This window comes from Mustela erminea, chromosome 1 (assembly GCF_009829155.1).
Source record: "Mustela erminea isolate mMusErm1 chromosome 1, mMusErm1.Pri, whole genome shotgun sequence".
NCBI lineage: Eukaryota > Metazoa > Chordata > Mammalia > Carnivora > Mustelidae > Mustela > Mustela erminea.
Genome location: NC_045614.1, coordinates 142,681,847 through 142,826,025, shown reverse-complemented (window position 1 = coordinate 142,826,025; position 144,179 = coordinate 142,681,847). Strand labels below are relative to the sequence as shown.

Genomic DNA, 144,179 nt, shown 5'->3' with positions numbered 1-144,179 from the left:
TCTCATTTTGCATAATTCTTTTCTCTCTCTTTTATTTGGCTTGATTACTTTCCATTATTTTGTCTTCTAGGTTGTTAATTAATTCCTGTGGTTCCTCCATCCTGCTGTTCATTCCATCAAGCATGTTTTTCATTTTGTTTATTGAGTCCTTTATCCGTGCTGTGTTATTCCTTATTTCTGTGTTAATTGTCTCACTGATGTCCTCCACTCTTTTCTCAGGTCCAATGAGTATCCTTATGATCATTGCTTTAAATTCTCCATCAGGCATATTACTTATATCTGTTTCACTTAGATCTTTGGCTGTGGCCTTGTCTTGTTCTTTCATTTGGGACAAATTCCTCTGTCTTCTCATTTAGTCTAAGTCTCTGTGCCTGTTTCTTTGTGTTAGGAAAGTCAGCTGTCTCTCCTATTTTTGAGAGTAATGGCTTTATGAATAAGAGCTCCTGTAGTGCCCTGCAGTGTAGTGTCCCTCTTCCCTAGGTATTAGTGCTTCTGGGAGTGTCTCCAATGTGTGCTGTATGTGCTCTGCTCTTGTGTCCTGGCTGCTTTATCCTTCAAGCCAGGTGTCTGCAGAGACTCTCTTAGCCTGTTGTGGACAGTTTTGGTAGCTGGCCTGAATGTGGTGCATTTTAACTAAGTATACCATTGTGTATTTGTGAAATGAGACCTGTTTCCTCCATCAGCTGAACCAAGGCTGCACAAAACTCCCAGGTCAACGGTGCCTGAGTGGCTCAGTTGGTTAAGTGTCTACCTTAGGCTCAGTTGGTTAAGTGTCTACCTTAGACTCAGGTCTCAATCCCTGGGATTGAGCTCCACATCAGGCTTGGCAGGGAAACTGCTTCTCCCTCTGCCTCACCCCTCTACCTGCCTTTAATAAAACAAAAACCAAAACAAAAACCCTCTCAGGTTGGGAGATGCAGTGTTGGCAAGAGTTTGGGCCAGTCTTCTGGGAAAGGGGAGCTGCTGCACTGCTACTGAGGCAAATGTGACTGGAAAGAGTGGTTTCCCAAGCACATGCGGGGAGCAGGGCTTGGTGGAAGAGTTAGGTAGTGAGTATTTGTGCCACACTAGTTATTACCACAGGGTTGTCTGTTGTTATGCTGAAGGATGGGGAGGGAAATGGTGCCTGACAGTTTCTTTGTTCCCAGAGGGGTCTCTCCACAAATGCTGCCTCTCTGGGACATGGTCTGAGATGAGCAACTAACCTCCCCAGGGTAGGTCCCACATGCTCTTCAGATCATTGATTTTATGCTGTATGGTCACAGACTGTTTGCCCTGCCTTTTCTCTAAGAGCAATGCCAGTGCCCCCAACCTCCTCCAGAGCCGAGCATACTAACCTTGAAGACTCCAGGCTTTATATCCCACTGGTTGCAAGAACTCTTGAAATTCAGGACCTCTTACTTTCTAAGCCAATCGCTATGGGGATTCATTTTCTCAATGTGTTCCTTATTTGTTAGTCTGTCTCTCATCCTTCTCTATGACCATGGCTCTCTCCTCACCATAGCAGCCATAATCCATTTTTTTTCTCAAACCATGTATCTGCTCTTCCTACCTCCTTTGATGTGGACTCTTCTCTACCTTTGTTGTGGAATTTTTTCTGTCAGTCTTCAGATCAGTTTCTGGGTATTGAGGACAATTTGGTAGTTATCTAGTTGTAGTCATAGGACAGGAGGAACGTGGAGTCCTCCTACTCTGCCACCTTTTTCCCCTCACCTAGAACTAATATTCTTATCCTAAATCTATTAGAGTCAGAATTAATATTCGAAGAATCACTTTTGGTCTATTTGCTTCATATTAATTAAGCTATTATTAATTGATTAAGCTAATATTGATATCCTTTTTATTTTTAACATAAATTTCATTAAACTGTTTAATTGACCCCATTTCCAAGATTGCATGTCTATTATGCTAATTTTAAAGGGAATATTTTTTTCCTAAGTGTACTTCATGCTCATAATACTCCTTACATAGACATGAGCAAATATGCATACTTCTGTATCATGGGGTTCAGAGAAGTCAAGACAGAATGAAAACTTGCTAACTAAAAGTTTTATGTCCTGTTCCCAAAAAATATTGAACTCAGTCATCTGTATTTTAAATAATAAGAAACAAAATGACTGATATCAAGTATGTAATTTTACTCCAGAACTAGGATATTAAAACTCAGAGGCTATTTTAAAATGAACATTGGTTCTAATTGCTTACCAGATTACTTGAATGTATCTTTATATTACCTACTCTTGTTTCATTAATGATTTACCATCTTTTTGCCAGAAAATGCAGTATTTTATATTAGAATAGCAAACAGAAGAGGAACTGGTTTCAACAACCATTATTGTTCAAAACATTGTAATTACTCATATTCTGTTTGTTCTCATATATAAATATAATAGAATGGACAGATAATGACACCTTAAAGGAACAAGTAATTCAAAATTGAACCTAATAGTTTTTTGGTGTATATGGCCTAACAACAAGGGAATTACATCTAGTGACTGCTTGAAAACATTTAGCATCTGGATTGTAGAGGAAGAACATTAAAGGAAAGAGGGTTCATGAGCATATAATATTATAGGATTCTGGGTTTTTTTTAATTGACTTTATTTTTTTAGAGCAATTTTTAGTTTATAGCAAAATTGAGCAGAAGGTACAGAAATTTCACATATACCTCTGCCTCCACACATGTATAACTGTCCCCAACAATCAATATCTCCCACACAGTAGTACATTTTTTACAATTAATGAACCTATATTGATGCATCATAATCACCCGAAGTCTACATAGTTTTGTCCTTTCCAGGATGTCACAGATGGAATCATATAGTTTGTAGCTTTTTCATATTGATTCCTTTCACTTAGTAATGTGCATTCCAATTTCCTTCTGCCTTTAAATGGCTTGACAGTGCATCTCAGTTTAGCTCTGAATAATATTGCTTGGATGAACCATAGTTTATTTATCCATTCACCTACTGAAGGATATCTTGGTGCTTCCAAGTTTGGGCAATTAAGAAGCAAGCTGCTATAAACATCCACACGCAGGTTTTTTTGTGGACATAAGTTTTCAGCTCCTTCGCAAAAAAGCCAAGGAGAATGATTGCTGAACAGAACCCTGGTTTTTATACAGTGGGATTAAGATGGCTAGTGGGGGGCACCTGGGTGGCCTCTGCCTTTGGCTCCAGTCATAGTCTCAGGGTCCTGGGATTGAGTTCCGCATCAGGCTCTCTGCTCAGTGGGGAGCCTGCCTCCTCCTCTCTCTCTCTACCTGCCTCTCTACTTGTGATCTATCTGTCAAATAAATAAATAAAAATCTTAAAAAAAAAAAAAAGGATGGCTAGTGGGAAAATCATAGCTTTAGGGAGACTTTATTCCTTACTGTTTCTATAAAATTTCTAAAAATTATGTATTTTCTCTCAATACCCAAGTTATCTGCCTGAAAGTCAAAGTATAATTTGTAGCTGATTCTATCTGCCAGGGATTTACCACCTGTCCTTTTTCTGAAAAGCTCTGCACATGGAGTGCTTTTCTTATTCCCACGAGTCAGTGCTTCTGATATGATGCTCCCTGATAACTACCTATTGAAGGTTACATCTTGTGCTTTTTCCCTTTCCACATCAGCTATGTATGTGTACAATGAGACCAAAATAATTTTGGGAAAATGTGTGCTTTCACAGTCATGAAAGTAATAACATTCATTTTCCAATACTATTATCACCATTTTAAACCACTGAAGGAATTATTTTAATTTGTGTTTTAAAGATAGACCAACAAAATTATTCTTTCACCAAAAAATTAATTTCTATACCAATTTAATTTATCACACATAGTGAATAAAGTAATCAAATGTTTGCAACTATATAATTTGTAGAGGATTCAGCATATTTGATCAAATGATTAATGGGGAGTAAAAATGTAAGTTTTAAGAATCACTTCTCAAGGATATTAGATGATTATATTTTTTCTTGTCTCTTCAAGATATAATCTTTAATCTGAATTGGAGCATATAAAATAGAGATGAAATGAAAGGAAGGTTTTATGCAGTGAAGCCCTTTTCAGAAAAAAAAGAACCTTCTTGGGAACTCTTAATGTCTTACTATTAGGATTTATGGTAATAAATTTCTACAGTAATCCATCCATAGGAATTATACAAGTTGGTATGTATTTATGAGATTTTGGTATTCATAGTGAATTCATGCAAATGGCTCAGTAGAATAAGCTAAATTTATTCCCTTATTAATTCATTAATACATTATTTTAATGTATTTTATTATGTTAGGCACAAGGATTGCAAAGCCCTGCCCTCGTTAAGATGTGTCAATTTGGGCTGTTATCCAGACTAAACTAAATTCCTTGCTTCTGCTCTTTCTCACTCTACTGTTTTTCAGATTGAAGCCAAACTGATTTTTCTAAGATATGGTTATCATTCTACTCAATTCTTTAACCAGTGAGTGGCATTCTGTTGAACTCTGGATGGAATGTAAAATCCTTAACCTGGCCTTTTAGCTTCTTAATGATTTGACCATTGTTCTCTCTAGCCTCACCACCAGGCTGCTCACAATACCATAGGTCCTGGCCTTTTAGATCCTCATGGGCAACAAGCTCTTTTAGGTCTTTTTTTTTGCTAAACATGCTCAGCTCCACATTGTTGGCTTGGCAAACTCCTGCTCAACTCTCAGTCTTAGCTAAAAGATAATTCATCAAAGTGACATTTCCTGAATTAGATCCTCCTACTAGACTCATCAGAAAAAGTCTCCTTCTGTAATTGATATATGTATCTCTATAGATATTTAATAGAAGTATCACTTAAGAAACCATAGCTCTATGAGTGTACAAACCATGTCTATTGTATCTACCACATTGAATACGGCATTTAGAATAATATCTGACATATCTAAGACAAGTACTGAAAAATTAATTATTAATGTTGATTAAATGCATATGTGAATGCTCTAATGGTACATGGACACATGCAAGCTCCTCTTTTAAACAAATTAAAATTAATTCACCAATCTTTTATCTGAATTTCCCATTTCTAAATGGAGATATGCGACTATAAGTAGAAGAGGGTACTTTTTAGAAAGACTATCATAAAAATCTTACAAGTTAAACTAGAGAGTGTGAGTAAAAGAGAAAAGGGGAAAAAAGCAAAGGAATTATTAGAAAACAAGCTAAAGTGAGGGCAAGTGGCGTACTAATTTTGTTTTAACAGCTGTGCTTATAAATCTTTGCATTTTTAATGTTATTTTTTAATACCCTGGATTTTTCTAGGAAGCAGACTGTCTTTCCCTCCAAAACATTACACGAGAAAGACCCCATATTGTATATTGTGAGCTTTCAGGTCCAAAGCTGTGGCTAGACTCAGTAGTTAGATGCCTAAATTTATCCTTCAGACAATAAAGGTATAGAATCCAAGATCCTCTTGTCCACATGGATTCATTTAATACTTGATCCTTAATCCATCTGACTTCTTCATTAAAGCAGAGTTTTCTTTCCTATAGACTTTTGAGGATCAAGATACTTTCTTCTCCTGTTCCATGTCACAGAAAGTTGCACTAAAAATATTAAATTAAAAAAACAAATTATGTGGGTGTACTAAGTATGGTGTGTTTTTTAAGCCTGATCTGAATTAAAAGCACTCTAGATCTGAAGTAAATATAAAAATGTGTATTCTGATTGTATAGAAAAATTTTAACTGAAGATCAAATCAGTTTGAGTCATTATTGTTAATATATGCAATTATACTTTTCAGATGAATGAATAAAAACTACTTTGATTTCTCATTTATAATTATGCTAAAGTTCAGCTAGTTTTGCTACTATGATGCCAAATCAAAGCCAAAAACATATTTTTATGAATAATACATTTAAAGATTACCAAAATGATAGTTTAATAGGAACATAATGAATATCTCATAGGGAGTTAATACACATTCTATTCAGTCATTATAATTTGCAAAGTCCATGAAGTAATACTACTCTTTAATTATTTTTCTTTAAAAATCTGCTTAAATGTGTATGCTTTTCATTGCAGCAGATGAAACCACATGATCTTATCTCCCAAAATGTCATTCACTGCACAATAGAGGTAAAATACCAAACAGAAAAAAAGTAGATGAATATTTTACAGTGTTTTTAAAAATACAGATATACATCTAATAAGAAAGTAATAGGAATGGTGTTCAAAATATGATCTATAGAAAAAGTAAAAAACTCTGACATAATAATTAAAGAGCTTTATTATTTAACTTTGAAAGAATATTGAAGTTTTTAATAATAGCAAAGAGGAATCTAGTAGAGAAAAATCCTGTTTTCTTTTTAGCATTAGTTTTGACTAAGAATTAGTCAATGTCTTTGATGTGTCAAGATACCACTGTTTAAAACATCAGATTATTAAATATACTTTTAAATAAGAGAGATTTAGAGAAAAAAAAATCTATTCAGCTATACTACATATTTTCAATTTGAAATACTTTGAAATCCAAGCCCTTAATATGATGATTATTAGGAGGTGGGAACTTAAAAGGTAATTAGGTCATGAGGTGGAACCCTTATGAATGGGATTAGTGTCTTTAAAAAAGGGATCCCAGAGAGCTCTCTCGCCCTTTTTCCACTATGTGAAGATATAATGAGAAGTCAGTTGTCTGCAACTGGAAATGAGCTCTCACCAGAACCTGACCATGCTGGCACCCTGATCTTGGACTTTCAGCCTCTAGAGCTATAAGCAATAAATTTCTGCTGTTTATAAGCCACCTAGTCTATGGTACTTTGTTACAGCAGCCTAAATTGCCTGACATCATTGTATGTTATTTATTTTTCATATAAAGAAAAGCTATTGCTTCTTGAAGTCACCTATCTTACTAACTTCTCTTATCGTGTTTTATAGTTTCTCAGGTATTTCTCTATGAGTATCTTGGTATATAATCAAACATGTGCAAATAATCTTAATGGTATCTTCTCCTTTCCACTTTTTAAAGCCACTCTTCTTTTTCTTTTCCTACTCCTCTTTTTTAATTAAACTGAACATTCTAAGAAAATAATATTAAATTTATTGGTAATATTCAAAGAAGCGCTTTTAGTATTTTACAGTTAAGCACAATTTCATATTTCTCACAAATACATTTTCCTATGTTAGGAAAATATTCATCTTTGTTAATTAAAATTTTATGCTAGGAGAAAGTTGAATTCTATCAAATGCCTTTTTAGTTGCAATCTTTGATGTTATAGAATGAAGAAAATTAATGGATTTCCAAATATTAGCCATCCTTGCATTCCTGAGACCTAATACATTTGGCTGGGCTATAACTCAATTAATATGCCACTGCATTCTATCTGGGATTAATTTCTTTATGATTTGCATTACTATATGTAAAAAGAACTACTTTGCAAATTTTTTCAGTATCTAGGAGAATGTTAAAACTGACATTTTGATAAAGCACCAAGATAAAATATAATGTGCTAGACATTCCTCCATTCCAAAGAAGGTGTTATACCTCATTCAAGATTTGCAATGAAAATATCCTTAAACTGGCAACACAATTCTTAAAGCCCTGTGTCTTCATTAAGAATTGAAATGTTTGAGTTTTGATGTTAAAGAGAAGGTTTTGTGAAAAAGAAATTTTGAGAGCATCACCAGCATGCTAGGAATCTCAATCCCACAGCAGGGAAGACTTAGGCAGTATCTCACCCCACATGTTGTGAAAGAGGTTTTGAAGGGACTACTTAGGAAGCTTTAGTCATGTCCCCCCAAATTTGTGGCTCATGGTCTAAAAGAGCTCAAGCGATCTTTGAATGAAGCCTGGAACTGAGAAGTTATTTTTCTTTCTGAAAGTGGGTCAAAGATAGGTTATATGGTGACCACATATGGATCCCAAATAGAAATGTCATTTTGGAATTATTTGTGATCCACCCCAAGAGGGTTGCCTCTTAAGGTGAGAAATAGCATTTGGAAAGGGATGTAGGGTGTACATCCAGAAAGAAATCTTTTGTGGTGAACATAAACGTGACAAAGGAAAGACACTGCCGTGTCACAAGAGTTTTAGAAAAAGGCACGCTACAGAGAAGTCTTTAGAAAACACACAAAAGTACCCAACAAATAAAAAAGTTAGCTTTAAATATCTGCAGTATACAAAATCATGAAGATATCTGTTAAATGTGAGTTTTCCTATTTGCCTTACCTCTTCTCTAATACTTCATTCACTCTTCACCCAATCCCACCCATTGTTTTGGTGTTAGATTAAGAGATACCAGTGGACAGGAGGTGAATCAGAAGTAGAGAAAGAGAATAAAGTGTCCGTTCTTTCTCTGAAAGTAGTCAGCCTAAAGGAAACTCCCGCTAGAAGGGAAAGGAGAATCAACCTCAAAGTTTTGATCATTATACAGGACTGGATATTTTAAAGGTTTAAACACAATATAAAGGAATGGTCAGAAAGAAATAGCACTTAGTTTCACATCATCATCCAGGGACAGAAAGAGAATAATTCTCACTAATCAAGTTTAAGAGAATGGTGAGAGTCAAAAATAGTTTGACTGTATAATTATATACCAGGAGTTCTTCTGGTTCAATGTACAGTTAGATTTTTGTGTCCTTGAAATTCCAGCCAAAAGAGAGTACCTATAAACTTTTCTTCTCTCTCAGAGCTTTCTTCTTTTCTGTCTTGGCACTTTACAACAGTTTTGATAAACACCTTAATCACATTTGAGATGCTCATAAGGGATAATTGGTTATTTAGTTTTTCTCTTTTCTTAGACACCAGTTTTGGTATAAAGCGCTTTTAAAGAAGGCCTAGCAACTTATGAGATCTATTTATCTTTTTGGGTCCTCAATCTTCTTGAGCTTATCATTAGTTGGCTATTACCTGCCTTCCAAAGACCGCATGAAAAGCATGTTAGCCAAGGAAAGTTAAGTTTATGGTACCTGCTACAGCAAGGGAGAATCTTAATTTGATAGAGTCTTGAAAGTGTCTAAAAGGGGAAGATCAAAGGAAATGCAAGGTTTTAGGGCCTTAGCTAGATCATTATAATTTGTGTCTTGGAAAGTAAAAAAAAAAGCTGTAATCAGGCAAAGTTTATGACATAATGACTTCGAATTGGTGGGCACAGCAAAGTGAAGGTGAGAGAAGTTTCTTTAAGCAAGTCTTGAAGAGCAAGCTCTGATTCTGATTAGTATATTATTTTAGTTGTTCACACTCTTGTCTATCAGGAGTAAGTTTTCCTGAGTCAGTAACTAAATATTTTTGTTTATTCTTAATATTGGTTTAAATATACTGGAAGATATTCTCAATCACAGAACTTTTCAGATGTGTACAGAAAAATGTCTTTAGTCCCAGTATATTTTTTTAACACAGAGAAAAGAACTTGTGTTGGTTACAGTTCTCAAATTCAGTTCCACAGATTCAACTTATAGAACGGAAGTCTCTTAGAGTTACAAGAAGGAGCTCTACATCATTAGCAATTAAGTGTCATTGAAAGAAAACACAGAAACATGAGGTAATATGGGATTTGTCTGATTGGCTTCAGACTGACAAAGGTCTCGGGATTCCTGGGATTGACTGATTGATTGATTGATTGATTTAGCAATAGCATATCATGGCCAAAGACTATACCCTAAACCTGAGAAACTTAATCTTTCCCTAACTTAGAGTTTATCCTTCTTACAAAAAGAGGATTTGATTGAGTTTGTTGCCTCTATTGCTTCCATAAAGGGCATCTATTAGGCAAAATTCTTGCCAGGCTTTTCAGAAATACTTGCTCCACTCTCTCTCCTACTCAGCTCACATGTAAGCATGAAAATAGTGATTAAAAAAATAAAATTAGAATTACAAATCCTGTGTTAACCAAAATAAAATGAAAATCATAAACTTTTTATTAAAATGGAAGCAGAGGGGCTCTTGGTGGCTCAGTTGGTTAAGTGTCTGACTCTTGGCTTTGGCTCAGGTCATGATCTCAAGGTTGTGAGCTTGAGCCCCTGGTTAGGCTCTGTGTTCAGTAGGGAGTCTGCTTGAGATCTTTCCCCCTCACTCTCCCTCCTCTTCTGCTCACTCGCTCTCTCAAATAAATAAGTAAATAAATAAATAAATAAAATATTTTTTAAAATGGAAGCAGAAATCTACTACCACTAAATCTATTATGTTAACCGTCACCTTTGACAGTTTGGTCACACTGTGCCTATGGCACATGCCCCTCTTTCTGATCCAGGTAGCTGTAGTCAGGGAAGTCAAGTTAATTTCACCGAGGGTGCCAAAGTTGACATCAGAACATCTAACAAAGAACCAATTAGGACTACATTCTGCAGAAAGTTTCCAGGAAACTAAGACTTCAGGGCCCAGTCTGCCTACTATACAAAGATCTCAAGGAATCTATCGATCTAATCCAGATAGTAAAAAAAAAAAACAAAAACAAAAACAAAAAACCTGCTGTTTTGGAAATTTGCTGTAAGGTGTCCAATAGGACACTGTCTACAAGGTCTGAATGAGGAGATATGTAATTTGTATAAGACTCAGATGCTAAATTCTACTCAAAACTCTGCAAATTAGTAATACTAAACTGTTACCCCCACATTCATAACATTATTTAAACAATATTAATCAACATTGATCTACTGTTTATTATGAATATTATTTAAAGCGACTTAAAGACATAATTTAAGTGCAATTCAATATTTATCTGAAGCCATTTTAATTTTTTTTTTTTAAGATTTTATTTATTTTTCAGAGACAGAGGGAGAGAGCGCGAGCGAGCACAGGCAGACAGAGAGGCAGGCAGAGGCAGAGGGAGAAGCAGGCTCCCTGCCGAGCAAGGAGCCCGATGCGGGACTCGATCCCAGGACCCTGGGATCACGACCTGAGCCGAAGGCAGCTGCATATCTGAAGCCATTTTAATCCTTTCCTTAATCATCTCACTCTGAATTGAAAGTCATATTATGTCACGAGAGACTATGGACTCTGAAAAACAATCTGAGGGGTTTGAAGTGGCGGGGGTTGGGAGGTTGGGGTACCAGGTGGTGGGTATTATAGAGGGCACGGATTGCATGGAGCACTGGGTGTGATGAAAAAATAATGAATACTGTTTTTCTGAAAATAAATAAATTGAAAAAATTAAAAAAATAAAAAGAAAGTCATATTATGAAGACATGCCTGGTATTTTGTCTTTGACCTAAAACAGGGTTTCACTATAGCAGTATTCCTGACAATTGGGCTGGCTAATCATCCATTTATGGGGCTGTCCTGTGCATTTATCAACATAGGAGGTGCAGTTGTAACTGCTTCCTCACACCACATCAGTTGTGATAACCAAAAATTGGCCCAGAGATTGCTAAATATAGTGGGATGGTGGGCAGGGCGAAACACTCCCAGTTGAGAATCACTGCAGTAGAAGAACATTAAAGCTTCTCAGTTTGCATATTTTGAATCAGCTGCTATCTCAATCCTAGGAGGCCCATTGATTATCACTGATGATCTCTAAGCTAACTGGTTCTCAGTTTATGTTTACAACCTCTCTCATACTCAAACATGGCAGGTAAAAAACAGGGGGTTGAGATGCCTCTGGGAGTATGCTTGTATTTGTTTTCTTTAGTTAGAAGGTGTTGTTTTCCAACCAGAGGATTTGGATCAATATTGACTTCCTCCCTTTAGAATCAGTTATGGGATCTATGTTACAGTTTCATGTCAGTTCCCAATAGCAAGATCCTACTAACCAAGTACTATCTGTATAAAATGCTGTTTTCAGTGACAATTTTCAGCAGTTTAATAAACTATCTTTATGCAAAACAAACCATTTTGAATACAATAAAAGCATTATTTTTGCACTGATATTTATCTGTGTTTGTGAGAGGCTGTTATTGGAAAATCATGACTGCAGCTCACTCTAGACTGAACTATGAGTCAGGAAGAGTCACGAATTTCCCATTTTCCATTCTCTGAGTACTTCCCTCACTCCCATGGGGGTGATTTATGCAGTGGGAGAGTCAGTCTGATTTTCCTCCTGCTTCACTTTCAAATTGCAGCGTGAATAACATTATCAGATCTTTATTGGTGGTTCATGAAAATTATACGTAGTTCTTATTTCAGGAAAATCGTTCACTGAAATGTTTAGATTTTTAAACAAATCCTAGCATGATTCATATTTTCAGCTTGTTTAGTAGTACTTGAATACATGTGGAAGGATGGGGAAACTGGAGAGGAAACAGAAAGGTGGGAGCCAAAAACATAGCCCTCTGATGGGCTAGATGCCTCTGTGTCCACTACCAAAAAACAAAATCTGCAGAGTAACTCCTTTGAGATATATTTCACATAATTAAGTGCAGTGAGATGGATTGAAGAGTAATTGTGGTAGGCCAGTGAGAAACCCAGCTTTACTCCTTTTCAAGACATTGGTGGGCGGTGCTTGAGTGGCTCAAATAGGTTAAGCATCTGCTTTCAGCTTAGGTCATGATCTTAGGGTCTTGGGCTCCCATCATGATCCTAGGGTCCTGGGATCCAGTCCACATCAGGCTCCCTGCTTTGTGGGAATCCTGCTTCTCCTACTCTCTCTCTCTTTCTGTCAAATAAATAAGTAAACTATTTTTTTAAAAAGCATTTAGTGTATCCTTGTTTTCTTTATTCACAAGGGTAAATAACCTTCATTAACCTATTCAATAAGAATTTATTGAGCATCTAACATATGCCAAATGTTACATTTTTTGCTTAGAACACAAAGGTAAATGTGAAAGACTTTTTTGTTGTCTACATTAATATTGACATATTAATATTCAAGGAATTCATCTAATCAAAATGTTATGCAAATAAAGCTTGGAACACAAAGTGAGTCAAAACATGAGAGTTTAGTAATTAGTGACAATATTCTGTATATATAAATTGTATAGAATTATACAAATTTATGTGCTCTGTTTCTATCCATAAAACTTGCCAGACAAACATCAAAGACAACCTGAATAAATGGTGAATAGGATGACTTACTGTTATATAGCGCCAATTTATTCAATTAAAATATATAAAATAGAAATCCCTGAAACAAGAAAGGGATATTTTAATGCTTTGGTTATTATATTCAGTGCAGGATTAATTCAAGAATATTTTAGAAAGATTGATTAAATCTAAAATGATCATATCCTTGGCATAACATTTCACATCTAGATATTTATCCTCCAGAAATAAGTGCCAAAATATGATAACATATATTCATTTCTGCATCATTTTGATAGTTAAGAACTCAAATTTCCATCAGTAGAGAAAAACTATGATAGACCCATTTAAAGGAGTAGCATGAAGCCATTAGATATAATGAGATGACTTAAATTTAACATCATGAAAAAAATGTTCAAAATATGTTGCTAAATATCAAATTTCAAAGCAGTCTATATTGTCTAACATATTTCTATAAAAACAGAACAGTAATAATATTAGTAATATGTATAGAAAAAACCTGAAGGACTGTACAGTCAGAAACTAATGGGGGTTATGGAGGACATTTATTCATTTTATTCATTTCCCTATCATTTCAATTTTAACTTTTGCTTACTTTTATAATTAGGAAAAAATAAGCCAATATGAAATTTTATGTCAATAATATTGTCTTCATGAGAATTTGACATTAAAAATATCATGGGTAAATTTTCTTCTTCTTTTTAAAATTTATTTGAGAGAGTGTGTGTGACTGTTGGGGGGTGGGAAGAGGGTGGTGAGAGTCAGAGAGATGGGGAGAGATCTTTAAGCAGACTCCCCACTGGCAATGGAACCTGACTTCAGGCTCCATCCCCACTCCAGGCTCAATCCTAGGACCCTGAGATCATGATCCCAGCTGAAATCAAGACTCAGACATTTAACCAACTGAGCCACGAAGGTGCTCCTCTTCTGTTTTCATACCGGTAGAACTTATGAGCTGAGTAGCACTAACATTGTTAAACATTCCTATCCCAGTTGTTCATTAAATGGTTTTTAATTAGTCTTTCCTTGGAGGAAACATGAGCTGCCATGAAGTGAATTTGTCTAAACAAAAAAGATTTAAGGAGCACCTGGGTGCTCAGTAGGTCACGTATGTGACTCTCGGTTTCCACTCAGGTCATGATCTTAGAGTCATGGGTTGGAGCCCTGTGCCAAGCTCTGAATCTGCTTGAGATTCTTCTTCTCCCTCTCCCTCTGCCCCTCCCTCTGCTAGTGCACACACATGTGCTCCTTTCTCTCTTTCTCTCTCTCACCCTTCCTCCATCTCTCTCTCTCTCTCTCTCTCTGAAATAAATAAATAAATCTTTTTAAAACATGATTTAAGAACACATCATAAGATTTACACCCATGGATTATTTGACATCTTTCCCTCCAAATTTACCAGGAGTTTTTCAGGTTCATTTTTTAATAACTGTTCTTATGTATAATTTCATTGTGAATGACTGATGATTTATTGGAAATTTTTCCTTGGCTTCTTGTATGTGAGTTTTCCCCCCACTGAATTTTGATCTCTCTGAATTAATTAGGTTGGAATAAGAAATGTAAGTTAGTCTAGTTGGGTAGTTGCTATATCAATTATAGGATGTGTGAAGTATAATTATTTCACCTCAAAATATGCTGAAACTGAGAAAATTGTTTATACATGCCAAACAACTGGTTCTGAAATCTTTAAAAAATCTTTATATGTCTCTAAAATGTCAGCCAAAGTATATTTCCATATAGAATACATGGTAACATCAACATTTCCTTAGCCTTTGTTGCAATTGCCTTGTTTACTTCATATTAATATATGTCACAGTCCTCAGGAACTTTTGGCTAGACAACTTTTGGCTAAAGTTGACTAAGGTCAACAAACTTTCATCGCAGAAAGGTACATGTAAAATTTCCTCGTGAATGTAATAACCCTGTTACATTGTACTCTAGTCTAAAGACATACAGAGGAAAAAATGCATGAAAGGCATTTTTTGACAGAATGGAGTAAATCTGAATTATGCAAGGTAAATTGAACAAATTCAATAGTACTTTGTGATGCTCTTACAAGCTCATTACATTATTGTCTTAAGTATCACTAATGTTATCTTGCCTATTAGGTATAAGAGAGTAGAACTTAAATGTTATAGAATAAATAATAGAATATAGTATAGGCCATTAGTCATTGGAATAAAATATTTATGCACTTGGGTATATAAGGAACATCACCAATTGTACCTTTATGGTGACACAGGGCAAAGTCCAAATTTAAGTGCCAATGCTATTATGTCTATTGCTAGATTTTTAAATAAAGGCAAAGTTGAATTTTAGTAAAATTCTACTCTTTTTCTAAATCATACTTGAATTCTTAAATGCATTATTCTTACATTCCATTAATCTATGCAGCAATCCCTTTTCAGTCCTCACATTATAGCCCAAGGGTCCCATTGGAAATCACTGGTAGCATAAACTTAGTTTTACCAATCCTGGTATTTGACCACATAAAACAACCTAGCCTGTAGCTGGAATTTAAAAATCGTCTTTCAAAGTAGGTGTTAGCTGTGCAAAAGAAAAATTAAAAAAAATTCCATTAGAAAGTACACAAATATTAGATAGTATGCAAATATTAGAAAGTATGCACAAATATTTAGGATGAAGAGAAAAAAATTCAGAATGGATTGAACACAGAATTCCATGTCTTTAATTGATTACCCAATCATATCTCCATGAGACAAAATAAGATTACAGATTTATATTTTCAGGTGCCTGGGTGGCTCAGTTTGTTAAGCAACTGCCTTCAGCTGAGGTCATGATCCTGGAATCCCACATTGGGCTCCCGGCTCCACAGGGAGTCTGCGTCTCTCTCTGCATTCCCCTCTCATGTTCTCTCTCACTGTCTCTCTCTCAAGTAAAAAATTAAAAATCTTAAAAAAGTTTAAAAAAACATTTATTTTTTAATTTTTCATTTCTTGAAATCATAAGGCTGTTAGTATTAAGGATTATTTTCTTTTGAGTTGAGCTATTATTATAGCTCTTTCTAGGAAGCCAGTAGAAAAATAACATGTTGATAATTATTAGGGAAAAAAAAAGGAAGAAATCCATTACTCTATGTGCAAGTGTTTTTAAAATTAGTTTATGAGTTTATGTATCCATTGATGAATGTTATATATTTCTAATAAGAAACAGGGTTTGGTAGTAATTATGACTTAAAATTATTGAAAAGATACAAATTCTGAAACCCAAGTTCACATAAATAAGTAGATGAGAACTATTATAGCATTGACACACAATTGAACTAACTCATTCTGAGTTACATGGCAGAAAATACTGAAATTAATATTTATTTTTAATGATAAGCTGAATGCTGGGTAGATCCTGATTCAATTTAGTTAAGAACAATGAATAAAACACTGTCTGATTTGTTAAAAGATTAGTTACCCAGTCATTAAATGCTCATTTGCCCAACACCAACATCAGTCTACCAGTGGCCATTTTGTTTGGCATGGAGGAGGTTACACCTTTGGCCAAAACTTTTTATAAGGTCACAGTTAGAGGAGACTTAGAATTTTTTTTTTGTTATTTGGGAAAGGGCAATTATGAAAAGGGAGGCAAAACTGAGAATCAGCATATGCCAGATTCATTTTAGGCATAGACTTACTCGTAGACATTCTATAAATGATCAGTCTTAGGAAGCTGAGAATTGGGAATTAATTAGTTTAAAACCATCAACCTCCAAATATCATTAGGAAAGACTTCATGCATTCTCCCTGAAACCCTAAGGGTATTCTGGTTTGAAGGATACAGTCATTTTAATGTTCTGGCTTTCAGTTAAGATTTCATTTACAGTTCCCTTCTTCTGGAACATCCAACAAGTTTGTCACCTGCTTCAATTTCCCACCACACAGCCACAACACCCAGTCTACCATTCATGTTTTTTTCTACCTTCTTTATTGGTAACCTGAAGATCTTCCTTCCTTCCTTTTGTGTTCAACTGCACATTTATAAAATTTTTACTGAAGTTTGCTAGCATTCCTGTATTGGAACAATTAAGTTAACTTAGTGTGCCATTCCATATGAATAAAAAGTTTGTTCAATCTAGAACCCAAATTATTCAGAAATCTGAATTGATGATTACTGGTGCAGTCTGGCTGGAAAGGAGAAAGTAATCTCGACTGCATAGTGTGCACACTGCAATTTTTCTTTAAAGTGTATATTACACATCAAAAAATATAGAAAAATTTCATAATGCCATACATGTTTCCATGATATTTAGAAACTATAAGAATATCAAAGCAGGGGTGGGGAGAATGGAGGTAAATGGAGGTTAAAAAAAACCCTAAGATACCCCTCCACTCACTATTACACGCCGAGAAACAAAGCTAACACTTTAATAGCTACAACAAGAATTATACAGTGAAACTATTACCTAAAAAGGCATTTGTAAACACTATTTGATGTGAATGAATTACAAATATTATAAGTTGATGGAAAAGAAATTTGTAAGATAACTGATAAGTAAAAGTTTGCTCAGTACTAAATAATATTAATGAAGTTTTGAATTCATATAGCTTTATATTTATCCTTTCGGTGTAAGAAAAAAATCCTTTTAAAAATTTTGTTCATTATATACCATTTGTTTAAGAAAAAACTGAGTATATGGGGTTGCTTAAGTGTGTATCCATATCGAAAAAAAAAATAGTATATCCATATCGCTTTTTTTGAATTACCAATAGGGTATATAAAGAAGATATTCAAATAAATAAATAGACAAATAGAAAACAAAACAAAATAAAAGGTAGTAAATTTCTTTTGTATAGTGTATCTTTTTCTATTCCACTTCCCCTTTTTTTTTTTATCATGTTCAGTTAGCCAACATAAAGTACATCATTAATTTTTGAGGTAGTGTTCAATGATTCATTAGTTGTGTGTAACACCCAGTGCCCATCATGTTTAACTTTTTAACTGGAAGGAAACAAAATGTCATTAAAATTGTTCAGAGTTGGAGTGTGGTGGCTCAGAAGGTTAAGCATCTGCCTTTGGCTCAGGTCATGATCTCTGGGTCATGGGATCAAGCCCCACATCAGGCTCCCTGCTGAGCCTGCTTCTCTCTTCCCCCTTTACCTGTCTTTTCTCTCTTCCCCCTCTACTCCTTCTCTCTTCCCCCTCTGCCCCTCCCTGTGATGTGTGCTCTCTCTCTCTCTCAAATCAATAAATCTTTTTAAAAAATTGTTCAGAGCCATGGGGCGTCTAGGTGGCTCAGTTGGGTAAGTGACTGCCTTTGGCTCAAATCATGATTCTAGGGTCCTGGGATAGAGCCCCGCATTGGGCTCCCTGCTCAGCAGAGAGCCCGCTTCTCTCTCTCCCTCTGCCTGCCACTCTGTTTACTTGTGCTCTCTTTCTCTGTCAAATAAATAAATAAATTTTTTTTTAAAAATTGTTCAGAGTCAGAAAATCAAATCCAGCTAATCTACCATATATTAGGACAGCATTGGGAGATGGCAGAGAAAGAGGCAAGCCTTCAGGCTGTCCTCTGTACTTAATTTATGCCACAGGGGTTCTGGGATTACCCTACTCTGTATTTGATCTGGAATGCTGGAATGCTCAAGTATAATGAAAGGATTACTAGAATTATGTCAATGGGCAGTACGCAGCTTTTTGGGTGCTCCCTAAAACACTATATGATTTTTCTTTGAGTTTACCTAAGAATTAACTGTATTCCCTATTTTCAAAGATCGTTTTATGTTGAATAGTGTGGTTTTATTTATTTGTTTTATTTATGCTTTTTGGTCACAAGCACTAAGATTTTTGCTTTTTAGCTTAACGGTATTCTTCATGCAAAAATCCTTCCTTATTGAATAACTTCTTGGCAATTCTTTGTGATATATCCAGCCAGAGATCACATACCCCCTTTTGGATCATGATCTAGATTCTCTAGATCTCAGAATTCCATGTCCAGTAATCCTAAATTCTCATCCAAGCTCATCCTCTTAAAAGCAAACTGAACCATTCTGTGTATATCCCTAGACCTAAGGAGGTAGAGTTGGATGGGGAGTCCACATGCATGCACAGTACAAGACAAAGTGGAATGGTATTTGGGGTATGATACAAAGAAAATGGGAACAGGCCAAGTGCTGGCTCTTTCTCCATGCCATGTTTTGGTATGGGACTCAAAAAAAAAAAAAAATCCAAGGTACCTGAATTTAACCTGGCCTTCCAGGTCATTACGAAGATATATTTGTCAAAATAGAAGGAAGGAACATATTTTATTTCACAGTTTATTAGGTTGAATTGTTACCTTTAAATATTTAGATATATATAGCATTAGAGCCTGCTGTTGCTGGTTTTTTATTAGTTTTCTTTCTTTTCTTTTCTTTTTTTTTATTTGCCCTGGGCCCTACATTAGATAACTTAGGTCACAAAACATCCCTCATAGACACAGCAGCGGGGCCTCACAAGATAATTGAATTTTCAGGTGATTCATATGCATATATAAATAACCAAGTGCAAAGCAGAGTTTTCCATATGGAGATTTACAGTGCAAAGGCAGTATAAGTTGGGAATACGTCTTAGCCTGCTTATCTGCTACCCCCAAAACAGAACTTAAGACTAAAGCTTTTGTGACACAGAATTATTTCAGAAAGTGACCTCAAAAAGTAGAGAACTAAAAAAAGAAAAAAAAAAGAGAGAGAGAGACAGAAGTGGAAGGAAAGTCAATCTAAAGCTGTATTGCTGAGCTGGTTTTCTGTGGGCTCAGTTCTGCTCAGTCCTGCAAGCTGCTGTGTAAAACGTTCCCATTCCGGGAACATTACAGAGGGGTGTAAGTTCACTGCTTCACAGCTGGCCAATATTCCTATGTGCATTAACTCCTTTGCTCTTTTAGATTTGTGCATGTTTTGGTAGGGCTGAACAGTGTCTGTAGCCTGGAGAAGTCCCACTTGGTAAAAGCAGAGAAGGTTAAGAGAAGGAAGCAAAGACACGCACTGTAATTGAATAAGGTGCTGTCGGGTTGCATCTGTAGACAGCTGGTTACCATAGAAATGGCTAGAGTAAACCATAGGCTGAGAGGAAATAAGGTAGGCGTAAGAGATTCCTGATATAGGAAGCAACAGTTCCTGTAGGGAGAAATCAGAGAAAATAGCAATTACATTTAAACTGTTTTAGAGAATGGGCAGACAATAGCGGTTGGAGATGGAGGATATGTTCATTTCCTAGGGCTGCTATAACAAAACACCACACATTGTGTAGCTTAAAACACCAAAGATTTATTCTCTCATATTTCTGGAGGCTAGAAGCCCAATATTGAAGTATCAACAGAGTTGGTTTCTTCTGAAGCCTATGAACGAGAATCTATTCCACGTCTCTCACCTGGCTTGTGGTGACAGTTGACAGTGCTTATAGATACATCCCCTCTCTGTGTTTTGGATCTTCATATAGCTATCATCTTATAAGTAAGCACACCAGTCATACTGCATTGGTGGCCCAACCTATCCCAGTATGACCTCATCTTAACTAGTCACAGCTACATTAACCTTATTTCTAAATAAGGTCACATTCTGAGATACTGAGGGTCACAACTTCAACATATCTTTTTTAGGGAACACAACTCAACCAATGACAGAGGAAGATCATTGTGGGCTGAAAGAATTTACAAAAATGATGTAGATGCTTAAAACTATTCAGGAAATTCCAGTAAAATGTTATTACTGGAACTTCAAGTGCGAGAGTGGAAAGGGAGAAATTAAACAAGGAATGGGTCAGACCATTAGGGTTTGGAATGCCAACGGTGAAGACTATGGGCTTGGTCCTCCAGGGAACCGTCAAAATCCTGTTTGCAAAGGGTAGTGTGGTCTGTGTTTACTTCTGCAGGCTCAGGTATTGTGGATAGGGATTGGAGAAGATTCAATTAATATTTCTTCTTATTGTTCATGTTTTTAAAATATCAAGTTCTTTCTGCAACCCTGTTTATAACATTTTTTAAGGCCTGAAGTGTATTTTCAATAATATTAATGTTTAAAAATAAACTCCTGAGTATACTGCTTCAGAAGCCTAAATCCCCTCTTTTTAAAAGAATAATACAAAAGAGCACTACTGCTTGCATATGTGTCTGTTTCTTAACATCAAGGCCAGCAAGGCAAAGGAAGAAAAATGATTTGAAAATACTAAAACTTTTTGATAAAACTTTCTGTATTCTTACTCAAATTTTATTGGAAGTACAGAAGATAAAGTACTTATTACTTAAAACCATACTGTATGTAAACAAATTTAAATCACAATGCAAATATGGCATATTAGTAGTAGTAATGTATTATATTAGTATTAAAGCATTATACTCACCTTTAGAACTATTCATGTTTTTTAAATGTAGGCTTTATAATCTTGAAGCAAAGGCACTGAAAAAAACTAAGAAATATCCAGAGAATGTATTGTTACTCCAAATTAATTCCAGTGGGTTGACATGTGGTGATAGATTCCAAATGCCTTGAGTATCTATAGATTGGTAGCTTGTGCTCACAACTTGCTAGAAACAGAAGTCTGTGAGTTTAAGGACAGGGAAACATGATTAAATTTGGCTTCTCTAGCATCTAGAAGGGAACCTAACTTTATGCGCTGTCCCCTCTTGGGCTCTCCAAAGTAGATCTGCATAGTCGGAAACCAGAGTGCCTGCTCTCTACACAGTGTCTGGTTTACAAGTACTAATAATGAAAGCAAACAAATGGACTTGGTGTTCAAAAGGCTAATCCACATGTGAGCTTGCCTTGCACAATAAGAAGGGAGCCATTTCCATATCATCACAGGACCAAGAACAGCCAGGCTTTGACAGGGCATCGAAAATGTCCAGCCCCTTGCTGGTACCCATTCTACTCTTGTCACAGACTTTGAAGCAAGTGGGCTTGGATAAATACAAAACTGGGCCTCACGTGGTGCTCCTCCATTACACACATGTCAATATGTGGCGATTTCCGCCTGAGAGGAAACCATGGAAAATGGAAATTCAACATATGGTCAATGAAGGCTGCAAAAATCATGGAGAGGAACAGTTGCACTCCTGAGGCTTTCAGTGGCACTCTTTGGTAATTGCTTAATTGAAATTTTATTCCTTTCACTGAGCCTCACAGCAGGAGTGAATCTGCAATTACAAAGCAAGTTTTGATATTTCATTCCTGCCCTTTATACCAGTGGGTGAAGAATGGGCATTAATTAAGGAATAGCTACAAAACAAATTGCTCTGGAAGGGAAGAAAAGGGAGAGATGTGAGTATATGTATGAATGTAATTAAGAGAGAGGAGAGCAAAAGCAACATAGAAAAAAATTTTTGTCCTTTGTATTGGTGACAGCAACATAGGAAAATAATTTTACTGAAAATTTGTGGGTAGATAAAAGGACAATAATTACAGTGAAAAAAAATATTTTTAAATCAGCCATAGTTCAAATTTTGTTATTCACAGACCAAGTGACTTGAGTAACTCATATTATCTCTCAGAATCTCAGATATAATAGAAAAGGGGTGTTAACTGCAAATTGTTATACTTTGTAAGGCAATTGTGAGAATAAAGTGAGATACTATATGGGAAAGCGTGTTGCAAATTGTAAAATTCCTGTACTCAGGAAATTGCATTATTGGTTCAGAGAAGGAGTTAGCCATTAATTTATTTTTTAAAAATGTGAGAGAAGAAAGTTGGAGCTGAGAAGCTGAGAAGAAATCAGTATATTCCTTACTAGTAGTCTAACAGAGTTTAACTTTATAAAACTAGTATGTAAAAGAGAAACTCAGTCCTTTTGCTATCAGTAATTAGCCACAGGAAGGAATTGTAATGGGACTGAAACTTTAAGGCGTTTTTGAAACTTGTTTAGATATGTCCTCGATATGAGTACCTGGAAATAGGGTTGAGTGGGTGGTGTCTTATGCCAAATCTTAAACTATTAAAAATATAAATTTACTGCTCTTATTTGTAAATAATCTAATGAGATTAGTGTACAGCACCCATTAGTCTCCTACATGTTCTAAGGCAACATCTGTGAATGGTTCTGTGAGTCAAAGTCAAGATGGAGCTTAAAATTTTTCTTAGTCCCCCAATAAAGTATGCTCTTAGGCAATGGAACAAAATAAAAGTGGATTTAGATAAACAATAACTGATAGGGCTGACTAGGAGAAAATAGACTCTCTCAGCCAACATAAGTCTCTTTATTTTTTCTTATCATTATAAATACATCCATGGTTTAAAGACCGTAAGAAGCAAATAAATATAAAATAATAATTAAAGACCAGAATAATATAATTCTGCCAACAATTGATGTTGAGTAATGTATTATTAAAATAACCATGTTCACATGTTCTATCCATGACAGAGTCAACTGGATCCCTACCTAATATCCATTTTCACTTTCTGTTTTAAGAGCAAACAATCCAGTATTATTTGGAACAGTGATAGGCCTGACAACAATATTTTATTTCCCACTCTTCCTCACAGCTAAAGGTGTCAGTGATACAGGAAGTGTTTAGGGTTCAGAGCCAATGGCCAAGAAAGAATTCTTGAGACATCTTTGGTGCAAAAAGGTGGTTTCATTAAAGCATGGGGACAAGATCTGTGGGCAGGAAGAATTGCCCTGGGGTCATGAGGAATTGCTGATTGTATACTTTCAAGCGGGAGGGGGTTAGGGATAGCGTAAGTCTCTAAGGAATTTTGGAAGCAAGGTTTCCAGGACCTTTGAGGTGACTAGCTATTGTTAGGAAAAATGTCATGTATTACTGTCTAATAAAACCCTAGCTATGAGACCCTTCAGATGTATATTGGTGAGCCATATGCTCAGGGGATGGTTGCTAACATATATCTAGGAGGGTAGAGATAAAAGAAGTTTCCAAAGGAATTTTGTATGTTAAAATAGACTTAGAGGATCCTGGGAGTTGGGATAATGTTGTCCTTAGCAAGTATTAACATTGAGGTAGCTGAGCTTCCACAGGAAGGTCACTCTACCTTTTTCAAGGACTTCTCAATGGGCTATAAATAGTAAGGAAATTTATTTATTTATTTATTTGCCTTTGTTTCCCACGTCATCAATATGACTGTGTCCTGACTAATTAAAAGAAGTTTGTGGAAGAGACCCTAATATGGTTAGTTCCTTAAGGGATAATATTTCCCTTTTGCTTTTTTCCTCTTCCCCTTCTTACTCTCTGGTAATGGATGTGAAGACTGGTGCCACAGCAGCTCTGTTGAACGGTGAATTGCCTTGACGGTGGAATTTAATTAGTAGTGGGTTAAACTCAGTTCTATTTTGTATTAGAGAAAAGCAATGTGATTTTTAAAATCTTATAAATATATTTTTTTAATGCAGATAATCTAATCCTAACTGATATATGACAACTACAATATAAGTTCCTTGAAAGCAGAAGCTTTTTCTCTTTCTTTAGAGCCCAGTACACAGGCAAGCCCATAGAGGTTCAAAACCATTTGTTGAATCTGGATGCCTACTACTGACTCTCTCCCTTTTATATAGTACTCACTCGAACAATTCCTTTCTACCTCTCCTCTTTTCTACTTTTCCTATCATAATTTCCTAAATTATTTCCTCAATTGCCTTTTTATTTACTCTTCCACCAATCTTTGTTCCTCATATTGATCATTATCTTGTTCCTTCTTATTTAAAAGGAAGTCTGTCCCAATGAATAATTAGCAAAATATAAATCCAAAAGAAATAACAATTTTTCTTTCAAATCTGATTTAAATAGAAACCAGAAAGATGGGCTACTATATAATTCTTTAAGAATATTCCTACTTAAGAAGCACATGGGTGACACAGTCAGGTAAGTGCCTGACCCTTGGTTTCAGCTCCAGTCATGATATCAAGCCCCAAACTGGGCTCCACACTCAGTGCAGAGACTGCTTGGGATTCTCTCTCTCCCTCTGTCCTTCTCACTCATGCTCTCTTTATATCTCTCCCTCTCAAATAAATGAATAAATAAATCTTAAAAAAAAAAAGACTATTCCTACTTGAAAAATACAGTTTTATCATCCTAAATGTAAAATAATTCTTTCCTACATCCTTATGTATATTTTATAATGATATTATGACCTAAAACAAAGATTCAAGTTTCATGGTCACTATGAACTTAGGAACTTCAAAGTTTGTATACTGAGTGAGTCAGTGGGGAAGAAGGTCTAAAAAGTCATGAGACAATGAGAAATCAAGTTGAAGAACTGGTCTCAAAGGTTAAAATTCCCAATCAATGATCAATTAAGAAACAAAAGTCATCTCCTAATTTTCAAAGTAAAATTATAAATGGGAGAAGAATGGGAAATGATTAACTATCCTTAAGGTGATTTTTAAAAAAATATAATTATTTGTCACTCAAATTACCCAGCCATACACATTTTTTTAATTTAAATTCAATTAACCAACATCATTAGTTTCAGATGTTGAGTTCAATAAATCATCAGTTGCATGTATATATAACATCTAGTACTCATCACTTCACATGCCCTCCTTAATGTCCATCACCCAGTTACCTCATACCCCCACCCACCTCCCCTCCAGCAACACTTAGTTTGTTTCTTATAGTTAAGAGTCTCATGGCTTGTCTCCCTCTCTGATGACTTCTCACTCAGTTATTTTCTTTTATATTTTTTACAAGTTTTTCAGATAAGGGATTATAAAATGAATTGTTAGAGAAATATATCACTCTAAGGATGAAAGAAAATGAAAAAATGAGAGTTCGTCACTGCTAGTCTGAAAAGTCAAATAATGTGAAATATTTTTCTTTATTCTGACTTTCTAAGATTTTTCTCTTCTTTTATTTTTCATCAGTTTTATTAAAGTGTGCCTAGATGTGATATTTTGGGTATTTATATAATATTAGAGAGCAGTAGTTCTTTGTAAAACTGTATCTTGATATCTTTCTACAGCTTTGGGAAATGTTTTGCCAGTGTCTCTTCAACTATTGCATCAGCCTCATGTTCCCTCTTCTCTCTTTCTCTTCTGCACATGCATTTTCTCTTTGTTTTTCAGTCTGGTTATTTTCTACTGACCTACATTTTTGTTTTCTTATATCTAATTTGCTGGCAGTTTACCCACTGAGTACTGAACTTCAGTTATTGTATCCTTCAGTTCTGGAATTACCATATGATTATTTTATATATATTCCCATATTTTCTGAAACTCCTTATATTGTAATCTAATGTAGTGAATGTACTAATTACAATTATTTTTAAGTTTTTGTATTATTAGTTCACGTCTTAGATCATCTGTGGGTCTGTTTCTAGCACTTATTCCTTCTCTTGTTTTTTGATCATTTGGTACTCTTGTAGATTTCTTAAAAATTCTAAACGTTGTATATAAAAGACTACCAAGATAAGAAGCTCCATATGACATTATCTTCCTCAGAGAATATTTAACTATTCAAGTGAGTAGTTAGTGTAAGAGCAGATTTCATCCATCTAAGCAGGGACTGATAAAAGTTTGAGAATAGATTTCAAGCTTTGTAAGAGCTGTAATATTTTTATTTCTCCCATATTTCTAAAAATTTTGAGTGTTACCATTGCCTCTCTTTCTCAGAAAATTCTAATTTCCAATTTGTGTTCCTCTGGTGTTGTGAGACTGCTGAAAGTTTTCTTTACCTTTTGGCTTGCTTTCTTCTTAGTTCTTCAGTCTCTTAAATCTCAGAAGATTAATGTTTGACAAATACTCAAGGAAAAGAATGTTGGCCTCTCTTCTTTACAAATTCATTTTCTCTAGATCCTGTCCGTTGGGTCTGACCTACCCTGATAGCCATTATACTTTTACCTTTTCATCCCAAGTTTGACAAACATTCCAGGCAAATGCTTTCTGCTTAAACTCTGAGCCTTACACTATAAAAGGGCAAATAGTAGCAAATGCTTCACTGGGAAAAAGTAGCTAAACAAATATAGCTCCCTTCAATGTGTTTTTCTTCTCTTTCTAATCTTACCTCTAATTCTGGTGGCCTTAATTGCTTTCTAATGCCTAAATAAGCTAAAAAAAACTAAACTGAGATTTTATAGTAGCTTTTGACTGGAGAACTTGTGTAATACCAGTTATTCCTTTAGAGTTGGAAGATTTTTTTAGAACTAGTTTTTTCACCATTTGTCTTCCCTCTAAGCCTGACTTTTTTGTTGTGTGGACTATGTTGTACCAAGTTAGAATTTTTCTTAATATACTAGTGAAAATTTTCTTATGTAACATTTTCAAAATACTGCAAATTTATATGAAAACTGTGCTACTTAATTGTTTTGTCCCTAATGAAAGAAGAAAAAGAAGTTGGGGAGGGGACATCAATTTATCCCTGTGGGATGAGTTGTTTTTATTATTTATGTGACCAGAGAGGAGTGTAGAAGAAAATTAGTTCAAGTTAAGCATCTTTGTTTTGTTTTCCTTAAATAGCAATCCCAATGGGATTAAATTATATTTTGGCTAACCTCACACATGTATTTGCCAATGAATGAATCCAAATACGAAGGAATTTTGTTTCTATTTGGACTGATATAATTAGTCTGTCTACAAACAAATTATTTATATCTGTATATTTTAGTGGATGTCTTGTCTTATAGAATATAAATCCTTATTTTAAAATGTCCAGAGTGTTGGCAGATCCAAAGGAAGGAATATTCCTTCCTGCTATTGTAGTATGCATACTAAACCAAGAGAGACTGTGGGGCAATAGGACAGGGAATACATATACCTATAGTGGAATTTCAAAAATGACATCATTACAAAATGAGTAATTATGAAACAGATTACAAGAAAAGCCATTCAAACCACATAAAAGAACTATGGGTGAATAATATAAGACAAGATCAATTCTTTAGTAGAATTTTGGGAGTACAAGTTATGGATATTCTTGTATTGTTTTAACTTAGATATGAGAATATAGTTTCATAATGTTGCCTAGTGTATTTAATGATTTATTTCTATGCAGTCCAACTAAAATGGTATATTTGGTATTGTGTGGCTTAATTTAAGAACAAAATGCCCATTGTAGTTCCTGTTGCAGATATCTTAAATATTTCATGTTGTGCTGACAATGCTAAGATACTTATCTCAAAGAACTGTATTTTAATGTGGTTATTGACCTTTCTCAATAATTCTAAATGGAGAAATACAGAAATGAAATTTCTTTGTTCTTTGTTCTCATGTGGTAACTGTTAAGGTGAATCTCTAAAAAGTGTGTTGAAAACATATGTTCTTGATGACACATTAAAAAAAATAATCCTCATCTTCATGGTAACAATCAAATTCCAATTAAATATAGCTTAATTAAAGTGTCACTAAGTATTAATATTTTGAAATAAAGCATTATGTCTAGCACCATATCAAATTTATGTTCTTTTGACTTAAAAAAAAAACAACTATTGGAGGGATTATTGCTTTTAATCTTCAGAAAATTCTAGAAGCTTATTGTTTCCTCGTAACTTACCTGAGGATAACTGAGAGCTGACTTTTTCATGGTCATATATGAAGTCAGGAATGTGGCTCAATCTTTAATGTATAGTCCACTATCTTTTTAAATTCCACAGTTTATTAATTAGCAACTGAAAATAAACAAAACAGATTTTTATTTTCAGTAACTATGAGTTTAGTCAAACTTGCTTTGAAATGGAAAGATTAGAATACTTAACCATTTATGTTGATGTGGATGGAACTGGAAGGTATTACACTGAGTGAAATAAGTCGATCAGAGAAAGATAATTACTGTATGGTTTCACTCATATGTGGAATATGAGAACAGCACAGAGGATCATAGGGGAAGGGAGGGAAACTGAATAGGAAGTCATCAGAGAGGGAGACAAACCATGAGAGACTTTTTGTTGTTGTCGTTATGTTAGTCACCATACAGTACTTCATTAGTTCTTTACGTAGTGTCCCATGATTCATTGTTTGCATATAACACCCAGAGCTCCATTCAATATCAATTCCATCACTGGGCTAACTCATCCCCCCATCCCCCTCCCCTCTGAAATCCTTAGTTTGTTCCTTGAGTCCATGGTCTCTCATGGTTCATCTGCTCCTCTGATTTCCCTAGCATGGAGAGACTCTTAACTAGGAAACAAACTGAGAGTTGATGGAGGAGAGATGGGTAGGGGGATGGAGTAATTGGGTGATGGGCATTAAGGTGGGCACATAATATGATGAGCACGGGGTATTATACATATGCAACTGATGAATTATTGAACTCTACATCTGAAATGAATGATGTACTGCATGTTGGCTAACTGAATTTAAATTTTTTTAAAAAAGGAAATGGAAAGATTAATAAAAATTATGATTTCACCGTTGCTCATCTTCTGTTGATGAATTAATAGTGTAATTTGATGAATAATATTATCTGTCTTCTTTTTGCTTTTATGAACTTTTAAGGAAAATAGTGATGCAGAGTGAGTGATTACATACTGTAATAGCAATATTCAATCTACTAAAATAGTGTATATGTATATTCTTCAAATATTGTCACGGGGTATATACATCTAGTAGATAAGGAACTGATTATTTAAAAAGAGAATATGAAAAACAATAAAATGTGTAATGAAGAGATACATGACTAAGGTGGATATGAAAAAAAAAAAAATCACGGAATTTTCAATTCCATTTTCAACCAATCAGGAAAAATGTTTAGAACAGTTGACGTTTCATACAGAAGAAAAATAGATACTCTGATCATATGGTAAAGAAAAGGCATTTTTAAAGCAACTTTTATTCACTTGTAAATTTATTCCAATTTTAGATTCTCTTTGTATTTTTTAATTTGCTGCTAAAATATAATTAGAATCTAATATAAATTTTCTCCTCTGCTTTAAGAATCTTGACATTTATCACTCCATTTTAACAATACCTTTCACACAGTGTTGATTCCTTTTATAGTCATTACACTTAAAAAAATATCTGCTTTCCTGGAAAAAAAAGGGGATAGAAGCACTATTAGAATAACTGACAATTCAAAAGAAACAAAAGGGCCCCAAGTCACAGATAGCTAAATAAACACAAAAGAAAAGTCATGGATTGCTCCTAAGTAAAACTAAATTATAGCTGTAAAAATACAAATGGCTCAATCTGTATTATCTTTTGTTGATCCAGCAGCTTGTTGCTATAAAAATCCTGACAATTATAGATACAGTCCTTTCCTTTCTGCCATTGGAGCCATCATATATTCCTATGAAAGTCACAAGTGAGAGATGAATTTGACATCTTGGGTAAGAAATTGAATAGAACAAGAAATCAAGTAGAAATTCAAATCTCTGTCCTCTCACAGGAACATATGAAAGTGACTTCCATAATGGCAAATTTTTCTAAGAAAATTAAATTAGAATTTTAAGAACCTGTTTATTACAAATAAATATGATTCAAGAGACTGAAAGAATTCATGCCTTTTAAGAATAATGCATTCTCAGTAGGCAAGACATACTTATGAAATCCTAAAGAACAAAGGATAGAACAGGAAGAAATATTAAATTTACTTTCTTTACAAAATCTTCCCAGAACTTAATTTAAAATTAAAATAACTTCACCTTCATTATTTATATAGTAATTGTCGAATGTTTATTGAATGCCTACCAAGTAGAACAGAGAATTAAGTGTTGCCCCCCAAAAAAGAAACAATAGTCTCTACCTACAGGGGCACACTATCTGGTTAGAAAAGATAAATATATATCAGTTTCTACTGATATATATTTCAGAATATATCAGTTTCTACTGATATATGTTCCCATTACTTATATTACTCTCTTGCCCTATTTGGAACCATACAATTCTAATATTTCTTTGGGCTTTAATTTAATACAAGTTTTTATTATTTTTTTTTTCTTCTTGAAGTAAGTTGAGACAACAAAAGTTAAGGGGAAATCTACATCAAATCTCAGATCATCAAAACCTACTGTGTCTTCAGCAGGGAATTTAGATATCAGTAACTCCTTACTGAAATCGAAGTTTAATGGTCAATGTGTTGGGTTTTTTTTTATTTTTTTAAAACATTTTATTTATTTATTTGACAGACATAGATCACAAGTAGGCACAGAGGCAGGCAGAGAGAGAGAAGGAGAAGCAGGCTCCCCACGGAGCAGAGAGCCCGACGTGGGGCTCAGTCCCAGGACCCTGAGATCATGACCCGAGGCGAAGGCAGAGGCTTTAACCCACTGAGCCACTCGGGCACCCCAATGGTCAATGTGTTTTGATTTAAGGTTGTCCTATGGTATTAGAAGTCCCAACCTAGCATCATTAGAGAATATGAGAAAATACTTTAATGGAGGTTGAGGGAACCAGGTGTTGGGTATTGGAGAGTGCACGGATTGCATGGAGTACTGGGTGTGGTGCAAAAATAATGAATACTGTTATGCTGAAAATAAAAAAAACTAATTTTTAATTTTTTACAGTGATATCAGTTGTAGAATATGAATCACACTGTGTAGTCATCTAGCAACTATTTATTTGATACGAAATTTTCATCTAAAACAGTCATTTTCCCACGAGTAAATTCTATTTCAAGTCCATCACATCTATTTTCACATGGAAGTCCTGATAGAAACCATAACAACTTAAACTAGAACAGGCAGATGGCAGATCTGCTCTAGTGAAAGCTTCAGTGGAACTAAAGCATGGATACTGGGTGGTACTCGCTGACTCTGGACATATTCAGGATGTTATTTCATGAATCATGTTCAGAAAGAGAGTAAAACCAAAAGGAAAATTTATTGGATTAAATATCACAATAAGAGGAAAACTCGATGTGTCTTTCTTTGTTCTTTCCTTTTCTGAGCTTCTCTGTAATACAGCACTCTTCACATTTTATCATAATGGTCTCTTTGTGTATCTTTCTACCCAGCCAAGCTGTAGGCTTTTTAAGTGAGTAAAGCGTATTTTACTTATCAGGAGGTAGACAAAGTGCTTATACATCATTGTAAACTTCATAAAAGCATAAATGGATGAAGAAGGGTCTAAAATGGTGTGGCATTTATCAGAGAAATAATGAACAAGTTGTAAATAATGTCATAGGATCTTGAGGCCCATGATTTTACACAACCTGGAAGAATTACAGAATAAGAAGTAGAGGCTTGGTATTCATTACTAGCCCTGATCTTATAATTTGTTGACTAAATATTTTGAAATGCTGAAAGACAGAATGAATAATTCCCAAGGAACCCTGGCATTCATAATTTGGAGTTATTTGAAGTTTTACTGGGTCACAAATTTGAATCTCATGTATTCTGTATGAGCTGGTGAGTCACTCAGCTGGTAACGGAGACTAGCTAGCCCTGAAGATCCAGGCAATATTTTGTCACAGCTGTGAGTCCTGAGAGTTCGGTTCTCTCAACTCTAAGGCTGTAAAGTTTGATATGTCCTGAGACCTGAAAAAAGAAAAAAAGCACCAAAGTAGTCAACTGTTCACCATCTACTTCTCAGGGTAATTTTGATTTTTTTCTGCTCATTATCACTTACACAGTACCCCTCATAAGAGATTAAAAATTTCAGTGTGAACATTGCATTACATGAAAACCTTTTATGTAAGTTAAAAAGGTAAGATGAGGGGCACTTCAGTAGCTCAGTTGGTGTCCAACTCTTGGTTTTGGCTCACGTCATGATCTTCCACTTGTGAGATCCAGCCTTGTGTCAGGCTTTGCACTCAGCACCAGTCTGCTTCAAATTCTCTCTCCCTCTCCCTCCCACTCACTCTGTCAAATAAGTAAATAAATTAAATCTTAAAAAAAAAAAAAAAAGGTGAGATGATAAGAAGAGAAACCATATTGCCTTTTAGGTGAGAGCTAGGAGCCTGTGCAAACATTGTGGTATATATGAATTTGAAGTTTCAAGATAGTTTTGAGATTTTTCATTCTTAAATTTCACAAGTTTATTATGCATGAAAGAATAAAGGAAAATATTTGGGAAATGGAATAAATGTATTTATTGAACACTCACATTAAGGTCTCCTGTGAAGTACTTGTCTTGCAAAAGAAGTGGTAATTCAGTGAAGTTCAGAAAATCTGATTTTTTTCAAAACAACTCCTTAACAACAAAGGATGTGGGGTGGCAATTCAGTAAATAGTCTACTTACAGTAATATGTATTTAATATACAGTAATCTGTTTACTATATTAAACAGAGGTTTATTTTTATTAAGATGAAACCAGTCAAAGAAAAGATAAACACTGAATAGACTGACACCATGACTTCTAAAAATAGAAAAATAATAAAAGGTAGAAATTAAATCAACTTACAGGAGAAAGAAAATGCAAATTCACTGATAAAACCAAAAGTAATGAAAGTGTAAATGGGAAACAGAGTGCCATACTCATTAAAATTGTCTATTAGAATTGTTTGGCGCAAATTTTATCAGAAATTAGCATTGGAATTGGAGGCACATACAGATCCAATCAAGTAGTAGAATTATATGCATTTTATTCATGAATATGAACATTATCCTTGTACTGATCATCAATAATATTCATAGCTCTCTTTCTGTACCCTTGTCATAATCGTGCTTTATTATTTGGATGTTTATTGGTATAGTGACAATTTTCTCAATAGACAAAAATCTCCAAAATGTAAAGACCATGCCTGACTTGCTCACTCCTGAATCCCCAGCATCTAACTCAGAGTGACACACAGTAGGCACTTAAATACCTTGTTGAACTTGTAAGTGAATAATGATCTGCATTGGTTCCTTGAGGATTCAATTGTGAACAGTGCTATATTGGAAAAGTAGACAAAGTTGTCACTCCTACACCTTCAAAAGCAGATTTGCTTTGAGCTGAATATATCCAGGAAACAGGAAGGGAGAGATGAGTAGCTGGCAGGGGCATTCCCACTGCGATGTTCAGATGCTAGCTTGCTCTCTGCTACCTGGACATATTTAAATCTAAACCTAAATCAATAATTAAAATCAACTGTATGAAGGAGTTCTTTTTATTTCAGTCTAGGACCTTTATCTTGGTGGTTCTTCAGTTGGGGTCACTCAAGCAGCTGCAGCAGCCTCATCTGTAAGTTTGGTAGCGATGTAAATTTTTTGGCTCCATACCAGACCTATGCAGTCAGAAACTGGGAATGGGGCCCACTGACCTGTGTTTAACAAGCCTGCATGATCCTAAGGCAAGGTAAAGTGTAAGAAACTCCAAATACTAAGTGAAGTGAAGATTACTCTAAATAGACTATGTAATGAATTGTCACCCCACATCTTTTGTTGTTAGGGAGTCCCCTGTGAGCAATAACGTAACCACAGCTATGGTGATTCTCAGTATCTGGACTCCAGACCTTTCAAGGTCCACATGAATAATAGTTGCAGTTGTGCTAATTTAATTTATGAAGAAGTAAGGCAGAACAGTAAGTTATTATAGATAACACTTACACATAACACTACATAAAATAATCTATGCTATTTTCAATACTTTGAAGAATAAAGGAAATGCATTATAGAAAAAAGGAAATGACTTTTTTCCATTCTACCTATAACTCCCTATGAGACTTTTCCCCCAAGTTCTTCTTTTTTTTTCTTAGCAATATACAAGACACTGCACATATTTAAAGTATACAATTTGGTTCACTTTCACATATATGCATACCATGAACCATCAACACACTCAAGATAATGAGTATATCAATAATCCTCAAAGGGTCCTTGCCATCATTCCCATTCAACTTTCTCTGTTCCTCTTCCATCTCAAGGAAACTACTGATATATTTTCTGCCACTATAGATTAGTTTTTATATTCTAGAATTTTATATAGTTGGAATCATATAGTATACATGCTTTCTTGTCTCGATGTTACTGCTTAGCACAATGATGTTGAGATTCATCCATTTTTGCATCATGTATCAGTAGTTCATTCCTTTTTATTGTTTTGATATGTTTGATATGTTTATATGATATGTTGATATGTTCATAAACATATCACAGTTTGCTAATCCATTCACCTGTTGACAGACATTTTGGTCATTTCCAGTTTAGGATATTATAAAGAAAGGTGTTATGTAAGTTTGCATAAATTCTTTGTAGGGACATATGCTTTCATTTTCCTTGGGAAAATCCCAAGTGGAGTAACTGGATTATATTATAGGTATATGTTAAACCGATTGAGAAAATGTTAAACTTTCAAAGTAGTCATATTATTTTACACTCCACAAGCAGTTTATGAGATTTCCAGTTTCTCTGCTTCATTGTCAACATTTGGTATGCTCAACCTTTTTAATTTTAGCCATTCTAAAATATTTCCTTTTTAATATTTCCTAACCTGTTTAATTTCATTCACAGTATTTTTCATCTCACACATCAAAGTTTTTATATTTAGAATTTCAAATTGGGTGGCCTTAGATCTTTCATGTCTCTCCTTAACTCTTTGAGCATATGTAATATAGTTGTAATAGCAGTATTAATATCTTTGTTTCCTGATTTTAACATTTTATCATTTCCAGACCAGTTTTAATTTGTTTTTTCTCCTCGATGTGACTCATATTTTCTTTTTTTTTTTTTTTGACTCATATTTTCTTATTGCTTTGCAAGCCTGTCATGCTTTTTGTTTTGTTTTTAGCCAATTGTGAATTTTACTCTATTGAGTTTTGGACAGTTTTGCTTTTATATAAATATTCCTGAGGTTTGTTTTAGGATACATCTAGTTACTTGCAGTTTCTTCTTTTTGGGTCTTGATTTTATGTTTGTTAGAATCAGAGCAGTTTTACTCAAGACTAAAATATTCCTACTCTTCAGGTAAGTTTCTTGTTTTCTCTACCCAGTGCCCTTGGAGTCATGAGGTTCTCCAATTCTGCTGGTGTTAAGAGCATTATTCCAAATCCTGAGTGAGTGCTAAGCACTGCTATTTCTAGTACTACTTCATGGCTCTTTCCTCAGCCTGGGTAGTTTCTCCTTATATGGATGTGCTAGTATCTACCTGCTTACTCAAGGGGTGTCTTTGCCATGTTTCTGGAGTTCATTCTCTCTCTCTATCTCTATTGCTCTCTTCCTGATACTCTGTACAGCAAAGTCTAGCTACCTCAGTCTACAAAGACAAACCCCACTGTAAAAATTAGCAACTCTTTCACAGGTCAGAATATTCATACGTGTGTTGGATCGCCCAATAGCTCCTCTGACTTGTACTCTCCAGACCTCAACCTCTTAAGTTGGCCTGAGCAGCTCTAGCTTTGACTCACACACAGTTTTGAGGATTTTAATAAAGTCCAACTACTGCCATTATCACTATAGATCTAGAAATCCCCAACTGGTAGAGACCACTGTCTCTACCACAGGCTGGGTCAAAGCTGCATAGGCTGTGGCTTCTCTGTCAACTATATGGAAGAGCTAGGTAATTCAACCCAGGAGTGTGGGGATTCCATAGCCCCTAGAGTGGATCCGACCAGTGAGAAAGAGCAGAGCCATCAGATGCATTACTTTTCTATCTGAACCCCATACCCACCAATGAGCTCCCAGATGGAGTGATTTCATGAAGTTTGTCCAGAGATATCCCATGTGATAACTGAGTGCCTTTTCTTGTGAAATTGCAGACAGCTGATTTTATTTCCAGTTCTCGTTCCTGCCTCATTTTCCTTTTTCCTTCACTCTCACTGCCCTTGCACATACTATTTCTCTCCTTCCAAAGAGCATTAGTGTGTACATTTTGGTTCAGACTGTTTTCTAGAGTACACATGCTAAGATATTGGGGGAGATAAGAGAATACAAAAAAGACAGTAATTATTCCATTATGTAATATCTACTTGTTCCATTTTTATATTTTTAAAAAATGAACTTTTCTGTGGATATTTTAAATGACAAAACAAAAATATTTTAATTTAACATGTTGAAAATTTAACCCCAATTTATAGAGCTGGGAGAAATATTATCAGAAATTGTTGGTCTTGCTGAAGGGAAAATAACAATACACGAATCCGCAGTTCTAGAACTGCTGCCAAATCAGGGCAGGTGGAGAATTCCATATGCAGGTGCAATGTTGCTGTAAATGCTGGAATTTCAGAACTCCTATCTAGAACATGATTTGGAGGTTTGTGGGAGAATGACGATCTAACACTTGAAGCAACCTGCAGTTTGCCTGCATCTGTAAAGACCAGGATGACTTTAAATAGAACAAGCTAAAAATGTTTTTGCCTTGGTGCTCTGTCCTGTGTGACAGCTTTGTGATTTGTTTAAACAGATTTCTTCAGCATAGTGGAGTGATATTAATCATGTAACTCCTAACCCAAAGTTACAGACTATGTATTAGTTGAAGAAAAGATCATTTGGTAATTGTGAATTTGAAGGTGGATAAATAAGTTTTAACAGCTTCTGTAGACAGCACATTTTAAATCAGAAACCTATTATAATGTGAGATTTATTCATGAAATACTAGATTAGTACAGTGGGAGTCCTAACCAAATTATGACTTTTTAACCTTCCTTTTATAATTATTCTTGTTTATTCATAGAAACCAATAAAGTGAAATAGGAGAAGCTGAAGTTCTTTTCGTTTTTAGTGCAATTTATTTAAAGAATCCTAAGACCTAGTGTTATGGTTGGAATTGTATTCCCCAATAAGATACCCTAAAGTTCTACCTCACTACCTGTGCCTGTGATCTTACTTGGAAATAGGGCGTTGCAGATTAATCAAGTTTAAATGAGCTAATACTGGATTAGGGTAAAACCTAAATCCAGTAACTGGTCCATATAAGATGAGGGAAATTTAGGTACTAACACATAGAACATATGATAACGAAGGCACAGACAGGTGCATCTACAAGCCAAATATCACCAACAAGCCCTAGGAACTAGGAAGAGGCAAAGAAAAACTCTCCCCTAGAGACTTCAGGGAGAACACAGATCTGCTGACACCTGGATTTCAAACCTCAAGCCTTCAGGCCCATTAAAGAATAAATTTCCACTGTCTAAAGCCACCTATTTTGTGGGACTTTGTTACAGTAGCCCCAGAAAATTAATATACTTAGTCATAATTTTTTAAAGTTTTTTATTCTTATGTGATAGGTTTTATAAAAATTCAATGAAGTTCATGAAGATTTGTTTTCTGATATTATTACAAATTACACTAAGTTAAAGAATCTTTGAGGCTTACATTTGAACGCTAGAAATTTTTATTGAAAAAAAAATCTTTCCTTCCCCTTAAGGAATTTCCTATAATTCCTATTCAGTCCAATTTAAAAGGTTGTTGGTAATTACCTATATGTGAATAGTGCTCTAGAAGGTACCAACAATGCCAACACCTTGACTTCAGACTTCTAGCCTCCTGAACTGTAAGAGAATAAATTTTTGCCATTTTAAGTCACCCAGTGTGTTGTTATGGGAGCCCCAGGAAACAGATAAAGTACTGACAACTTCAAGACCTTATGTAGATGATAAGGGTATTGAGCTCCACCCTTATGACCTCGTGTAACATTAATTGCCTCTGGGACACCTGGGTTGCATAGCTGGTTGAGCATCCAACTCTTGGTTTCTGAGGCCCTAAGGTCATGATCTTAGGGCCATGTAACCAGCCTCATATGAGGCTTTGCATGGAGTCTGCTTAAGACTGTCTCTCCATCTTCCTCTGTTCCTCACCCCCTCCCCATCTCTAAAATAAATAAATAAATCTTTAACATTACTACCTCTAGAAAGGCCCTATCTTCAAATGCAGTCATCTGGTTGTTGGGGCTTCAACATATAAATTTTGGAGGACTCACAGTTCAACCTGTAACATTGTGATTGTTCTTATTTCTTTAAATCTTTTAAAAATTTTGGTCTTCCCATAATATGACCCCTTATTCCTGTAACCCTTTCCTTTCTAGAACCAAATTCCCCTACAAAACTCTGTTCATACGAGTCATACAGGGGTAAACAAAACCCCAGTATGTCACATGCCACATTCCTAATTATTCAGAGAACTTTATCTTTTTATTCAGTAATGAACATGGAACCCAAAGAAAAAATTTGTAGGGCCTCTACAAAAAGATAGTGGCCACTATAGATCATGCTCCTCCAGGGTCACCAGAGTTCATCTTTCCACAATGTGGAGTGATCCTGCCAGAAAATAAAGACACTCAGAAGTAAGACCAGAGAGATGAGAGACAGATACTGCCAGTACTCAAACACTCAATGCAGTCTGTCAGAGCTGGACGGAATACATAAAATTTGAGTTACCTGAGTCAATAAATTTCTTTTTTTTTTTAATTTAAGCCAGATTAAGTTGGCTTTCTGTTATTGATGTGAGAGTCCTGACTACAATAATTCTGAGTTGTAGAACACTTGAAAGTATATATCATAATCTTCTTTTGTCAAAGCAATACTCTTAGATCATGCTACAGGCAGTTTTTTTAATCCTTTTATTATTCTTTTTTATGGACAGTTTTTAATATACCTCCTGGTGACCTTCATCTTCTGGTATAAGATGCAACCTCCTCCCCTTAAGTATAATCTAAACTTACTGATTCACTTTTAATGAAGAGAAGACAGCAGAAGAAGTGGGATCTCACTTCACAGATTAAGTAATAAAATATTACATTTTTGGTCTTCGGTGCTTTGTCTTTCTCTCTTTGGATCACTTACCCTGGGTGGAGCCAGCAACATGACATGAGGTCTACCTGGTGAGGGACCACATGAGTGAGTCTGAAAGCAAATCATCCCCCCATTCCCCAAATCGATTAGGTCTTCAGATAAGACCACAGCCTCAAGCTGACAGCTTGACACAACGTCAGGAAGGACTTTGAGCCAGAGGCAGCTAACTAAGCTGTGCTTAGATTTCTGACGCATTGACGTTATGAGACTATACATGTTTGTTGTTTTAAGTTGCTATGTTTTGGAGAAACTTGTTATTTGGCAATAGATAACTAATATAAATCACTTGAAAAATAATAAATCTTTGAAGCTATTGAAAAACAGTATTATATAGCATAATATACTATAATATATTGTTGACCATCTATGAACTGTTTTCTAGATAAGACACTGATTAATTTCATTAATACTGTGAGTCTCAACCCTTATAATCTCAGTAACAGGAAGGAAGCATCAAAGTACAAAAAGAACAATTTGTGTTTCAAACCCTTGAATTTGAATGCTGAGTCAAGCCCAATGAACTGAATGACCCTGGGCAAATTATTTAAAATCTATGTGCTTCTCTTTCCTCTTCTGTATATTGGAGATAAGAAAATCCATTTAAAGAGTTTTCTAGGGATTAGAAATAATACATGTAAAATACTAACACCGTGAATGGGCATGCAGGAGTGAAGCTCAATAATACATGGTTATTATTTCTTTCACTAGTAGCATTCATCTTCAAGAAGTAAAAGCAGATTAGCAATAGGAATACATACCTTTGATATTGTCATGGTGCCTGAGTGTGGACCCAAGTTGTGACTACTTGCTTGTTATATTAGGTTCTAATTAATTATCTGGCCCCACACAGTTCAGGTTCTCATACAAAGGTTGCTTTTGGTCCTTCTTTGAAACTCACTGAGAAATTACTTTGTGCTAAGTAGAAGATACATGTATTCAGTGTGTGAGCTAGGTCAGTTTTTCCCCATAACAGGACTTTTCTATTGTCAATGTTTAACCAGTTGTCCCCAGACCTCTTTAATATGCCCCTTTCTGTAAGGGTGTTAAAGCATTTCACAGATTTGTTTACCTGGTTTTGCCACAGTTGAGTCTAATATTTTCTATTAGTCTAAATTGCATCAATTTTTATCATATCCTCAGGGGCCATTTAGGCAGGCTTATATATCATCAGTTTGCAAATGGTAAAATCAGTACATCTAGAAGTTAAATCCATTTATAGTATGAAAAAATCAAAGCTTAGTATTGATTTGTAATATCCCTGGAGAATTCTGTCTTTTCTATAGCTTAGAAATTAGCAAAATAAGAATTACATGTTGTCAACAAAGCCATTGACTGTGGTAAACATGAAGTTTTTTCTCAGTATATTCAAGTCTGGTTAGGTCCTTATTAAAGAATGGTATCTGGTAATCCATAAATAAAGCAGACATCTCAGATGGCATGGAATAATAAAAGAAAAATTAATAGTTGAGTGTTAATGTGAAGCATAACAACAGAATTGCAATGAAGGTGATACTTGAATCCATTAAATGTAGGATATAGTAGATTTTGTTGTTTGTAAGTTTGATGTTTAGTTTAACAGACCAATAGGCAGTAGCATAAAAATTATAATTATCATTTTTTTCAGACTCCAACAATATATACTCATTAAAAAAAGAAAATGCCAAAGATTGTTTTAAACCTTTCATGATTCTAACATCTAGAGATAATTTATTATAATTTAACATACATCTCCATAATCTATAAATTGCATATTTAGGATTATACCAAAGACATAATTTTTTGTGTGAATTCTACTTTTTTAATTTAACAATGTAATTTAACAATATGCAAATATGTAATTTAACAATAACATAATGTCAAACATGGCTTAATGTTTAATATATCATTAATATGTCATGTAGTGTATATACAAGCATAGGCTGGACAATGCACAAGTCTAAAGGACATCATTTACCTAGACTATGCCATACCTCCTGGAGTTGTATAATATGAAAGCTTATATTAAGCATTCCTAAAAAAAAAATCTGAAATGGCTACACAATTGCTCATTACATGACTATGCCATTCTTTATTAACTATTAGCCTTTTACTTGGTGTTTAACTTGTCTCCATTTTCTTTTTTTTTTTTTTAAAGATTTTATTTATTTATTTGACAGAGAGAGATCACAAGTAGGCAGAGAGGCAGGCAGAGAGAGAGAGGAGGAAGCAGGCTCCCCACTGAGCAGAGAGCCTGATGCGAGACTCGATCCCAGGACCCTGAGATCATGACCTGAGCCGAAGGCAGCGGCTTAACCCACTGAGCCACCCAGGCACCCATGTCTCCATTTTCAATGTTATAAATAATGCTATGTGAAATTATCTGTGCAAAAATATTTCTATTCTCTGTTCATTCATTTAAGTATAATATATATAAATCAAAAGATAAGCAAGTTTAAAGAATATTTACATATACTAAAATATATAACAAATGCTTTAGACTGGTTACTGTGGGCTCTTGTCTCTCATTTAAGCTGTATTTAAGCCATCACAGTTCCCTTGCTTTCAAGTAAAATAAATTTATTTGAATAAGAAGAAATATGTATATATGTGTGTATCTGTTTGAAACATGTAAGAAAATATCAGAGTCCTAGGCACTCAAGACTTATAAAGAATGGAAGAAGAAACTAAAAAATCATTAGAAAATTAATTAGTACTAAAATTTCACTTCTTTGAATTTGCATATTATAACCCTCTCTCTTCTCTTCCTCTCTCCCTTTCCCTCTTCCCCTCTCATTCTTCCTCTCCCTCTTCCTCTTTCCTTCTCTCCCTCCCTCCATCTCTTCTTCTGTTTCTCTCTCTCACTCCTTTTCTCCCTTTTCCTTCTTCTTTCTCTCCAGCTTTTGGAATTTCCCACCATCTAAAATATCCACAATGTAGATAATTTTATATCTCCATTTATTGATCAGTCCAGATCAAAGTAACATCTTTGATCCATGTAACACATTCCTAGCAATTAAACCTTATTGACCTTTCTTAGGCCAGTTGTTTCTTTTCATTTAAGAACAAACATTGAAGAGCCATATAGTAACAAGTATGGCCATTATGGCCCACCTAAGGAAAGAATTTCTAAGAGAAAGACAGGCACTGTGATATGAACAGACACTATAAAATATGACCACACAGGGCCATAATCAATAATCTGATTGATAGAATTGTAGATTCTAAATTGATGGAACACTGAAGATAGTCCAGTGGCTTCAAATTATCTTCAGTTTCACTCTTAGGGAATCATGGAAGAACTATAGGTACCAACACATTAAGAGGGTAAGCGGAGACCCGACAAACTGACTCTGGATCTGGGACCCCACCCCTGTTTCAACTACAGCTGTCCACTTATATATGTTCATATATTGCCTTTTCCTGTAGGCCTCAGAGAAAGAGAGTTTAAGAAAGAGAGAATGTGGGAGAGGGGAAGGGGGGAAGGGAAGAAAAGGGAAAAGAATTCTGAGGCCAAAAATCATCTGAAATCACTTATGTATTTTATCCTCTTTGTTTTATCTAAGAAGGATCTTTTCCTTAAAATAGAAGTGGATCTAGAATATGGATGTATGGATCACATTTGTTTCACATTTGTTTCATTATAGAATGCTACCTCTCATAGCTTCCCAATTGCTATTGATCTTACATGAAGATCTCTCTACAAGGGGTTCTTTTAGGAAACATCTTATGGATACTCTCCGTTAAGACTACAATACTTTATGGTATGCCCAAGAATAATTGATACGACCCAAGAGTTCTGAAGAGCAATACTCTTGCTGTGCAGCCAAGGTCAGAATTATTTTGCTTCTCCAGGAACTGCCACAGCCCCCATTCTAGAACCTCCCATCTGATGGCCCTATGCTCTCTCTTCCTCTCTCTGTGAAGCAACAACCTTGTAACCAGTCACCATCAATTCCTTTCCCAGCACAAGGATTAAATAACATTGGCTTATCTCCTCAACCCAGGACAGGGGTGGGACTCTGTCTCATAGTCTGATGTTTGTTTTTTCCTCAGAAAATGATGAACTAACTGCTGATTGCCTCGATGTATGAAAAGAGAGTAGAAAGACAGCGAGATTTTCCATTTTGTGCAGTATTTAGTATTCTTTAAAAATATCTAAAATCAAATGCAAAATATCCGTTGAACACATTCTTTCCTGAGAGGAACTGATATTTTCCATTATCATAAGTTAGATTATTTCATGTAAACTAATACCTGAACTTATTATATTAAAGTCTGTTTACCCATTCTTGTGAGCTCTCAGTTACTTAAGATAGTATCTTCCATTAACTGACAATGAAAACCATTATCAAATAAATTATTTCTCACTAATCTGGGAGGCTAAATATTATTTTACTTCCCCATCTGGGGATAATTAATATGTTTAATATAGGGAGAAAGGCACTTAAAATGAATCAGCATTAAATTAGAGGAAAATATTTTCAATTGGAACTTTATCTTGAAAAATAAGACCAAAATTATAAAAATGTGATAAAATGTAATCTAATATTTAACTAAATTTAATTTATTCTTGCAAACATAGCCCAATTTTTAGAAAAGACAAAGAACATTGTTTTCTTCTTGATGTAATTTACTATTGCATGATATGTGCACAAAATAAGGAAGATTATTTTTTGCAAACAATAATAATATTATTATTTTTTGCAAATATGCATGTGCTTAATCAATTTTTATGATCTCTCTCAAGTCTTCAATTTTTAAAAATCATTCTATTTTGAAACTTCTGTCCTCATTTGTGTTAACTTTTTCTTTCCCTGTTGCTTACTGCTTACTTGCCAATGGCTTTAAATGAGATCTAAGTATTTTTCTAATATTCTTTTTGTGGTCTCCATGGAATTCTGTTATCTTTTGCAAAGCTTAAAGTTTCATTTGGCAATAAATTTGCAATATATTGGACTTCCAAATATCCAAAAATAGAAGCAGGCCAAGTTGCAAAGAGAAGGGAAGCTGCAGAAGAGAACTAAATAGATTCTACTGTTAAAATAAGATGGAGGTAGAGATGCTTGGGTGGCTCAGTCAGTTGAGAGTCCAACTCTTGATTTTATCTCGGGTCATGATCACAGGATCCTGAGATCCAAGCCCATGTCAGGCTCTTTGCTTGAGATTCTCTCTCTCTCTGACCCTCCCACTTGTTCTCTCTCTTTCTCAATCTCTCTCTCAAATAAATAAATCTTTAGAAAAATAATAAAACAAAATAAGATGGAGTCTAAAGGATGTTTGAAGGAGAACTAAATTTCCATGTGGTTTGTTCTTTTATGATTTATTTTTATTCTCTGTGTAATCTTATAGTGCAGCCCTCAGATGGCAAATATGCAGATAAAAAGGGACCCTATATATAAGAAAAATGAGGTACAATTCAGTTGGCCTTTCAAGATCCCTTAGAGAATTAAGAAGGCAAAACTAGCTCTAATTTATATCACAATAAAACTATTAAAAACAAAACAAAACAAAAAAACTAGCTCTAATTTATTGACCCATCTTTACAAACCTTGATTTGTGTAGATCATGCAGCTAAAACGCCTATGAAATCATTTGTCAAAATAATAGTTCAAGCAGTTGAGTATGTCTGTATTGCCCTCCAGGTAGTATTAGGGCTACTGCTAGGCAAAGCTGCAATGTAAAATAAAAAGATATTGATGTTTACCCTCCTCCAATTACTGTCAGGTAACTTTCTTAGGCGCTTTCTTGCTCTCTTTCTTTTCTATCCTCCCAATTCCACTTTTTCGATTATCTATGGTTTTATAAGAAACCACATAGAAGGGGCGCCTGACTGGCTCAGTGGGTTAAGTCTCTGCTTTCAGCTGAGGTGATGATCTCAGAGTCGTGGGATCGAGGCCCTCATCGGGCTCTCTGCTCAGCGGGGAGCCTACTTCCCCTTCTCTCTCTACCTGCCTCTCTGCCTACTTGTGACCTCTCTCTCTCTGTCAAATAAATAAATTAAATATTTAAGAAAAAAAAAAAAAGAAGAAGAAAGAAACCACACACAACTAGTGGCTTCAAACAATAATGTATTTTTATTTCTCATGATTCTGTGGTTTTATTGGGGCCAGCCCCCTTTATTGGGGCAAGGAGGTCATTATCACTTGCAGCCGTGTATTTAGTTTTAGGCAGATGTCAGCTGGGGCTGTAGTCATTGGAAGTACGTACTAGTTAGATATCCACGTTGGGTATGGCAGTGGAAGTCCTCGAAGATTGGATATATAAGTGTAATTGATCAAGACTAAGGAGTTACAAATAGGGAAAGGGCAAAAAATGGTGTTGTATTTGAAGTGGAGATATTAATGTGAACTCTTCTATTCTAGATAGGTAAACTACATATGGATGTAAGTATAAATATAAATATAAATATAAATATAAATATAAATATAAATACGTATCTCTACCTACTTATTTAAATAAATATATATAAATAAAAATTTTATATATATATATATTTATATTTATTTATTTTCTATCTCTGGGCACTGAGAAGCTTGGAATCAGGAATCTAATAGTGGTAAGAACACCAAGCACTCAGATCTTGGTTTTTAAATACCACTGTCCATTTAAGATAAGCGACCTTCTTAGACAATCTATGACTGGGCAGAATATTACAAGATGAGCCTGGACAATCTTGTGTTATAAAGAAAGAAACTCTCAAAAAATTATGGAGAAATGTCAAAAAGTCAAAAAAGGTAACTTCAAAGGGGACCCAATGACCAAATCTGGGACAATTTTGACATTAAAGTAAATAATGAAGAAATTGGACTGCAAGTTATTAAATGAAACAGGAATCTATCAGTCCACCCTGATATAAATAAATGAATAAATTGGAATTGCAATGAGAGATGAGGTATTTACCTACTCACAAAGTGTTTCCCTCACTAAATAGCTATTAATTACAAAAGGGAAAAAAGTGACTTTATGATAAGAAGCCAATCAAATATCGTCTAAAACAAGCGGTCAAAATTAACATCACCAGCAACGGAACAAATCAAACCTGTGTGTCGCCTAATAGGATGTAAGAAGAATAATGCAGAGTCACTTTTGTGATATACGTGCCCAAACTGAAAAGCCTAAATTTAATCATAGAGAAACATGAGAAAATTCAACTGAGGGATTTCTACCAAATAATGACTATAATCTTCAAAAATGTCATGGTTGTGAAAGTCTCAGAAAAATCAAAGAACTGTCCTAATCACCAGGTGGTTAAAGGAATATGACAAAATATCATGCATGGCTCTAGATCCTTTTCTTTTTTTCTCTCTCGTTAATTTTTTTAAATTAACATATTATTTTTTTGGGGGGTACAGGTCTGTAAATCATCAGTCTTACACAATTACAGCACTCACCATAGCACATACCCTCCCCAATGTCCATCACGCAGCCACCCCATCCTTCCCACCCCTCCCCTCCAGCAGCCCTCAGTTTTTTCCTGAGATTAAGAGTCTCTTATGGTTTGTCTCCCTCTCTGGTTGTCTTGTTTCATTTTTCCCTCCTTTCCCTATGATCCTCTGTCTTGTTTCTCAAATTCCTCATATTAGTGAGATCCTATAATAATTGTCTTTCTCTGGTTGACTATTTCACTTAACATAATACCCTGTGATTTCATCCATGTCATTGCAAATGGAAAGATTTCATGTTTTATTAATGGCTGTGTGTGTGTGTGTGTGTGTATCTCACATCTTTATCCATTCATCTGTTGATGGACATCATCTAGGCTCTTTCCATAGTTTGGCTGTTGTGGACATCGGTGCTATAAACATTCAGGTACACGTGCCCCTTTGGATCACTACGTTTGTATCTTTGGGATAAATACCCAGTAGTGCAATTCCTGGGTCATAGGGTAGCTCTATTTTCAACTTTTTGGGGAAACTCCATATTGTTTTTGGACTGGATCCTTTTCTTATAAAGGACCTTATTGAGACTATTTGAAAAACTTGATATAATCTCAGGATTATATGATAGTAATGTATCAATTATCAATTTCCTGGGTGGTTGTGCTGGGGTTATGTAAGAGAATGTTTTTGTTCTATACTAAAGTGTTCAGGGGTGATGGTGCATTGTGTTAGTCTCTTACACTCTAATGGCCCAGAAAAATGTTATTTAAATTGTCCTTGAAATTTTTATAAGTTTGATATTTTTCTGAAATAAAAATATTTTTAAAAATTAAGTGACATCTGCAGAATTATTCAATAGTACCCGAATGATAGCAAGAGTAAAAATTATGAATAGTAATTAGAGCTATGCAGCGTCAAGAAGCTATCTTAACACAAACCACAGAAGTGTCATGAAAAGAGTATCAGGGACTGAAAACTGGAAGACTTACTCTGGTAGGATAATTCTGCTATCAATACTGTATAAGTGGTCCCCAGGTGAGCCCTTAATCCTCAGTGTGAAGGAACTGAAAATTAATATGGGATCCCACCACATAGATTTTGGAGTTTATTGTAAAATATGTCATATGGTAATTCTAAGCCACATTATTGCCTAAAAAAGTCCTGATCCCTCCATGAAACCTCCAGGTGAACATATTACCAGATTGCATGGAAATATATATTTCAATATAAATTCTTGGGCCAGAGAGTCATACATAAGCCCCAAGTGGACAGAATTAGGAAAGTGGTTCCCCATACAGAATTCTCTCTTACACATTAATACTAAATTTGCTATTTATGCTACTATACTGAAAAATACTTGGCTAAATTGAATGGCCTGCACATATTTATATAATCAAATTCCCAAATTAAGTCTATGAAACCTAATTATAAATGAAGATCTAATGTAAACCTTCTTTGGATTTTAGTACAGGAGTAATGCTTTGATGTATACTTAAGGATAAGAGGAAAGTCATTAATAATAAATCACTCCACCCTCAAGAGTCATAAAACTGTTTGCACTTTAAAATCCCCACTCTTCTAAACTACATCTTAATGTTACTCTGGAAAGTGATGAAATTTACACGGAATCAAAGGATTATATTTCCGTGACTCATTTTGCTTTACTGGAGAATGGGAGTTATCAGTTTTAATTGAAGGATAAAATAATTAAGGGATTAATTTCTATTTGTTTAGTCCTTTGGAGATTATGTATTGCTCAAATGCAATATTATTAAGATTTATTCATCACTCTCAAAGGCCAAGCCCTTCACAAACATAAACTCCCCTTAATCAACCCTATATTTACAAGTGGTATCAGTTTAATTCTATTAACAAAAATTGAAATAAAATGTAAGATACCAGTAATTCCTCAAAGTTGCAGCAGTTAAAATCAATGATTATGACAAATACATATAATGCTATAATATTTAGTAAGTTGTTTTGTCTAAAGATATTACAGCATGACAGAATAAACCAAAAACTATAAGACTTACTGTATGCTTACTTTATAATTATATAATACTGTGCTGTTTTTCTTAACTATTCCATAAATACAGATTGATGTTTACTCTGAACACAACTCTTGAATCATCCAAAGCTTATATCAATTAATGAAACTTTTCTTCCAAATTGAATTCTTGCTTTCATTTAATTTTTCTGAATTTATTTAGAGACATCAGGGGAAATTATATGCATATATGCTGCAACTTCCAAAAATAATCTCTAAGTTTTGCCTTTAGATAGCACTTTTCTTGGTTGACCATGACAATGAGTAAAATTCCAAATTGAATCATGGACCATGATGTCCTCTTATAATAGTACTAAACGAATTTATCAAAGAAGAGGCCAGCATTATTTAAAGTGCCATGTGATACCTCTTATTTTATTTTAGATGTTCATAGGACTGTGTAAACTAAATGACAATTTATTTATCTAAGACCAAAGTGAATTCTTGGCTCCTTTTAGTGGAATTTCATATGATATCTGAATATATCTGCTGTCTAACAGACCAGTCATACAAATATTTATTGAACGTCTTTCATAATCTCAGCTCACTGTTAGATGTTGAGCAGGATAGAAGAGAATTTTAACAACACCACTGCATTCCAAAAAGGATCAAAAATGCCTTTTCACAGATTAAAAACAAAAAAAGAAACAACTTGTAAATTAAAGATAAATTTTAAAAACTATTGGAAAGGATAAAGACAAAGGAACATAAGATGTTATATAATCAAGTGCAAAAATGTAAACTTCCTCCCCAACATCATTCCTCACGTTCATTTTTTTATTCACTCATTCCAGTAACACCAGCCTCATTTCAGATTTGTCAACTTGCCAGCCCTTGGAACTTGCTCTTCTCTCTGCTATGTTCCTCTTGCTTGGAATGTTGGCCCTCTCAACTACGAGAGTACTCTACCTTTATTCTCTTTATTCTTCCCCTCTACTGTCTTCAAAGCACTTACCACTTTGGGAAATTATTATTGACTTGATAGTTTGTGTGTTTGTTTTCTCTTAAACCCATTAGGATGTTAGATCGATAATGACAGGGACTCCCTTTTATACGATTGTGTGCCCAGTACTTAGCAAAACATCTAGCACATCTTAGGTGCTTAGTAAATATTTGTTGAATAAATACACTAGGTATAGAAAACTGTTATTATGTCACTCCCCCATTCAACAGCTCTTTCTGTAAACATTAACAAGTTCAAATCTCCTTAAAATTGCCACCAATAATGCTTCCATAACCGTAAGATCCACTCCACCTTCTCTTGGCCTACCGGTCTTAGCCATAATTTGTCATGTTTAAATTTTATTTTTTTATCAAAGAGAGAGAGAGAGGGAAATCACAAGCAGGGAGCGTGGCAGCAGGTGGAGGGAGAAGCAGGCTCTCCGCCGAGCAAGAAGCCTGGTGCGGAGCTCGATCCCAAGACGCTGGGATCATGACCTGAGCTGAAGGCAGACGCTTCACTGACTGAGCCTCCCAGGCACCCCAATTTGTCATGTTTAATCTGATCAGAAGATCAGAATTTCCTACATATACCCTATATTTTCCACATCTACCCTATATTTTCCTACAATATGACCTTTGTTCAAATTGTTTCTTCTTTCCAGCTCTACCCATGAATATCACATTCATTCTTCCAGGCAGGATGACAGTGTGACCTTTGTGAGCCCAAGTTACTTTGTCTTCAGGGACTCCTTCCTCCATCAAAATATTAAAAAATACTGCATTGGCATGAAAACAAGTATAATCCTGTTGAGTTCATTCTTATATATCCAATATTGTATATTAAATTTTTATGATATTAAAATAAGTTAAAATTAAAGATTTTATCTGTGGGCCCTTAAAAGTATCATGAGCCCTAGATACTATGTTTATTGTGCCTTTGGGTTAGTTGATTCTTCTTCCAAACACAGCTTAAATATCAACTCTTCCTGGAAATTTTTTTGAGCACACTCCCCCAACACACACAAACATGTGCCTTACTTTTTATCTCCTCTATTTTCATCACACATTCTATAAGTTTCATTAAACTTAATAATAAATTGAAATCAGGTGCCTCTTAGCGCAGTAGGTAGCGCGTCAGTCTCATAATAAACTGAAATCAAGACTGTTACTAATTCATCTTTATGTCTCTCAAGGTTTCTGTTGTAGATCTTGACACTTTCTAAGCAACAGTGAATGTATTTTGATTTGAGATATAATTCAAGTACTAAAAATATGGATTCTAATAGTTAAGGAAATCTTCAGTAAAGAAGACTCTATTTAGATCGTCCTAGGGGCATAGATAAGTGTCAGATCCTAGGTCATAAACTACTGAATATGTATGATAGAAAGGTTTTATGGATCACATTGGCCAGAATAATAGGTGATGAAATTGCATACATAAATTGGGGCCAGATTAGGTAGAACCTTGAATTCCAGGCAGAGAATTAGGGTCTTGATGTGGTAAGCCATGGGGAGACACTGCAGGTTCTTAAATAGGAAAGCAACATGATGGGAATGGTATTTTTAGTGATCAAAGCAGGGAAAGTCTGGAGGCAAAGAAACCAGAGAGATTATAGAAATGGGCAAAAATGGATGGACTATATGTCAAGTTTAGTCGCTATATGCTAGTTTAGTCTCTTCTTGCTTGGTTTTACCCTTAATTTCACTTTCACAGTAAATACAGGCATTTTCTTCAGGGTATTCATTTTCTAAACTACTTCTAGGTTTTAAAAAAAAATCATGATCCTAAATATGACGATATATCCTTCATCAGAAACTTTAAATATTTATTCATTAGATGAAGGAATAAATGTAAATTTCAGATCCAATCATTCAGTAAACATGCAATTTTTGAATGATGCAGGAAACTTCTTTTGGTTTAGACTGTAGCAGATTCAAATTAAAAAATATACTATTACATATGTGTCAATTTTCAATAAAAGAATTCTCAGTTACATTAGTTTATTTAATTGTATCAATGACCTCTCAGTATTACATTAACCCCATTTCAAAGAAAAGGAAACTAATAAGCTATGACACTAAGAGGGAATCTAGGGCGTCTGACACAGAGCCTGTCTGCCTTCCACTGATATTCTCAAGGAAGCATATATGTGATGCAGTTATATCAGAAAGTAAGGGACTTAATGACACAAAGTCCAGATGCCTTGCCAAGAAATAAGACCTCATGGAAAAATTGACATTATAGATGAGCTTTGAAATTGTAGCTTGTTGAGGGAACATTATAATATAGAAAACAGCAAGAATGCAAATGTGGGGGGCGCCTGGGTGGCTCAGTGGGTTAAAGCCTCTGCCTTCGGCTCAGGTCATGGTCCCAGGGTCCTGGGATCAAGCCCCGCATCGGGCTGTCTGCTCTGCGGATAGCCTGCTTCCTCCTCTCTCTCTTTCTACCTGCCTCTCTGCCTACTTGTGATCTCTGTCTGTCAAATAAATAAATAAAATCTTTAAAAAAAAAAAAAAGAATGCAAATGTGGAGGAAGGAATCATTTTGTCATGTGGTTGGGAAAGTATGTAAATGGCAATACAGAGAAAAGCTGTGTGTTGAGCAGTACAGAGAATTGAACTGGATCAGTAAGATATGGTGAGAGAAAAATGGGACATCAAGAAGGTCTCCAGGATTTATAATAGGAAAACCAAGTGTCTGGTCAGGCCATCTACCAGGAGTAGGAATATGGAAGGAAGAATGCAAGGGAAGGAGAACTGAGGAGGGAAAGGACGATCAATTTAGGGTTGAATATGCAGTATTCACATGGAGTTATTCTTCATGTGGAGTTGTCCAGTAGACCACTGGTGATGGCAAAACAGAGTAAAACAAGGAGACAAGGTGCCCCAGAGTAATCCATTACCAAAGAAAATGCAGGAAGATAAAAGGATTTAGCTAAAACAGAAATATGTTTCAGTGTGTAAAGGTATGATGTTTGGGTTCTCCAACCATCTTAGAGAGAAGAAACAAAAGGATAAGATTTTAAATGTTACCCTCAGTAGCATTTACAATAGTAATAACTACCCATGACATAAGAAGCTCTGTATATGAATGGGGCCAATGGTGATTGGTCAAGCCTATAAAATACCAAGGGTAGAAGTTTGGTGTTTGCCAGGTACTATTGAATTTTACCCTCTCAAAAACTTATGAGGTGATTATGAGGCAGGAATAGAGTCTGTACTACTCTTCCACTGGATGGGAGAGTCAGTGTTCAACTTCGGATTTGCCTGACTCTAGAACATGCACTCTTACCTACTATATTGTAAACTTCACTAAAATTAATGGGCTATAGAGAAGTCTTGATGCTGGAGTACAAAACAGTAACTGAATGTGTTCCAAATTATAGTTCACATTTCACTACAATGCAGTAAAGGTGAGCTCGTCACCAACTGTAATCAGTAATAAGGAATTAAAGATATTTAGCATATATTACAGTAATTAAATAAACCCACCCTAATTCCATTCTTCTTTCTTTCTAACCTTTTAAAGTCTCAATAGCATGCCAGACTGTATGTCTCATTTTCAGTTCTTTTCATTAGTAAGTGGAAGAGAGATATAAATTGCAAACAAATAAATAAGAAATAAGAAAGTTTCTTTTTCTTTGGTTTTCCTCAACTTCTGGGTAAATCTCATTTAAATACTTTGCGGTACAGCCATTCCTTTTCTAGCTTTCAGATGGTGAGCTTTTTAGTCATCATTTTACAAGGCCAACACATTTGTTCACTGGAACAGTCATAGAGAAGCCAAGAACAATAATTCTTATCATTTTATTCTTAGGGAGTGAATCTATTTTATACCATCTTTGGATACAATGTAAATCTCAGAATCAGAAGCTGGTCTGTGTTTAAATGAATTAACTTCACACTGAAGTAACCATGATGCTTTGGGCCATAAATTAGGCTGATTTAAAAGAATTCAGCAAAACATTCCAAAAGTGGTTACAGAGCCAAAGAGACTGAGATCTTTTACTTTTAAAGGAAGTTATTCTTCATAGCAGTAGCCAGTGAAATTCACAGTTTTCATTATTGCTGTAACATTATTGGTATAGTGTATTTTAGTGTCCCAGCAATGAAAGAAAGCAATATGACCATTATTAGCACACCATAGTTATCCTCCTCACTAAAAACACATTAAACATTTTTCCCCTCAAAATTTTTTTCAGAAGAACTGAGTGTATTTTCTCCTGAAATAATGAAATACAGAGAAAGAATACTTTTACATCAGAAAAAACTAGAATAATAACTAGAATAAAACTAGAATAAAAACTAGAATAACACATATTTTGATTTTAGGGTTTTATCAAAGAACTTCCTCTTATAAATAGGATTGCATTATTCAGGTCTATTAATAAAAATGTTTTTAATTAGCTCTCACTTGGCTATAGAAGTGTAGGTAAAGATATGCATTCATGGACCTCTTCTTATCTGCTTTTTGTTTTCCCATGTTTTTACATATATTGCCACATTTTCTTAATACAGACCCTATGGAATAGATATTACTGCTACTCTTACTTGATAAGGAAACTGAGGTTTGGAGGGATCATTACTTATCCCAAGTCAGTTAGCTTGTGAGGGGCCCAGCAGGTATTCAAAGACAGGTAATCATACTTCCTTAATGCTTGGCAAAATTACTATGCTTATTATATATTTTAAATTAACTTTATTATAGTATAATTTAAATATAATGAGCTATACATACTTTAAGTGTGTCGTTCAATGAGTTTTGACAGATGGATGCACCATTACGGGAAAGCTGCAGAACATTTCCACCATCCCGAGGAGTTCCATTTGGTGCCAAAATCCCACCCCTTCTTATTCCTTGACAATCACTGATATGTTTTCTAACACTAGATATAATTTATTTTATTACATGCGTGTTCTGTTTAACAACACAATAACTTGAAACAATATGCTACTTTTGTTAATATCAGTTAATATTACTAAATCTAATTCCTTACCAGATAATATGGCAATTAGTTTAGGGACTAAAGGAACAATGGATGTAAGGAGGGAGGAAAAAAGCATATCAACGAAATGAAAATCCAAGAAAGAATACATAAATTTAATATGGTCTTATATGCGTGAAAGTGATAGAACCTGATTTGTAGGCATAATCGCTAGGTCCAGATAATCTAGACTGTAGAGTCATGGAGTCATAAGGCTTCTGTCTGCCAGACATGATACTTTCAGCCTCCTCTCCTGTCCTCCCTGTCTATCAGCTTCTCCGCTACCATGGGGGACATAAGTCTTTCCAGACACTTTTTATCTTGGGTCTTGAGCCACTGTTCTGACCTGTGATTCAGCCAGCAAGTGGGAGAACCAGGTTGCTATAAGTCTTGACAAACCAGTGTGAAATCTTTTTATTTCTTTATTATATGATCCTTCTGGTTTAATTAAAAGAAATAAAGAGTGATTTATAAATGGATGAAGCACTTTGAGTGGTAAATAGAAAAATTACAACAACATTCAGATACTTAAGCCAAATGTAGTTTTGTTTTCTATGACTGATCTGCTTTTCCTTTGAGATCTTCATCTCTTTGAGTGGTGAATGGGAAAACAAAGTACTTTTTTAACTTATTTCTTTCCTATTAAACTGTCTCTTCTGGTTGATTCTGTCCTTCTCAGGTAAGTACTCCAGATGCCCTCCCTTCCTCCATGCTTTTTAGAGACATGCTATGTGAGCATAAATGATCTTTCTTAGGTAGACAGAGGTAACAGAGAAGGATTCTCAAGGCCACAATGCCTTCAGGAAAATATCTCTCTACCATGGATGTTCTGTTCTCTTTTGATCAGGTTTTGTCATCTCTTTCCACAATCTGATGAAGCATCCAGTTGGTCTCTCGACCTCCTCCTCTTTTATCATATCTTGCTTCTTCTCAAGGGACTTAACCTCAAAACAGAGTACGTTCTGCATACCAGGGAAGGAGCAATAAGATCTAGTCAGACCTCTGGCTCCAGATTCCTCAATAGAAGCTACAGAAATTTGAAAATTCCCTTTATATTGTAGCAATACTAAAATTTTAAGTTCTTGTCTTACTAAGAACAGAAAATACAATTTTGCAGTTCAAAACTTAGTACTGATGCTCTCTCACTCTCTTGTTTTATTCTATGATATAGCAATGCTAATCTTCCTCTGGGCAAAATAAAGAAATATGGAGAATTATATATTAAAAAGAGAAAATCATATGAATAGACATATTGAAATGTACTGCCATTATTTTATTTATAAATACCATGGAAAAAAGTTAAGAAATAATAATACAACTTTGCTTAATATTGTTCTGTAGTGTCCCTTTCTAACAGGGTCAAAACTTGATAGCCAGGCATTTGAATTTTCCACAAAATTATTCATCTCATCTTGAACTATCCTTTAGGCACTTGTTAAACACATGTTCAAAACACAACAGATTAATCATTATTTCTCTAAACAATGTTTACTTTTCTGTTTCCATATCTTTGCTCAAGCTTTTATCACTGCCTGGATTTCTTTTTTCATTCATTTGGACCAACGCACATCTTGTCTTTGCCACAAAGTCAGGCAATACTGATAATTCTCTATCCTATACTTTTGCATCTCTATCATATACTGTATCTCCATTATAATGGTTTCTTTTTCTGTTATGAATTAGAGGTACTTCTTAATGGGTCTTTCTCCCACACTATAGTGAGTGGCTATAGGGCAGGAACTGTGAACAATTCACCTTGGTCTCACCCACAATACCCAGAAGGTGCCTTATACATAATACATGATACATGGTGTGCAGTCATACATATCTGTGATGTTGGTTGAATGCAAACAAAAGAGAGAAGATGTCTTCTAATTAGTTACTTCCTGTAAAATTCAAAAGAAGTATACCTGGCCTTTTGGAACGAAAATGAACCTAATATAGTAGAAGTCTCACCTGCAGTCCATGTAACACAGAGGACTTCACTAAAGAAAGCGAATTTCTTCAAAAAGAAAAATACTTTTCCAGCTATTAAGAGAGTCTGTTCAGAAATTTTGCTTTAAAATCTCTACAATTTTTGCAAATAGTAATGCATTTTCTTATACCACTTGGAAAATTACATGAAATTAGGTATGCAGATCTCAATATCCAAATATCAAAACAATATAGATTACTTATTGTAATTTCAGAAAAGCAACTATAATAAGTAAAGTGTCAAGGATAGTAATTCAAGGGAAATTAAAAGTAAAAAAAATTAATACAGACTAATTTATGTCTAAAGAGTATATCTTAAAGTATATTATTCTATTTAAAGAGTGAGAAGGCAGGGGTTTCTGGGTGGCTCAGCTGGTTAAGCATCTGACTCTTGATATCAGCTCAGGTCATGATCTTGGGATCTGTGGGATTGAGCCCCACATTGGGATCCCTGCTCAGGGGGCTATTATCATAGAGATGAAACAAGATTATTGATGAGTTGCTAATAGCTGAAGCTTGGATGTGCCCATGGGCAGTTTATTACCCTATCCTCTCCGTATGGGTGTATGTTTGCTATCTTCCAGAATAGAAGTTCTTTTTTAAAAATATACTATTATATATAATAGATTTATGCTTTATACTTCAGTGCTTAAAGATGCACAATTACTTTTATTAGGATCAGATGAAATGTTTGCATACATATAAGAATCTCATCACTAAAATATATATATATATTTGACCAGAATCATCCTATGTAAAATGAGATTCAAGTACATGTGCCTTATCTGTTATGGCTGGCAGATGTACCCCAAGTATTTACATTACTTGTCTCTCTTAATGAGCATAAAACTCATTCACGTAATATGAATGTATATGAATGTATGCGTGATACAATGCCAGCATATATATGGCGTTAGATAGCAGAATTGTATTGTTTCCTTGTTATATTTGTAGCTGCTCTAAATTTTATACATTGTGGACCCTTAAACAATTAATGGAGAATTCATGTTCACTTTCTAATAACTAAAGAGTAATTTTTCCATTTACAATAAACACATGCATAGCACTAAATAAAGGAATGAATTTAGGTAGGTATCAGGAGACTGGGATTTTAAACTTGCTTTCAAATCCTGCTGCCTTTCTGGTCAAGAGCATGTCACTTAAATTCACTGAACCTTAGTTTCTTTATCTGTTAAGTGGTTGCTTTAAAGTTTTTTGTTTTTTTGTTTTTTTTTTTTGGCAGTGTTACTTTAAAGAGTAAATGAGAGAGGATAGGAAAATTAATGTTTTGTACATCTACCATGTGCTGGGCACTCTGATAATTTCTTAACATAAAAATCCTTCAGTTGTATATATTTTTTTTCTTTCTAAATTGGATTCAAGGAGAATAAACAATGAGATGCTATGGGTAAAAGGGCTGAGCAGGTATAGACAGTAGGCACATACTAAAGGTTTGCCCTAGTTCTTTGTTTACAGTACATATTCAAAACTGCTGTGGAATGAATGACTTTTAATAGTCAAACCTAAAGAATTTGATAACAGTTATCAGATTTCAAATCACATAGTAGTCTTCTGATACTTTTAGTTCCTTGTAGATCCTCTACTTTCTGTGGTTTTTAATATTACAGTGTGACAAATCCATGAATTGATTACATTACATCCCAGAGAAGAGTTTAAATATAGATTTTTACAGTTAAATATAATTAAAATGTATTTGAAAACTTGAGATAAGTGTGAGAATATACATAACCTATACTCATATGTGGAATATAAGGAAGAGTGTGGAGGCCCACAGGGGAAGAGAGGGAAAGCTGAATGTGGGAAGAAATCAGAGAGGAAGACAAACCATGAGAGACTCTGGACCTTGGGAAACAAACTCAGGGTACAGAAGGGAGGGGGGTAAGGTGATGGAGTAACTAAGTGATGGGCATTAAGGAGGGCACATGATCTGCTGAGCACTGGATGTTACACAACTAATGAATCATTGAACACTACATCAAAAACTAATGAGGTACTACATGTTGGCTAATTGAACTTAAATTTATATATATATATATATATATATACACACACATACATACATATAAAATGCATGTTATTAGTGAAATAAATGGATAAATGTACAAATAGTTTATGATATTTCTTATTTTTAACTATATATACCTTCATTAGTACAAATAAATACTTTATTTTCCAGAGTCAGTTATTCTTAAAGAAAAATTTTATGTTCCATGTAGTCTGCCTTTGAGAAATTTAGATCTTCATGGTTGGGAATTTTAGTTGAAATGGGACATGAAATTTTTTGAGTATTGAGGTGCCCACTGGAATGTGAGAATTCCCATTTAATATCTCTATTTATGTAAACTTGATGCCTCAGTTTACATACAGAGTGATATTCAGTGGGTGTACTGTAGCTTTTGCTTTAATAGAGCGTATCATGCTTAGCGAAATAAGTCAAGCAGAGAAAGACAACTATCATATGATCTCCCTGATATGAGGAAGTGGTGATGCAACATGGGGGCTTAAGTGGGTAGATGAAGAATCAATGAAACAAGATGGGATTGGGAGGGAGACAAACCATAAGTGACTCTTAATCTCACAAAACAAACTGAGGGTTGCTGGGGGGAGGGGGTTTGGGAGAAGGGGGTGGGATTATGGACATTGGGGAGGGTATGTGCTTTGGTGAATGCTGTGAAGTGTGTAAACCTGGTGATTCACAGACCTGTACCCCTGGGGATAAAAATATATGTTTATAAAAAAATAAAAAATTAAAAAAAAATGTATTACTTTTTTTGAAAACTGGAATTCCTATTTTGGAGGCCAAAATAAGTGAAATTACTACCTAGGACTTTTAGAATTTGTTATATAATTTAATGATGCTTTTCATTGTGTTTACAAAACCATGAATTTTAAAATGATAAAAGTAAAATCTTTTATCATTTAAATTTTTCAAAAAGTTTTCCTGCTTTGGTTTGCTTGGTCATGGAGCTTAGAACCTTTTTAGAACTTACACATATATGCCACAATAATGAATGAAATTTAATTTCATAGAGCTTTGTGTTAATGTTAACCTCCATAGCTCATTTCTGACTGCACATATTTTCTTCTGCCAACTCTGTATATGGATTCATCTGTATACAAGTTCCCACTGCTTGTTTAATTATCCGTCCCCTTCCACTAGTCTGTTTTTTCTATTAACCTTCTCTATGTTTCTTGACCATGCATTGAAGCAAGTCATCTTATTTTCTAAGCAAATCATCTCAAAAGGCTGAATTTTGTTAAAGATCCAAGGAAAAAACCAATAACTTAAAAGTGAATATCAGACACCACTTCTAAATTTCCTTGACCATTACTCTTGTGTTGAAGTTTAAAAAATATAATCACAATAATGAGTGCACTATTTGTCTTACCCTAGCAGGAGAAGAGAGACATATGTGAAATGACAGCTGTAGCAACCTTGACTTCCATAAAGTTACATTTAAAGATACAATGTAAATAAGAGTAGTAATTATCAATATTATTTACATATAATCTATATGTCTCTAAGGCTTCTCAAGTCTGAAGATACTCTTTCTTGTACTATCAATAGTAAAGTTGCACTATCACTCAAAGACAAAGTGTAACTATATTTTTTTTAAGATTTTGTTTATTTATTTGACAGACAGAGATCATAAGTATGCAGAGAGGCAGGCAGAGAGGCAGGCAGAGAGGCAGGCAGTATGCAGAGAGAGAGAGGAGGAAGCAGGCTCTCTGCTGAGCAGAGAGCCCATGCGGGGCTCGATCCCAGCACCCTGGGATCATGACCTGAACTGAAGGCAGAGGCTTGAACCCACTGAGCCACCCAGGTGCCCCATAACTAGTTTTGTTTTGTTTTTTTTTTTTTTTTAAGTAAAGATTTTGCTTATTCACTGAGAGAGAGAGCAGCAGCAGCAGCAGGAGGCACAGAGGGAGAGGGAGAGAGAGAATCCCAAGCAAATGCCCCACTGAACATGGAGCCTGATGCAGGGCTGGATCCCATGACTCTGAGATCATGACCTGAGCCAATATCAAGAGTCAGACACTTAATTGACTGAGCCACCCAGGCACCCCAAAATGTAGTTACTTTTCATCAATCCCACTATTCTTCTTCTTTTTAATTTTCTTCTTCTTCCTCCTCTTCTCCTTCTTTTCTTTCCATACAGTTCAGTCATAAGGCCATTAAATGTAGCTAATTTAGGTAAATACCTGCACAGATTTCATGGGTGGGGAAGAAGGGGGATTCCCTGAAGAAGAGTGTTCTAGTTTGGGGTACCTGAGTCTAAGCAGGGTGAGGAGGGCATCCATCCGTGAAAACAGTCAAGCAAAAGACATCATCACCCAAGAATGTGAAACAGGATTTCACAGGGGAGAGTCCGGCCTGAGAGGCCTAGCAAGGGAAAGAGGGTATTTATGCAGAAGCAGCATAAGAAGTGGCAGTGGTGATGGCAGAGAGATCACATAAAGTGAGGTTGATCAAATAATTAACAAGTAATATATTTAAGACACTAGGATCCAGCTTTCTCATGATCACAGAAGGCAGTTCAAATACAATAAGAAAAAAAAAATAGAAATAACCTTATTTTGGAATTGGTAGTATCAGTGTGAAATAGTGGTTTTTAATAAGTAGGTAAAGATGGAGAAATATAGATGTATGTATCCTGTGTATATGTGTCTATTATGTGTGTGTACATACATACACTTGTGCCTTAGCTTGTCCACTGAGTGGTATGGGGGCAGTAGTACTCTACTAGTCAGGAGTGCCCATGACTAACACTCAGATCCTGGCTTCTAAACACCAGTCTTCACTGACAGGAAGTAGGGCTTGTTGGAGAAAAGCCTGACTTTAGGTCTTAAGGCAATACAAGATGAACATATACTATGCCTTTGTGTCAGAAACTAAAGAATTACTCAAAGAGTGATGGCAGCATATCCAAGAACACAGTAGTAATTTAAAAGATATTTGTTAACCCAACTGAGGAAAAGTTGTGCTTTTGTCATAAAAGTGGATGTACAGGCCAATGGAACAAATAAAGAGCCCAGAAATACTCACATACATGGTTGATTGTTTTTCAACAATGATGTAAGATAACTCAGTGTGGAAAGGTGGAAAGTACAACTTCTCCAGTCATGATGCTAAAATGGTTTTTTTGCTGCATGGAAAAAAAAAAAACTCAACTCTTACTTTACATCTTCACATCATATTTTTAAAAATCAGTACAAAATGGACCATACTTAAATGTCAGAGCAAAACCTATCAAACTCCAAGGAAAAAACATAGGGTAAATTCTTAGTGAACTTTGGATTAGTGAAGATTTTTTTTTAATACAAAGCAAAGCAGAGTGATCATTTAAAATTTTGGAAAAATTTGGACTTTATAAATAAGCAATTTTCTTCAAAATTTTGAAGAGAACTTGCATCTAGGATATATTGAGCATTCTTACAACTTAATAAGAAGAAGGCAACTGAAATGGAAAAAAAAAATGTCAACAGACATTTCACCAGTGAGGATATATGGATGGTAAATGTGTACATGCAAAGATGCTCAACATGATTAGTCATCATTAAGGAGATGTAAATCAAAGTCACAACAGGATAACACTACACCCTCACTGGAATGGCTAAAACTTTAAATACTGACCATACTCAGTGGGACATAAGTAATCAGAACTCTTATACTCTTCTGGTGGGAATGAAATGGCACAGTTACTTTGGAAATGAGTTTAACACATTTTTAAAAGTTAATAGGACTGATCCATTTCACTCTGAGGTATTTACCCAAGAAAAATGAAAGCATATGTCCATACAAATATGTATACACAAATTTTCACATAAGTTTACTTGTAATAGCCTAAAACTGGAAACAACCCAAATGTTCTCCAGCAGGTGAATAGATAAATTGTGGTATGACTGTATAATGTAGTAAGCTCGACAATAAAATAAAAATGAATTACCAGGGGCGCCTGGGTGGCTCAGTGGGTTAAGCCGCTGCCTTCGGCTCGGGTCGTGATCCCAGGGTCCTGGGATCGAGTCCCGCATGGGCTCTCTGCTCAGCGGGGAGCCTGCTTCCCTCTCTCTCTCTCTCTGCCTGCTTCTCTTTCTACTTGTAATCTCTGTCTGTCAAATAAACAAATAAAATCTTTAAAAAAAAAATGAATTACCAGAACATCTACTTAAATTCTTTCATTTGTACCATGTCTTCAAATAAAGTAATTTAGTAACCCCCCCCACAAAAAATAATGAATATAGAAATGGTTAAATCTCAAAATTGTTATGGTGAGTAATAGAAAACAGGCAAAAAAAATATAAAGGAATACATAATGTATTATCCTATTCATATAAATTTCTAGAAAATACAAACTAACATCAAAGGATCTGTCTATATCCTTTTTTTTTTTTCATGTAAAACTTGAGTTTTATTGTGTCATTATATGTCTTCCAAGTTATCCATTGTGCATTTTATGAAATACCATTAAAAGCACTGGTTACTCCTTCTCTAGATCTCTGTTTCCTCCATAGCCAGCAATAAAAGAAGTGATACATAGTTTTGGCTTTTGGTTTAGGCAACCCCTCACTTCCAGCATCAATATCATTATTTGCCAAGTGAGCTAAAATAACAGCAGTGACTTACTACATTAAATACTTATTTCTTGTTCATGTTGTCTAAGAGTTGGTAATTAGCTGTAGCTCTGTCTTAGCTGTGGTTCCATTTCATGTATTCTTCATTTGATCAAAACTGTAGAAGTAGCCCCAATACGGCACAAACTCATTTCAGTATCTTGTACTCTCCATCTTTGTTAAGAACAGTTTCCAAAATCTCCTTACTTTTAGAGCTCTATGTTAGAGTTGGCCAGAAGATTTGGTTTGATATCAATTCTGCACCGAAGCTCAGAGACCAGATGTAAAGACTCAAAGCCCCACGTTTGGGTGCCAAATAACGAAGTTTTAGAATGTAAGTGAGGTTTGGTGGAGTGAGGCCCGGAGCCAATGACCAAGAAAGAATTCTTAAGACATCTTTAGTGCAAAATGGTGGTTTGTTAAAGCACAGGGACAGGACCTGTGGGCAGAATGAGCTGCCATGCTGGGGTTGTAAAGGGTGGCTTATATATATCTATTCTATAAAATATTGACCCGTGACCTATAAGAGTGCCATGAAAGGCAAAGACAGACCAAGGAACTAGTCTAGGAATCTGAAGAAACTTGGCAACTTAATATGAAGAAAGACACTGACCTCAGTATGTTTGCTACAAAGGCGTCACTGGGACACTTGGCAAGTTTGAATGTGGTGTGAGGATTAGATTGGACTCAAGCACCTTATTGGAACTGCTGAAAATACTTGAATAGAATCTGATTAGATGTAGTAATATGTCAAAATTCACTTCTTAGTTTTGTTTTTATTGTAATTACTTTTTAAAATGTCCTGGTTTAGGGGCACCTGGGTGGCTCAGTGGGTTAAGCCGCTGCCTTCGGCTCAGGTCATGATCTCAGGGTCCTGGGATCGAGTCCCGCATCGGGCTCTCTGCTCGGCAGGGAGCCTGCTTCCCTCTCTCTCTCTCTCTGCCTGCCTCTCCATCTACTTGTGATTTCTCTCTGTCAAATAAATAAATAAAATCTTTTTTAAAAATAAATAAATAAATAAATAAAATGTCCTGGTTTATAGGAAATACTAAATTATTCAGGCTGATGGGTTCATCGGTTTGGCCACTTACTCTCAAGTACTTCAGGAAAAAAGAAACTATTCTTTGCACCGTACTTTCAATTTTTCTATAAATTTTATTAGGTAGATGGATAGATAAATTCAGGTAAGTAGATAGATCTAGATAAAAGGACTGAATGCATGAACAATATTTTTTCCATATATCTATTGAAATTTATAGAAGATTTGCAGGACTTATTTTCAGTTAATTCCATCCTTTTCCTTGAAATTTCTCAATCAGGCTCTAGAATCTTACTTTCCCTAACAAAATGTCTCATTAAGATCTCCACCCCATCACCAGCAAATGTATATACATTTCTCCCTGGAGGAACTCTGCAGTCCTCCTCCAGCAAAGGTCTACAACCAGGTGGCCCAAGAATTTCATCTGAGGCAAAGACATATTTTATTGGTCTGCAGAGTCTGTGTTTGTTTGTTTTCCCCTGTGCCTGTGTCATCATTGTACTTTAGAAGCAGTTTACTTTTTAGTTTTATAGGCCAGATGGAAGAGAAATTTTGCTCTAGGGTGGATCCTACCCAGACTCTTAATTCATATCTGATTTAGATGAAGATATTTGGGATTGGGGGTAAATGAGAGTTAGATGAGATTTTGGACTTCAGCTGATGCTGTAATAATACATTGAGACTTTGGGGGATGTTAGGATGGAGTGAGTATATTTTCCATGTGGGATGGATATGAGTATCTGGGGCCAGAGAAGGGACAGAGCAGGCAGAGAAATGCACCACTACCACCACCCCAACCAATACCCTAACCCACCATTTCCCCACACCAGTTCCAAAAGAAAATATTTACAGAAAAACTCTGGAAACTATGAATGTTACCTTTTTTAGGAAAAGGCCCTTTTCAGCTGTGGTTCAATTAAGGATCTTGAGATGAGGTAGTTCTGAGTTATCTGGGTGGGCCCAAATGCAATGACAGGTTTCCTGGAAGGAGAAAGGCAGAGGGATATTTGAGGCAGACAGAAAAGGAGAAGAGGTTATGATGTGAAGACAGAGTTGGAAACCGGAGTGACATCGTCACAAGTCCAGGAATGTCACATCAGCCACCAGAAACTGGAAGACAAGAAACAAGTTGTCCTCTTAATCCCCTAGAGGGAGTTTAGCCCTAGCAATTTCAGACTTCTAGCACCATTCTAGGCCCTGGCTTTAAAGTGGTAAGCAAAACTAACAAAGTCTCCACCTCAAGGCATTTACATATTAGTGGGGGAGACAGATGAGAAACAAATATCCATCCTCAAATAGTGAGATGTGAATTGATGGGAAATAAGGCAGGAGGAAGAATCCATAGATGATTTGGGGGGGGGAGATGCTATTTTTGGTTAAGACTCTTAATTATTCTCAATACCCATTATCCTGAATGATAGAAGGAAACACGGCTCCCTGAGTAGAAACTGTACTTCTCAGGCTCCTTTGTAGCTAGGCCATCTGACAATGTTTTGGACAATAGAATGAGAAGAGAAACAAGGTGTGCAGATTCTAAGTCACATACTTAGAAAAGGATACCTTTGTTTCTTTTTCCTCTCTTGGCAGGAATGTGAACCAGCTTGAACAAGGACCCTGGGGAATGGCAGAGCCTCCAAATAGAAGCAATCTATATTCCTGAAAGATGTTCAGAAGAGGAGGTGCCTCCCTGTCTATGTATTTCTGGAATGTTATGCAAGAGATAAGTACAGTTCATTTTTTTAAAATCTCAATATTGGGTCTCTTTGTTTTGGCAGCTAAGCCTGCAACCTAACAAATAAGTATTTTAAGTTACATGGACAAGGCAGGCCTTTCTGAGCAGAGACCAGAGACTAAGAAAGCAGAGATTGCAGCGAGGCGGTATGGTATTCTGAGAGTTTTATATGCCCTAGTTTGAATTCATTCAAAAGCAAAGTTAGAGGTAAAATTTGGAGGCAGGTACTTGTTTTGAGAGGCAATTCCAGGAAGCACAGATGAAGGAATGGGGAAAGAAAGGCGGGGAAATAGATAAAAGCATGCCAGTGAGCAGGTCACCCCTAAGACCAGCAGGAGCTCCATTCCATTCAAGATCCCCTGAGGTACTTTATGGAGCATATCTCAGAATACTCCCCTTCCTCCAAGAAATGAGAGACAAGGTGAACCCACCATATCCTTCTCCCACAGAGAGTTTTCTCCGGAGGCATTAAAGACCTGGCACCTTTAAACTTCCCCCTGCAAAAGCTGAGCAAGCCCCAGACACAAATCAGTGGAAGGTCTCAGGCTGACAAGTGTAGTTACCAGACGTCTGTGGCAGGAAGCTCTAAGTATGTGGAAACTGACTACTTCCCCTGCAGATGAACTCAGAAATGGGCCAAGGGACCATGGGGTAGGACATTAACAGTGTCTGATAGCCAAGTTTTGAATCCCAGGTCTTTCACCTACCAGCTGTGTCACCTAGAATAAGTTACTTAGCCTCTCTGGGTCTCAGATTCCTCAACTGTAAAATGGAGATAATTATAGTACATACCTACTTCATAGGCTTATTGTATCATATATTACCAGAGATATTATGTCTAATAATTAGAATACTGCTTTTCATACGGTAAAAATTATTTGTTAGTTTATTGTTGTCTGAGATAAGATAAGTGTATTGCTCTAAACCATAATCTATTTCTTATTGAATCTTCAGTGCTTGTCACTGAGCTGGACAATAGTTGTAAGTGCTGTATAAGTGTTTATTTAATGAGTAGATAAAAAAAAATTTTTTTTTGGCTGTTGCTAGACTTCTTGGATGTGTTACAAGTGTGTATCACAGGGAGAAGCAGACTAGTGCCTTCTAACCATATCCTCTAAGGACTACCCAGAAGATTTGTATAATATCACCCTGAGATGGAGTTTACTGTGGGGCCAGTGATTAAGCTTCCTTCATGATGGATCTGAAATATAATCTAATACAGTTGCACAAGTCTATTTTCTTGAGTAATTTCCACATTCTCTTGGGTAATTTTCACATCTCATAGGAGGCTCAGTTATAAATAAAATTAATGAAGTTTCTTGGCAAAACAGAAGAAAATTGAAGTCTAGGCAGCTGATTCTTAAAGAAACCCTAAATGGGAGGAGATTGTGCCAGTGGTTAAGAATGGTACCACTTGAAACCAAGCTAAAATTGAAGATTTCCAGAAGATTCCCCAAGGAACAGAATACTAAACAAAGGTCAGGGAATTTTTGTTATGTCTATGGAACAGACAGAACACAGAATAATATATGTAAGTATTGAGAGAAGAAACAGTGAGTATTCCACACAGCAGGCAATTAGAACCCATGATGGACCATCATGGAGGGTAGAATACACTGAAGAAGGAGACGAGGTAGAGAATGAATTCTTACTGAATGTCTCAGGTGGGCCTCAAAACCTTGCATTTAAAGGTTTCAGAAGCACTTCCATTTAATCCTCACAATGCTATTTTGAAAAATATTATCCATTAAGTCATGCTAATCTTACCTCACTCCAAAATCCATGCTCTTTGTATGCAATTTAAAAGGTGGGAGGGTGTCATGCAATCCCTAAGCATAAGCTAGGAACTACACCCAGATGTTATGAGTAAACTACTGAAGAACTTGGAAAAACACACAAGGATAAGGGAAGGCCTTTGGCTACCAGGTCTTGGTCATTTCATTTATTTGAAAGCAGAAGAGGAAACATCAATTGTCTTCACCCATCTAAAAGTATCTTCATGATTGGGATAAAACTTCGTAGCATTCCACAAAACGGAGAAAATAGTAATAATGATATTGTCTCATCAGATGTCCAAGTCACTTTCAGATTCCAGAAGCTCTGCATGAGAGGTTCTGCAAAGTGGCGTTAGAACTCAGGTTCTCAAAAAAGGTGAGGTGGTAAAAACTTTGAAGCCAACAGTAACTACAAAGGAAATAATGATCATGAGAATACACTCCACTTTGGTTTGGTTTGGTTTTGCATTAAAACTGCTTCAACAAAGAATCTGATATGAACCACAAAAGAAACAATTTTTGAATTTAGGTAGACTGAATGATACAGATAAGCATCTCAGTTTTCTTTTGTTTTGCTTTTCAGTAAAAGGGTTTGAGGGTTTTTTTGTTTTGTTTTGTTTTGTTGTTGTTACTGTAGTTGGAAGAGGTTGTTTATTCATTTGTTTGTTTTTACTATTTTCCATCACCAGAAAATACAAATAGGTTAAGTGAGTGGGATCAAGGCTTAAAGATGTTCTGGTAAAATTTCTTCTGAGATGCTGGAGAAGGGAGAAGTGCTAGCATTTTGAGTGTGCAACTGTATCCAATAACAGTATCTCAATTGTCTCAGCAAACACAAAGGAGCAAGGAGAAGAGCTTCCTTGCAGATATTTTGTAAAATTTCTTTGGCAGGTTTTCTTTGTATTTTAATCTGGCAATAAATTTCCTATTGACATAAACCTTGTCATCTTGTTTCACTTAGTAGAAATCCCAGGCTAGCTTCATAGGTTGTTGATTTTAAAAGAATAAATGATTGTTTGGATTTTTATTAACAAAAAAAGTTTTTATTGAGTTGAACTATATAAAGTTACTGACACTGAGCTTTTTTTTCTTCAAAATTGTAATTTTGTATGATTCGATCTAATGTATTCCTGATAGTTTTCCTGGGAATAAGTGATTCCCTCACTACTATTTCTCCTGCTCTATAAGATCCTGGAGTATATTCTTGATTATAAAGGGTAAAATACAATTATGGTATGAAAGATTATCATCTGAATTTTTGGAAATGGTAATATTTGTAAAGCATAGCATAGCATAGCATTCTGCTACCCACATACTTCATTAAGTTTTGTTGTCTATTCTATAAGTATTATTGACTGTCTACTGTAATAGGATGTTTTTAAAATATAAGACCTAAGGTCAAAATTTATGGATTCCAATACTGGTTTCCCTGCATTTTAGAGTGTAACACTATCCATATTAATTTATGTCTTCATGTCAAATGTTCTTTTTCTGTAAAGAGGGGCAATGGGGAAGATATCTGACTCAGCGTAGTATGGATGGAATAAACTGATAACTTCGCCTTACAGACCCTGGCTCATAGCAACCACTCAGCGAAGGTGAACAAAACAGGCAACCCTGTTATCATGGAGTTTAGGGTCTAAAAAGGGAGATAGACACAAATTATCACTACTGTCACAAATGTTGTAAAGGAGAAATTGCATCTTCTTTTTTTTTTTAATTTTTTAAGATTTTATTTATTGATTCATGAGAGACAGAGAGAGACAGGCAGAGGCAGAGGGAGAAGCAGGCTCCCTGCTCCCGATGCAGGACTCATTCCCAGGACCCTGGAATCATGACTGGAGCAGAAGGCAGACGCTTAACCAACTGAGCCACCCAGGCGCCCAGAAGTTATACGTTCTTCTACAAGTGTGAGTAAGAATACTCTGTGGCTAGCAGGAAAGGCCTCCTCTGGAAAATGAGAATTAAGCTGAGGGCTGAAGGATATTCAGTAATAAATCAGGTGAAGGTTTGGTGGAAAGTATACAGGGCAAAAGAAAACCCATGCCCTATATTTAGAGAGACCATGACATTTTAAGGCCTACAAAGCAGCAGTACCCAACCTCTGCAGGTGAGGTGGAAGTAGGGGCCCAACCACAGGGATCGTTTAAAACATGTAAATTCTTTTGAAGTGAAGAGTGAAGTCATTGCCTAAATATGCTACATAACAGAAACTTTATTCTTTCTCAAGTATCTGGTGTGACTTATTTGTTTTGTGGCATTTATTAAAAATAATTTGACGTGAGGTGCCTGGGTGGCTCAGTTGGTTAACCCACTCCCTTCAGCTCAGGTCATGATCCCAGGGTCCTCGGATCAAGGATCAAGTCCCACATCGGGCTCCTTGCTCAGCAGGGAGCCCGCTTCTCTCTCTGCCTCTGCCTGCCACTCTGCCTATTTGTGTGTTCTCTCTCCCTCTCTCTGATAAATAAATAAATAAAATCTTAAAAAAAATAATTTGATGTGTCTTGGCTTCCTTCAATAGTTATTTCTAAAGGAAAACAGAGTGGGCAGAGTATTTTCTTTGTCCAGTTTCTCCACTTTAAGAAGGGAGATTTCCAAAGTGTGAGGGTACTGTCCTCTGAACTGCCAAGTGTTTTCAGGATTTCAACACCAACTACAAGTTTGGAGGCATTCCTAAAATCGCTATAAGTTTTGATAATTCACTAGAAGGACTCACAGGACTCACTGAGAGTTAATGTACACATGGTTATGGTTTATTTCAGGGAAAGAATAAATTAAAATCAGCCAATGATGGACAGAATAGGGAAAATTCCAAATGTGAAGTTTTTGTTGTCTTCAGAATGCATTACGTTTCCAGCATTGATGTCTGACAATATGCACTCACTGGTGCCAGCCAGGAAGCTCACCCAACCTTTGGTGTCCACAGCTTTATGGGGCCTTCATTAAGTGAGCATGATTGATTTACTGCCCATGTGGTTGCACTCAGTTCCTAGTTCCCTACTTCCCAGAAGTTGGGTTGATACCATGTGGCCCAAGGGGACTGCCCTGAGTTACCTCAATAGCATAAAATATCAGATGTGGTCCAGAAGAACAAAGACACTCCTATCATCGAAGAAATTCAAAGAGTTTAACAGTTACCTCCCAGTGGCTGGCGATAAAGGCCAGATCTTTCCTTTGGCCAAAACAAATGATTTACTATAAAGGCTACCTTTGGCTTTTGGCCAAGTCTGTCTTATAGCAAAACAATCATATTTATCTATGCACCTATATTTAGTACAGCTTTTACATAGTAGACACGCGATAGTATCATATGAATGTGCTACACACTCAGAGGAACCACTCTGGGGGAAGGGACATTTTAAAGAATAAAACTAATCTATCCTATAAAGTCATCACATATATTTCATTTATATTTTTGCTCCTTGATTTACCATAATGTGTACCTTACGATAAACTCATGCAATGTTACTTAGCATAGAAATTATTTGATGATTGACTCAATTCGGTTCTTCCTTAGGCCAGTCAATTGCCATCAGTATTACACTTTGAGGAGGCTTTACCTCATTTTCCCCATTTGATTATCAATATCGATTTTATAACCTTAAGAACAAGGCCAGTGTTACACCTTATCACACTGTGGTGGTAAACATGACTAAAATAAAAGAAAAGAATCAAAACATACTGGCACACTACCAGAGTCCTTAACTCAGTCGTTAACAGTGCAATCCATCACCATATCATACAACCAAAATGTCACCCAGAGTAATGCTACTCAAGTTTGCAAGGTTCCTTTCAACCTTGTCAGGTTGCAAAAGCAGAGGTCATCTTCACCCTTTCAGCATCTGGTATAAAATTGAGCTATAAGACTATATCATCTCTCGTCTGAGCCTCTTTCAAAGTAGTAATGTAATATTTAATTTCCCCCATTATATGACCCAGTTATTCCCTCTGACAGTTAGCTACTGATTTTCCCAGCAACATGAACTGCCTAGTAGTACCCAAATATTTCACCTTTGGAAACAACATGAGGCTTGGTTCCTGAACAGGTCCAGATTGCCACGAGTAATATTAGTCCAGCAAGTATTTCCCTTCAGCATACTTTCATTATACAAGGTAGGATTACAAAGCACATAGCTTGGCCTCTCAAATACTAGCAACTTGTATGTTACGTTTCCCACCAACCCCAGTTTTGCCAGATGGGGTGAAGGCACAATGAAAACTACCAGGTCCTTAGGAATTCTGACATAAAGGTTTAAAGATATAGATATAGTTTTTTGTTTAGGGACCATCCCTGTTTTTTCTGGCACCAAAAGTCACAGGTCTGGTCTTAGGACCAACCACATTAGGTAAAAAAAAAAAGTTGAGGTGATAGAAAAAAAGAAAATAAGGTAGGCATACTAGCCTCCACCTTTGTGGGAAGAATTATGTAGTCATACCAGAATATTTCCCCACTTCCTTCTCCGATAACTCAGAAAATTGGGGGAATCTATATGAAGGGCCCCTCTCTTGGCATCCGTTATGTTGAATGTGAGAACGCACTTACGAAGGTGCATAAGCTAACCCTTCCTGCTTTTATCTACCACATTTTTAAACAACAAATGTTCTAATCACCCATTCTAACTCTCTGTCGAACCACTACTCTGTGAATACTAGCTCTGCGCCCATTGTTGGACATAACGTGCTATAAAGTGTGTTCCTTGGTTTAACAGAATGTGCTTGACATCAAATTGATGTCTCCCAAGACCACCCTCAGTTTCCATAATTTGCTAAAAAGACTCATAGAAGTCTCTGGGAGCTATTATACACACAGTGATGGTTTATTACACGGAAATGATACATTAAAATCAGTCAAGGGAAAACACAGAGCAGAATCTGGGAAGACTTCAAACACAAGACTTCCCTTATCCTTGGGACACATTTTCCTCCTGGCATCAATGTGTGGTAATATGTGTAGAGTACTGACAACCCAGGAAGCTCATATGAACCTCGGTGCCCAGACTTTGTATTGGGGTTTCATTAGTTGGGCCTGACTGGTTGAGTGCCCACACGGCTGCACTCAATTTCCAGCCCCAGCTGTCAGAGCTCAGGCTGATAACATGGGCGCAGAGAAACAACAAAGCAGAATTGTGCCTACGTACATTAATAGCAATTTAAACCCATAGTGGAACTTAAAACAGAGTATTCAAACAAAATAAGTAGAACTTAGAAGAGAGTATTGAAACAAACAAAATGGCTGGTGCTCTATGGGTCATGGAGGATAAGAGTATGTATGTATAATAGAGGGAATTAACTCTGTCATAATACATTATACATAATACATAATACAAGAGTATGTATGTATAATAGAGGGAATTAACTCTGTCATAATACATGCCTTAATTAGCATTCACAGAAATTCATTCTTTCTGTGCTTTGCAACCTGTGCCATTGCTACATTTATGGAAGGTAGCAATTTCTTTTTTATGAAAAATGTACATATTTCTACTTGAGTATGCTTTCTGTATATGTCTTCTATACAGTAACAGATTTTTTTCATTTGTTGTAGACACTGTCTTGCATACAATGGGCATTCAGTATTTGTTTGCTGAAACTCATGAAAGCAAAGATGAGTATAAAAAAAAGGTCTGAGAAGACAATGATCTGCTCTCTAATTGATAAGAAACAATTGGGTCAAACAATTATAGTATTGAGGAATGACAATAACTGAGCTCACCCAAGACTTCATTAAGGCTCTCTGCCTGTTTCCTTTGCTATTTCTGTAGCACTTGTTCTCAGTGAATTGTTCCATGACCTCTGTCTAATATGCAAGTTTCATCTGCTATATTTAAATTAACATTGTAAAAAAATGAGAAGAACCTTTTTGCCTCAAATTCAGTCTTTAGTTCATCCTATGGTGTAAATGTGATTTTGGTTACTGCTGATATTTGAGGACTCAGCAGGTTGAAACTCAGAGGGACAGAATTCTAATATGACATTTTTATCAATAAGTGTAAATTCATTTATCTTTGAATTTGCTGAGTTATTCCTCATCTTCAAAATATTACTTCAAGAGAATTTGGGGGGGATGGAGTACAAGTATATATCTCAAATTTTATGGTACTTTTTTAACTTCCTACATTTCATTCATCCATTCAAGAAATTTTAATTAAACTCTTACAGTGTTGCTAACACTATGGTAGGCATTGAAGGCCAAATTGGAACTAGAAAATGTTGCCAGATAAAATATAGGATTTCCAGTTAAATTTGAGTTTTCGATCAACAAGATACTTATAGTACAAATTATTGTTTATCTTAAGTTTAAATATAACCAGGTATCTTGTAATCTTCATTTTATGTTATTTATTTTACATACATGTTAAATATGACAGCCCTAGTAAAAATATTGTTCCTGACCTGTTATCATCTGAAGTCTGGTGGGCAAGGCAGATCCTAATCAAAGAAGCTGGTAGATGAATGAAAAAATAAAATTGCTGTAAGTGTTACCAAGGACCAGTACAGAGCTAAGAAGGAGAAAATAAAGGGAGAGAAACCTGGCTGGGAAGGGGACATCAAGGAATACTTGCAGGTAAAACTTGATAAGTGGAAGTGACTATGGGCCTGAGGCACTATGTGGAAGGAAAGAGAGATGCTCTCACAATGTTACCTTTAAAAGGCAATTTTATATACAGCAGGATGTATCTAACTTTAATGGTACCAGCAGTAGAAAGCCTGACTGCTCACTGTGTCGCAGAACACTTCAGAAAGGAAGCCTTTTTTCAGGGGCTACCCAGCATGCCTGTCTTTTCCATTTGGCATCTGACTGATAATGAAGCCAGAGGCTGCATGTTTTAGCCCTAAAAGGTAAAAAGATGCTACAGGAGATTGCATTTCCATATTCAGTTCCAAACACTATGGACATTTTCTGGGATCATGGAAGAAAAGTTGCGTGTTCCACCAGGCCTCTGGCCTTCGGTCCCGCCACAAGTGAGAGGGAACATGCCTGGTGGGAAAGATTCAAAGCCATGATGCACTCACCAGGGAGTTGCCAGGGGAGAGTGTCGCAAGTGAACACACCCTAAGGCGCCTCTGGCAGGAGTCTGGCTCTCAGACTTTCCCAACCGCCCAACTCATGACTCCTCCCCTGTCTGGCCTCACAGTTTCTGTATGCATGCAGTGTAACAAAAGGTCTTGTATAGTTTGCATTAATTACTCAGGTAGGAATATCCTCTTTGTTCGTCATCATCATCATAGTGAGAATAGTCCTGCCTCCGGTTCATGTATTTTCTCCCATATGTTCAGGCTCCTTTAATTATGTCCTCTATCCTTATGAAGTCTGCTCAATAAAAGGAGGAGTGACTGATACCAGTCTTTATGGATGCGGGAACCTGAGCACACGCTCTCCAGATGAGTTGCCTGTGTCTTTTTTCTGACATGGCCCACAGCAGGATGGAGGGCTGACCTCGTCTCCTAGCCTTCTTACCTGGTCCTGGATCAAACTGGTTAGACGTGCTAAGCACAGAAATGAACCAAAAATAATTATGTTGAAGGATACTAATTTAAGTAATATGAAATCACAAAATTTGTAGGCAATCCATTAAAACTTACCAAAAATAAGCTGACATACATAACTGTCAGAAATGCCACCTGTTAAATTATAAAATGATCTGATTCTGTGATTTTATTATTATGGCAAATAGCATTATTATTGACTATAGCATTTTAGATATCTGAAGTAGCATATGCTTTAAATTTCACTAATAAATTATGTATATTAGAAATCTACAAATGTGGGAATATTTAAGCTTTTCTCTAAAATTATGACGTACCTTTTAATTATAATAGAATATTGTGTCCCTCCATAAAAACATGTACCTGTGGGGGAAAATTGAAGAAATCTGTGATTTTAATATCTCAACCTCTTTGTATAACACTGTGTTTTCTGAATAAAAATGATGCCTGTATCTTACTTTAGAGTAATTTAAGGTACATTGGACTCTAGGTGGATATAAATATCAAATGTATAAAAGATATATGGGCTTTGTAGTCACATGAGGCTATATTTTTTTAAAAAGCAAAGACCTTATTTTCTAGGAAAATTTTAGAAAGTTGAATACATATGGTTTTTTGAAAAACCAGCTTTTGTTTATTCAACTAAAAGCTAGAGAGTTTCTTATAACTAGAAACTCAACTATTGAGATCCTGCCTTCATGTATACGTTTTTATCTTATTTCTGTGAAAAAATAGGCAAATTTCAGAAAAGAATTATTATTTCCAGATCAACATCAAAAGCAGTTTTATCTTTTTGTTTTCATTTTTGTTTTTGTTTTCCAAGTTGCATGTGTTCTTTGATGCTGTCTTGGGTACAACAGAGCAGAAGGATCCCAGATCCCTCTCAAGCTCTCTGTGGTCAAGGCCACCCCACTTTTCTCTGTGCCGGGAGAGTTTTCAAATATAAAGTGCTCCCCTTAAAGCAGTGACATAGGAGTTGCAGGGCAGAGATTCATCTTCCAGATGTACCATACCACCTGTGAGGGTTTCTTTCTATCTGCTTATGGAATATGCCCACCAGATTTTGAAATTAATTACCTCAACCTTGAGGATTCTTTTTGTGAAAAACATATCTGTGACTGATAAGTGTTATAGGGGCATCCGAGTAGCTCTGTTCGCTAAGCTTCAGGCTCTTGATTTCGAGATCAACCCCTGTGGTAGGCTCCCCACTGGCCATGGAGCCTGCTTGGGGTTCTCTCTCTTCTACTCTCTCTGCCCTTCTCCCCTTCCTTCTGCTCACATGCTCCTGCTTGTGCATGCTCTCTCTCTCTAAAAAAACAATAAAAAATAAAAATAAATAAATAAAAGAATATCATGTTATATTTCAGATGGACTGGGATTTTTAAAAGAAAGAAAGAAAGAAAAATAATAGTGCAGAATTACTACACAACATATTTTCTGGTTGTTTCGAATGCTGTCTTTAGTAGCATGATGTGGAAGGTGAAGTATATCTGAGCCCAAACTTTGTGCCAACTCCTGGGTACAAGCTACTATATAGAAGCACTTCCATTGAATCCTTACCATAATCCTATACTGTTGGCATATTGGCTCCATTTTACTGATGAGATAGATATCTAAAACTCAGAGAGAGACTTAAAGAAAGGGATCTTCCAGCTAAGCCACAAAGAAGGCTTTATGGTGTTTGCTGTTACTCATAAGGCCTATCGGACAGAAATAAGGAAGAGTATTGGAGGGAGCCTGCTTCCCCCTCTCTCTCTGCCTGCCTCTCTGCCTGCTTGTGATCTCTGTCTGTCAAATAAATAAATAAAATCTTTAAAAGAAAGAAAGAAAGAAAGATAGATAGATAGATAGATAGATAGATAGATAGATAGATAGAGGAGTATTTAGGTGAGAAGAACAGTGAAAAGTCTTTGGAAGTAGAAGCTGACCTGATGGCAGCCTTCTGGGTTGAGGCATTATAGAATGGATACTCAGATGATGGTGGTGAAGAAAGGTGCCCAAAAGGGTGCCTGGGTGGTTCAGTCAGTTAAGTGTCTGCCTTCAGGTCAGGTCCTGATCCCAAGGTCCTGGGATTGAACCCCATGTCAGGCTCCCTGCTCAGCGGGGAGGCTGCTTCTCCCTCTGCTCCTTCCCCCCAGCTCTAGCTCTCCCTCTCGAACTCTCTCTTCCTCAAATAAACAAAATCTTTTTTTTTTTTAATTTAAGGAACCCAAAACAGAAAATTGTAAAGGAATTTGAGAAAACACACCCTACTCCCCTTCTCCCTTTCCTCAACCCAGCTCTACCACACACGTCCCAACCATTTCTGGAATAAAAAATGATTGGGTGGTACCAAAGCCAAAATCCACCTACTTCCCAATTTCATGTAGAGCTGGTGCTATCGAACTCTGATTTATGTGGACTTCATCACTGCTGGATTTCCAAAACTCTGCTCACTTTGTTGTTTCCATATGCTTTCAATTCCCAAGTGTCTAAGGACTTGAAAAAGTACTCTTGTGATTTGTTCTCTTGCTATTTGGTTTCTCATTGCTGTTGCTGCTTCATTTGAATATTTTCTCAAAAAGCCTTAGCAGAGTTGATTTTTTATTATGCTCCTTCTTGTGTTACTAAGAAGGAAAGATCACCTAAATCACATTTTTGTGCAGACTCACTGTTGACTTTTTATAATAATTACATTCTCAGCAATCAGCAGTAGTATCACATTTCAAGCGCCTTGGAATTATTTCTCTTGTCATGATTCCGATGCATTTTTCAGACTCTTATCTAAAATTAAACCACTTCCATGACGTTATGGTATTAGAATTTGTCATAGCTGGCTCTACCTTTTCTCTTTCTATCATTTAAACTTACTGTGAAGAACTTACATTGAGAGTGACTAGATTCTGAATAATTAGTTCTTTATAAGATTTACTGTCATCTGGGAAGAATAATGCTTTAGATGTTCTTACTAATCCACAAGACGTTACTTCTAAATGGGATTACCGGAGTAATAATGCTTACTGAGCTCCCATTTTGTTTTACCTGAAAGGAACAAATTGTCCTTGCAATCTTTTAATCATCCACGACGGGTGTCTCAGTTTTTTGTAAAGGTTATTATTGTTAGCAATTACATTCAGAGGATCTAGGGACAAAAATGGCTCTTAGCAGAACATCACCCAACATTCAATAAGGATATTTTGAAATATTATTTCCTGCAATGGGACAGAATCTATTGCAGCACTGCACTAGGATCTGGAATAATTATTTACACCAGTCCTGTAGGTCATCAACAGTAAAAGCCTTCTCACACACAAACATCTGCTCAACTAGCTTAGTTTTGTTCTCTTTTCTTCAAGTCAAATGGATTTTTTGTGGGAATTTGCTTGTAGTACACATCACCTCATAAATAGTGTACCAACACCAAAGAAACCATGAGAACTTATGAAATAGAGTATCAAGAATGGTGCTATATAATTATGAAATATTATGATACATTGTATGCTATGGACATTTGAACACATTCTAAGGTTTTAAGATGTACATTTCTTCTGTGTACAATACCACTATCCACCAACAATAATCCTGTAAATATTAATGTTTTATTCTACTATATTGACTATTACCTTCCTCATGGGCATCTTTTCACTCTGAGAAAACCAAACTAACAAAATAGATATTGTCATTTCATGTAAATCATGGTTTTAAAGTAAATCAGTCATAGAAAAGATTATTTATAAACCATCTGATGGGTTCAGATGGATGGATCCTAAATTTTAAAACTGGTCATGAAAATAACAGTCAAATATTCTGTGGCTCAATGAGAATTAACTTGAGTGTTTAAAGAATTAAAATAAAATGGTGCTCCATTTTACATTTCTGTATCTGCTGGATTTAGTTTTTGCCAAAAGCATCTGTTAGAGGGAAATCTTGTGTTTTCTTAGTATAATGACTCAGAGAAAAAAGGAGGTGAAAGTGCTGGGGCATGAGGACAGCCTTATGGAGAAAGTTTGAAGTCTAAAAGATAGAAACCTAATGGTCTTTTGAAATCTTGCTCAAGGCCATTTTTTTTTTCATTGTGATAGAAAGAAATAACTTCAGCCAAATTTTGTATAGTATTCAAAATATGTCCATGATGTAGTTCGTTGGAGGAATTTTTTGTTGTTTTATTTTAATTTTTTGTAGTTGATATGTTTGTTTGAACCTAGAATTATATGCTGAATCTCCACAATGGTAAACCATGAGATTTGGAGATCCAAGTCAAGAACAATCTGGTTCAGCTCATTTGCCTATTTGCTAATAGGCTACCTAGATACTAAAGTTTAGCCTACTTCCAAGTATGCAAATAGAAATCGTTCTTAGCCTGAAAATTCCATATTTATGTCATGTCATGCCAGAGGTGAACAGACAAACTGCCAGTTGTCAGAGAGGTTGAAAACCTTTAGCTAAAAATAAGTATTACTCATTCCAGTGTAGAAAGATAAGCTTGGATATTGAAATACTCAATAATGGAGGAATCTCAGAAACACTCCAATCAGTCCACTAAAACAGACCATCATTCCCAATTTCTCCATTCCTGTCATTGTTGTCAGTATTTCCCCTGTTAGCCAGGCTCACAACAAAAAGGGTTAACTCCATACATTGCTCAGCTTTGGAAATAATTAGACTTTTTTTTTTCCCAGATTTTTCCAAACTAGCCTGATCTTTATCACCTTTCTCATGGCACTTTAATAGGCTAATTGCATTACCTGTATATATTCTTTTTCACCAAAGGGAAAATATTGCTTGCTGATGGTACATGGATCTTTCAAAAATAAATAGATAGGTGATACGTACATACAGAAAGTACATGGTTTGAAATCCTAATAGAGTCCTCACTCCAGTGTTCAATCCATGTTATCTCTCCTAGCCAATCTTTCCAAGAGCCCTGTGTTTGGGTCATACCTGCTCAGGTTAGAGCTGTTTATTCCTCACTGCCTTTTCCGGCTTTTGTTCTTACCTGCTTTGCCTTAGAATGTTCAGCTTCTCTCTATACATCTAAATTTCAAAATTTAAGAAATTTAAGGCTCAAGTACAGTTAAACTTCTCTGAAGTCTTCTCCAGAAATTTACCCTCAAGTATCTTTTCTGTACTGTCAGCATTTCCAGAACATTTTATGAAGTGCCCAACCTCTACATCCCTGTTTTCTATTAGCTTCCTGTATGTAAGTTAAATTAGGGTTGGATTGATTCCTATATCCCCTTTCTTTCCCCACAAATCAGTTTTTTTAACTTCAGGTCATGACTCACTTGGTTTATAAAATCAATTTAGTTCATTGACAAACCTCTTTAAAAAATGAAATAGAATAGGATAGAAAATATCAGAGAATAGTGCCCAAAGTAAGGAGGAGTATTGATTTGCAACTCTTGTTTCAGATAGACAGACAGAGAGAGATAACAATGTAGACATTTGTATTTTGCATCCTGATGTGAAATATATTTTTTACTGTGGATCACAGTCATAAAAGCTTTTTTAAATTTACTGAAATCGTGTTTATACTCACTCATATGTAGAGTTATTAATTCATTCAATATGTTGAGTATACCGGAAGTATTAAAAAATAATACAATTGCCTCTCTCTTTGAGAATGTGGCATTCTTTTAAGAGAAACCGGTATGACACAATTTTAGTATGATGTAGATGATTTCTGGATGCAGAGTACAGAGTACAGATAATTCCCTGGGAACATAGAGGAGGAGGTAATTGCACTTCCTTGAGAGTCTCTTGTTAACTCACATTTTTCATTCTTCCGGTGAGAAATCAGCATGCTAAGTTTTAATTAAAATATCTGTAAGATGTTAGTCCATTTTCTTCTCTTCTTTTAATGTTATATGGTTATTGGCAAGTAATGGAGTTATACTATAAAACTCCATGTGGTGAGGTTATAAAAATAATAAATTCCTCTCCAATAGTCTTGAGCTGTTTTTTCAAGAATTGATATCTGGGTTCATACTTCAGAAAAGCTATTATCTATTTAGAGGCAGAAATTGTTGGAAAAGCTTGACCTCCATAAAGTTCCCTTTTATATGAAATGAGAAAACTTGCTTACAGTAAATCACCTGTCTTAATCTTTTTTCATGTTCTTAAAATAATATGCATACATATTGCAACATGATATAAAAATTTTAACAATAGTATATACATAAAATTCCATATTAATAAATACTGATGCATAAAAACATATTAAGGAGTCAAAAATACTTGGTAAATATAGTAGGCTTAAAATAATAGATCCTGGTGCTAGCAATTTCTCTTTTCCCAAAATGCAAGGTACTTTGAGTTGATTAGAAACAGAATTGACCATTGAATAATGTTGGGGTTACCGATATCAACCACCCACACCGTTGAAAATCCAAGTATAACTTTTGACTCACCAAACACTTTACTCAGAACCTATTGTCGACTGGGAGTCTTAACAATAACATAAAAAATTGATTAACACATTCTTTGTATATGTGTTCTATACTGTATTCTTGCAATAAAGTAGGCTAGAGGGAAAATATTATTAATAAAATCATAAGGAAAATACATTAATAGTGGCATACTTAATTTTAAAAAACACAGAAATAGGCATATAACCGAATCTGCACTGTTCAAGTCCCTATTGTTCAAGGTTCAACTGTACATTTAGAACCAAGTGAAGAAATATTTTTATAAGAGGACTTACAAAACACTTGAGGGTCTCTTTGACAAAAAAAAATACACTTCTAGTTGGATTGAAAAAAAAAAAAAAGCAGTTACGTTCTGCAAATGTAACCAAAGCATGCTACCAATTTTTAGAGTGATTTCTTGAAACCTCATTAAATGACCCTAAATGTGTAACCTATCTATTCCCTTGGATTCTTAGTACATGCTTTTTGAGTAAATGGTATTATTCTTTCTCCAGCTTTAATTAATTTCTGTCATTCTTTTTCCTTTGGGTTCCATTAAAAGTTTTCAAATGTTCTGATTCCAACACATAATTTTAAAGTTAAGGAGCTTCTCTGGACAGTTAAATGTATATGCACACTGTCCTTGCCTATATTCTTGCATTAACTAGGGCTTGTTTCTGCATTGTACCACATAAAGGTTTCTACGGCTAAATCATACTATCAAGTATAGGGAACTATTTGTTTTGTTTTGGGGAATCAAGGTCCAGAGTCCAAATCTATGAAATTTATTTCCATATTAAGAGGTTGATTGAATGATTATATAAAAAGAATTATCTATCTAAATTTCTGAAATAGCTTAAAATTTTTATCAAATTGCTAATACATCACACTTTGTATTAATAATAAGTATAAAATCTAGTAATGAAATCTCCAGGTCACTAGTTTTTCTAGTGATACAGTTTAGTTTTATTTGCTAAGAAGTCCTGAGTTTTTCATAATGAATATTGTGTGTGTCTGTGTGTGTGTGTGTGTGTGTGTGTGTGTATGTGAGCTACAAAGCTATGAGAATTTTTATATGATTTGCATAAATTAGTTTTATATATTGAAAATATCTACTTATCTCCTTGAGGATTTTCCCTTGGAGTTTATGTACTATTTTTAAATATAATTACTTTGCCTTAATTTTTACACCTCCTCTGATACATGTTATATGTAGATATAGATATTCATATATAGATATTGTATATATACAACTGTTTGTGCCTTATATTTTAAAAGCCCTATCTCCTACACTAATACATCTGATTTTCCTAATAACCAGTTAAATGAACTCAACACAGTGTGAATAATTTTGGTTGCCAATTTACCAATGGGAAAACTGAGGTCTAAATAGGTGAAAATATTTATTTAAGCACTAGGTAGTAAGAGGTGGAGGTAGGACATAGAACCATATCATCTTACTCCAAATTTCATGTGGTTTTTTTTTTTAAGATAGATTTATTTATTTATTTATTTATTTGACAGACAGAGATCACAAGCAGGCAGAGAGGCAGGCAGAGAGAGAACCCGATGCGGGGCTCGATCCCAGGACCCTAAGATCATGACCTGAGCTGAAGGCAGAGCCTTTAACCCACTGAGCCACCCAGGTGCCCCGAAATTTCATGTTTTGAATATAATCTGAATATATAAGACAGCAAAAACTCAGTTGTATTAGTCAAGGGTCTCCAGAGAAACAGAACCAACGGGGGGATACATAGATCTATACAATAGGAATTTTTTTTTTTTAAAGATTTTATTTATTTATTTGACAGAGAGAGATCACAGTAGACAAAGAGGCAGGCAGAGAGAGAGAGAGGGAAGCAGGCTCCCTGCTGAGCAGAGAGCCCGATGCGGGACTCGATCCCAGGACCCTGAGATCATGACCTGAGCTGAAGGCAGCGGCTTAACCCACTGAGCCACCCAGGCGCCCATACAATAGGAAATTTATTCTAGGCTTTTGTTCACATGGTTATAGAGGCCCAGGAGTTCTACGATCTGCCATTTGCAAACTGGAAAATCAGGAAAACCAGTGGTATAATTTAGTTCTTGTCTAAAGGCCTGAGGATAGAGGAGGCCAATGGTATAAGACCCAGTGGAAGACAGAAGACCCAAGGACCAGGAACACCAAAATTCAAAAGCAGAAGATGGATGTTTCAGCTCAGAAAGAGGAAGTTTATCCTTCCTCAACCTTTTTGTCCTATTCAGGCCCCAAAAGATTGGATGATGCCTACCCACATTGGTGAGAGTGATCTTTACTCTGTCTACCAATTCAAATGATTATTTTCAGATGAGACACCCTCTGAGACACACCCAGAAATGTTTACCAGCTATATTAGTATCCTTTAGCCCAGTCAAGTTGACACATAAAATGAACCATCACACCAGTATTCTTAGCATTGTTCATGATTGCTAACAGTATGCTGAAATTCACTTTTTTGAAAACTCCATAAAACCCAGTTTCTGCCCCAGATAGCTAAACACTCCCTACTCTCCCTACCTAGGCTGTGTTTCTCTTTCCTGAATCCTATTTCAGTAGAGTTTGGGAACTTAGTGTTCCTCTATCCTGAATCCTATTACAGTAGATTTGGGGAACTCACAGTATTAAAAACTCTGAAAAACTTGGAGTTTTTAAAGGACCAGTCTATTACCTAGTAATACAGGGCCCTTAAATTCTAGAAAATCCATTCCCTGACAAGTTTTCCCTCCCTAGGTTTTAACTTAATCTTCTATTACATGTAACAATCTATGATTTGAGCATTTGCAGTTGCCCTTCAGGATGAACAAACTGAGATATGGAAAAGTTAGATCTGTTGCTGCCAAAATTCCCTTAATATAAGGTGGGGGCCTGGGATTCAACCCAACATCCCTGTAGCCTGAAGTCTGGGATGTTTCCACTATACCATTTTCTAGAAAAATGCTTGCAAGAGTGCTTGTTCTGAGATGTGGGTTTTCTGAAGAAAGTTGTTGCATTGTTAAGTTGTTTTGTTGACCTTCATTCAGAAGTATAGGAACATCTATTTTTTTCTGTGTGTGTGTGTGTTTTTTTTTTTTTTTTTAGCTAGGAGTTTATAATAGCTATTATCTTCACTTACCTAAGTAGAAAATCTCACAGATACAATGAGCTTAGAACTTCCTTACTCAGATCATAGGAAAGAATTTGCTCCGAGAAGCTGTGCAAACTGTGGTTATCAGAGAGAACGGCATTGAAATCAAAAGCAATTTTTATGACAACTGTCAAAGAAAATCAAGATAAAGCTATACCACATGATCTTGGCTTATAGATTAGCTATACTCCATGGAAGACATATTTAATTCATGACAGTTTTTGCAACCCCAGCAATAAGGAAAGAGCTTGCAAAGTATGAATTGCTGGATAAAGAAAGTTAAGGAATTCAAAAGGCAGAGTGGGAAATGCTCATTAAAAATTTAAATAGGTATCTGTCCCTTGAATGAAATTGTTCAGAACTTCATGCAAATTTACCTAAACAATATAGTATTAACGTCCACACTAATAGTTCATAATCCATCTTTTAAGATATATGATTACTGGGGTGCCTGGGTGGCCCAGTCCATTAAGCATCTGCCTTAGGCTCAGGTCATGATCTCAGGGTCCTGGAATCAAGCCCCAAGTCAGGCTCCCCACTCAGTGGGGAATCTGTTTCTCTCTCTCCTTCTGTCCCTCACTCCCAACCTCCCCCACCCCCAGCTCATGCTTTCTCTATCTCCATCTTTCTATCAAGTAAATAAAGTATTTTTAAAAAAATAAATAATGTGGTTACTTCATCAATCTAATAACCTTCATTGATATGGTAACATATCAATCTAATGACATTAGAATAACATTCCAATAACATTCTAATAACTTTTTTTTTTAAGCACATGATATTTCGATTAGATACCTGACTCTAAAACAAATAGACTAGTGTGAGGTCTGTAACTAGTAGTGTTAACAGAATCATTTCCCCCAGGTTTATAGAAAAACATATATGAGCAATTATCATCTTAAAAAATCAAATATATACATGTTAAATATACATGTTATATACAGATAAATTATATTTTATTTTCATTATACAAACATCTGTTGCATTCACTATAATACAGCTAAAACAGATTTCAGGTTATCAAGAAATCAGGATATTTACAGTCCAATTTCCCAGGTTCTAGTGAGTGTTAAATTTGAAGAACATTTATACTTGACTGTTCATTTTTCAAATTGCTTTAAAAGAATTTTCCTTAATCGCCCACTCCCAAAAAGCCATTCTCCTGCCTAAATTTCTAAGTAAACTTGAAAGGTTTTTTTGTATATGCAGCATTAAAATATATACCAATTCTTCCATCTTAAAGGATCAGAGAAAATGTTTTCTTCCACAGAGTGACTGGCTCCAAAAACAGGCAAGAGAAGAAAAGAAAGAAAGAAAGAAAGAGAGAAAGAAAGAAAGAGAGAAAGAGAGAAAGAAAAGAAAAGAAAAGAAGAAGAAAATAGGCTATATTGAGTACCAATTTTCAAAATGTTTGGAACTTTTATAGGACCCTAGAGGAATTTCCCTGGGTCAGGCTGCTCCTCTCTTTCAGTTAATTCCCTGGAAATTATGAGTTTTCTTCTATTCTGTAATGTGGAAATATTAACCCTTCCAACGGTATGCTCTTAAGTAATAAGACTATACTGACTGTTCGTATTTTGTGATTAACCATAATTTTTCAGATGACTAAAGGGATTGAATAAATCTTTGAGATAAAGTAGTTTCCATCAAACATCTTTATCTGCTGACAGATGAGAACTAGATATAACTCTGGCATAAAAGTTTCAGTAGAAAAGCCAAATAAAGAGTCAAATTCACCAACCACTTGAGAATCCCCAAAAGGCAATACACATCTCACAAAGAATACAATTATAATGTTAAAACTACTGGTGAAGAAGAATTGTGCTATAAACTTAGGAAAGAGCACAAATGTTTAGTGTTAAAACTACCAAAACATATTTCCCATCTTCGGTTTACATATAAATGAAATATGGCTATGAGGTTTTGGTGTAAAAGTTCCAAAAAAGTATGCTGTGTAGACAAGAATATTATCTTTATATTTTTGTAAAAAATTATGGAGTTAACAATTTCAAAAATAACACTAGGATAACCAGCCAAAAGTTTGTAAGAAAAAAAATAATTAGATTCCTGCCTCACACAATGCATATAAAAAAATTCCAAGTAGATAAAAGAGCTGAATATTAAACTCAGATAAAAACCACAAACTAACAACTATAAAATTAAAATGAACTATAGGCATATATATGTCTGCAATTATGGCTGGAAAAGCTCTTCCTAAGAAAAAACAGAAATCTCAGAATCTATCATAAAAATATTTATTATTTGTTTTGAAAAAGATTCCTTAAACATAATTTTGATAAATTATAAATCGAATAACAATCCATAAAACAAATATAAAAAGAATTAATATCCAGAGTATATAAAAAGAGCCCTTATAAATAAATATGAAAGAATAACCAAATAGAAAAAAGAATATAAGAACAAAAAATACAAATGGCCAATAAATGTATGAAAAGATGTTTTACCTCCCTGATACTAAGGGAGATTAAAAAATTATGTTAGGGGCACCTGAGTGGCTTAGTCAGTTGGGCCTCTGCCTTTGGCTCAGGTTATGATCCCAGGGTCCTGGGATTGAGCCCCAAATTGGGCTCCCTGCTCAGAGGAGAGTTTGCTTCTCCCTCTCCCTCTGCCCCCTTTCTGGTGGTGCTCTCTCACTATCACTCTTACGCATGCACTCACTCGTGCTCTCTCTCTCTCAAATAAATAAGTGAAATCTTTAATAAAAATAATGTTTTATCTTTTTTGACCATTAGGTTAGCAAAATGCTTACAAAATTGTTTATACCCAGCACCAGAGAGAAAATGGACACATATAAACTGTTGGTGGGAGTGTCATTTGATAATGCCTTTTTAGAAGGCAATTTAGCCAACACATTCTCATTTAAACATTAATAACAACATGAATTCCAGTAGTTATGATCCTAGGAATTCTAGAAATCCAGTTTCTAAATATTTTATTTCTCATATGCAAAAACATGTATGTATTAGGAGCTTAAATATGGCATTACTTTTAGTAGAGAGCAAAATATTGAGATAACTTAGACTGTGGGTTCTAGAATCAGATAGCTTATGGTCCAGTCAGATTGCTTTATATACTAACTAGGTGACTTTTTATTTGACTTCTAGATTTATATATTTGTGAAATATTTCAAACTTATAAGGATTAAATAAGAATATACAAGTAAAGAGCTTAGAATTCAGAGCAGAGAATATTCATTATTTACTAAGCTCTCTTCCTTTAGTATTAGAATCTTGGTTTTGTTAGGGGGAAAAATGTAATCAATTAAAAAAAAACATGTTTCTTAGATGCAAGTCTTCCTTCCGTCTAAGGATAACCAGGTGTGACACACTTCTAGTTAATGTGATGTAAGAAAAAAAAAAAAAAAATCACTGGGTATATGATCCTAGGGTGCCATAACAAAGGATTATAGAGTTGGTGGCTTAAATAACAAAAATTTATTTTTTCACAATTATAGAGGTTAGAAGTCTGAGACCAAAGTGTTGTTAGTTTCTTCCAAAGCCTCTTCTTTCATTGGATTGTACATGGCAACCTTCTCCTTGTATCTTCACATGGTCTTCCTTCTGTGTGTGTCTGTCCTCGTCTCCTCTTCATATAAGGACATGAGTCATATAAAAATAAACAAAATGACCTCATTTTAACTTAATTACCTTTTTAAGACCCTATATCCAAATACAGTCACATTCTGAGACACTGGGAGTTAGGAATCCAAAATATGAATTTGTAGGGGAAAGCACAGTTCAGCCAACAACAGCAGGGTTTTCAGGAAAGCACCTTACAGGGGCATAAGCCTTATTTTCATGTTGTATCTCTTCCTCGTTCTGGCAGGGATGCAGATGAGAGGTCTGAAGCTGGAACAGCCTTTTTGTGATCCTAAAGGTAAAGCTAAGAGATCTCAGAATCTTCAATCCTGCCATATTCAAACTGCAAGAATATCATCAACTAACCCTACTTCTGAGCATCTTGGTAAGCACATATTGGAGGTAAGGGAGGGGGAAGGATTTAGAACTTAACTTGTTATTCAAAGTTTCTGTCACATGTAGCTGAACCCAAATACACACTGAGGTGAGCAGTGTTTAATAAATTCTAATTTCCAATAATTATAATTAAAAGGGTTTTTTTTTTAAGAAACCTAAATGTTCATCAATGGAGAATATTTTAAAAAACAAGGTAAATGCAAACTGTACAGTCACTGTGAAAATAGTATGGAGGTTCCTCAGAAAGTTAAAAATGGAACTACCCTATAACCCAGCAATTGCACTATTAGGAATTTACTAAAAAGATACAAAAATACAGATTCAAAGGGGTACATGCACCTCAATGTTTATGGTAGCATTATCAACATTAGCCAAACTATGAAAAGAGCCCAAATGTCCTTTGACTGATGAATAAAGAAGAGTCTTTCTAGAGAGCTTAATAAATTATAAATATTATATTAAAATTATATTTAAAGAGAATTCCACTTGCAGCATGACAGTGTGAGGAGCATTGTGGACCCATTCTCCAGTAAAAATGGGGGGAAATTTTTTTTGAAAAAGAATGAATTTGAAGGACTCATACTTCCTGATTTCAAAATTTACTACAAAGTTACAGTAATCAAAACTGTATAGTTTTGGCCTAAGAATATATAAAAATCCAGTAGAACAGAATTAAAAACATAGAAATAAACTCAATGTTCTATCAATCTATGGTCAATTGATGTTTTACAAGAATGAAAAGACCATTCGATGGGGAAAGAACAGTCTTTTGAGCAAATTATTCTGGAAAACTGTATATCAACATACAAAAGAATGAAATTGGACCTTTATCATGTACAATATACAAAAATTAATAAGAAATTAATCAAAGACATGAATTTAAAATCTGTAACTATAGGACTCTTCTAAGAACATATGCATGACCTTGGATTTGGCAATCGAATCTTAAATATGACATCAAAAGCATAGGCAACAGAAGATAAAATAAACTGGACTTGATTAAAATTTTAAAAACTTTGGTTCATTGAAAGGTACCATGGAGAGAATGAAAAGTCAGTCCATTCAACAAATGGTACAAAACCAGCTGGGCATCAACATGAAAAAAAAAAAAAATCCATATACAGACTTTACATCCTTCAAGAAAATTAACTCAAAATAACACAGATCTAAATATAAAATGCAAAACTATAAAATTTCTAAAAGGTAACATAGAAGAAACTCTAGGGCAATGACTTTTTTTTTTTTTAAAGATTTTATTTATTTATTTGACAGAGAGAGATCACAAGTAGGCAGAGAGGCAGGCAGAGAGAGAGAGAGAGAAAGAGGGAAGCAGGCTTCCTGCGGAGCAGAGAGCCCGATGTGGGGCTCGATCCCAGGACCCTGAGATCATGACCCGAGCCGAAGGCAGCAGCCAAAACCACTGAGCCACCCAGGCGCCCCTGACATTTTTTATATAACACCAAAGTACAGTCCATGAAAGAAATAATTGACCAGCTGGACTTCATTAAAATTAAAAATTCTGCTCTGTGAATGGCAATGTCAAGTGCATGTGAAGATAAGCCACAGACTGGTAGAGAATTTTTAAAACAGATACGTCTGATAGAGGACGCCTATCCAAACTACACAAATAAAAATTTAAACTCAACCAAAAGAAAACAACCCAGTTTAAAAATAGGCAAAAAAATAAAATAAAAAAAAAATCTGAACACACATGGGACCAAAGAAGATATACACATGGAAATAAGCATATGAAAATATGCTCAGTATTATTTATTGCTAAGGAATTACAAGTTAAAACAAAAAAGAGACATCATTACAAGCTTTCTAGAATGACAAAAATTCAAAACACCACCAACAACAGTTTGTGAGGGTGTGGAGCAACAGGAATTCTCATTCACTGCTGGTGAGAATGTAGAATGGTACAGCTACTTCAGAAAATACTTTGGCAGTTTCTTGCAAAGCTAAACTTAGGCTTGCCATAAGATCCAGCAATTGCACGCCTACATATTTACCCAAATGAACTGAAAACTTATGTTCACGCGAAAACATACATACAAATATTTAGAAGGTCTTTATGCTCCTCAAAAACTACAATCATGATTTCCTTCAACAGGTGACAGGATAAACAAACTTGGTATATGATTAAATGGAATATTATTCAGCAACGAAAAGAAACGAGCTGTCAAGCCACGAAAAGACATGGAGGATCTTTACATGCATATTACAAAATAAAAGAAGCCAGTCTGAAAAGGCTACTTATTGTATGCTTCCACAAGTGTATGACAGTTTGGAAAAGGCAAAACCGTAGTGCTGGTAAACAGATCAGTGGTTACCAGTGGTTACCAGGGGTTCAGTGGGTGGCAAAGGAGGCCTGGTTGATAGGTAAAACACAAGGGGATTTTAGAGTAGTAAAGCTACTTTGTATGATACTGCAGTGGTGAGTATAAGATGTTAAGCATTTGTCAAAATCCACTGACTTTTATAGCACAAAGAATAAATCTTAATGTATGCAATTTTTAAGAAATAATTTCAGAGTTTGGAGGACCCTGGAATGGAATGTAGAAAGTGGTAAAAGAATTTAAATGTAATACAAATCCCAGTTGGGGGACATTGTATAAAGTATCTGACCAATAATCTGCAAAACTGTCAAGGTCATCTAAAACAAGAGAAGTCTGAGAAACTGTTAAAACCAACAGCTGCCTAAGGAGACTTGACTATTAAATTTAATGTGGTATCCTGGATGGGATCCTAGAACAAAAAAAAGGAAATTAGGACACAGTTATGAAAAAGAAAAGACAAACCACAAACTGGGAGAAAATATTTGCAAAACACATCCCTGAAAAAGAATCTGTATGTAGGGGCGCCTGGCTGGCTCAGTCAGTGGAGCATGAGATTCTTGATCTCAGGGTTGTGAGTTCAATCCTCACACTGGCTTTAGAACTTTGTATCTAAAAGGTACAAATAACTCTTAAAACTTAACAACAACATTAAACAAGAGGCAAATTAAAAAAAAAAATCATGTGTGAGGAACATTAAGACACTCTATATTATCTTTGAAATAATTCTATAAAATTAAAACTGTTCTAAAATAAATGTTTATTTTTACAAAATCCTTCATAGCTTCATATCAACTTTAAAACAATCCAGATATAAGATTTCATCTCATCTTTGTATAGACAAGTTGGGACAAAGCAGTGAAGTTCATTTATGCTTCATTATTCCTGAAGCATGAGTGATAGGTTCTTGCTTGTTTCATTTTTCCCTAAAGCCAAGGGGTGTGTGTGTGTGTGTGTGTGTGTGTGTGTGTGTGTGTGTGTGTGTATGTCTTGGGGGCGGAGAGGGGACAGTGGAGGAGATAATGTGAAATATTTCTTCCATTTTATGATGCTCTTTTTTCACTTTTAAATTTCTAAAGCCAGGATGTTGTCTACAGTTGATGGGAACATTTAATATGGTAGAATTTTGTTTAGTTTGCTTAGGTTCCTTTCCTGTTTGGCTATTATTAAATCTGTTGCACATCTTACAATCTATGGTATTTTATAATTGAAGAAAGATGGCATATGAACTCCATACAGTGTACAGAACAATAATGTCCTTCCCAAAAGAATCTTTCAGTTCCCGTTTCAGTTCATGTGACAGGCTAACTCTTCCCCGAGGAGGAAGTTTCATTTGTTTATTTTTGTATTCACAATTGTACTTTGTGAGTTCATAGGTCAAGCTTTACTGAACAGTAAAGTAAAACAGTAAGAAAGCTGAAATGCTGTTTTACATACATACACTCAAGGCCTTCTAACTGTCCCCAGCCAAGTTAAAAAATACCCCAAGCTGCTGGTAGCTGAATGTTACATACTTTTTTGTTTCGTATCATGCCTCTAGAGAATGGAGTGTGATATTTGGGTAATATCAATACTGAAACCTGTGCCAAACCTCAGCAAAAGTGCAAAATAGATTAAATTTGCATCTTTTGCAAAGCATACTCTCTTACAGATGGATGTTATCACCCATCCTCTCCTCTTTAAAGCCCTCAGCTCTCCCTAGTGGCTCCATCGACTCTCCTCACCGTGGGATTATAATCTTCAAGTTCTTTTCCTGACTTTTCCCATTTATAGTTCCCATTTTTTTAGACACTCCTCTGTACTTTCAGATACAGATGTGATTGTTGACAATGCATGAATACTAATATATTAACACAGGGGTCTGCAAACTCCAGGCTTGGCCAAATAAACTCCTGCCTATTTTTGTAAATGTAGTTTCTTTCGATCGAGCCATACTCATTTGTGTAGTATTTAGTAATGTCTTTGGAAGCTTTGGCTCTTCAATGACAAAGTTGAGTATTTGCAACAGAGAGCAAGTAGCCCACAAAGTCTAAAATATTGGCTATCTGGCCTTTTATATAAAGTTTGCTGACCTGTGTTTTGGTCTATCATTGTGTTGGGACATAGGCATCATTTAGGTGGTAATGGATTTGAAAGGGTCCTACTACGTAACAGGAGGTAACCACTGTATTCCTCCTCACTTTTATTTTACAAAAGCTTTGTAGAAACAACCCATGAAGCGAAAGTTGTGATAATAATTTTGAGAGAAAACTTTTAAAATGCAGCATGCTGAAAGCACAGGTATTTCAGCAAGATTATCTGACAAATAGGTCACTTTATACCTATAATTGAGAGCGAGACATATTGGCTAAAGTACAGCAAAATTAGGTGACTTCCACAAATATTATTTTCTAAATAGTTTATGTGAACCCAGCTACTGATCTGGTTGTGTATGTTAGAGCCCCACCTTATTAAATAATTTTATTAAAGGACTTTGTCAGATGCTGATTGAGCCTGTAGATGAAAAATTAGAGAGCAACAGATATGTTGACTGAAAGAATAGTGACCTTAAAAGCTTGAAACAGGAGCTAACTATGCCTACGTGTCACCTAACAGGAATTTAATGAAAAATCTTAATTGTGGTATACAAAACCACTTGTACAGCTATAAAATAGGAGTTTCATGGTTTAGTAGCCTGGGTAGGAAATACATTAGGATTTAGCAGACAGTAAACTCAGTATGATTCTGCTTTGCATCGCGACTGCCAAGAAAATTTAATTATATTATATTATTTATATTTATATTATATTAAATTTTAATTATATTATATTAAAACATGTCTAGAAGGTGGGTGGATATAGGCATACAATTTCCAGATAGTGTGTTGTGTTGTGTTAAATGTTGAACTTTCAAAGAAACTTTCACAAATGGGAGCATGTTGAAAGGAGACCAGCCAGGTGAGGAGCCTGAAATTAAGTCATAAAAATAAAATCAGTCAGAAAGGGAGCACAGATAGTCCCAGACTTAAGGTGGTTAGATTTAACAGATTTATTTATTTATTTATTTATTTATTTATTTATTTATTTTACTGTGTGATGGTGCAAAAGCAATGCACAATCAGCAGAAACTGTACTTTGATTTTTTAAGTTGGGTCCTTTCCTGGGCTAGTGTTATTCACAGAACACGCTCTCACAATACTGGGCTGTGAGCCACAGGTCACAGTCAGCCCCACCATCAGGAGGGCAATAACTTAACAACCATTCTGCACCCATGTGACCATTCTGTTTTTCACTTTCAGTATTCAATAAATTACATGAAACAGTCAATACTTAATTATAAAATAAGCTTTGTATTAGATGATTTAGCCCAACTCTAGTCTATGTATGTATTCTGAACTCATTTAATTTCGGTGAGGGTAAGCTATGATATTCAGTAGATATTGTATATTAAGTGCATTTTTGACAGGATATTTTCCATTTACAACGGGTTTATTAGACATAACCTCATTATAAACTGAGGAAGATCTGTATTTGATCTGGTGTATTCAGATATTTAAAGGCATGCCCTGAAGTTTTAACCTTGCCTATAGCACTAATCTTTGGTTCAACATTAAATAAACACACACACACACACACACACACACACACACACACACCCCACAGGAATAAAGACACAAATAAACCCATTAGAATTGTCTCAAAAGAGAATTAACTGAATTAGGTGTACATTCATTGACACTGGGGTGATAAAAGCAGAAAAAGAAGGGTCATTCAGGGTTTGGAAGCTAAACTAAGTATTTCCTAAGTCCTCTCCTTAGAAATTTCTCAGATTCATAATTCTTTAGGTTTCAGATGCCAAGTAGTTGATGAGGCTTAAGGGAAATGCCTCACTGGAAAGGACCTTGCCAGGACAGTCCCAATTCCTGATTCCTGGCTCCTACCCACATATCCACCTTTGTCTTCCACTAGGCCAGGTTTGTGTCTTACAAAACTGGGGATACTTGATCATTTATTACCTACAAGAAGAATTTCCTCCTGCTTTATCTAATAATATAAATGTTCTCTAAGCATGTTTTAAACCTTCCAACCTATAGGCATATATGGTTCCATCTCTCCAACACGAAGTGACTCTCCAGGACACCCTCTGTCCACTCTGCTTATCTAAAGAATACCTTTCTTTAAAGGTTCTACTCATCCATGAAGGCTTCTTAAATGATTCCAACAGTGATTATATCTACCTCCATGTATCTTCAATATTTCTCACCCAGGACAAATGATATTTCTTTGTATGGTGATTTTTCTTTATCAGCCCTGACTCTTCCTTTTTTTTTTTTTTTTTTTTTAGGATTTTATTTATTTATTTGAGAGAGAAAGAGAGAGGACATGAGTGAGGGGAGAGGCAGAGGGAAAAGCAGACTCCTGCTGAGCAGGGAGCCCAATGTGGGACCCCATCTCAACCCTGAGTTCATGACCTGAGCTGAAGGCAGTTGCCCAACCAACTGAGCCACTCAGGCGCTCCAGCCCTGATTCTTTTTTTTTTTTTTTTTTTAAAGATTTTATTTATTTATTTGACAGAGAGAAATCACAAGTAGATGGAGAGGCAGGCAGAGAGAGAGAGAGGGAAGCAGGCTTCCTGCTGAGCAAAGAGCCCGATGCGGGACTCGTTCCCAGGACCCTGAGATCATGACCTGAGCCGAAGGCAGGGGCTTAACCCACTGAGCCACCCAGGCGCCCCTCCAGCCCTGATTCTTATGATGGTCATAACATGGGTTATATCTACCTACCTTGTGCCTTCCCACAGACCAGAGGCTCAATATATAGCTTCTGATAAGGCCAAAAGGTCCAGGAGTGACCAACTGTTCTGCCTCTGAATAGAACCAATCCTGAATGAAATAATATAATGAGATAATTCCTCACAGATTCTCTGACCCATGACTCACGACAAAATGTGATTATTATACAGTTCTCATACTCTGCAGTTACCAGAGACAAAGATGAGCTTTGGTAGGTACCTGCAGATTAGGAAGGCTTTTGGCAGTGCTTTACCAGGATTGTCCCTGCAGAATTATGAATTAAGCAGTTCTGCCATGGTAAATCTCATAGTCTTTTCTGCACAATGAAGTCAGTCTTCATTTTCTACATTCACTTCCTTTTTCATCTTTTTCTCTCCCTGGAATTTGTTTTGCAAGAACACTTTAATGCATTTATCTCTTTCGCTCAGCTTGTGAAATTACTCATCCCTGGGATGCATAATTGAGAGGTGTCCTATTACACCCATGGGATTAGAGGCTTTATGAATCACTCCAACATGAGAAAAATGTTTTTATAAGAAGCACTGGATTTATGTGAAAAAGGTACAAAGACTTTTTAGTAACCCTGGCTCTTGGTATGGGCAGGCCTACAAGGGAAAATTTCTATACATGCAGGCTGCAAATTACGTATCATTGGCAACATTTAAATGTAAAAATGCCCTCATGCAGCAGGCTCTTTTTAACTGGGAATTTTCAATGTACATTTTCATTGGATTCTCCTCCTCAGAGACCTAAGATTTTGACACATTGGAAGGGAATGTCTTTAAACCTGCCACCAGTGCATGGCAGACCTTTAAAATTGTCATTGCAGTTTCCCCAAGCATATGGACATGTGTGGTATGGGAAAGGAGTAATTATCTTTAAGGAAATGCTACTAGGATGAGTTGCCTGAGAGTGAATATGGAATTCTCGGCACATATTTTAGAATACCACGGCAACTTTTTAAAACTTGGACAGTTAGCGGTATTTTGCTTGAAATCAGGAGTTTAATTTTATTAACCAGACGTCCTAGAGTTCTAGATCCATTGTGATTGTTGTGTGTGTGTTTAAGCGTATGTGTGCATACATTCATTATCATTTAAATTACATTCACTCAAATTAGTTTTAGGCTATCAAGAAAATTTTTGAGAACACTAAGTGTCTCCTTGTTAGTCAAGCATTGTTGGAATTTCACTAAATGACATTCATTCTTAAAAAGGGCCTTTTAATGAAATGGCTAGTACCGGTGACAGTGTCAGGCCTCAGAGAAGTGTGGTTTGTGGTTGGAAACCTTACGACTTCTAGTTCTCTAAAAGGTGTTCCTTTTCTCCCCATCTTCCTTTTGAAGTGTCTGAACTTATTTACCTTTTAGGAACTTCTTTCAGGAAAATATCTAAAGCTCTTTCACATAAATGGAAATGAATCATTGAATGTAACATAGCTGAGTTGCACTCGGGACTTGAATCTCATCTAAACCAACTCCTTTATAATTCCAAAGAAATGAAACGTAGTCCAAAGAAATTAAGTATGCAACCAAATTATTAAAATCTGGATTCATGAAAAGTGTGTCCATTCCTCCTCGTCACTGCCCTTTGAAGTCTACTATAGGAAATATCCTTCCCTGCTATGGGATGAAATCTTAGGCTGAAAGCATTGCTTTTCCAGTCACTATAAAAAAATAATGAATAGTGTAACTGAGTAGTCTAATTTTTCAGGCATTGTACAGCTTAGTATCTGTATTAGTCAAATTGGAGTACAAGATGGATTGGGCAGTTTAAACAGCAGAAATTGTTTTCTTACAGTTTCAGAGGCTAGAAATTCTGAGATCAGAGTGCTAGTCAGTTTTGTTCCTGATTAGGACTCCCTTCTTGGTTTGCAGACGGTTACCTTCTTGAAGTGTCCTGCTATGGCATAGGGAGAGATAGCTTCTCTCTCTTCCTCTTCTTATAAAATCATCAGTCCTGTCAGATTAGGGCCCCAAACTTATAACCTTATTTAGCCTTAATTACCTCCTAAAAGGACTCTCTTCAATTATAGTCACCTTGGGGGGGGGGGGGTTAGTGCTTCAACATATGAATGTGGGGGGCAGGGGAACACAGTTCAGTCCATGGCAATATCAAAGCTTCACACTCTTATCTACTTCCTGGAGCTAACGTTTTTGGAAGGGATTAGCTTTGTTTGGGTTTATTTTATCCTTCTTCTTGGCTTTGGCATTCCTCCTCTATTCACAAAGCTGTTGCTCTTGTCCGTGGTGTGGAGGAAGGATGGGGAAAAAAAGAAGTGGTACCGCATAGTTCTCTGAGCTGTCCATGCCTCTGGGCAGATCTGTAAAAGTTAGTAACTTTAGGGTATCTTTGGGGTTCTTCAAAGATACCTGTTATTATCAGAGATCCTGCTGAAGACTCCATATTGCATGTCTCCTCCAGCTGACTGTGTATGACATCTCCCTCTGTCCCAGGTTCATATGTCCCACAGAGACTCTCCCTGTTGTGTCACCTCTAGTGACCTTCTTATTTGGGCTCCCTTTCCAGATAACTCAAATCCTGCTTCCTTCTGTGGGGCCTCAGAAATATCTACCTCAGCCTATGAGAAAGAATAATCAAAGCTAACTCTTACTATGTGCCAAGCACTTAATGTATTTCAGTTCATTTCATTCTCACAATACTCCTTTGAATTATTTCCACAAAGCCACAGAAAAAATTAGTTACACAACCACAAACACTCGGTTAATACCTGGTAGAGATGAGATCTGAACTAAAGCAGGAACGCTTCAGAGCCCACGTACTTCATCACTATGGCACATTGAAGGAATAGCCTAGAATGCTTCCTTCCCTCTCAGTCTGTCTCCTCACCCTTCAGTGAGGCAGTTCCAGTCCTTTCCAAGTGTAAATCAGGAAACCCAACCAAGAGGCACATACTAGGCTCTACAACGACCTCACGTGGGCCTGCCGCACCCATTAGTGTGGAAGTGGAAAATACCACTTGTGTTCCCCCACGAGGAGGAGGAGAATAAGCAGGATCCTAATGCCTTTAAAGAAATTCTCATTAATGAACTCTAATAGAGTCCACATGGTTTGTTGGAGTAAAATTCAAAGAACAAATGTTGGGATCCCCTTATTTGTAACTCCTATTCGGATGGCCTAGAACCTCCAATTAGAACATAGGGGGACTTGGTACCTGGTACTTTCAGCTTAAAGGTCTCACCTGAAAACTTCCAAGAGAGGAAATATCCCAATTGAACATTCTATTTAGTGAATTTCGCAGTATCACAAAAATACCCAGTTGCAAGACTAGAAAGAAAACTGTCACCTGAGGGGCGCCTGGGTGGCTCAGTGGGTTAAAGCCTCTGCCTTCCCAGGGTTCTGGGATCGAGCCCCGCATCGGGCTCTCTGCTTGGCAAGGAGCCTGCTTCCCCCTCTCTGCCTGCCTCTCTGCCTGCTTGTGATCTCTGTCTGTCAAATAAGTAAGTAAAATCTTCCAAAAAAAAAAAAAAAAGAAGAAGAAGAAGAAGAAAAAGAAAACTGTCACCTGGCTGGAAAAATTAAGTTAATAAATCTCCAGAGAAATTTGCATTTTTTTCAGAGATATAAAGGGTAAAATGACAACAGATATGGATATCTGTAGTGCATGTGTAGTAGCGTGTGTGTGTGTGTGTGTGTGTGTGTGTGTGTGTAATCTGTCTACAACCCACTTTCCCTTCTCTAATAACAGCAACCTGATTTCCTTCTAAGAAGCTACTCTGCCCATACCTCATGCTATGTGATGCAGGCAAACCAGTTCCCATAGTTCTAGGGAGGATTTATGACCTAAGTCCAGGCAATCATCAAATCTCATTTCTCTGCCCATACGTAATAACTGGTGGAGATGTGCAAGTGATGTGGTTTAGTGTGGTGAATGCCTCCTTACATGCATTCTGGAACTTTTGGGAAATAGGTGATTTATTTATTTTGGACTTACCAAATAGGTTGAATCCAATTGGTAGTCCACTTTGCCACCGGCGGAGATAACCTACCTAAGCATAAAGCCAAAACACAGGAAAATAGTCCAAAAAAAGGAGAATAAATCATGATGGCATAACCAGAAAACATGGATCCAGTCATGTCTGAAACCAAAGCCTTGAAATTTTCCATTATATTGAACTAATAAATTCACTTATGTATTAATTTATCTTTTATTTGCAAATAAAAGATCATAATTGAGTATTGTTTTCAACATTATGGAAAAAAAAGAAGTTTTCACGGGAGTTACCACTCAGTTTTGGTTGAGTTTCCTGATACTTCTGAAGTCATATTTCATATGTAGTTGATTTCCCTGCCTATGCCCCAGACACTGTCAATGCCCGATCTGCATTTGGTAGTAACATTGTGCAGAACCACTGGCTTGCATATTTAATCACCTGAGATTCTTTGAGGACTTCAGGCTATTGAAGATTTTTCTGCTCCTGTGCTGGTAGGCCAGAATATCTGGGTACTTAATGCCCTCTGGGTACAGCTCTCAATTAATGGCTGTCAGAAGTTGGTAAATAAATACCTTAGTTCCCTCATACCTTATCTGAGATGACACATAGCCTATCAGAGGTCCCTAGTAAGACTGAGCTACTATATCCACAAAGGTAGCCTGTTCAATAATAAACAATAATAGACATTTATTGGCTGCCTTCCCTATCCTAATTCACCATTTTCATCAAGTAAACTACCCGTACTCGGGTAGGGGTACTCTGCTGTTGGGAAACCCAGTTTAAGACACTCTGCATTGACTATATGCCCTCCAACATACTTATGTGTGCAGTGGTGATTATGACTATGAATGTACATGGACAGACCTCAGTACTCCCGGGTTTTCAAAATCACCTCAAGTATCAATTCCCCTGTTCCACCTTGCTGGAACAGGTGAAAGGGAGAGAGGTCATCCTTAGTTGTATTCTTTTTCAGTTCTAAGGCTCTCAACCACTCAAAACACGGGAGGACAGTGTCCTAAGACAACACCTTGTTCTATCTCCCAAAGCCTTGCTAGCCTTGGCAGAGATACCAGAACAGAGGAATGAGACAGGTAGCTCTCCTAGAGAAAGAAATCACAGAGTTACCTTGTATCTCTGAGTATTAGAGGATTTTCCCCTCTCATCTAAAGGAGGAAAATGGGACAAGAATAGACTTTCCGTAAGATTTATCATACATTCTGGACAATTAAGAAAATAAAATTTCTCCATAAAAAATGAAAAGAAAAAGTAAAATATTACTGCAAATCAACTGATCTAAGCTGGAACTGCTGCATGCAACCTGGAAAATATAGTCACCCTAAGTAAGATCCAAGGTAAAAAACAACAACAACAACAACAAAACCAGACTTCTTCTTCAACACAAAGGTTACAAAGTGCCCCCAAATACTTCTGCTAAGCAGGGCTTTCATGCTTCTTAAGTGACTTGCCCACCCTTGCCCGGTCTTATATTCTTAAAATTATCTTTCCATTCATCAACATGCTTCCCATTTTACCATCTACTTTCTATTTCCTCAAACGAGATTAGTGTTCCCTAATAATATAGGCACTTTAGCTGTCCCCCAGGAACATTTTCATTTTAACAGAGGTTTGTGCAATTATGAAATGTACTATTTAAAAGAAATGGCAATAACAGGGCAAGTAAAAATTTTAAGTAATACAGAGTAGATATTTGGGACAGGAAAACTTTCATATATTCTGCTAAAAAAAAAAAATGGGGCTTCTAGCTTTTGATTTCAGGTATAGAGGTTTTCAGTAGGGTCTCAACATAGCTCCCTGCCTGCTGTAGCTTTCTTATTCCATTTCCTGCTTTGCGAAGTGCGACCCCTGCAGCTTCACAGGGTAAGGCCGTGTCCTGGGGCTTTGTCTTCAGGACTTAGGCAGACACGGATAGAGTCTATCTATATAAACAGCTTATGTGCTAGGATTTGGGTACCCGCCCCTCTCCAAACGTTATTTCATATTCTAATATGATCAGATTTCAGAGTCACAGAGTACCTTTCTTTTTCCCTTGATGAGGGTGCCACTGCCTAAACATTTTTTTTTATAAAGTACATGCAGTAACTTTTTCTGTGAACTCACAATATTGCCATAATCTCCCACAGTTGTTGTTATTATTTTTCCATTTCATTGAACCAAGAAAACAGAAGCACATATCTGAGTGCACACATACACCTTATCTCTATGCCCTTTAGACATAAGGGTTTTCAAAACAAACAAACAAATAAAGACTATTAATTTTGAGTATCAGTCTTACATACTGGTTACTCAGGTAATGTTTTAAAATTTTCAAATGTGTTCTTTTACATCTCAGAAAGAGTAATAACCTTTGCGCTGAGTATATAACATATATGTGGGGGAAAATATAAATTCTTACCAGAATATTTTCAATGAGAAAAAAACAAGTTAATTGTTTCAGTTAGGAATTGTTCGGCTGCTAGGAACAAAGAAATACTCTAGTGACTTAAATGTGGAGGTTTTATTCTTTCAGTAAAGGAAGTCTAGAAGAAGACCCTCTAGAATAGGTATGCTATTTCCATGATGTCATCAAGAGCCAGCCCAGGCTCCTCTGTTTTTTGCTTCACCATCTTTAATGTAAGGCTTCAATTTTCAAGGTCAAAAGATGGCTCATGGAAGAAATAAAAAGTAGGGCCCTTTCTGGGCTTGAGGTTCCTCTGATAAGCAGAATAGGACATAATAAGTAAATAACCAATCCCTCTTAACCCTTTGTCTAATGTGGCTGTTCGCTAAACAATCACTTTTGTTAATGCTCAGTCTTCTCTTGGGAAAAAAATGCTCAGTTTCTTCTACATTTGATTTCTCCCTCTGCTTCTATCTCTAAGGTGATATGTAATCTGGTGGAAAAAGTGTGTGGCTTGAGTGAGTCGTTGTCTCTGACAGGGGAGTGCAATCCCCTAACTTCGTGGGTCTTTGCCGACACCCACACGTCTCCCATGCCCAGTCCCTGACATCCTGCTACCTAGATATCTTGCTGGCTCTCAGGGCCAAAGCTTGTAGTTATTGAACTCATAGCACATTTTTTGGCTACAGTGAAGCATGGAATATCTCTGCCTTCTTGGTATACCTCTAGCTCTGACTGGATATAGACCAATGCACCATCTCCCTATCCCAAATATAGCTTCCTAATTGGCAACCCATGAATTGCCTCTGCTCTCAACTCAATGTCCACACTACACAAGAAATGAAAGAGGCTCTGGAACGACCCTGAAATTCTATGTGTCTGACCATGACCTTCTGCCTTCTTAAATGAATTAGGCTGTCCCATGGTCCCATTGTCCCATAATCCTACAGAGCAATCTCCTCCTTAAGCACCAAGAAGGGAAATATGGTAATACCTTGGTATTACCATCATTTATCAAACATACTGCTTCTCTCTGGGTCAAAGCTGAGAGAGAGAAGTCTGGATATAGCATCTGACCTCTTGGAAACATTAATGTAGTTTCCACTTTTGCCTTTCTAAATACTTGAACTCATAAGCTTGGCACTAATAGACCTCAAGTATCCATCTGCTGAAGGAAGATTAGAATTTATTACAAGAGGAAACCATTTATTACAGTGAGAATGAAAAAAGGAAGGAGATATTCTGCTTCTGATATGCAAATAGGATAATGCTGTAGAAAAGTGCCTTGCAAGGCAGGATATCATCTTGAAAAATGATCTCCTAAATTTTTTTCATCTGTTTTCCTTATCCTTCTGCATTGCAATAACCAAGCTTGGAGAATCAGCTTCACCTGGAGGCTCTGTTTTCACCCAGTGTAGAGAATACACCCCTGTATTATTAAGGTTTGAAAGGAGGTAGAGTCATAAGAGAGGGTGCATTTAGAGGGGAAAGCTCACAGGAAGGACAGGTGAAAGATAACAGAAGAGGGAAGAAAGGCGATAAGGATCAACTTTCAAGCAAGACTATCAGACATGTTACTAAGCCTGGAGCCTTGATCATCCATACTTACTGGAATCTTGGCATGTCAAGTGAGGCCCTGAGATGTAGCTTTCCTCACCACATTTGATTTCTATATGACATGAAAAGGACATTGACGTGGTTGAGAATCTGGTGTGGGGTTTGGCAAATGGGATGGCTTTGGCAGGACAGGTGACTTTATAGAAAGAACTACAGAATAGACCACCATTTAGAGTCCTAGTAAGCATCACAGCATGACATTAGAGGTGTCTCTGGCACCATCAGAGACTGGGGTGGGGCCAAGTCATCCATTTCTTTATTCCATCCACTAGACTCTTACTTAATGATCAGAAAGACTAGGGTGTGCATCACCTCACTCCAACCTCAAACTGGTACAGAATGCTAAGTGGATAAGCAACAGTAGGTAGAAAGAGGACATTGCCTAGAGATTGCAGGGGCGGGGGTTGCAGGCTGTGCTCAAGGATAACAATGCCTTCCTGTCTCACCCTTCAACCCAGATACTTATTTGTCACTTAAGAAGAAAACAAAAGAAAAGGGGTGACTCAAACTGAGCTATTCCTTTTTCCAGAGAAACTGAATATTAATTACCTAAAGGAATTATATAAATCTAACTGGGTTAAGTTTTAAATTGGATTGGTATTTAGTCATTTCTTTTCCCAATCCTTGGTGGGTGGGGGCTGTCTTTACCTATCTGAATTATAGTAGGAAATAGGTTTTGACTCTCATTATTAGATGCAAAATCTCATCCAATCACTTGCTCTTCCATTTCAACATCCTGGAAAAAGAAATAAAATACTATGTATTCTGCAATAAAACTACTTTGGACTAATACTTAGGAATAACCAAATCTGCCTCCAAATCCTCATTAGCTATATTGATGAACTGAGCCCAAGCAATGAAGAAATTTTCACAGCTACATTTAGCCTGAGGCCCACTAGGCCAACACTTTTCCTGTTTTTTGTTTGTTGTTGTTGTTGTTGTTTTGTTTTTATCTTTACAGCCTCCTCACTCCTTGCCCTATTTATGTCTCCTAAGAGATGGACTATGTAAGCCTGTATAGGTACATATGGAACAACCCAAACTCTGTTAGCGGAAAGAAAAGAAAGGTACTCATGTAGGTCTAACTATATTGTATTTATTCCTCCTATTAAGGACTCAATGTATTTTGGCCCCCAAATCCTTAAAAGGGCCCGAGGGCATTATCTTGTACAATAGATAGCAATGGTCCCACTTCCTTCCCCTACTTCCACCTTGTCTCTGAGACATAACCAAGTGCCCTCCCTGAAGGTTTTGGTTCTTAAGAGCAGTAGGGTAACATGGTCCTCTGCTCACTACCTAAGAATATTTGCAGGAAAATTGCATGAGAGTTGAATCCTGCATATGATTTTATTTCAGATTCATAAAAGATTTTCTTTTTTTTTTTAAGATTTTATTTATTTATTTGACAGAGAGAGAGAGAGAGATCATAAGTAGGCAGAGAGAGAGGGGGAAGCAGGCTCCCTGCTGAGCAGAGAGCCCAATGTGGAGCTCCATCCCAGGACCCTGAGATCATGACCTGAGCCGAAGGCAGAGGCTTAACCCACTGAGCCACCCAGGCACCCCAAAAGATTTTTCTGTCAAGTAAACATTTTCCCACTTTTTCCCATACTTCTCAATTGGGATATAATATGAGTTTTTACATATGTGGGAGTGGGTCAATAAGTGTGAGAAATCACCCACTAACATTTTCCCCCCAAAATCAAATACTTAAAAAGACTGAAATAAAAATCACTATTAAATTCATATGAATTTATGCTAAAGCAAGACTTCAAAGTACTTTTATACATGAAGCAGGCAACTTCAAGCTATGGTCCCAAACCACCCCACACTCTCCATCCTGCCACTGCTCTCCATTCCTCAGAGACACATGCTGCCTCCAGCCACTGCCAAATCTTGTTTCTTAGAGATTGGAAGCTTTGGAGTTTGAGTCCAAACTCAAGAGGGACCCTATTTAAGAATAGAGTTCCTCTATGAAAATTTTCTACAAGAATAGTACAGTGATGAAATAAGTCATAATTTGAAGCAGTATATGATCATAGGTGTACATTCCAGACAACCCGACCTGCAGATTCATGATCCAAATTCTCAGAGGCAATCAGAGTTCTTGAATATTTAGATATGAATTATCCATATTTAATGAGCTAAACAGTACCAATTAGGTTTTGAAAGAAGATGAAGAAATCAGACTCATATAAATTAATGTTATTATTTGGGCCTGATTTTGCATACATGTGTTTGTGTGTGTGTACCCATTTTTTTTTTTCTACCCCAGAGTGAAGTCTGTTCTGCAAGCTACCAGCTTGGTTAAAAAGCTTTGAAAACACGAGAGCTGTTCCAGTCATAACATTTGGACCTTCATTTCAATCCTGTAATAGTTAGCTTAAGTAATGTCTAAATATTTCTTTAAGCCACAATATCCTATTTTGAGCAACAGACGCTAAATCATAATACACTGTATCTGCTTCTTTCTGCCTTGGAACAAGTCTCTCTGTGGAACGGTTGTGAGCTCCTTTGAGACTTGTCAGCTGCACCAAGGTATAAAGTAAGACTGGCACAAGGAAATGTGTTTGAATCCCTTCTCGGATGGAATAATTTAGAAAAATATCATCTATATGTTCTGCACCTGACCTTGGCATTTGCTTCACAGAAAGCAGAAGCCCCTCTGTGACTATTAAAAGGCCAGGAGCTGCCTTTGAAATTACAATGGTATACAATTAAGGAGAAGCTATTTCAGTTATCAACATACAAAAACTCAACTGGCCATAGTTAAGAAAGTGTATAAATTCCAAAGACGTACAAAACATCTGGCTTTGGACACTTCTCCCTTTCCATAATTGATGTGTTAACTGTTCATGGGTAAGAGTACATATAGCACATTTTAGTGACATCTGTTTCAAGTTAGGGTTAATTGATTTCCAATTGTGTGGGTGTCTCTCCAGCTTTTTGGGGGGGGGCAAAATATATTAGAACATACAGATCAGAGGGTGAGAAGGAACACATTTGCAGATCAGAGATCAGACTTTGTATTTCAACACGTGTTTTAAGAGAGAAATAAACAATTAATACAAAACTTTCTGGAATCTTGTACTCCAGGATGGCTCAGTTGTGGTAAGTGTGCCTAAAAGCGTAAATAAGACCTATTGAGTAATTAGCATGTCCTAGTCGTTACGTTAAGCAATTACATTCATTATCCTTACTAATCACAACCACCACCATATAGGGCCAACCTTTGCATTGACACAGTTTTCCAAGGTAAAATTTACTTGCCCAAGGACACAACCCTAGCAAAAGTAATAGCCAGGATTCTGATGGTCTGATACCCAAACCAACACTGTATAACTGCACTAATGAATTATAAAATGCCATTGTAGCCAAGCCATCATGTGGCATTAATAGTGCTGTGTGCACAGGCTTACATGAGGTACTTTCAAAATTAGAAACAACTTACAAAGCAGGCAACCTTACAGTCCAGAGGTCATCTCACATTTGACAAGGAACTGGGATTGAATTTTTATCCTAATAATCTATGTGACTTTTCACAAGTCTCTAAATCTCTCTGAATCCAGGTTTCCTAAGGTAAATTGGTTATACCTGGCTGACAAATCCAGTAGGATTGTTATGAAGGTCCGGGGAGTCAATCTGTATTGAAATGTTCCACATACTCTAATTCTTCAAAGTGTTAAATCAAGAATTTACTTCCCAGAAATGGTAACAGATGTTCTAAGTGGAAAGAGTTTCCGGGCAAATTAGTTTGGGAAGCTCGGCACACTGCCGTAAATATCCCCTGTGTAGAGGACATGTGTTGTCTTATTCAGACTCTCTGCCATCCTTTTCTGGTAACGGGATCCACGCTGTGGGGCATTACTCCTCATCCCACTCCACGTGCAGCTGGTAAAGCTGCTATTCACCCAGGGATGACAGCAGGGCACACCACCTTCTGCTCTGGAACATTTTAGTCACTGTAAGATTTGTGGCTTAGCAAGGTCCCAAGATGTGAACCCAGACCTGCTGGCAGCCATGGCCTGCCCCATAGTAAGATCAACCTGTAGTAGAGACAACACAATTTAACTCCCCTTTAGGGTCCTTTAATTTGGAGTTCTGTTTAATATACTCTTCACAAAGATTCCCTATGAAAAATACTAGAAAATACAGGCAGATTTCAATGAAGCATGGTTTAAAAATCAAACATATGAAGTTAATCTTTCTATTTTTATTAATTTAAGCCATAGACACCAAGAAACCACAAAAAAAAAAAATGTCACATACCAATAAAATGTGATATTCCAGTAGGAGAATTCCTGGGCTAGAATTATTTATAATGATGTTGAAGAGAGAAATTAAGCATTAACAAAGAAATTGAGGGGCGCTGGGTGGCTCAGTCAGTTAAGTGTCCGACTCTTGGTTTCTGCTCAGGTCATTCATGATCTCAGGGTCATGAAACCAAGTCCAATGTCAGGTTCCACACTCAGCAGGGAGTCTGCTTGAGATTCTTTCCCTCTCCCTCTGCCCCTCCCTTTCTATCTCTCTCTAAAATAAAGACTAATAAATCTTTTAAAAAAGAAATTAACAAAGTAGTTTATAATATTTTTTAAAATTTTGATATTCTGAGGAATTTTTTCTCCAAATGTTCTACCCAGTAATCCTTTTATTGATTCTCTTGACGATATTCTCAGCAGATCATTGATATGCAACTATCAGTTGCATTTTCTGTATAAGCAAGGACTAACAAAATGTCCAGGATTGTGTGAATTTTGATCAATTTATCAGCCATCACACCATGGTGATTTTGTGGTCTCAATATTATAATGGATTGAAACACTGCAGATTCACTTTATAATAATCTACTGGGAAAAGAAAGAAAGACAGAGAAAGGAAGCTTTCAAAATGTGAATGATGTTCTAAGGGTAAGACCACAGTGGCTTAACCATATGACTATGTAATTTTAAAACACTGAAATATTTTTGGAAATACAGATGTTTGGAATGGTGAAGTTTCAGCCTCAGCCTAACATGGCCTTCATCTTAATTGGCTGAGTCCACACATTCAGTAGAAGATACTGAATTAAATAACACCTTCTGCTTCTGACTTGCAGCCTCACTCTCAACAGAAACCATGAGCCTCCCAAGATGGTAATATATCTGTTAACATGCTTTCAACGAAAGTAACAGAGGATGCTACTGAAAGTGGCTTAAACATAAGACGATACAGTGACTCACATAGATTTTCTCACTGACACAGGATCCGTCCATCTTTTCTTTCTAATTCCTCAGCTTTGTCCTCGGGCTTATTGCTTCCACCTAATTGCAAATTGGCTACACCAGCCCCAAAACTGCATCCCCCTCCCCCTATCACACACACATACTCAAAAAAGACTACAAAAGGCCATATCTTTTCCTGGTGCCTCTTATTCATGGTAATAACAATTTTCCCAGGTGCCTCGTGACAGACCTTCCCTTGGCTGGAGTCACATCACACGGTCAGCTCCTTTTCTATTACTGGAAAGATGAATAGATGTCTTAAGTTAACCAGTATTTACCTTCCTTTGGTGGACAGGGTAATCTCCTGATATCTCAATAAAACCATGCTTCTGTGTGGACATGGAAGGAGTGGGAGTAGGGAACAGCAGTGTTTACCACAAGTCCCTTGAAAATAAAATTTTCTGGTACACAATTACAAAAAGAAAAGGACAATTTAAAATAAATTTAAAATAGGAGCGCCTGGGTGGCTCTCTCTGCCTACCTCTCTGCCTACTTGTGATCTTTGTCTGTCAAACAAATAAATAAAATCTTTAAAAAAATAAAAAATAAAATAAATTTAAAATAATCTGAGGAAAATTAAAATTAAAAATTACTTTAAAAAGTGTCAAAAAATAAATAAGATTGCATTTTATGTTGCTACCAGAAATTATGTTGAGAGAAAATGTATACAACTTAAAATCAAAAGGAAATACTTGAAAAAAAAACTTTCTGTAGCCATATTAGGGGGAAAGAGCGAGCTATAGAAATTATCAGGATTTTGTTGAAATTCTTCTATCCTGCCTTTTGAAATGGGTCTTCAATTAGCATCCAGACAATAGACTTGATCAGACTCACAGATTAAAGTTTTCTACAGTTAATTTGGTTACTTTATGTGTAGATTTTATATATATATGTATACACACACATATACATAATGCATGTTGGTATAGAAACTTTTTTTTAAAGAACTAATTCTGGCTCTTAAAGAATCAGAAGAGAAGCAGAGCCCAATCTAGATTGATCTTGTTTATAAAAAACATACTTTACAAGATGCCTTTTATACACACCTGTGAAATATTTATCTCCCTATAAATGAATGTGTTGGCACTCTGCCCCACAGAAGGTAGTAAATTTGAAATGTAAGAGTGGAAATGAATCCTTCCTAATCCCTTTCATTTAATCAGATGTTTCTATCATCTGACAAAGAACTGTTTGATAGGGGCTCTAATTGTTCTCCGCCATGCCCCCTCCAGGCTCAGTTTTTGGGGGCAGAAGTTAAAAATGAGTGCCTCCTTTCAGATGTTAAAGTACAAGCCAGACACTTCAGAGAGAAAGTCACCCCAAGGGGGAGGATGTGGTTCACAGTGAGCAGAGGCATCAAAGCAGGCCTGTGCTGTATGCTCTCCTGAAACTCTGCCTCCCCCTGCCACATGAGTCAGATAGTCTAGCCTCCAGGACAGAAATCAGTCTGCTTTCCAGAGTTCGCTACACCATCCCACATGGGCACATTCTCCTACGTCTTTACAACTTCTAGGCCTGGTATAAATTTCCCATCAGTTCAAACTGCCTTTCATAGGCTTGCTAGTTAGGTGTCAGGGCTAAGGAGATACAGAGAGCCATAGTATAATTTAAAAGAAGAATGACCCATGCATTCTTTCATTATTAATTTCATAAGATTTTTATTATCTACCAGGAGCTGTGGATAAAAATATCAAGAGTATGTCTACACTTGCAAAGTGGTCCCTGCTCTTGAGAACTTTCAGCTAGCAAGAAAGAAATAAAATGGTAAAAAGTAGTACAGGAAGGGGGCGCCTGGATGGCACAGTGGGTTAAAGCCTCTGCCTTCGGCTCGGGTCATGGTCTCAGGGTCCTAGGGTCATGGTCTCAGGGTCCTAGGATCGAGCCCCGCATTGGGCTTTCTGCTCAGCAGGGAGCCCGCTTCCTCCTATCTCTCTGCCTGCCCCTCTGCCTACTTGTGATCTCTGTCTGTCAAATAAATAAATAAAATCTTTAAAAAAAAAAAAAAAAAGTAGTACAGGAAGATTAAGAGGTGCCACAAAATATCTACGGTGTATGAGTAGACTACCAAGGAGGAATTCTGTGAGCGTGGTCAGAAAATAAAACATTGGGGGATGATATTTTGTTCTTAAGTAATATAGGTTCATCAGGGCAGCTGGGTGGCTCAATCAGGTAAGCATCCAAATCTTGGCTTTGGCTCAGGCTGTGATCTTTGGGTCATGGGATCAAGCCCCAGGTCTGGCTCCACACTTAACATGTGCAGTCTGCTTGAGATGCTTTCCCTCTTCCTCTCCCTTCTCAAGCTCTCTCTCAAATAAATAAATTATTTATTCAATTAGATAAATGGAATTATTTAATAATTAAATTACTTATTATTTTTAAATAATTACTTATTTTTAAATAATCATTTAATTAATAATAATAATTTAATAATTATTTATTTAAAAATAATAATAATATAGGTTTGCTACATTGCACCATTACAACGTGAATGCACTCCCTCAGCAAGTGGATAACTCTGTGTCTCTAAGTAATCACCCAGGAGACATAATCCTGGATTTATTCAGTCCTGCTTGGTTACATAGGTTCAAATTTCACCTTCTTTCAAAACAATATTTTTAATCACTAATTTTCCAGTCTGTTCTTAGCTCTTCCGAAAGATGATAAAGTATTGCAGTAATTACTAATGAAGAGTTTTCTTTTATTATTCATTTAAGAGAGAGAGAACGTAAGCCCACACTCAGTGCATGCATGAGATTGTCCACCAAGGTCCTTAAAAGGCTTACATAAAATAAACTTGGAATCTGCACACTGTATCATCGGGTGGTGAATTGACAGGTATGTTTAAGTCCCATTTACTCTGCAGGCACCTTTTGGACTCATTGCTATAACTAACTATAAAACTCTTGAGCTTCGGTAGTTTAAGTTGTCATCTGCACGAAGGAGGCCATAATCTGTGGATCATTGACTAGACAGATAGTGAGAATTCAGCCTGACCTATGGAAGCTCAGTAATAAGTGTGGACTATAGCTTGGTGAGCCAGTGGATGAGCTAAAAATCCTTCTGAATTCTCTAAGGGGCTCCTCAGTGGGGAAAAGTAAGTCAGTAAATAACTCAGTATTTATCCCAGGTTCTCACAAATACTTGTCAGCACTGTACTTGTCTAGAGTAAGAACTAAACTAGCTTTTCGGGTCCCCAGAGTCACAAGGTTCAGCCCCAGAAGGTCCAGTTTCACTCAATGCTGTTCAGTCATGAATCCTTGATAACTGAATGCACTTCAGTGAAGAGGGTTCTGGGAATATCTAAATAAGCCAATATGAAGCTCAATTTAGTATTTAAGAAACAGTACACTAGAAGACTAAACTTCTCCTCAAGGAAAACCGCCCATTCCTTAGCCATCCATCCCATAACTGAGAATCATATGATGTTCCTGGAATAAGGTAGACTCTAGAAGAAAAAAATGCCCTATGGTATTGTCCCAGTTAGATCTCTTTAATCCCTGAATCACTCATTCAACAGAGTTTCTATTCATTCAACACTGGCTACCTAAATTGGGGGTTTCAGTGAAAAATCAAAGTCTGGGGCCTTATCTTCAAAAAAATATTAAGGAAATTGAAGATGGTGACAGCAAAGCATTAAAACAAGAGTGAGTCTTTCTAAGTGCAGGCCCCTGTATGGTTGCACACGTTCTGCACTCAGGAAGCAGGACTTGTGCTAGTTACCTACTGGGCATTGTGCCAAATGATACAGAAGACAAGATCTGAATAGAAAAAGTTCTTGCCTTCAAAGAGCTTAAAATCTAGTAGGGGATAAAAGACATGTCCAAATCCGAAAGTCAAGGATATCAAGGATAGCTAATTACCTAAAATGTGTCTGCTGCTTAGATTCAAAGAGGGAGTGGAGGAGCATATCCGTGTTTGCTCCTCAGCAAGAGTGACTGTCTGAGAAGGTGCAATTCCCTCTCTTGCGGTATGCAATGGACACTCTTGTCATTTTCAGAAGTTCTTCAGTGCAGATGAAAGCACTGTTCCTTCTGACTGAACCAATTTCCACCTAATCTTTGCTTGGCTAATCCTGCCTCTTACTTTAGATCTCACAGTATTACCAGTTGAGAAATCCCCAGATTTAAATTAGGTCCCCCTGCTTGCTCTCATGGCTTTCTGGATCTTTCCTTCTAAGCATCTGTCACAAATGTTTAATTTATATTTAATTTGATGACTTTTATTTACTGTAAGCTCTTCTTCAGTTGTTCACTGGCATCATCCTCCTTCCTAGCTTGGGCCGGGAACGTGGTCACACTTAGCAGGTATTTGTTAAATCAATGCCTGTTAAATATCAATCCTGGCAGAGGTAGAGATTATAAACCGAGAGGGAGAAATTTTAAATAAAAAAGTTTGAACAAGACTACAAGTTATCATCGGAAAACAACAAAGAGCCCACTTTGGCTGCAGAGTGGGCTTGATTTATGGTAGGAAGTAGAGGGAATGAAGCCCTTGGGGAGGTGGGTGGGGCCATATTATGGAACAGCCTGAGACCCTGATGGAGGACTTTTGAGTGTAACTATAGGTAATGAGGATTGTTGTTGGATATTTTTTAATCCAGTAACTTTGTTTAGAGGAATATAAGAAAATAAAAAACAGAGTAGTGGTTGAAGCACAAGTGCTTCTAAGCAAATTAAGCGCTTATTGGAGTGGAGTTTTTTGAAGAGGTGATTGTCTCAGGGGCCGATTTTTTAAAAAGTTAAGGCACGAATGCAGATGGTGGGAGGGGGTTTGGGGAGGAAATGTGGAAACAAATATGAAGATTTGACATTTTTCTAATAGAGTCAATTTAGTCATCTTACATGTCAGTCTTGAGAAGCACTTTTTAAAACGAGCATTTTCCTTTTTTCTAGCCCCTTGTTGAATTAATAGAGAAACTATTAGCTGTAGTACATTTGCCTAAAATAAGGAACTTAAGTTGAGAAACATGTGTAAGTTCAGTCTACAATAACCACATACAAAAGTTTCATTTTTAGTCATTTTAACTTACAGAACTGCAAAGAGAGGCAAAATCCTCCATACTGTCACTTTTGGGGGTAACTTTAAATGAATTATGAAGAAAACTATCATCTACTAGGATTCATATTATGCAGAAGCATCCAAAGACGTTCTGACATGGAAGTTTAAGCAGGGGAAAAAAAAAAAAATCCCACCCCCCCAAAAAAATTCAGGACCCAACAATAAACTATAAAAATAAAATATGTCAGTTCTTGGAAAAGACTTTTTATTTAAACTAGATGTATGAAACAGAAACCCAAAAAGCCATTTTTAAAATACACAAAAAATGTTGTGTGTTCAATCAGCATCTCTCAAACATATTTATTATAGTGCTTTCGAGTGTTGATGTAAGGCAAAGGTGCAGCCACTACCTCTGCTAAAAGGAAACAAAACGCTAGATTAATGTGGAAGAGGAATTATATCTCTGTACTATCCATGACAGGCTGGCATTTCGCATCTTGACATATTGCTACTGAACATGGCACGTGAAGTTGGATGATAGTAAAAGGATTGTTGAAATTAATGATTACAACACATGCTTTAAAACTCAAGGCTTCTATTGCCGGGCTTATGACTCAGACGTCATTCCTAATAGGGTTATTTTTTTGTTGCTGTTCAGTTTTTAAACTCCTACTAGTTAATCTATGAAGATGAATCACAGCCTGCTTCAGATCTTTCATCCATTTTGAGACTTTCTTTCAAACCACCCAAATTATTAATCAAGGCAATGTATATTAGTGATTTTTCACTTATGATTTCAACACGTATTAATTGTCTATAATGTGATAAGAACTGTGCCAAGTGGGATGGTACAAAGAATAATAAGATAATGTAACCCAAAACTAATGTTCAGTCTTCTACTTTGATAATTATTTGGGAGAATATTAAACATTTGGTTGGTCTCACCTTATAAGTAACAATAAATATTTTGCTTCTCACACTAAGCAGCTGATAGATTCTGAGGTTTGAATAAAGCAAAAGAGACACCACAGTTAATATAAACAATATTCCTAAATATCTTCTCATAGCTCTGGAGGGAAAAGATTGGCTCTGCTACAAGCTAGTGAGCAGAGAGATGAAGAATAGATATCCTTCTGCAAAGAAATTCTCTAAATGGTAGTAATTGCATTGAGCTCATTTTTTTCCATTAAATTGTTGTTAATTTATACATAAAAATTTTGTGAAATGTTTCTAAATCCCCCCTTGGTTTCTGGTAAAAACAATGTGGCACAGAAGATGTAAGATCTGCTTGACCTTAGAAGAAATATTTGTGGTTAGATAAAGCAGAAAATTTGTTGAAAGGAATTTTACTATGTGGGATGAGTAAAACTCAGATATTTTAACAAGCACCAGCATCAATGATAGGACCATCAATCTTTGGACAAGGTGAGGCAATTTAGTGTCTGACTGCTTTTACTCCACAGTTGGACTACTGTTTCCCATGTCTTAAAGAAGCTCGTAGGATTTTTGAGCAGGATTTTCCCTGACTTGGAAAAGAACTGTGGAAGAGAAACAAAACCCAGTGGAACAAAGCAACATTTACCAATATTATTCTAAACGAAATTTAGCCCTCTTCTCCTTTTCTATTGTTTTAGGAGCATATTTATATTTATTTCATATTGACAAGTCATGTTGGCAGTTGAAGAAGCTTGGCCGCACTTGCTGTTTGTGTTGGTGTTACAAAGAGATATAGAGGAGACAAAATTCTGCTCTGTAAACCAAAAAGTGGTGGGCGTCGAATATGCCTGCGTGATATAGGCATACCCATACCCATCAGTGGTCTTAGGTATTTACATACTGCTTAAATTCTCTGTTACTTTAAGGATTCGGTTTTAGGGGTTTCTGTTTGTTTTGGTTAGGTTTGGCTTTTGTTTTTGTTTGCCTTTTATTTTTTTAATCTTTAAAGGGAGTCACAGCTTCCTAACAAAAGAGAAGATTAAATTGTTAATGTTTAAAAATTGTTATGTGCTCTGCTCACCTCCCTGGAAATCTTAAGGGTCTGGCAAACAGGGAACGGATTAAGGGGAAGGTCGTAAAGGCATAAAGACACGCTTTGCGCGTCAGTTTTCCGAGATTATTGCAAAAATGAACTCTCCCTCCATTGGCTAACTTGAAACATTACAAGATTGTTGAAAAGCCCTGACCGAAGCAATGATGTCAAACATCACTATAAACAAAAGCTGGATCTGTAGGGGTTTAGGAGTTGGGTTATTGTCAAGCAAGCTGAGGGCTAGCATTAGTTCAGCTACTGTCTGTCATACAGATTCTCAAAATGGTGGCAAGTAATCCTGAATGACCTGTTCAAACACAGATTGCAGGGCACCATTTGCGGAGTTTCTGATTCAGTCGGTCTGGGGTGGGGCCCAAGAATTAATAACAAATCTTCGAGTGACCCTTCCTTTCCTAAGGAGACCATTGAAAGAGGGGTTTGAATGCAATCAGGGCCATGGAAGGAAAATAAAGGTAGGAAGTGGCCACAATAGAAAGTAAGGGAGCCCGCAGGAGAGAGAAATAACACCCTCTCTGAAACATTCACGTGGGAAAGAAAGTAATGAGTGCTGCTCTAGCTCGACTAAAAGGATATCAGCCTCATTCATCCTGTTTGCTTCTTGAACTCATAGATCTTTTAGGGTCCTTCTATACACTACCGAGATTCTAAGTACTCTCAAGACAAACTTGATTATTACTTCATTAAATTTGGTCTCTGTATTTTGATAGCAGACAACTGAAGTTCATGGAGAAAATGAGAAAATGGTAAGACTAAAATCACAGTGAAACATCTCAACAAGAGGGACTTTTTAAAAAATAATTACACAGATGTAGGAATCTAAGGATGGGCACCACCTGCTCATGGAAGCTTAGGAACAACTAATCAAAGTCCGAGACAATGAGTAGCTCCTTGTAATGTGTGGCCAATGGCTCAGTCGCAAGGAAAAGGGAACTGACATTTATTTGAAGCCTAGTGTGTGCTGTGATCTCCTCCAGGTACCCTTGAATGTTTTTCTCATTTATCCTACAACCGCGGTAAGGTGGTATTATTAAAATATTTTAGCGATGGGCGCCTGGGTGGCTCAGTGGGTTAAGCTGCTGCCTTCAGCTCAGGTCATGATCTCAGGGTCCTGGGATCGAGTCCCGCATCGGGCTCTCTGCTCAGCGGGGAGCCTGCTTCCTCCTCTCTCTCTCTGCCTACTTATAATCTCTCTCTGTCAAATAAATAAATAAAATCTTTAAAAAAATATATATTTTAGCGATGACTCTGAGACTCAGAAAGTTTACGAAACATGCCAGATGTCACATATTTAGTAAATGTGAGATCTGGGAACTGTGTCCTGTTTTCCTCTGATGATCATTTTGTTTTTTATTCTATCACTGTCTTTCCCTCAGTTGGAGAGTTGAGAATTCTGAGAGGTCTGCCTCTATAGTTTCGGGTCTACCTGCAACTAAATGACCAAACTCCCATTTTTTTCTTACAAATAACACAGCCACTACCATCCTCGAAGACAGAAGATCCTAACAGAGAGACTGTATGTTTAGTTTTGTCATGGAAATTACTGTGGAGAAAGTCCTGTGAAATGCAAAGGGCAGAAGTTTTGAGGGCCGGCTAACCTCAGTGTACAGCCTGGTTTCATTACTTGCTGTCACTCTGTTTTTCTGAGTGGCATACCCCGGGTGAGGCTAATCATATCTAATTTATATGAGAATAATCAAACCAAGTGACACAGCTGAGAACCAGGTGACAGAGGCATCAATCCCGCCATCTTTCAGAGTTTACAGAAATACTGGTTTCTTTTGCTTTTCTCTGAGTGATATTATAAGCCCAAACACTCAGAAACTGTTTTTACTACTCCTTAGCAGCTCTCTTGTTTTTCTCAACAGTCCCTTATCTTAACTCTTTTACTTTTGTTTCCTGTTCTGCTAGTCTCTTCCGCTTTGCAGTGCTTTTAATCTTCCAGTGAGCAAAAATGCCTTTTGTCTCATTACCTCCTTAGAAAATACACACCAGCCGAGATTGTAACAGTCTCTGGAGAAAAGATGCCATCTGAATGCAAAGTTTAAGCAGCCTGGAATTGCACATGCATACTCATATTCCACAATTTAGTTTTTAAGTGTATATTTCTACAAAATTGGTTTTAATCTGTCCTGATCATAAAAGTAAATGTGCTAATTGTAGAATATACTAAAAATACAGACATTTATTTTAAAAAGGAAAAATCCTCCAAAATCCTGCAACCCAGGATAAAAGCCTACGTTGTTAATATTCTCAAATATTTTCTTACAGATTTGTATTCACCCTGTATGTGTCTGTATGAGTATGTGTTTATAATTAAGTTCCTGTGGTTTATTTCACTTGAAATTTTATCATATTCTTTCCCCTGGCCATTATGATTTAATAACATAGTTTTTAATGGCTGAGTAGTGTTTATCATATAGCTAGCCCTGCCTTCTAATCTGTTTGTTTATAATCCCCCCATGAAAGAAGCCACAATATAAATATCTATTTAAGCTACCATTGCTTGAAAAATAGGACAAATGGGAAAAGACATGGTAGAATGCATGTCCAATCTCATAATTGTTTACTTAGTAATTTGGAAAAAGTATAGAGTGTACAGCTATGGATTTGGCAACAGAATAATTAATTAAAATATCAAAAATTCAGTATCATTCAGTGACTCAGAAATAGTTTTGTAAATTCATGTTATATTTTGTTATTATGAAAATGTTCACTGACATACCATTTTTGTTATTCTTTGGAAGGCAATCAGCTTCTATTAATACCTGTTGAGGCAACTGAGAGTACAGATGACTTTTGTGTCTTTATATTTCTATGATATAGAAAGTATTTTTTCATGAAGGGAAATACCAGTTCCTAATCTTACACAAACTAATACAAATGATAGATGGATAGAGGTTTATATACTAACTGAAAGAAAATTTCAGATTTTAGAGTGTAATATTTTTATTATTTTATTATAGTCCAATTGCTCTATGGACTCTTTATTCACACCTGCTATGTGAATCCAGGCAATTTTTCATTCAGCGACTCTCAGTTTTTTAATCTGCAAAGACAGTTGAACTAGATGATTTCTTAGGCCCATAATAGCCCCTATATGAATCTCTGTGTTCTGAAAGGTTAATATGATTTTTAATATCAAAGCATAATAAAATTATATTAGGTGTCTTGTTTTTGTGAATGGAAAAGAATATGCTTTAAAAGATTTGTCAGTTTTTTTCCAATCATATTGTTATATATTAGTTATATTAAAACTTTAGAAATTTTAAAAAAACACATAAAGTATCATGGCTAACTATAGCCACTGATTATATAGAACTATATTGTGGGTGTTTCCACATGTCATTATAGTGATCATTAGTAAATATTTATTGAGTTCTAACAAAAAGCTCCAGGGAGAGTATAAATCCAACTGGCCAGTGACCAAAGTCTAATTAAATAGCTCTAATCTAATATATAGTCGATCAGGTATAAGCACAAAACATGCATTTAAAAAAAAAGACTTTAGTTAAAAAAGAATCCTATTATCAGAGCACTATTAGCTTTAATAAAACAGCTATTTCAGTAAAGGAGAGCAAATGGAAATATTCCTATATCTCGTAAGAGACAGGGTTACATAGGAAAGTATTCATTATCCCAGAATTTTAATTGTTTACAGTATTTGATAGGATAGAGTTTTGAGTTGGCTCAATAAATAGATTCTACACAAAGTTATTTTTGAGGAGTACTTTAAGAGTTGCAATCTTATGATACGAAGGCAGACAGTAGAGTGGGTACTTGTTCGCAGTGCCTCTCTGTCTTCTTTTTGACTCTCACCAAAATCAATTAAAAAAATAAATGAATATGACACATCTTCTTGATCCATTCATCTGTTGATGGACATTTAGGTTCTGTGAAGTGTGTAAACCTGGTGATTCACAGACCTGTACCCCTGGGGATAAAAATATATGTTTATAAAAAATAAAAAATTAAAAAAAAATTTTTTTAAATGAATAAAAATCAATCAATTTTCATTTTCTTTGGTTATATCTAAACTATGCCAATATATTTGACCAGAGCATAAGAGAGTCAAAGCTTTTGTTGGCATTCTGTAGAGGAATGCCTCCTGTGTTTCTTACCTTTGTCACATGGCTGCAGCAGGGACAGGGACCCGGAGGCATGGTCAGAGAAGTGACGGAGATTACAGGAGAATCATTTCAAGCATGACTGACCAGTTGCCTTCTACCCTTCACTCCTGTTTTAAAGATTGCTCAGACTTTTTAAAGAAATGTGTAGAAACATGTGTGAGGTGCAGCGTGCTTCTCTTATTTTGCTGATAAAGACTCTCTGGCGTTAGCCAAACAGGCTTCTTGGAACAGTGACCATTTTTAATGGCAAGCAACCCTGTCCTCCAACAAAAACCACCCTTTCACATTTTTTTTTTTCTAAGCAGTTTGCTGATTTCCATGTAAGTGTTTACTTTTTTTTTTTTCATAAGAGCCTAAAATGCCTTACATTTTGGCAAAGGGAGCTAATTTTATCTTTTGGCTTCTAAATTATTTAAAATAAACAAAAACGTTGACTGCTTGAACTTTCATTTTCATGTCAGTTGGTATTTCTGAACTTTTTATAGGAACTAATGTTTCTGGAGGTATAAAGAGGCCATTTATTTCACTAAATAAAAAAGCATGATCATTTACTAGTTCCAACTACCAAAATGTGTGGCAAAGAATCAAAACATGCATATATCCAACCTGCGAAATAGCTGTAGTTAAAATATAAGCTGTTTAACATTAATGTTAAGCAACCTCCCAAATGCCTTCTCTACAAGCCAGGGCCTTGTAGAAAGCCATAAAAGGGAAGGAATATAATTTTGTTTGCTGGCACTTACCGAAAAGCTAAAATAGAATAGTAACAGAAATCGTATTTGCCAGCTCTAGCCGAAGGAGTTGTGAAACATCATCTCAGAAGATTGTAAGTTACGGTAAACATGTTGTAGTTACTGTGTTATTAACTGTGTTTTATAGGAGTTGAAGCTTTTGGCTGAAGATTATTTAGAGCAAAAAACAATAATTAAGTAGTATAGTAAGATCTAAATATGTTTTTCAAAATGTATTCCACACAGTGATATGGAACATTTTAAAATTTAGCTTTAAGTTGAAATATGGTAATTCAATTTTTACTCCCTGATGAGAGTAAGATTTTTGCAATGATATTTCAAGTATATTATAGTTTTCAAATAGTATCTTTGAAATAATTTGCTTATTTTTCCAGTTGATGGACCAGAAGGGTAGTAAAATGTATGTTGCTGATTTCATAAATTCTGAAATTTTTGAAGTGATTTTAGCATATAGTAAGAAATGGCTTTATTCATAGAGTGAATTCTTCTATTTTAAAGCAGCTCATTGACTATGGATGTAGTAATGTAACCCTTTCAAATACACATACGTGTTTGTACATATTGCACGTATTTTGCAAAATTCATAAGCTTTGAACTACAGATTTTTATATGGAATTGTGAGGCAATTCTCTATGTAGGGAATGTTTGAATAAAATGCCACTTTCCTAGAACTCTAAAAAAAAAAATCATGCCATCTATGGGTTTTATTTCCTAATGTTGCAATAATGCATGCACTTCAGTTCACCTCAAAAAATGACTCCCAGTTTTGACCTACTACATTATGTCATTACATTTCTGTGGGTTTTCCAGTGTAAATGTGAAAGATTTATAGAATATTTTTCATTCCTCTTCTAATTATAATTTTTTAATATGTAATAGCCAAGGGAACATAACAAGAATGTAAATCAATTTATATTCCATGGGTTTTGCTTTAATAAAAAGAAAATGAAAATTTTCTGACTTTTTCTCTGAGATTGCTTGCTTATACAATCTAAAAAACAAATTTGTCTTAAAATTTAAATTCAAATATAAAACCTTTTGCCAAGATATGCATTTAGCACTATTTTTTTTCTCTCAGAAAACTTTGTTCCATGTAAGAACAATTTCTACTATTGAGGCTCTATGTCCCAAAATAGTTTTAAAGTGGGAAAAGTAGTTTTAAAGAATCTCTGTCTTAACTGGATTTACTAATGCCTCTCTTCTCTCCACTGCCCTCACTCACATACACTTCACCAGGCCTCTAGTCAATAAACCCACACACTGTTCCCTCCCTAGATCAACTGCCTTGCAGATATCTTACGCGTTGCTCATGGACAAGGCAACAGATATGTTATGCAAATGAGTTTCAGGGATCCATGTTAATAAAAGGTACAGATGCAATGCTATGAACCAGCTGGTTTCTTTGTCCTCAAATACTGAGTTATTACACGTTTGCGGAACGGCTTTAGGCAATCGGTGGATTTACACACAGCTTCGTGTTCTGCAGAGAAATAAAGTTGTTTCAGAATCAGAACAGCAAAATTTGGCTCTTCAGAACCTAGAAGAGAAAATTTTGACCCTGCCTACTTCCTTATTTTAGTGGTTTGGCTAACCAAAGGCAAACACCCTTTAACTATTTGGGGAAGTAGGTTCTTTTATGGGTTTGAGAACTTCTCTAGACTTCTTTTTTACAGGCTCTCCAGTCTAGGCTGTGATGTTTCCTGGTGTCTTCAAACACCTGAAAAGGCAAAACCTCTGTTTTCAGTTCTGTATTAGCTTCGGCTCACACTAAGAATTCTCTCTCATTCTCACTTGCTCATGAACTTGTTTATTCCCTTTCCTTTCCACCCATGATATTCCTTCATTTATTGCTTTGAATTGCTACATTAAAAACCAACCATGTCCTGTATATTTCCCTCCTTACTCTTCACTGCATCTGTCAATGTATCAGATGCTTCTGATCCTTAAAAGATGAAAGTACAAGAGACAAGTAGAAATTGAGGAGCTGTTTTAAATCTCAAACAAGAGAACTACTGGTGTTACACCTAGCTGGTATGAATCTATATACTCAAGTATTCAAGAAATCCCCTATTCTTTTATAATCTTAATATAAAAAATTCTGACTCTTCAGACCTCTTCCCATGGGAATGACACACTAATGCCTACCTTCCCTCTCCTCACCCTACCCTGGCCCTGGAGCAGAATTAGGGGACAGAATCCCAAATGAGATGCAAATGCAGGAACACATAGTACCTTTTCAAGAATTTGTTCCTCTTCTACGTAGGACCAGTTAATTGTTGATCTTGCTTTGTTTTCTGTGTTCTCTTCTATATTTCAACAGAAGCCATAAAACTTATTTTCTATGTGAGTTCTCCCAAATTGTAAATGTGTATTTAAATTAGGCAGTTTAAGTGAAATACAGCTATGAGCCAATTTAGCCCAATGGCCATGATTTTACAGCTTTTATCCTGGACTTGACAAATATCCTAATGGCACTTGCTATCAGGATATGTCGCTTTCCTTATCTGCCTGAAGGCAAAGGGTCAGTCTAGCTACCTTGTTTCTTAGCTTTTCAGGACCAGGAGGCTCCATGGAGATGTTCACTTAGATGGCCCCCACTCTAACATTTGGTGATTATGATTTATTACCTACCACTTTGTGCTTCTGGATTTTTCTGATCCTAAAGGGTACGTACATAGGCACAATAACAAATCCATTCTATCAAATAATAGGCATTGCATGAGTTCTTAATTTAATAAGTCTAAATGAAAGAGAGTTATACCGTGTTTTATAGTAATGACATTAGTTTTATTATCAAAGTCAGAAAAACAGAGCACTGCCTGAAGCTATTTCTAAATGCTCCCATAGCTTAGCAGTTAGGCACAAATTTCAGTGGCTTCTGGGCTCAGATTGATCTATACCATGTACCAACATTTTGAAGGCGCTAACTCAGTGGTTTGTTTGGGGCAATAGGAACCTTATTTTCTCTGAGTTAGTGCCAGCGATGAGCAAGTCCTCTGGTTCTACAGGTGACAGTCAGTAAGGATTTAACCTATCCCGTGTGTTTCGGGACTAACCTACCAAATTAAAGTTGAGGCAGGGAATTCAGGAGAGGGAGGCGCTGGCAGAGTTTACTAATGCTGCTTAGATATGCTTCAGTGTTAATAGTAAATTGTTTTCTTAGATACAAATGTAAAATAAGAGAACAAAGTGCCAGCACAGTGCTTCTGAGATAGTAGGTGCTCAACAAAGTTTTCCTAAAAGGAAAGAAAATCCTTCTTATACCAAGAGCACCTAGACAAAGTGTTTGGCATATTGGTTTATTCTTTGCAGAGTTTTCATAGCACCACTACTGTAGGAAATAATTAGTCAAGGAGACACACTAGAGTCTGGGATCCCAAGGTATGATGGCGTCAGAAATCTAGGCAAGAACTAATAGTGAGGTTTGAATCTGGACATGGAAGATGGAGGGATGGAAAGTAAGTTGCAGGAGACGATGCAGAGTAGAATGAGCAGGGTTTAGCAAGAGAGATAGAGAGCCAGATCGGAGCGGGCAGACTAGACAGGGATGTACACATTTTAGAGACTGAGGTAGGAGGATAAAGTGTCCCTTAATTAAAATGTTAGTGAATGAAAGGTTAGTTTCAGAGGATCTATAATCTGTTCTCTTTCAGACAAATCACATCATGAAGTTTTACATCTGAGGAGTCTCTTTTGGCTATTACTATTGGGACAGAGTTTAACTTCTTCTACTAGGACTAAAAGGTCCTTTAATGTAAGATCTCAAACTGCCTTTCTAGTCTCTGTGCAGCACCCTGAAAGCTTGATGTTCTACAGCTACTGAAATGTACTTCCAAAGCAGGTGTCTCAGCCATGTTGCATCTGTCCACAGCGCCCACCTGTCTCTGTTCCACCCAGCAAACACGAACCAGTCCCCGCACAAGGTGAAGGCGCCACACTAGTGAGGCTGCTCTCAGCACTCCCTGGTAGAGCTGATCATTCCCTTTGTTCTCTGTTACAGTAGCTCTTGGCTCTTAACTTCAGTAGTATGTTCCATCTCTAGTTTGTGGGTTTCCTAAAGAAAGGGACCATATAATACTTACCTCTGTTGCATGTACTAGGTGTAATAGCAGTATAAATAATTGTTAAGGAGATGATTTGGACATTTGAAAAAAAAAAAGCGGTCTGTGGTATTAGAGTAAACATTAAGAGTAGTTTAGGAAGAGACCCTGGATGTGAGGATTTGTGCAGTTCTCTGGGGGGAAAACTGCTCCAATGCACCAAGGAGGCCAAGTCTGGACTCCCAGTTGCTGGAGAGAGAGAGTGCCAGGGGAGGAAGAAAAAACAGAAGGAGCAGACTACCTTTTAAAGAAATCTGGTAGGAAGTAAGAGAAAGAAGATGGCTTCTTAAGCTGAATACAATAATGAGAAAAGTTTAAAAAAAATAAGCAAAAAATAATAATAATAATAATGAGAAAAATTTATTTCGTTCAGTGACAATTTGGGCCTGCCTTCAGTGCGGTGGGGGCGGAGAGGGATTGACTGAAAAAAGCAAGTGAAGGGAAATTAAAGGAGCTGGGAGACAGTGTTCTTGGGAGATGGGAAAAAGAATTAGGCTAAAAAATATAGGTGATGGGGCGCCTGGGTGGCTCAGTGGTTTGGGCTGCTGCCTTTGGCTCGGGTCATGATCTCAGGGTCCTGGGATCGAGCCCCGCATCGGGCTCTCTGCTCCGCAGGAAGCCTGCTTCCCTCTCTCTCTCTCTCTCTCTCTGCCTGCCTCTCTGCCTACTTGTGATCTCTGTCTGTGAAATAAATAAATAAAATCTTAAAAAAAAAAATAGGTGATGAAGTTTAACAAGGAAAATGGAGGAATCTCTCTTCCTCTATAACAAGAGCAGAAAGAAAAGGTCAGTGGGATGAGACCATTTGACATTATAGGAGACGAGTGGAAAGTTCATATTCAGTTGCCTAAATCCTCTCTGTGAAAGGGTACAAAGATCACCTGCTGACAGGAAGATCGTCAGAAGTAAGTTTTAGCTAGATAACAAGCAAGGACAATCAAGAGAAAAATCAGCCAGTAAAAACTCAAGAATATTACTGAAAAGGACTGAAAACCCAGCTGAGGTCAGGGAATAGAAATTCATGTCCCTGAAAGACACATCTCCATCTGATATCCTTGAACAATATGCAACGGAATAGGAGTGAAGGAAGAGATTGTGGAATGTATCCAGGACTGGGGAATAGCACTAAGGAAAGGAAAGCAAACGTGGTTGACCATGGGTTCTTAAACTTAGTAAGGGGGCTAAGGGCTTCTCACCCTAAAGAGAATACAAAAGTATTAGAACCCAAGAGTCATGATGTGGACAAAGGAACAGATACCACAGAAGTACGGTAGCTCCCGATGTAAGGAAGAGGACATTGTGGACTGAAAGGCAGGTTTCAGAATCTACGATCTTGAAGTAACACTTTATTTTTTTAAAGATTTTATTTATTTATTTGACAGACAGAGATCACAAGTAGACAGAGAGAGAGGAAGGGAAGCAGGCTCCCTGCTGAGCAGAGAGCCTGATGTGGAGCTCGATCCCAGGACCTTGGGATCATGACCTGACCTGGAGGCAGAGGCCATAACCCACTGAGCCACCCAGGCGCCCCTTGAAGTAAGACTTTTGAGCAATGACCAGCGTGTCTCTGCTAGAGTTGAACAATTGGGCCAAGGAGTTGGAAGGGACACCAATGGGTGATCACAGTGGTAGAGAGTGAACTGAAGATAGACGTAGCTCCAGCTGTTGAAGTTGTAGAAACTGAGTCTCCTCGAGAGCAGTAAATGGACACTGTAAGGAAAGTAGTAACAACGCAAAGGTTTCAAAAGAGAAGGGTTTGGTGAGCGATGGCTACAGAACCATGGAGCCAGAGTGAGACTGAGGAGCAGGAATAATATCTCATCCTCCTGGTTCTGCTTTGGGAGAGTAGGACAAATAGAGATGTCCTTTTGAGGAAGAAAATGGTATCATGAAGGGAAGCCAGTAAAAGCATAAAGAAAGAGAGAATGTCCTTAGGCAAGGTTTATAACGTGAATGAATTTGCTCACAATAGACAAATGTTAAATATGTACCAAGAGAATATAACTAACACTAAAAGAAATAATTTCCCATTCAGAGGATAACATTTTAAGACAAAATGTTTAGAAAACACAGTATTTGTACCTAAATATACTACTGCTATTCATGGATTATTTTAAAATAACTTCGCATCTCAGAAAGTATCCTATAACCAATAGGCCCTAGTCTAGGATTAATCTGATTATTGATTTATGCTGTAATTTATGTCAGAATTTTTGGATGCTGAAAATTTTCTAGATTTCCTCTACCATGCAATAAAAAAAATGTTAACAGATAATAAAGTAATTCATGGCTGTTCAGTAAATTTAGCAGCTTACTAAATGTTACTGAGTATAAAATATATACTGGGTACTGTGCTAAGGACTGATGATACTGAGAGGGGTCATCAGACCCCTCATCAGACCCCCTCATAACCTCTTTTTTAGGAATCCTGAGGTATTGACTATTTTTAATTTTGTGTAGGTATGCACATAATATTTTAATATAATCAGAAAATTTTGTGGCATTTAGAAATAGATTATTTTGAACTTTAACCTTATTTTTATTTTTTTCTAAGAACTTTAACCTTATTCTTAATAGGTATATTTGAACGGTTTAAACATATAAAACAATATTAAAAGATTATAGCCCTATTTTAGAACATTAAAATATAGTAAAACTAGGTTGTCTATGAATTCTTATACATAAAATCTTAAATCCAAACCACTTCATTTTGAATATATGTATTTATGCTCTGAGAAGACGTGGAAAATAAGCAGTTTGTGTCTGTCATATTTGTAATCATTGCTGCTTTTGAAATTAAACAAATATTCAGGAATTAGTCCCTTTGGAAAGAAAGCAGAGCATACTTCTGGTTTGTTTGTTTGTTTGTTTTTAAAGATTTACTTATTTATTTTAGAGAGACAGGGAGAGAGAGAGAGCATGAGCAGGATAGGAAGAGGGAGAGGAAGAGAGAGGTTCAAGCAGACTCTGAGCTGCGCACAGAGCCCAATGCAGGGCTCGACTTAATGACCCTGAGATCACAACATGGGCCCAAACCAAGAGCTGGACACTAAACTGACCATACCACCCAGGCATCGCAGAGCATACTTCAAATGTCTTACATGAAGCTTCTATAAATTTTTCATGTATTTTAATTTAATATATTTAATGTATTTTCAGTTTCCAGGATATTTTAAGTTAAAAGAAAATCATTGACCCACCAAAGAAAAAAACAGTTTTGAAATGTAATCCTTTATTGTGCTGAATATGGAAAGCAATCTGTCATTTATACAATTGTCCTATTGCCTAAAAGCGGGAAAATTGTTTTGTGATTAAACAACCACCAAGCAGCTCATTAGCCATTATTGACTTTCTGGGAAGTCACAGGTATGTGGCTGGCAAATCACAAAGAGCCCCAGAGAGGTGTAGGAGTAGTGGTGAGGGTCTGTGAAGACTGCTAAGGAAACCCTTTCTTTCTTTCTTTCTTTCTTTCTTTCTTTCTTTCTTTCTTTCTTTCTTTTAAAGATTTTATTTATTTATTTGACAGAGATCATAAGTATGCAGAGAGGCAGGTGGGGGGGTGGGTTGGGGGGGGAAGCAGGTTCCCTGCTGAGCAGAGAGCCTGAAGCAGGGCTCCATTCCAGGACCCAGAGATCATGACCTGAGCCGAAGGCAGAGGCTTTACCCCACTGAACCACCCAGGCGCCCCTAAGGAAGCTCTTTCATTATTCTGCTGAATGCTAGTTCTGCCAGCTGGGTCACTGGAAACAGAATCTACCATGTTTACAAATTCTGTTGTATAAAGCCATATTTCTCTACATAGAGAAAGAAAATTGCTAAACAAAAATGCTAATTTTTCATTTTCTCTATGATTGTTTTACCAGCAAAGTTCCTCTAGTTCCAGGTATTCATTATTAAATTAGCATAACGACTCTATTCAAATCAGTTTTGCCTAGAACACTCTTGGTTTTAACTCTCGGCTCTACTTTCCCCACCCACGTCCTTTGAAAACAACTTGAGGTAACATCCAGATTTATCCTTATTCAATAAAGTTCCTTTTTATTTTTTTAAGTTGCTAATTGAATTCAAGGAAAATGAAAATTCTCTACCATTTTTACTAATTGAGTGTCTTTGAGCAAGTGGCTGAATCTCGGAGGGGGGTGCGTGTGGAGATTGAGATGCTCATTTCAAGCATTAAATGAGACCATGTTTGTACAGTCGATTCTCAACAAATGTTAGATTCCAATGAACCAATTTGCTGTTTGGCCAAAAGTAAATTGAGGCGACAAAAGTACAGGGAATTGAAGGATAGAAGAAAAAAAGAAAATACAGGTAGTTGTATGGTACCAGTCAAGCTCCTTTAGATGCCTTTTACTCAGAGAATTAGATAATCTCTTGCCAGAATATTTAAAGTATCTATGTGTTAATTTAACAAGTGCCAGGAACCTATATTTATTTAATAAATTATTATTTTATTGGAAGAATTTGGTTAGCTTACGGGTACATTATAATCATAATAAGTTTGGAGTTCATGTTCTATTGTTTTGGAAATTTTAAAAGCAAGTATCTTTCCTTGTCAAAAGTCATACTTAATGTCGTATTTTTGCATGAAGCAGAATTGCTCCCAACAGCAGATGAGGGGAGAAGGGTGGCAAACGTGCTTGAGTAAATACCTTACATTTCTATGCTTTCTAAAAGATTTCTCAAAGGGGAACTATGAAAGAGAAAACCGTTTTTCCCCCCAGGTTTTGAGAGAATAGGGGGGAATAAACTTGGCTAGGAAAATGAGCGTGGTACTTCTGATGGTCCCGAAACATGGAAGGGAGGGAAGGAGAAAAGGAGACAAGCTGGATCTCCATTTGTCAGGATTTTCAGCCACAACTCTCACCCTGTATTTGCTCTCACCTCTGCCTTGTCCCGAAGCTTAGGACTCCTACTGTCCTATTCCATTCTCTTTTCCCCGAAGATACTCTGTGCTCACTTCCCTCTAAGACTCCTGTGCTATATCACCCGTTGAAGCTTCCCCATCTCAACTCTGTGTGGAGAATTCGAATCACAAATCCTCCCCTCTCTACCTTCTCCACTACTGGGAACCCCTCATTTTTTCTTCAAAACTAGATGCTCACCAGAAATGTATCTTTAGGAAAGATTGTGGATGGCTATGGAAAATTCAGAGACATCCCTCAGCCTCAAGGTAGGAGTTAATTTAAATCATCTCAAGCATACTAGCTTGCTCTCTCTCTCTTTCCACCCCACTCTCCTAAAATATAATGTCTAGAAAAGTGATTTGTGATTCATCTCTTGCACTACGAAGGACATTTGTAGTCACAAGATAGAGGGTCTAATTAATTAAGTCTTTGTGCCAAAAACCTTGGGATGAGGAGGAGCTTATATTGACAAACCAGTCAAGGTCAAGTTCTTCAAAGGGCCTGTCAGGAGGCATCTTACAGTGGAGGTTGCTAACGAAGGCAGTTCATTTGTTCTTGCCCTTCTCTCGACTTTTCACTTCTTGGAAAGGTTCAAAGGGAAAAAAAAATCAACTTTCATTGTAATTCATGCCAGTGTCCCTCCTCATCTTGTGGGTAGGCAGTTTAGGTCTTTTGAATGTCCACCTCCTTTCTTCCCATAACTGCTTCTGTCCATTTACCTTTTTGCTGAATTCATGGCAGCTGTTCAGTCTCCCAGTGCTCTGCCTCATTAAGTCTCCCACAGTGTTCGATGTGTTCATTATGTCTAGCAGATATCAATCCTGTTCCTTTTGCCTTACTTCCTTAGGCACAAAGTTCTCATCATTATTCAGTTTTCAAGAGCTTCATTGTAGTTATCTGTGTCTCTGTCTGTATCAATTAAGGATTTAGATTGCATATATTAAGGGAGGTTTAGAAAAAATTTTTTTTTCTGTTTTCTTATGTAACAGGAAATCTGGACGTAGTTACTAGTACTGGTTCATTGACTCCAAAACATTAAGACCTAGGTGTCTCTGATCCTCTTGACATTTGTGATCACAAGATGTCTGCTCTAGCTTCAGTCACCAGGTCCAAATTCCAGGTGAGACAAAGGAGGCCATGTGGCCACATAACTGCCAAACCAGCTTGCCTCTCTAAAGAGATTTTCCCAAACTGCTCCCAGTAACTTCTCCTTGGGTTTCACTGGCCAACAATTACTCTAAAAGAGATTAGAGAATTTGATATTTTAGAGCGGTTCATTGGCTTTCACCTCAAAATTTTATGTTTTGTTAGGAAGAAGGAAAGGAGAATGAGTATTTGATAAGCAACTAGGAACACATACTACATTGTCCTTTCTATTCCGTTGGATCTAAACCTTTTGTTATAACAGAAAGAGCATAGGTTTTTGGATTAAGAACCCTGAATGTATTGGTTAATTTTATGTGTCCAAAAAATGTGACCTGGGGGCACAAGGGTGTCTTGGTTAAGTGTCTGATTCTTGATTTCGGCTCAGGCCGTGATCTCAGGGTCATGAGAGTGAGCCCCTCATTGGGCTCTGTGCTTAGTGTGGGACTTACTTCAGGTTCTCTCCCTCTCTTTTCCTCTATTCCCAAACGCTACTCATGTACCCTTTGTCAAAGAAAAGAAAAAATGTGGCCTTGGCTGTATACTTTGTTTGAGTTTTGGGTCCCAGACTTTTGAGTGACTTTGGACAACCTACTTGGGACTCAAGATTAGTTGAAATAAATCAGGGATGTTAAGGCTGTACTCTAACAAGGTTGAATAGGTGTGTATGGTGGGTGGGGGTGGGGAATATTAGATTAGACCTTCTCATTTCTGTACTCATGTTTCAACTTTACCATCACTTCTCTTCAGCTATATTTTTTAAATTGAGCTTTCCTGTTAAATTCCACTTGAAGAAATGGAGCTACTGATTCAAGTAACACACTAAGTGATCTTAAAGTTTCATCTCAGTTTTAACAATGAAATGTCATAAATAAATGGATTCATCTCAACACATGCTGGGATCTCCACCTGCTAGGACCAGCTGGGACCATGGCTAAGGGAGCTGATTCTCAAAGTCAACGAACTCCCCAAAAGTATTCAATGCCCCAAATAACAGTGCCCTGAGAGAAGTCACAAACCTAAACTAGATGGGTATAGATACACAGGATTTCAGTCTAGTGTATGGGGAACCAACAGTAAAAGCCCATACAACAGTGACAGCTGAGGTCACGTGGGTTGTGACGTCATGGGCTAAAGCTATCGTTTAGTTTGGCCTGTGGGGTGATGTTCCTGATAGACACCTTCAGGAACAGAGTGGTTAATCTTCATATGCAGGGCTCTGTTATCATGGTGAGCCTGGCTAGAGCAAGTAAGGTCTGATCCTAGACCAGGTGACCTTTTTATTGTCTAAGAGACCATTTCCTCACAGGAGATAATAAAATGATGTAATGTCAATAAATCCTCTGTAACACTGCAGCTCCAAATACACACCTGGAGGTCAGCACAGGGTTTGAATATAAAAATATCATTTCTATGTTTGTTTGTTTGTTTGTCTTATTTTATTAACATATACCGTATTATTTGCTTCAGGGGTACAGGTCTGTGATTCACTAGTCTTACACAGTTCACAGCACTCACCATAGACCATACCCTGCCCAATATCCATAACCCAAGCACCCCATCCCTCCTGTGCTCCTCCCCTCCCACAACCCTCAGTCTGTTTCCTGAGATTAAGAGTCTCTCATGGTTTGTCTCCCTCCCCGGTCCCATCTTATTTCATTTTTTCCCTCCCTTCCCCCCATGACCCCCATCCTGTCTCTCAAATTCCTCATATCAGAGAAATCATGTGATAATTGTCTTTCTCGGATTGACTTATTTCACTTAGCATAATACCCTCTAGTTCTATCGACATCATTGCAAATGGTAAGATTTCAGTTTTTTTTTTTTTAAAGATTTTATTTATTTATTTGACACAGAGAGATCACAAGTAGGCAGAGAGGCAGGCAGAGAGAGAGAGAGAGAGGCGGAAGCAGGATCCCTGCCAAGCAGAGAGCCCGATGCGGGACTCAATCCCAGGACCCTGAGATCATGACCTGAGCCGAAGGCAGCGGCTTAACCCACTGAGCCACCCAGGTGCCCCAAGATTTCAGTTTTTGACGGCTGCATAGTATTCCTACACACACACACACACACACACACACACACACACACACACATCCCACATCTTTATCCATTCATCTGTTGATGGACATCTAGATTCTTTCCATAATTTGGCTATTGTGGACATTGCTGCTATAAACATTCTGATGCGTGTGACCCTTCAGATCACTACATTTGTATCTTTAGTGTAAATACCCAGTAGTGCGATTGCTGGGTTGTAGGGTAGCTCTATTTTCAACTTTTTGAGGAACCTCCATACTGTTTTCTAGAGTGGCTGCACCAGCTTGCATTCCCACCAACAGTATAGGGGGTTCCCCTTTCTCCACATCCTCGCCAACATCTTGTCATTCCCCAACTTGTTAATTTTAGCCATTCTGACTGGTGTAAAGTGGTGTCTCACTGTGGTTTTGATTTGTATTTCCCTGACGCTGAGTGATGTTGAGCACTTTTTAATGTGTCTGTTGGCCATTTGGATGTCTTTTTTGCCGAAATGTCTCTTTATGTCTTCTGCCCATTTCTTGATTGGATTATTTGTTCTTTGTTGATTTTGATAAGTTCTTTATAGATTTTGGATACTACCCCATTTTCTGATATGTCATTAGCAAATATCTTCTCCTGTTCTGTCAGCTGTCTTTTGGTTTTGTTGACTATTTCCCTTACTGTACAAAAGCTTTTCATCTTGATGAAGTCCCAATGGTTCGTTTTTGCCCTTGCTTCCCTTGTGTTCTTAAAGAGATCTTTTCATTAAAGTTAAAAGATTATCAACCCTCCCCCCCAAAAAAATCCTTGTTTTTCCAGTTGTAAGGACATTTTTTGCAGAAAGACTAATTAGAGAGTTGTTGAATGGTGTTTAGACCATTTTACCATGCTACATGAAAAGATTTCTACAAGAAGGAAAAAAAAAGCCATTTTGACCATAATATGGAGAAATATAATGTAAGCAGAATTTATTATTGGAACTGACTCTATTATTGACCCAAACGAATTCTCTGTGAAATTTAACCAGCCTGCTTTTTGCATTTCATTCAGTTTATTCTATAATAGCTTTAGGAGAGTAGTTTTGGCCAAAATGGTATCAGATGTGGCTTAATATTAATAATTGAAAATCTGTGAAAATGTAAGTGGTTAAGAACACAATTTTAATTTTTATTTTTTTAGAAGCATCTGGTTTCAAGTCTTGAGTCAGAATACTTATTGGCTGTGTGAACTTGAACAAATGGCTTAATCTCTGTAAGTCTCAATTCCATTACTTGTTAAGTAATAATAATAATAATAGTACCTATTGACTGATAGGTACTGATTTTGAAGATTATATGAGGAAGTTCATGTAAAATATTTAGCTAAGTACCTGGCACATAATGAAAATTCAGTAAGTGCTAGTTATAGCTTTCCCATTTTGAAACAAAATGATGGCTAGTTTCAATAGATATAAATCACCTTTAATTTCTAAATAAATGATGGCTAGTTTCAATATATATAAATCACCTTTAATTTCTAAATAAGAAGTGAAATCTTTTAAGTAGTGATTATCCTATTCACAGAGTTTCTTATTTGTCAATTAAAAACATTATCTCGGTGGTATTATGGTCTAACATGGTTCTGCTCACTCTGACTTTGGAGAAATGTTCTCATGAAATGAAAAGTCATACTTCAGATCAATCAATATAGAATGAGAGAGGAGATAAGGTCAGGAAAATGAGTATTAAGGATGAGGAGGGAGGAGGGAGGGACAGTTGAGAAAAGGAGTTGGGGGAAGAAAAAAGAGGAAGAGTCAGAGGGAGACTTTGTAAACAGTCTAGGATAACTGGTTTCTGGATAATTGGAACTGAACCCTCAGCCCTGGGGCTGATTAACAATTGTACCTCTGCTCTCCCCCTTCCCCCCCGAGACAACCCTCCCCTGGGCATTGCTGTTGTTCTGAATCTTTTCTCCCTAGTAGTACACTCAGGCTTGTCTCAAGGTGGTGTTCACAGGAGCTACTTTTCAATATATCTGCAGCTCCTGTCATTTTACTACTTATAATTTAGGAATTCAAACTCTACAGGATCACTCTATAAAGAAGAAATGACAAAAGTGAAAGTTATGATGGGGCATCTGGGTGGCTCAGTGGGTTAAGCATCTGTCTTTGGCTCAGGTCATGATCTCAGGGCCCTGGGATCAAGCCCCACACTGGGCTCCCTGCTCAGCAGGAAGTCTGCTTCTCCCTGTCCCTCTGCTGCTCTCCCCAGAGCCCCCACGCTCATGCAAGCTCTTGAACCACCATGTTGTCTCTAGATCTCTCAAATAAAAAAATAATTTTTTTAAAAAAAAACAACTCTGAACTTGTTTTTTTTTTAAAAAGGGTGAAAGTTGTGAAAAATATTAAGCTTGCTTAGCAGCCACCAAAGCAATAATTTAGCTTCATGACTGAAGGATAAGTTTTGAATTGCTAAGTATTATCAAATGAGGCAACTAGTTTTTAGCCAGTCAGAGTGCTTCAGGCTAAGATTGAAATTGGAAAGACTGCCAACCAAGAAGAGAAGGTAAAAACAGGACTGACAAAGGATACCTGGTTGCATTGGTGAAGAGGCGGTAGGTCTCTCAAGGAGACTCGCATTGCTGGCATTCGTTCAAACCGAGAGGCAAGCATGGGCACGAGCTGCAAGTCTATGACGCTCACGTACTTCAAGGGCATCTTGATCCTTGATCAATACCTCTACTCCATCCTGCTGTGATACGAAGTCTGTCTCTGTCTCTTAGGTTAGTTAGCTTTAACCACTACTCGATGAGCTATCCCAGACTTTCTCACAAATCTGTTTAACTAACACTTGCTGTGTATTTTTTCTCTTCATTCTTATTCTACTGTGAGAAGCAGTCTAAGTTTTGAGTTCACATCTGTAAGTATGGATATAACATTTCTATTTTCTCAGTTTTTTCCTTTTGTTGTCACTTGTACTGGTGTGAGCTTTTCATCTCAGCCAGGAAGAGTGAAATGCTCAGTGACTGAGAAGGCAGTTTTCAGTCCAAGTGGGGGTTTTATCATGCGAAACCTTCAAGCAAAAATTCTATAACAGACATGCAAAAGTCTCTAAGCATTGAATAGTAACATTCAAATCTCTTTGCATGGAGAATTCATACATATGAATTGTTATTATTCATATGTTGTTATTATTTTTTCCTTTTTTTCTGTTGTTATTATTATTTTCCTTATTTCTAGTCTGAGTGATGATGTGAGGAACCGGAAAGAGCATTCCTTCTGGGGCCACACAGACAGTATTTGAATTCTGACTCTGCCCCTTCACTCTTATTGTAACCTTGAACAAAAGACTTGACCTCTTGGGGTATCAGTTTTCTCTTCTATAAAAGCGAGATGCTGCCCATTTTGGAGAACTATTAGGTTATAGGAGAAAATATAAAAGATCTATCCCATGATAAGTGTTCAATAAATTATTGTTTTCATTATCCCTGTTATAGCAATCATGTTTTACCATATTGTCAACTTACTCTAAAATATTGGTGATTTTGCATATGTTTTTTGAAGTTATCATACTTTACATACTTTTCTAATTAAAAAACACCTATAATTGGATGAGACACTTCAAAAGGCAGCATGTATGGAATTGTTTTGGTGGTGATGGTGATGGTGGTGATATTTACTTTCAGATTCTTGTACCTAACTCTTTTCTTTAAAAATGTGATCATTTAATAAATGCAAAATAAGATAATTCCTGTCCTAAAGAAAAATAAACCTGGCATGGAGTATGGATGAAACAGAGAGGAAAAACCCAAAGGGTGTCATCAACATGATGCAGAGTAAAGAGAAAGTTGGACAGATGGAAGGATCGGCAAAGACTGTGATGACTGTGGAAAGATTTAATGTGGGGACCTGGGGAATGGGATGAAGAAGAGGGAATTTCTGGTAAATAACCAGCATGGTACTTTACACAGGAGATTGATTGGCATAATTGGTGATAAAACTACACCGCATCGGACTCTCTGCTCAATGAGGAGACTTCTTCCCCCTCCCCGTCTGCCTGCCTCTCTGCCTACTTGTGATCTCTGTCTGTCAAATAAATAAATAAAAATCTTTAAAAATTTGCACTTGTAGAGAAACCTTTCCCAAACTCTTTTAGAAAATCAAACATTTTTTTAAATAAAATCTTGTGCATAACCCTAGTATAAAAAATATGTCAAAGTAATAATTAAAGTTATTCTGTAAACTCAAATTTAGTGCAACTACTCCTTTAATGCTCCGGCCGTGTGAACTCCAGGATAATAGAAAATAGCTACAGTCTCAACATCCACTGCACTTGGGCCCAAATCTCATGTAACTCCTGCAGCACCTGTTTGCATCGTCAGAATTCCAGAGAATTCATTTGAAAAATCGCTGGGATAGAGGAATCCAAGGTGCAGCTGAATGGGTTTGTCTTAACTCAGTTAAAAATGGGAGCCTTTGAAGATTTCTTAATGTGAAATGAGATAGGACAGCACTGCTCTAGAAAGATTAGTCTTGTAAAATGAATCTTATAAAATGATAAACTGGAAGAAAAAAAAGACGAGAGACAGGGAGATCTTTTAATTAGCAGACTGTGAAAATAGTGCAAAAGAAGCTGAGCCCAAAATTGAGGTGGGGTGGGAATGAGGTATTCATTAACATTCTAGTTTAAATTGGAGTTTTATTTTCAATGAGAACCCTATTTTGACTGCGCAGCCCCAACAATACTATTCTATTATTACTTCTACATTAAACACACAAATTTTGTTGTTGTTTTTTAATTTTAGCTCTTTGCAAAGTTAACTGTTATGTAAGAAATGAACCTTTTGTAATTATTCTGGGAGGTAGATATTTAGGATGGTGTTTGGTTGGAAAAGCTGCTCCAAAGATTATTTCTTTTCTGTTTTCCTTCAGGATTTTGATTCTTTGGCTCTTGCTCCATAAGGACTCTTAGGTCACTCTTTCCAGTTTGAGATAAATTAGATATAAATCACATGTCACTCTCTAAGTGTATTTAAGTTTTAATAACTTGGTTTAAATGAGTTCAGACCCTTTAATTTCTATTTCCATTTTCTATCACTTGAACTTTACACAAGATAGGATCTTAATTTTCCTCAAAATCTTTCCTAAAGAGTAGGTTTTTCCTCTGACATTGGCACCAGAGCTTAGAAAGGAAAGCTTATAATAGCTTTGTTGCAAGGCTTTAGAAATCAGAGGCAGTATTTTGAAGGTATAAATACTATGTCTAAAGGTCTTAATAACACCTCGTCTATCACTCATCACCAATAAAAGTAAGATTCCATAAGTTGGAAAATAGTGGAAGCTTATCACTTTTAATGCCTTCTTTTTCCATTGCACTCACTTTGCGGGAAGCCTTTTAAAAAATGCATTCTGGGGCGCCTGGGTGGCTCAGTGGGTTAAGCCGCTGCCTTCAGCTCAGGTCATGATCTCAGGGTCCTGGGATCAAGTCCCACATCGGGCTCTCTGCTCAGCAGGGAGCCTGCTTCCCTCTCTCTCTCTCTCCTGCCTCTCCATCTACATGTGATCTCTCTCTGTCAAATAAATAAAATCTTTAAAAAATAATAAAATAAAATAAAAATAAATAAATAAATAAAAATAAAAAATGCATTCTGCATTGCCTTGCTATTGAAACAACAGTATTATTTAACAAAATTTCCTTAATTCTCTTCTTCAAAATTCAGATTCCATTCTGGCTCACATTTGGGCATTTCTAGCTCCAGAGCGTCTTATTTGCTACCACTAGTTAGTCTTTATGAACTTTCTAAACAAACAAAAAAGCTTGTTACAATTGCACATAAAGTCAAAAATAAATGATGATCTTAAGGAACACTTTGTGATAGCTCTGTGGTGATCAGAAGTACATTACAGGTATTCTTCATGTTAACGTCAAGTGGGTAAAGTTAATGAATGATGACTACTGATAAGTGGAATATTGTTGTAATTTTCTGAGACATTCATAACTTAAATACTTAAATTTGATTCTAGGTGATTTATATTAGAAGATATGATATGGGCCACCTGGGTGGCTTAGTGGCTTAAGCCTCTGCCTTCCGCTCAGGTCGTGATCTCAGGGTCCTGGGATCGAGCCCCACATCGGGGGCTCAGCAGAGAGCCTGCTCAGCGGAGAGCCTGCTTCCCTCTCTCTCTTTGCCCGCCTCTCTGCCTACTTGTGATCTCTCACTCTGTCAAATAAATAAATAAAATCTTTTAAAAAAAGAAGAAGAAGAAGAAGATACAATAGGAAGGACATAGGGAAAGTACCCCAATAATTTAAATAAGTTAACCATGATTTGAGAGTCATGGCTGCATGGAATGACATTTGCTCTGTGTTGGATATTTTACTAGCAGCTAAAGGGAAGTTTATTTTTCTGAGCAGATACCCCTGTGTTCCCATGACTCTCTGTACCACCCTATATCATGTTTCATGTATTTTTTTGGTAAAATTAAAATCTTTTTGCCCCTCTAGATTAAACAAACAAACCAACCAACCCTAAAGGGAAAAATATACCGATATCGTGGACATAGATATATACCCAATATACACGTATTTTCTAGTTGTAACTAAAAAGAATATTTAAGGTCAGTAGAAAACCAGACAGGTGCAAGAAACTAAGACAATGAGAAATAATTCACTCTTTCTGGTTTCAGTCCTTGAGGGAATCTGCTAGGTAAAAACAAAAACAAAAGCAAAAACACAGCTTCTACCAAGCCCTACATTTTATCTCTCCTCTAACTTTCAGTCTCCTTATCCAGTCTCCTTTGGATAATGATCTAATGATACTCTGCTCCAGGTGTGCCCGTTGTGTTCATCACCATACACCATGGAAACTGTGTTACTGTCCCTTTGAAATCTCCTGGATTTGGCCCCAGCTCTGACTCACCAACTCTCAAGTACTTGTGCAGAAAGTGTGTGCTTTGTACAGAGCTATACCTCGTGTCCACATCCTTCATTATCCTAAGTTACTTTTAGACCCATTTGAAGGGCAGGAAATGGAAGTTAAGGGGGTTAAGTAGTGTGTCCAAGGGCACAAAAGAGAATCCATAGATCCAGTATCAAAGCCAGATTTAACCTCTCCCAAGGTGTTGAATGAAACACCCTATGTTTCTTGGTCTCATCTTTTCTTGCAAGGAAGTCTGTTTTCAAAAGCGACCTGGTATTTTGTGAAAGCTCCTGCTAACAAACTCTGCCCTCCCTAGTTGCCAGTGCCCCTTTCCTTCCAGGTTCTATATACCTAGGGGCGTTAACCTGTTACATTACCAACAGCTGCATATGGACACCAGATTGCTACACAGCAGCCAGGAACTTGCATTTTAGTAGTGAACTTCAAAAAACACTCAACAGTTTCAGTAACATAGTGGGATCTCAAGCACTGTGACCAGATCCTTGGAAGGTATTTGGGGGCAAAGATATGTATTGGAGACCCATCAGAGGCAGAAAGCTGTTTCCTGGGGTCTGTATAATCCAATCTTTTCTAGTCACAGAATGACAATTTATAGCAAATATTAGTGGCAGCGGAGAAGTTGCTTTATTTAGCAGGAAAGGGAGTTGTGGATGGAAATGGTAGATGTCTCTGTGTTGAATGTGCAGACTGAGCAGGAAGGATGAGACCTTAGAAGTATAAGGCAGACAAGAGGAATGACAATTGAAAGAAATGTCAGAAGGAAAACAAACACACCAGATTTTCTTTTCACAGAGTCACAATTTCCTTACCATGACAAGAGATAGGGGGAAAGTAAGATTTCGTGCCTATAGCTGACAAGCAATTTTCTCCAATTTACAGTATTTTTCCATTTCTCTGGCTGTCCAATAGAATTGCTGTAATGATGGAAACTGTTTAGTCTCAGCTGTCTAGGAAAGTATCCACTAGCCACATATGTCTATTGAGAACTTGAATGTAACTAGCAAGGCTGAGGAACCGATTTTTAAAAATTTTTTATTAAATTTAAATAATCTTATAGAACTAGTGGTTACCATATTTTTTTTAAGATTTTTTTTTTATTTCTTTATCAGAGAGAGAGAGGGGGAGAGAGCGAGCACAGGCAGACAGAATGGCAGGCAGAGGCAGAGGGAGAAGCAGGCTCCCTGCTGAGCAAGGAGCCCGATGTGGGACTCGATCCCAGGACGCTGGGATCATGACCTGAGCCGAAGGCAGCTGCTTAACCAACTGAGCCACCCAGGTGTCCCGTGGCTACCATATTGAACAGTGAAACAGGCAAAATAGAAGCTGGAAGTTTTCCTCTACCGTTTATTTCTGTCACATAAGTTTTTGTTCAGTTTTTATTTCTTCTAAATGTTATGAAGAATAGGGTTAATAGTAGTTCAGCTTAGCTTTTTTTCTGTGAGAAATCTAAAGCAAATGAGATGAATCAGACTTCCAAGCCTAGATCTGTAATTTCAGCTATCACAAATAGTCTATTAAAAGAAAAATAATTCCAAAACTATGCATTAATAATCTCTACCCAAAACAAAGCATGAAATTCATTTATTTAATAAAAATATGAATTAAAGGAAAAATTATTTAAAACTCTGGTTCCCTCTGGGTCGTGGAGGAACGTGCTATCGAGGAGAACATCAGCCAATGAAATAGACCTCCTTACACATTGCACATTGAGGGGAAAGATGGAATGAAAAAAAAGAAAGGTGAAGATATAATGCAAGCTTTTCAAATTCAAGTCTCTACTGGGCCTAGACAAACCATGTAAATATGTGACTTGCAAAGCCATGCTAAAGGTGTAACAGAGAGCACTGGACCCTCCCCCAAGCTATTTTACTGCTTTGGTTATGCCAGAGGTCCACCTGCTCAGCCAGTCTGCCCCTTAAACCATCACTATTCCCCCTACCCACCTGGGACAGCCACCTGGCCTCTGTCAAGTGAGTTTGGAAACCACTGTACTGAATGATTTTAAAGTTCCTCTAGCTCTAGCACCTTTTTTTTTTTTTTAAGATTTTATTTATTTATTTGACAGAGAAAGAGATCACAAGCAGGCAGAGAGGCAGGCAGAGGGAGAGGGGGAAGCAGGCTCCCCGCTGAGCAGAAAGCCTGAAGCAGAGCTTGATCCCCAGGACCCTGAGATCATGACCGGAGCCGAAGGCAGAGGCTTAACCCGCTGAGCCACCCAAGCATCCCATCTAGCACCTTTTGATTCTAGAATTATCGGTCCATATCTTAAGAGAAGGAGGCAAAAAGTGAGTCTTGTTTTAATCAAAATGCTGTAACATGGAGTTTTGACACATAAGGATAACTTTATAAGTACTACAAGTATTATGGGATGAGATTTGGAGATTATTATGCCCAGGTTTTTTTTTTCCTATGTAAAGTACTATTTACTGTTTATTTGCACACCAACTCAGAGCATCTAATTAGGGGACCATCATGGGCTTCACCTAACTAGTAATATGTATGCCTTTTACATTTTGCATAACACCACCATATATCCACCTGCAGACAAGCCTAGGAACACAGTAGGTGCTCAATTAATGTTTAATGAGGAAATGATGCTGAGATTCCTATTAACAAGCATAATAAAACTTATAGACAATAAAACTAATTACCCAGTATCTTCATAGTGAAAACTTCTAAATCTTTTGATTGCGACAGTTCCTGAGATGACAATCCTCATTTCAATTTGTGTTTTTGGTATAGTTTATGGTTTATTATGCAGTGGCTTGATTGCTCCTTTTACAATAGGTTGCTTGGGTTCCTACTTGAATGCTTTAAAATAAAAATAAAAGGTGATATTTTTAAAATTTAAAAATTGAAAATCTTCTGGAGCCAGGGAGACACACTCAGTAATTTCAAAATATGCCTCTGTTGAGGTCCACAATTAACAAATATCACTAGGAATTTATTGGTGTGTCTTCTTTAAGAAGAGAAAGAAAATGGTGGGTAAAATAAGTTGTTCTGTCCATGTAAATTCAGGGAAGAAATCTGAAAAGAAAAAAAAAAATTGCAGGGGCCCCTGGGTGGCTTAGTCAGTTGGGCACCCAACTCTTTATTTTGCCTCAGGTCATGATCTCAGGGTCGCGAGATCAAGCCCCATCTCAGGCTCTGCTCCAGCATGGAGTCTGCCTAAGATTCTCTATCTCTCCCTTTGCCTCCCCTGCCCCATTTGCATGCTCTCTCAGAAAGAAAGAAAGAAAAGAAGGAAGGAAGGAAGGAAGGAAGGAAGGAAGGAAGGAAGGAAGGAAGGAAGGAAGGAAGGAAGGGAGGGAGGAAGGAAAAAAGAAAGAAAAAAAACTTGCAAGTGGGGTGGAAGTTTGAGAGAGGACACAGACAATGTCCTTGACTTGTTTTCTTAGGGCTCCTGCTACAAATGTACAAAGAAGAAATCAGGATAAAAAAGAAATTAAAGATGTGTGAGTAATAAAGTGAGACAAAATAGAGTCAGATCCTGTATAGTCCTTAGACAATCTTCACAAGTAATATTTCTATTAGTATTTATAAAAGTACTACGAGAAGGGTGAGTGGTTGATTTACTTCTAAACTCCAGGTGATTTTCTACCAATAGTTGGCTGTTACATTAGACTTAAGTATATTAGGTATTTTATATTTCATTCTAATGTAGTGAAAAGAATTCTAAGGCAGTGGAAAAAGAGCATAGGATTTTAAGGAGTACAAATAGACAAGTGACAAGTAAAAAAATTCTATTTCCCTTCATTCTTAAATGTCATATTTTGGAAGTTTTGAAACCTGGATGTTGATTTTTTTTTAATTTTCTAGATTTTTGAAATTAGCTAGATAATTTTTTGAAAGTTCAAAAAACATCAAAGCTGATGAAGATCTTAAAAATAGCCCCAACCTTGGGGAACCTAGGTGG

General features: G+C 36.5%; 1 long non-coding RNA gene across 1 annotated transcript; it reads right to left on the bottom strand.

Annotated features, from left to right (window-relative positions):
- Positions 1-88,355: 88,355 nt before the first annotated feature.
- LOC116591829 lies at positions 88,356-120,502 on the bottom strand. The gene is made up of 3 exons (XR_004286176.1): positions 120,416-120,502; positions 99,976-100,030; positions 88,356-88,525 (listed from the first exon to the last, which is right to left on the bottom strand). It is a non-coding gene; the product is annotated as an uncharacterized LOC116591829 (long non-coding RNA).
- Between the last annotated feature and the right edge of the window lie 23,677 nt (positions 120,503-144,179).